The sequence below is a fragment of the Phyllobates terribilis genome, unplaced genomic scaffold, assembly GCF_046119375.1.
Source record: "Phyllobates terribilis strain yellow unplaced genomic scaffold, ASM4611937v1 Scaffold_9__5_contigs__length_417890890, whole genome shotgun sequence".
NCBI lineage: Eukaryota > Metazoa > Chordata > Amphibia > Anura > Dendrobatidae > Phyllobates > Phyllobates terribilis.
This window is the reverse complement of record NW_027362769.1, coordinates 169,267,345-169,389,109: the sequence shown is the minus strand read 5'-3', so window position 1 is coordinate 169,389,109 and position 121,765 is coordinate 169,267,345. Positions and strand designations below refer to the sequence as shown.

Sequence of the window (121,765 nt, the reverse complement as noted above, 5' to 3'; positions counted from 1 at the left end):
GGCTGAGGCAGGGTTAGTGAGTAGAGAAGAAGTAGAGACAGAGAAGCAGATATAGGAAAAGAACATCAGGAGCTCTGTGGGAGCAGTACTACAAGGAGTCAGGGGCTGGCAGCTGCAGAGCTCGCCCTGACTGGAAAGTTATCACCGGACCCGGAGTCCGAGGCTGTGGGGACTAACTCCTATCCAGCAGCAGAAACCGACCGGCAGGGGATTGCAGGTCCTCTGGCCCAGAAACCCGAAGGCACGGTCACACGCGTGGGACCAGCACCGCCGTCGTGGAGCGGAAGCTACTAGAAGGCCCCGAGTCACCGGCCATACGGGTGAGCACCACACGGTACACTCAGGGACGTGGGCTACTTATACCCGCCTCTAGCAAGGTAGCCGGAAGAGTATCGTTAGTTTGGGAGGCCTACAACTCCGCCTGGCCAGGGGAGATCCCATCTGCTCAAGGACTGACCAGGCCCCAATCGCTAGCCAGTACTCCGGGAGGGTCTATCTTTGTCACCAGTAAAGACCCTGAACTACACCGTACCGTCTCCGAGTGGTTCCTGCTACCCCCATCATCCACGTCGGCTGCCCTGAGGCCATACCCCTCCCGTTGGGGGTTATACTATCACGCTGCACAATCCTACCACCGGCCTCAGCGGTCTGCCCTGCAGCGGCAGCTCCTTAGCTGTACTCAACGGGTGGCGTAGTTGTCCAACATCTACCGCTAATACAGCGCCACTTAGTCTGACTCCCTGGGCACGGACCGGATCACCGCCACGAGACTACAACCCTCAAGAGATCCGGCTCCGGGTAAGCTCCCGCGTGCGCAACGCAGCGCGACACAGGCCCAGGGGCGCGTCAACTTTTGGCGTAGCCGGCAGGATTCCGTGCCCGCAACCACCGGGTACTGCGTGCCTGGAAAAAAAAAAAGAAGAGACTTTTAAACTTACCATCGGTGAAGATTCCCGCCATCCGGCGCCATCTTCAGCCTTCTTCCCGCCATCGGTGAAGATTCCCGCCATCCGGCGCCATTTTCAGCCTTCTTCCCGCCTTCCGTGGAGTTTTCCCGCCGTTGGACGCCATCTTGAAGACGCCGCGCGGGAAGAAGAGGGGCGTGGACTCCGAAAGCGCGCGAGAACTGAAGCCCCGCCTCACGTCCGGACGTTGCGTAAGGTCCTGGAAGGAGCCCAGCAGACGCCGACGTCACAGGAGCGCGACGGAAGGTCCTCAACCCTGACGATCCACTGCGGAGCCGCGGCCTACGGAAGAGGATCATCGCAAGGTAGGCCACGGTCCACTAGGGGGGAGAAGGATGTCGGATACGGAGGAGAGCTTCACCGCTTCAACCCCCGCCAGCGCCACCGCTGTTGCGGTCATGCCTTTCACCATGCCCTATATCCCGGGGGCAGCCTGGCTACCCCAGTACTCAGGGGAGTCACATACCCTGCATGACTTTAGAGAAAAGCTGGATAGCCTCTTCCAGGTGTACCCCCTCACAGAGGAGCAAAAAGTGAGCATCCTGGTGGCCCAATTAACCGGGGCAGCCCAAAGGGAGGTAAAGTCCTGGCCACCTGGGGGGAGGACTGTCGCAGGGATACTAACCCGGCTGAGGGACACCTTTGATACCCGCACCTCAGCCAAGATCAAGCTTAGATTCTACGGGTGCAAACAGCGGGCACATGAGAGTATAAGGGACTATGCCCTGAACCTACAAGAGGCCCTGAGAGCCATTAAGCAGACCGACCCTGACGGCGTGGGAGACGAGGACAGGCTGTTGACTGAACAATTTATAGAGGGTTTATATTGCAATGCCCACCGAACCCAGTTGCGGGCAATGGCCTTACAGGACCCTCATCTGGGATTTGCACAGTTCAAGGACAGAGCCATCCGGGTGCTTCGAGAACCGGCACCAGGTGGCGTTGTGACGCCCCACTGCCACTTACCACCAGGAGGCGGCGCCCTTGTCGGCAGGGCCTGTGGGGGCTGATGCGCAGGCTTTGAACAATGACCCGGCTCCAGACCTGCACCATCAGGTCCAAGAGCTAGCTAAAAGCGTTGCTGCGCTAACCCGAACTGTGCAGTCTTTACAGGTTTCCACTCCAGGGAAGATCCAGCTGGCATCCGGACCGGAGGACATCCCGTGGCGTCGACCAAGGAGGACCCCACCGGCCAGAGGAAGACCCAGCGACCGATACAACGAGGACGGACGACCCATCTGCCGCCGCTGCAATCAACCCGGACATATGGCAAGGTACTGTCCTTTAAACTGGCACAACCTGGGGTAGAGGGCCAACCCCCAGGAAAAAGATCACCAGGCCCATCGAACTGGCGCGACAAATATGTGGGAGGACGTCCAGTCTTACCCGTGGTACTGGATGGCATTCCTATGAGTGCCCTACTGGACACCGGGTCACAGGTCACCACCATCCCGTACGTGCTCTTCAAGCAGTACTGGAATGACTCGGATATCACCCGCTACCCTGACGACGACTTGAGTATCATCGCCAGCAATGGTCAGCCCGTGCCACAGATTGGATTTAAAGAGGTGACCATTAAAATCGGTAGAGTCGAACTGGCAGCACAGGGACTGATCATTGTAGACATTGACAAACACGAGAGTCACCCAAAGATAACTCTAGGAACTAATGTAATTGAAAATTGTCTTGCAGAGGTGATTTTCCTTTTACAGCAGGTTGCCAAGAACGCCAGCTCCGGCCAGCAGCGAGTGCTCCAGAAAGAGATCCGGGCACTGATGCGACGGCAACAGCTAGAACTCTCCGGTGGTGAGATTGGTAGCGTGCGAATGTGTGACCCTTTCCCTATTGCCATGCCCCCGAAAAGTGAAATGATGATTTGGTGCCGGGCAGCTATTGGTCTGAGAGGTAGAGATTACCAGGCAATGGTAGAACCAGTTTACTCAGACAGTAGGCCCACCATTTTGACAGCACGGGGGGTGGTCAATGTACGCCATGGGAGGGTGCCCGTTCGCATAATAAATATCGGGAAGAGGGAAGTGTACCTGCCCCGGTATGCCACGCTAGCCAAATTGTATACCATCAATCAAGATTCCATACAGTCCGTAGAACCCTTGCCTCCATCTTCCCCGGAGGAAGGTAATGGCTCTCAGAAAACAATGGAGGACTGGTGTCAGCAACTACATTTGGGTACTGACTCCACTCCCTCACACCAGAAACAGGGAGTCTATCGGGTGGTTCAAGAGTACGAGAGAGTGTTTAGTAAACACCCGTTAGACTTCGGGCGAGTCAAGGGGGTAGAACACCACATCCCCACGGGAGACCATCCTCCCATAAAAGAGAGGTATCGACTCGTACCCCCTGCACACTACCAACACGCCAAGGGGATGCTTAGAGACATGAAGGAGGCTGGGGTGATCAGGGATAGCTGTAGCCCCTGGGCAGCTCCACTAGTCTTAGTCAAAAAGAAAGACAACACCATGAGGATGTGTGTAGATTACCGGAGAATCAACCGTATCACACACAAGGATGCGTACCCCTTACCAAGGATAGAGGAGTCTTTGGCTGCTTTAAGATCTGCTAACTTCTTCTCTACCTTGGATCTCACTAGTGGGTACTGGCAGGTTCCTGTAGCAGAGGCGGACCGGGAGAAGACCGCATTCACCACCCCGATGGGACTTAGCGAGTTTACCTGCATGCCGTTCGGACTCTGCAACGCACCAGGAACCTTCCAACGATTAATGGAGTGCTGTCTGGGCCACAGAAACTTCGAGACGGTCCTGCTGTACCTGGACGATGTCATCGTATATTCCAAGACGTATGAGGACCACCTGAAACACCTGGCGGAAGTGTTCGAAGCTCTGGCAAGCTACGGCCTAAAGGTGAAACCCTCCAAGTGTCACCTCCTGAAACCAAAGGTGCAGTACCTGGGACACGTGGTGAGCGCTGATGGAGTAGCTCCCGACCCTGATAAGATCACCGCAATTAAGGAATGGCCAAGTCCCTCCAGTGTAAAGGAAGTGCGGCAGTTCCTCGGGTTGGTAGGCTATTACCGCAGATTCATCCCCGGTTTCACCAAAAAGGCAGCTCCTATGCAGGACCTCCTGATAGGCCAGTCCCGGAAGGCCAAGAACCAGAAGCCGCCCTTCAAATGGGAGAAGTTAGAAGAAGAGTCCTTCCGCCAGCTGAAGATGGCCCTCACGGGGGATGAAATCCTGGCGTACCCTGATTACAGCCAGCCCTTTATCCTCTACACCGACGCAAGTAACATCGGGCTAGGAGCCGTACTGTCCCAGATCCAGCAGGGGAAAGAACGAGTAATCGCTTACGCTAGCCGAAAACTGCGACCCACCGAAAGAAACCCTGAGAATTACAGCTCATTTAAGCTAGAGTTCCTGGCAGTGGTGTGGGCAGTCACCGAACGCTTTAAGCACTACCTCGCTTCTTCCCGGTTCACCGTGTACACGGATAACAACCCGTTGACACACCTGGACACGGCAAGACTCAGTGCCCTAGAGCAGAGATGGATGGCCCGTCTGTCCAACTACGAGTTCACAATCAAATACCGGGCAGGACGCTCCAATACCAACGCGGACGCCCTGTCCAGGATGCCAAACCTACCGGACGAAGGAGAAGATCCAGAGGGACTGGAAGAAGTCGAACTCCCCGCGTTCCACCGTCATGGGACTATCCAGTATTCCCATCGGGTAAGGAGTAAGCAAGCCGCTACGTTTAACCCCTTGCCTCACTACAACTGGGAGGAAACGCAAGACAGTGACCCTGCCGTCCGGCTGGTGAAGGAGATGCTGACTCGGCCAGAGGCTCGCCTTGACCCAGACGCTCCGGAGGAAGCCAAGCAACTGTGGGCTGAGAAGAGTCGACTGTTCCTTTACAAGGGGAAGTTGTGCCGCAGAATGGTTAACTCCCGGACGCATGAACTAATCTGGAAAGTAGTGGTGCCACGGAGAGACGCAGCCATGGTGATGGAAGCATACCACGACGGGGCTGGACACTTCGGATGGAAGAAGCTGGAGTTCCTGCTGCGTGGGCGGTTCCACTGGGTAGGCATGAGGGGAACCATCGAGAGGTGGTGCAGAGACTGTGGCCCGTGCAACCTAAGAAGGAAGGACCGTGCCAGCCAGAAGACTCCCCTGCAGTCCATCGTCACCCGGCAGCCGTTGGAACTGGTAGCCTTGGATCATGTAAAACTGACCCCAAGCAGAAGTGGCTACGTCTACGCGTTAACCATTGTGGATCATTACTCCCGGTTCTTGGTTGTCGTCCCCGTTAAGGACTTAACGGCTCAAACAGCAGCTAGAGCCTTCCAGCAGCACTTCTGCCGTCCACACGGATACCCGGACCAAGTGCTGACGGACCAGGGACCTGCCTTTGAAGCGGAGATCTTCCAAGAATTCTGCAATCTGTATGGCTGCCGGAAGATAAGGACGACACCCTATCATCCGCAAACTAATGGACTTTGTGAGAAAATGAACCAGGTGGTAATGGATCTCCTGAAAACGTTGCCCCTGGAAGAACGCAGTCTGTGGCCTGAGAAGCTGCCCGATCTGGTGGACCTATACAACCACATCCCGGTAGGTTCCACCAACTGTACCCCGGCTTACCTAATGAGGGCGAGACCTGGTAAGTTACCTGTTGACCTGGAAATGGGAGTCCTGACACCCGAGGACACTTCACCGGAAACAGACTGGGACACAGAGAGGCAGCAGCAGTACCGGAAAGTACAAGAGAGCGTGGAGCGAAGTCTCTGTCTCGCTAGGGAAAGACAAGAGAAAAATTACAACCAGTATGCTCCCGCTGTTCCCCTGGTACCCGGAGAGCAGGTCTTGAAGAGGAAGAGACGGCTCCACAAGTTGGACGACCAGTGGGAGAAGGACCCGTACACCGTACTGCCCTCAAGCCACGACAACCCAAAGGTTTGTACCATCAGTAAAGACGGAGGGGAAACCACAGCCATTGTATCCCGGGATCACCTGAAGAAGTGTCCCGAACAGCTACGGAACCCAGAAGGAGAGCAAGAAGACCCTCAACCCGTAGAGGAAAGGGAAGATATGGTTAGTACTGTGCTCGGAGACTTCCCTCGATCCTGGACTCAAGTCAATGGTGCAGTTGTGGTACCCGTCCTCACGTTCCTCCAACCAGCATCCCAAGTGCCTACGGAGCAACAGGTAGAGCTGGAAGAGCAGCCGGTCCAGGAGGCAGAAGGCCCCACACAAGCAGAACAGGAGGATCAACCCTCTGCTTATAGTGAGCCTGCCATACCCCTAGTGAGCCAAAGAGCCCGTAGACAGCTGCCCAGTTTATCCTTGATAGCTCCTACACCCTGTAGTTCAGGGCCAGACAATCAGCTCCGTAGGTCCACTAGGGCCACTAGAGGCCAGTTACCCGCACGTTGGAGGATTTGAAGTGTTTAAATTGTTTTATTTGTGGTCACCTGTCTGTTACTTGTAAATAATTATGTGTTTCTAGTTATTTTTAGGAGTCCTTGGTGGATTTACCGGGAATCCTTGTACAATTGGTTGGAGGTTAACCCAGGAATGGACTAAAAGACTGTTAAGGACTCGGGGCAGGACAGACCCCTACCTGGTTACGTCTCCCTGTTTTGGTGAAATGGACACCTTTGTTTTCTTCAAAGACTGCACCCGGTTGCGGACACGCCATAACCATCTTTATGTGTTTTTCTTATTGTATTATTATTGTTTATACCTTGTTATGTTTTTCTAAAAATATGTTTAGTCCCGGAGTACTAAATTTCACTAGGGGGGAATGTGGCACCCCAGGGGTCTGGTTTCCACAGTAACAAGCAATGTTATGTCTGAGAGCAGGTGGGAGGTCTCTTGGTCAGGGATCCTGTGCATGCCACACCTCCTGCCCAGTCCTGGGAGGGGAAGAACTTCCCCTATATAAACCTAGGGCTGAGGCAGGGTTAGTGAGTAGAGAAGAAGTAGAGACAGAGAAGCAGATATAGGAAAAGAACATCAGGAGCTCTGTGGGAGCAGTACTACAAGGAGTCAGGGGCTGGCAGCTGCAGAGCTCGCCCTGACTGGAAAGTTATCACCGGACCCGGAGTCCGAGGCTGTGGGGACTAACTCCTATCCAGCAGCAGAAACCGACCGGCAGGGGATTGCAGGTCCTCTGGCCCAGAAACCCGAAGGCACGGTCACACGCGTGGGACCAGCACCGCCGTCGTGGAGCGGAAGCTACTAGAAGGCCCCGAGTCACCGGCCATACGGGTGAGCACCACACGGTACACTCAGGAACGTGGGCTACTTATACCCGCCTCTAGCAAGGTAGCCGGAAGAGTATCGTTAGTTTGGGAGGCCTACAACTCCGCCTGGCCAGGGGAGATCCCATCTGCTCAAGGACTGACCAGGCCCCAATCGCTAGCCAGTACTCCGGGAGGGTCTATCTTTGTCACCAGTAAAGACCCTGAACTACACCGTACCGTCTCCGAGTGGTTCCTGCTACCCCCATCATCCACGTCAGCTGCCCTGAGGCCATACCCCTCCCGTTGGGGGTTATACTATCACGCTGCACAATCCTACCACCGGCCTCAGCGGTCTGCCCTGCAGCGGCAGCTCCTTAGCTGTACTCAACGGGTGGCGTAGTCGTCCAACATCTACCGCTAATACAGCGCCACTTAGTCTGACTCCCTGGGCACGGACCGGATCACCGCCACGAGACTACAACCCTCAAGAGATCCGGCTCCGGGTAAGCTCCCGCGTGCGCAACGCAGCGCGACACAGGCCCAGGGGCGCGTCACATGAGTGCAGTATCCTTACCCCAAATTATTCACACTCCAGAATTCAGCCCTTTGTATGAATTCAGACGCAGATGTGACCTCGACACCAGTCCCCGGACCCCACAACTCAGACCCAGAGCCCTCAATCATTCACACTAGACCATTACCTTAATTCAGACTGAAATCCTGACGTTATCTCTAGACCCCAATTCTGACCCCAGATCTGACTTTTACCGGACCCCTCAAATTAACCCCTTAACAACCTATTATGTGCAGTTTCATCATGGGTCGATAAGGAAAGTATGAAGCCGGCTCAGGAGAAGAACCTGCTTCATACCAGGCAGACGTAACTGCAGTGGCCAAAGCTTGCTGTGATTGTCACAGTTTAACCATTTAAATGCTGCAGCCAATCTTTGTCAGCGCCGTTTAAAAGACGTGCATGTCTGAATTCTGTCGGATTCACTGTTCCAAGTTACCTGTCCACAAACTCGGCTCTGCTGCTCCAAGTTACCTGTCCGCATACTTGGCTCTGCTGTTCCAAGTTGCCTGTCCGCATACTTGGCTCTGCTGTTCCAAGTTGCCTGTCCGCATACTCGGCTCTGCTGCTCCAAGTTACCTGTCTGCATACTCGGCTCTGCTGCTCCAAGTTACCTGTCCGCATACTCGGCTCTGCTGTTCCAAGTTGCTTATCCGCATACTCGAATCTGCTGTTCTAAGTTGCCTTTCCGCATACTCAACTCTGCTGTTCCAAGTTGCCTTTCCGCATACTCATCTTTTCTGTTCCAAGTTACATGTCAACATACTCAGCTCTGCTGCTCCAAGTTGCCTGTCCACATACTCGGCTCTGCTGCTCCAAGTTGCGTGCCCGCATACCTGGCTCTGCTGATCCAAGGTGCCGTTCCATATACCCTGCTCTGCTGCTCCAAGTTACCTGGCCGCATAATCAAGTCTGCTGTTCTAAGTTTCATGTCTGCATACTTGACTTCGCGTTGCCTGTCCTCAAAGTCAACTCTGCTGTTCCAAGTTGTCTGCAGGCTCGGCTCTGCTGTTCCAGGTTTCTTGTCTCAATACTCGATTCTGCTGTTCCAAGTTGCTTATCTGCATAACCAGTTCTACTATTCCAGGCCCCAGGTGCCGTCCAGCCTGTACAGTTCTGCTATCCCACTTTGCTTCACGTGCTGGCTTCAACTCAGCTGTTCCACGCTGTAGCTACGCCTCCGTCCGTCCTGCGCATTCTGCCCTGTGGCTATTAGAATCCACCTCACCAGGTGAGCAATAAGCCAAAGTAGCCATCCCGTTACAATTGTGGCGCCCCTGAGGGTTCGGTCGCCACAAGGTGGGATACTGCAGCCTGTCAGCAGGTGTAGTGTCTGCTCGCCCAGGTAAGGACGGTGCACTGGTCAGGACCCTGAATCTACATTCAACACTACACACTCCTGACCTATAGGAGGCAAGTATGCACCATAGTGCTGCCTCTGCAGGATCACGAGTGGGGGGAACCAAAAGTGAGGGGAACCATGTAGTGGGTGGAGGGTGTAGAACACACTTTTAGTTTGCACACATAGTTTCATATATATTAGTCAGCCATCTTAAGCACAATGTTCTTTGATTGTGGTCTTTGCAGCTGACAGTGGCCTTGTGTAGGAGCCTGCAGTGTGCTGAAGATGCACGGTCCTCGTGCTCTGTCCTTGACACGAGGAGCGGGGACGAGTTAACAGGGTCTCTACCCCGGTCAAGTTCCCTTGCTTAAGAAGGTCAGGAGCTATAGTAACAGCTCCACCAGCAAAAGGATCCCAGGGAGCACGGACGGAGCGGCGTATGCCACCTGTACTCTTCATTCTGGCCTAGCCAGAGGGACTCCTGCTGCAAGAGGGGTACCGGCCCCTGATATCTGACTTTGCTACTTCACGTCTCTGTCAGAGAAGCATGGTAGGCTAAGTGGATCCCGTCGGGTGATGGGCGGAAGGGAATTGCCGCCTTACCCTATATCCGTGCATAGTCCAGAGGGAGACCCAGCCTTTGCATGCACACACACAGGAGAGGTTCAAATGGACTGTTAGGAACGCTCAGGGGTCCTCATCGAAGTACCTGAATACCCTGGGTGCGCTGAGCCCTCATCCCTGGTGGCCGCAGTGATCCGTGAGGAGCAGGGAGAAGCTTTGCCGCTGCTTAAAAGAACTGTGAGTAAAAGACCTGGAAGACTATCTCTATGGCCTCCGGACTCCTTATTTCCACACTGCACCACACAGCACCTGAGTGACCCAGGACTACTCTCCCCATCCTCCTGTCGCATCTGCCCTGAGGCCCTGCTCCGCCTGTGGGGAGTTATAACACCTCAAGCTGCCGTAACATCCAGCCTCAGAGGACTGCTAGCAGCGCTGGTGGCGCATCACCAGAAACCACAGGTGGCATAGTCGAAAAATACCATTCAACCCTGAGAGCCCTTACATCCTTTTTAATGTGACGGCCCTGGGCACGGGACGGGTCCAGGTCACGGCTGCATCCCCTCAACATCTGACCCGGCTCCGAGTAATCCCCCATCTTCCCAGGTCAGGGCTGCGAGCGTCACACAATCATATGGTGGCAGCACCTGACACCTAATAATAATAATAATAATAATAATAATAATCTTTTTATTTATATAGCGCCAACATATTCCGCAGTGCTTTACAATTCAGACAATTTACAGACATTATGGGCACTGTCCCCATTGGGGTTCACAATCTACATTCCCTATCAGTATGTCTTTGGAGTCTTTGGAATATCACCTGGTGATATTCTTAGGCTGCTGTTCCTACACGGCCACAACAGGATGAGTAATTTGGGACCATCTATAACCGTTTCGTCCACACAAATGCTTCTGTTTCTATGAATATTGCCCCATGGACTCCTCTTTTTTATAAACGTGATTGAAGCTGAATTCTCTTTCCTTGGACGTCTTGTGTTTTGTGCACATACTATAGTGTTATTATCAGCATGTGATGGTGTGTGTGTATGCTATTTCTTTTCAGACCGTGGGGGACGGTCTGTGGCCTCATCAGGGGTCTTTGCTTTCTTGTGTCTGGCTGATAAAGTACCGATATTATGTTATAGATTAATGGACGTGCAGCCATGTTTACATCTATGTGATTTCCTCTTTCGTTACTTTCTTCATACATTTGCTGGCAAAACGGTGTCCGCTCAATAATTAATTTCTCCCCTAGTTATAGTAACTATTTAAATGTCCAATATCATGTCACCTGCTTCTCCCTATAAGCTGCCACATATCGTGCTGGCGTCTCCGCATGGTTACACCCCTGCCCCTGTTTTGCTATCGGTTTATCGGGAAAATGTTGATGTGGACAATTGTTCTAAGGCTGATACATTCAGCCTTTAGGATCCCATGGACACTGGCTGCACTGATACTCATTTTTTAGGACCCTGTGGACTCTGGTATGACTGATACATTCAGCCTTTAGGACCCCATGGACTCTGGCAGCACTGATACATTCAGCCTTTAGGACCCCATGGACTTTGGCAGCACTGATACACTTATTTTTTAGGACCCTGTGGACTCTGGTATGACTGATACATTCAGTCTTTAGGACCACGTGGACTTTTCCAGCACTGATACTTTCAGTCTTTAGGACCCTGTAGACTCTGGCAGGAATGATACATTCAGTCTTTAGGACCCTGTGGACTCTTGTAGGAATGATACGTTCAGTCTTTAGGACCCTGCGGATTCTGGCAGCACTGATACATCCAGCCTTTAGGACCCTGCAGATTCTGGCAGCACTGATACATCCAGTCTTTAGGACCCTGCAGATTCTGGCAGCACTGATACATCTAGTCTTTAGGACCCTGCAGATTCTGGCAGCACTGATACATCCAGTCTTTAGGACCCTGCAGATTCTGGCAGCACTGATACATCCAGTCTTTAGGACCCTTCAGATTCTGGCAGCACTGATACATCCAGTCTTTAGGACCCTGCAGATTCTGGCAGCACTGATACATCCAGTCTTTAGGACCCTGCAGATTCTGGCAGCACTGATACATCCAGTCTTTAGGACCCTGCGGATTCAGGCAGCACTGATACATCCAGTCTTTAGGACCCTGCAGATTCTGGCAGCACTGATACATCCAGTCTTTAGGACCCAGCGGACTCTGGCAGTAGGAAGTTGATGATCACATGACGATGATGTTGTATTCAAGGCAAGAGTCAAATTTCAGAGGAGGAAGGAGGATGAGGATGAATTAACTGTGAGACCCTCAGCAGTGCAGGACGCAGGAGCTGACATCATGGCAGTGGGGGCGCTGTGGACGATGCTGGCGGTGGGCTCCCTGTGCCCACTGGTGAGTACTTGCCATGATATATCCTATAATAGAAAGTTCTGCAACTTTGGAATAAACTTTGGAATAAACTTTGTGTCACTTTCTCACTATCTTCAGGTTTTTTTGTTGCTGTCGGTGAATGTGAACTTTCTTGTTTTCATCCAGAGACAGAAAGCAAACAAAACTGTCCTGAGCATCAGCGGCCGGGGTCGTTACAGTGTGTCAGTGATCGCCATGTGATCAGGGCAGGAAATCGTCAGCCGCTGGGGAAAATCACTTCACTTCTGTATTTCTTCATCACACCTAAGACATGTGGGGGTTAACTTAAAGAACCCCCGGCGGAAACAGCTTATTGCTCGTAAACCAATATTGTATGTTTTAATATATATCTCAAGCCAGAAATGGCTGATAACAGAGAACAATAGTGTATCCCACTGCACTTAAAATGAAGATAAAATAGAGATTAAAGGGGTCCTCCAGACCTTATTTGTTTTTTTTTAATAAAAAAAAAAAAAAAAATTCACAATCTAGTCCTGCGCTCCCTCCTGCACAGCGCTGCCGGGTTCCATACTTCCTCTTCTGGCAAGGACAGGCATGTGACCACTGCAGTCAATCACTGGCCACAGCAATGAAGCGTCAGTCAGATGTCTGTCTGTCCAGAACAGGATATACTGAGCTCGCCATGTCCAGTCCGTATGGACATGACCAGTGATTGACTGCAGCAGTCACATGCGATCTGAGCTGCATTACCCGGGAGCGGCCACTACACGGGGTACGGTGCTGTACGATGGTCCAGATTTAGACCTGGTGTCGGCTGATTGGTGGATGTGCCAGGGGGTGTCGGACCCCCACCGACCTGACCCTGATTACCGATCCTATCAATATCATAATTGTCCTGTCGCTCCCTCCTCTTTCCTGCAGGTCTGGGGAGAACAATCCTTCACCATTGACTACAGCAGGGACTGTTTCCTGAAGGACGGGCAATGTTTCCGCTACATCTCGGGCAGCATCCACTATTCCCGGATCCCCGCCAGCTATTGGAAGGACCGGCTGCTGAAGATGTACATGACCGGTCTGAACGCGGTGCAAGTGTAAGCGCTTCTCCTCCTCGTCCGCTGTGCATGCCCTCGCCGGTTCTTAATGCCCAGAACCATAAAAATGGAGCTGAGCACATCTCCATCACCCGGCCCTTGTGTCAGTGACGTGCCACTCGGTGCATGTCCTCTCCGGTGTGTCCAGATCAGATGCAACCATTGCACGTATGCGGCACAAACGAGACGTCCATTTTTAATAGATCTATGTTTTGTTGTTTTTTTGTCTTTTTTTTACTGTTTTTGCAACGTAAAAAACAAAAAACAAAAAAACCCCGCTCTGCATGTGCACTGAATGGTGATGGAATATTGGTAGGGCCGGACCTCTGAGACCCCCAACCTGAGGCTAAAGGGGCCGCTCTGCTCCCCGCCATCCTGTCCAGCCAGAACCATTTCTGAAGGGAAGGAGCCATAGACAAGGCTGCAAAAAATGTGGTTTTGTGTCTGATCAGTGCAATAGATTCTGGGATTTTCTATGGGCTTTTGGGTTCACACCGCCCCATTTCTTATATTTATCATCCCCCGTATTAATGTGCAATCGTCGCCCCCTAGGTACGTGCCCTGGAACTTCCATGAGCCTCAGCCCGGGGTATTTAACTTCAGAGGAGACCACGATCTGGAACATTTCCTGAACCTGACCATGGACCTGGGACTTCTGGTCATCATGAGACCGGGGCCTTATATCTGTGCCGAGTGGGACATGGTAAGGACCTGTGCAGACGCTGCTGTTTGGGCTGATTGTACATCTGTTTTTTTTTTTTTTTTTTTTTTTAAAGGGTTCGTCCAATAAAAGCTCAGGGAGAGGCATAAAAAAGTTCTATTCTCCTCCCAGACTGGCACTTCTTACCTGTACTTGTCGTAACCTCCATATACGAGGGGTGATGAAGGTCTAGGTACAGAGGAGCAGCGCCCGTCCAGGGAGTATCTTTTATTCTCTTCCACCTCCCCTGGCCCATTATTTAATGATTGTTTGATTATGGACAACCCCTTTAACTGTGTCCCATCAGGTTCGCCTATAACCAGTGGCTTCAGCTCGGATTCTCATGTTGTATCACATTTCCCCATGCTTTACACTGCTGCCCTGCAGAGAGGTTTTTTTTTTTCTATTTTTAGACTTTTGAAATCTTCCCACAGCAGCACAGAGCATATAAGGAAATTCATCTGCTGACTTTTATTAAGCTTTTGACCCTTTAACGATCCAGAAAACAGGGCTATGAAACATCCCCTTAAAATGGAGTAGTGCATTTCAGAGCCCAGCAACCCCCATTCTGGATTATTTGACTAGTAAAACCAGCAGATTAATTTCCTTACATTCTCTGTGCTGCTGTGGGGCTCTGCTTCTCTACGGATAGGCGCTAACTATCCCTTTAAATAGACTATCCCTTTAAATATTCAATATAACTATGAAGCCATCTATATCTTGAGCGACATACATCCACCTGTTTTTCTCAGCGATGGCCGCCTCGTCTCGGCGTCAGCTGATTATTTTTATTATGACGCTGTTTGTTTTTTGCTTCCTCTAAATTCAATGTCGGGACTTTCCAAGACATTAAATAAAAAAGGGAATTTGATCCTGTTCAGAGGCGTCAACGTGTCTTTTTAATGGAAACGAGCTCTTTATGCGCTGACTTTCTGCTGAGCTCGTTCTTGTATGTAACAGTTAATATGAACAAGCAAAGCTGCAGTGTAAAGCATGGTGGGAGGGACAGAGCAGCAGATGAATTTCAGACTACTTATTCAGTTTTGAGTTCCCTGTGGAAACTCTGGTTTCCTTTAAAGGGGCCAACAGCCCCCTCCAATCAGCCATTTATAGGGGCCGAGCCTCTTCATTGGTGAGCAATATAGCTCGAGGGTTCAGATTTTGCTGATCTTGGTTTCCGTTTTAGGGCGGACTCCCCGCCTGGCTGCTGAGTAAGAAGGACATCAGGCTGCGCGCCTCCGACCCGGGTAAGGCACAATGGCTAGCGGATCCATTCAATATGACTAATATATATATATATATATATATATATATATATATATATATATATATATATATATATATATATATATATATATATATATATATATATATATATATATATATATATATATATATATATATATATATATATATATATATATATATATATATATATATATATATATATATATATATATATATATATATATATATATATATATATATATATATATATATATAGTCCAGTGGGCGGTCCTTTCTAGTGATTGACATTTTCTGCTCCGCCCACTGGACTCTTAAGCCTAGAATGAGCAAGAGGATTAAAATAAAAAAAGTTTATGGTTATATTAAATCCTTTTGCACAAAACTATATATCGATCTCTTCAGCTCCTCTATAACCTGATGGCCACAGATGGGACGGCGCATATAACGTGACACCATGGGGAGACTTATTAGGACAGGGGTACGGTGTCAGGAGCGCCACAGAATCTCTCCGCCTTCTAGGGGTAGGAGTATAATTTCCTACACTTTCCTACCCATTTTTAAAAAAAAAAAAAAAAAAAAAGAGGCAGTTTAAAACATGCAAAAATTTGGGACATTTACACCAAAAAATAAAAAAGGGGTGTAAAACCAATGGTAAATCGCCCCATCTTGTTGCTAGAAGTGGCATTTTTTTTAAAAAGTCATATCATAACTTTTTTTTCTTTTTTTCCTAATGCCAGCAGTCTGTGGTCTGAGGACGGACTGCTCGGATTGTGCAAGTTTTCTTACATTTTCCATCTTTATAGCTCACACGATTCAGAATTTATAAGGAGGATAATTGATGACTTCTCTTCCATTTCCAGATTACCTGACTGCTGTGGACTCCTGGCTCTCCGTCCTTCTCCCCATGTTACGGCCACGTCTGTACAACAATGGTGGAAATATAATCAGCGTCCAGGTAAAGGGACTTCTCTCTCTAATTCAAACTTTATTTTTTTAAAAAACTTTTTTGTCCCCTTAGGGGGCTTAAACCAGCCATTGCCCGATCTCTTGTTCCATATCCTGCACAGTATTTCAATATTTAGCTAAAAATCATTCTCATTTGAAGCCCGGCCTGTGGGTGGAGTACCACCAGCATGGCGGCCTTGGGGGGCTTTTTGCAAGCTTTTGACTGTTATTGCGACTCATTCACCCCCCAGCATCTGCCTGATTATAAAAATGTATGTTTGAATTAGGACCAAGTTTCTCCAAAATGCATATAGAGAATTTTGTTTTTTTAATATGTATTATTGGTAAATGTCCATTTTTGTTATTTTTAAATTTTACAAAGCTTTAGAAATAATATTTAATTTTCTTATGTTCTAAATTTTTCTTTTAGAAGAAATAAATGGAAAAAAATTTCATAATTTTTGCTGTATTTTTGTAGAGCGATTTCTGGGGCACAAACAAAATCCCATCAGTCCCTCCTAAAGGTCACCATTACTGCCATCTTGGTGCTCTAGTGTAGCCCGGCCATAGGCTGGATTTTGTAGGCGGCCATCATTTACTCTACAGTATATTTCCTGCAGTATTTTTAAATAATAAAATAAGAAAAACATGAAAAATAAATAAAAGACCAAAACCAAATCGAACTTTTATTGCTCCAGCGAGCGGGCCCTGAGCTGCGCTGAGCTCAGCGAGTGACAGGACACCGCTCGCTGAGCGCAGCTCCAGGGCCGGTCGCTGTAGCGAGTCATTCTCCCCGTCTGCTCTGCTGAGCGGTCAGATGGATTACAGTGTGGGACACTTAGGACATGTGAGTATAAGGATTGCATTATTTTATTCTTATTTTTACACAAGGACACAGCAGGAGTAGACACTACTCTCATCATTGTCCCTTGATTGCGCTGATCGCAGTGTCAGCAGGGGACAATGATGAGGGTAGCGTTCAGCATCTGGCGCTTGGGAACAGCACTAACTGTACACTGATTCCCAGGTTCTGGTACGTGTGCTCCTGATGCGGCGCACAGGTGCACACGGACATCTCCGGTACTTGTTTGTCTGGTACCGGAAATATCAGGACGTCTAAAACCGGGTCCTTTTTGTTGCGTGACGAACGCCATGTAAAAACATAATGAGAAAAAAAAAAAAAAAAACGATTTGTGGGAATTGTATTTTTTTTCCATCATATAATTTTTCACAATTTTTTTTTTTTTTTTCTCCTCCGTCTTTCAATAAATTTACATGGTAAAGCGAAAGGTGTCAATCAAAACTATAACTTGTCTCGCTAAAAACAAAGGTTCATTATGTATAATATATATATATTTCCCTTCAGGCCGTCAGATTTAGGACATTTTGATCCGATAAATCCCATTAGCCACTCGCTCACCTCGTGGTCCTAAGTCCTCGTTTTGCTGCTCATCTCGTCCGTCGATTCATAACATTGAGGCACAAATTTCAGGAACCAACTTAGATTATACAACGTTGGGTTGTGTTCACACAGAGGGGTTGTTTTTTGTTTTTTTCTTTTGCAGCAGATCATCTCCATAAAAAAAAAAAACTCATGAAATGCTTGGGAAAACTCTTCCAATTAATTTCTATCGGGACTCTGCTTTGCTGTTTAAATATTTAGTCTTTTGAGCTCAGATTTGTACAACTTTTAGATTTTAAAAACTCATGTTGGGGGAAAAAACGAAGTGCATATTAGTTTTTTCAGAGCGGCTGCTGATGGAATCGGCCCCAAATTAGGTGCTGTCCAAGCAAAAAAAGAGATAAATAAAACAGATTGAGGAAAACTACCCCCCCCCCCCCCCCAAAAAAAGCAGCATTTTCTGAATCAGTTTCCACATGGAAAAACTGCAAATCTGCTTGATTTCTGACTGCCTGGTCTTGGTTTGCAGTTGTAGTAATTCTGCGCCCATCACTGCTGTGATTTTGCAGGTAGAGAACGAGTACGGCAGCTTCGTGGCCTGTGATTTCGGGTACCTGCGCCACCTCCATGCCATGTTCCGCCTGTACCTGGGGGACGACGTCGTGCTCTTCACCACGGATGGTAACGCCGACTACTTTCTGAAGTGCGGCACCTTACAGGATCTCTATACCACCGTGGACTTCGGTCCAGGTCAGTGATCGATCTCTACGGTTTTTTTTCCTCTTCTTTCTGCCCCTTTCTTTTGACGGGGGCTCCATAGGTCATTCTCCCATCGCTCCAGATCCCACAGGCTGCACTGATTTTGGTTTCTCACCTGCAGTTTATTATGGTGAGCTTGTGATATTGAGAGTCACAATTTATTAAAGCTTTCTGGCTCATTTTATAAAGAGGTCGTCCAGTACTATAAACTTTAGGTTAGGTCCTCCATATCAGATTGATGGGGGTCCGATAGACGGCACCCCCACCCATCAGCGGTTTGTAGCTCCCACAGCAGCTGAATGTGAACAGTATCCAGAGCCGGAACAGCACAGCGCCATGCAATATGTAGTGGTCGTTGTCAATACTGCAGCTGAGGAACAGCACAGCGCCATACAATATGTAGTGGTCCTTCTCAGTACTGCAGCTCAGCTCCTATTACAGTCAATGTGACCCGAGCTGCAGTACACAGTGTACAGAGCTTGTTAGTACATGGACGCTCCGCCAGAGCTGCATGTGTATGGGGGACAGGGGGAAAAGATCTCGGCAAACCAAGTGCGGCCTCCTTAATGCTTGACAGATGTCTTGGCTTTCCTATACAGAGACAGAAGAAGGTATGCCAGTGCAGGCATCCACAGGGTATGCCAGGAGGGCACCCTGCCATATGCTGGGTGCAGAGGAGCCTGTGGAGACATTTGGCATGTTGGCCATCTGATACATGGGGGTCTCGCTTCTGGGACCTCGCACCACTGTGATCGCAGAGGTGGCCGTGCTTACGCCGTTCTTCACACTGATGGACACAGACAGAAGAGGCCCCTGTGTAAGAACAGTATATGATCCTCTCCAGCCCAATAGCTCCTCATAATGCACAGATCCTCCTACTTTGGAGGTGGCAGTGGCCCCCGGACCTCCCGGGCCCCCGTGCGGCTGCAGAGGTTGCACCAATGATCTGTCTTCACCTGGTTTTTCCGATTTCACTTTTATCTGAGTTCCTAATGGACGACCCCTCTCCGTCCCCCGGAGGCAGCAGATATTGAGAAAGATCCTAGTCCTACTTCTGGACACATACGTGACTCTGCCATAACCGTCCAAGATGGGAGCAGCCTGCAGCCTCCGATCAATGGATTTATAGCGCAAGTACTGGAGGGAGACTTATGTGTGTTCTCTTTTTTTTTTTTTTTTTTTTCTTTCAGTGGATAACGTCACTAAAGCCTTTGAAGCCATGCGTAGATATCAGCCCCGCGGACCCCTGGTAACGGCTTTACTTCTCTGTACCCAACAATGATTATTATTGTGATTAGTGACGCTCCCGCCATCCTCATAGCCTGACAGTAGGAAGATGGAGATCGCCAGTCGTATCGTGGAACAGATCATTGTATGGACAGATGGGTACAGCTGTATACGGGCCTCTCGCTTCCCTTACAGCTGTATACGGGCCCCTCACTTCTCCCTGGCGGTGTTCATACACACTGGATGAACCCTGCTGAGCTCTTAGGACCACCTAATGTGTATGGGGGGGGGGGCCCGACTCTTCCTCTGACAGCAGAAAAAAAATTAGAGATTTTGAGTTAAATCCACGACCCATGGAGATAATCTGCCTCCTGGGGTATCTGGCTGCAGATTATTTCCTTCCTCCCACCATGGACTCATTAGAGATCAGTATATATATTATTATTAGTGGGTTCAGGAGGAAAAGCTGTTGAATGTGAATGGGATTCTCATTCTCGTCTCTGCCGCAGGTGAACTCAGAGTATTACACCGGCTGGCTGGATTACTGGGGGGAGAAGCATGCAGAGACCCCATCGGACAGAGTGTGCCGGGGTCTGCAGGCGATCCTGGAGAGCGGAGCCAGTGTGAACATGTAAGGACTTGTGCGGAGCGCAATCCGCGGATCAGATATCGTCCATTTCTGTCGCTCCCGGTAACATCTGACTTTTTCTTTCAGGTACATGTTTGAGGGCGGCACCAACTTTGGCTACTGGAACGGTGAGAAACAGATAAATGTTTTGTCTTTACATCACTTGCTGCCAGTAACACCACCTGCCTGACATTACGCAGATTCCCCTCGTGCTGCTAAATCTGCTCTGCCCCATGGGAACATGGAATCCACGAGATTCCTGACGTGTCCTGTGGTATGTGGCATCAAGACCTTTAAAGGGGGTAATCTGGCGTCATCCAGAGCCGCTCAGTTCTCATGCCGATAATGTTATGATGCCACACACCTACCGAGACGTGAATATGGTCAGCCGGTGCCGTGCACATCGGGGGATCGTTGCTGAATAAATCGTTTAAGGCCTCGCTCAGACGAGCGCACAACACGGCCGAGTGCTATGTGATGTTTTATCGGATAGCACTCAGCTCAATGTTACACTATGGGGCAGAGCTGATCGGCGATTATTTTCAGCATGCTGCGATTGGCAATGAGACTCGGATCGCACGCACCCATACAAGTCTATGAGTGGGTGTGACACATCAGACTGCACTTGGATGTCATCCGAGTGCAGTCTGATTACCGCGGACGCCGGCAATGGAGAAATTACTTTCTCCGTCTCCTCCGCACCTGTGCCTCGATTCTCCCATGTGAGAGGAGCCGAGCTCTGACACCCAGATCTGACAGAGTTTGAGCCTAGTGTCATTTGTATTATCTGCCCTGATCTCTCGCACGACCTCGGCCCATGTACGGCTTTCATGGACCAGACTTGTCTCTAAATTCCCCAGATCTCAGTCTGATTGATCATCTGTGGGATCTGATGGAGAAACAAGTCTTCACCTTCTCATGTTCCTTGCACTATTCCTGACCGGCCATTATTGGAGACGCTGCCGTTAGGGAATCCTGCAGTCATGTAGGGGGCACTTGGTCTGTACAGTGATTAGGTCGGGGGCACGTATAACATCCACATGATGCTGGAACATCGCCCCATCACTCTGCCCCCAGCGGATCATTATCCTCCCATAGAGCATCCCGGTGCCAACTCTTCCCAGGTGACGCAGCTGCCGGCCACATGATGGGAAACGCGACCATCAGAGCAGGCGTCTTCTTCCATGTATGCAGGAACCTGGGCATGCTCCTGATGAGGCTGAGTATTGTGTGTGGCCTCCACGTGCCTGTATGACCTCCCTACAACACCTGGGCATGCTCCTGATAAGGTTGTGGATGGTCTCCTGTGGGATCTCCTCCGAGACCTGGACTAAAGCATCCGCCAACTCCTGGACAGTCTGTGGTGCAACGTGACGTTGGTGGATGGAGCGAGACATGATGTCCCAGATGTGCTCATTCGGATTCAGGTCTGGGGAACGGGCGGGCCAGTCCATAGCTTCAATGCCTTCATCTTGAAGGAACTGCTGACACACTCCAGCCACATGAGGTCTGGCATTGTCCTGCATTAGGAGGAACCCAGGGCCAACCGCACCAGCATATGGTCTCACAAGGGGTCGGAGGATCTCATCTCGGTACCTAATGGCAGTCAGGCTACCTCTGGCGAGCACATGGAGGGCTGTGCGGCCCTCCAGAGAAATGCCACCCCACACCATTACTGACCCACGGCCAAACCGGTCATGCTGAAGGACGTTGCAGGAAGCAGATCGCTCTCCATGGCGTCTCCAGACTCTGTCACGTCTGTCACATGTGCTCAGTGTGAACCTGCTTTCATCTGTGAAGAGCACAGGGCGCCAGTGGCGACTTTGCCAATCCTGGTGTTCTGTAGCAAATGCAAAGCGTCCTGCACGGTGTTGGGCTGTGAGCACAACCCCCATCTGTGGACGTCGGGCCCTCATACCACCCTCATGAAGTCGGTTTCTAACCGTTTGTGCAGACACATGCACATTTGTGGCCTGCTGGAGGTCATTTTGCAGGGCTCTGGCAGTGTTCCTCCTTGCACAAAGGAGGAGGTAGCAGTCCTGTTGCGGGGTTGTTGCCCTCCTACGGCCCCCTCCACGTCTCCTGGTGTGCTGGCCTGTCTCCTGGTAGCGCCTCCAGCCTCTGGACACTACACTGACAGACACAGCAAACCTTCTTGCCACAGCTCGCATTGATGTGTCATCCTGGATGAGCTGCACTACCTGAGCAACTTCTGTGGGTTGTAGAGTCCGTCCCATGCTACCACGAGTGTGAAAGCACAACCAACATTCAAAAGTGACCGAAACATCAGCCAGAAAGCATTGGTACTGAGATGTGGTATGTGGTCCCCACCTGCAGAACCACTCCTTTATTGAGGGTGTCTTGATAATTGCCAATAATTTCCATCTATTGTCTATTCCATTTGCACAACAGCTTGTGAAATTGATTGTCAATCAGTGTTGCTTCCTAAGTGGACAGTTTGATTTACTTGGAGTTATATTCTGTTACGTGTTCCCTTTATCTTTTTGAGCAGTGTATATCTCCATCTATATATCCTCTTTGTGTTCACATTACAGAAAATTAATAATTGTAACTGTTTGATCTCCTTAGGAGCTGATTTTTCCAAGGTCTACAAGCCCATCACAACCAGCTACGACTACGATGCCCCTCTGACCGAGGCCGGGGACCCTACAGATAAATTATTGGCGATCCGTTCAGTGATTAGTAAGGTAAATGCTCTTGTTGTGTGCGCTCTTAGAGATATGTGGCGCCACTGTTCAGCTAGAAACCAGCAGCATTGAGCAGTGTAGCTGTGAATTCAGCAATGCTGTGAGATTTTTTTTTATCTTAGGTTTTGTCTGTTCAGTGGCCAGTGTGGACATGAGCCTACACACTACATGCATACAAACTTATATTGCAATTCATTTTTTTTTCAGGTTTTTGCACTATGCGCAAATAAGGGCTTGGTATCCCTTTCTTTGAGATGGACATTATGTTTATATCACTCCCCACTGCTGAGTGTCCAGTAGTCGGTGCCTTGGCCCTAATTCACATTTACACACGTGGTCAAAATTGTTGGTACCCCTCGTTTAATGAAAGAAAAACCCACAATGGTCACAGAAATAACTTGAATCTGACAAAAGTAATAATAAATTAAAAATCTATGAAAATGAACAAATGGAAGTCAGACATTACTTTTCTGCTTCCACTGAATTAAAAAAAAAATTAAACTCATGAAATCGGCCTGGACAGAAATGATGGTACCCCTGAAAATAATGTGACAACAGATACATGTTAAATCAAGTTGTGTCCACTAATTAGCATCACAAGTGTCTACAATCTTGTAATCAGACAGTGGGCCTGTATATAGGGCTACAGATACTCACTGTGCTGTTTGGTGACATGGTGTGTACCACACTCAACATGGACCAGAGGAAGCAAAGGGAAGAGTTGTCTCAGGAGATTAGAAAGAAAATTATAGACAAGCATGTTAAAGGTAAAGGTTATAAGACCATCTCCAAGCAGCTTGATGTTCCTGTGACTACAGTTGCACATATTATTCAGAAATGTAAGATCCATGGGACTGTAGCCAACCTCCCTGGACGTGGCCGCAGGAGGAAAATTAATGACAAATCAAAGAGACAGATAATATGAATGGTAACAAAAGAGCCCAGGATAACTTCTAAAGAAATTAAAGGTGAACTTCAAGCTCAAGGAACATCAGTGTCAGATCGCACCATCCGTCGTTGTTTGATCCAAAGTGGACTTCATGGGAGACGACCAAGGAGAACACCATTGTTGAAAAATAATCATAAAAAAGCCAGATTGGAATTTGTCAAACTACATGTTGACAAGACACAAAGCTTCTGGGAGAATGTCCTATAGACAGATGAGACAAAAATGGAAGTTTTTGGCAAGGCACATCAGCTCTATGTTCACAGATGGAAAAATGAAGCATATCAAGAAAAGAACACTGTCCCTACTGTGAAACATGGAGGAGGCTTTGTTATGTTCTGGGGCTGCTTTGCTGCATCTGGCACAGGGTGTCTTGAATCTCTACAGGGTACAATGAAATCTCAAGACTATCAAGGGATTCTAGAGAGAAATGTGCTGCCCCGTGTCAGAAAGCTTGGTCTCAGACGCAGGTCATTGGTGTTGTAACAGGATAATGACCCAAAACACACAACTAACAACACCCAGGAATGGCTAAGAGGAAAACATTGGACTATTCTGAAGTGGCTTCTATGAGCCCTGACCTAAATCCTATTGAGCATCTTTGGAAAGAGCTGAAACATCCCGTCTGGAAAAGGCAACCTTCAAACACGAGACAACTGGAGCAGTTTGCTTATGAGGAGTCGGCCAAAATACCTGTCGAGAGCTGCAGAAGTCTCATTGAGAGTTACAGGAATCGTCTGATTGCAGTGATTGCCTCAAAAGGTTCAACAAAATATTAAGTTAAGAAGAACCATCATTTATTCGGTCGTCCATGACAGCACCACGTGAGAGAGAGGATCCGCCCATCAAGGACAGGAAACCTACAGGTTAAAAAGGGCGGCCCTCTCTTTCCGCCTCAGTTTAGGTTTCCTGTCCATGATGGGGGACCTTGCAGGCTTACCTGCAGAAGATGGACTCCTGTCCCAGAGAGGGCCACAGCAGGTGGTTGGAGCCGGTCCGTCCCGGTCCTCTGGAGACGCCACGGCAGGGCTCATGGGGGCGCCTCCGTGAGCGTTGCGGCGGGCGCGACATCGCCTCACGGGAGGTAGATGTCTGCCAGGTGTGGGGCCGCTAGCGCACCCCCCCCCCCCCTCGCTACCGCTTGCAGGAGATCCAGGTCGCGCCGGCGGCGCACGTGACGGGCGCGACCTTCTGACGCGACTTCCGGTGCGCCGGGCAGGGAACCCTGTGACGTCACCGGAAGGGGCGGGGCTCGTTTGAATTTTTTGGCGCGAGCAGCTGAACGCCGGGGGATTGAGGACCTGGCGGCGAGTAGCCCACCTGGATCCCACCTGGACCTGGGGAGGAAGACCAAGGAGCAGGTAACGCCTTCCTGGGTTAAAAAAAAAAAAAAAAAAAAAAAAAAAAAAAAAGGAAACACACACCCACACATGGTACCGGTATGGCCAGTATATAAAGGGTCTGGTAACATAGAGGTGCTTCCCAGCCCATTCTTACATTGTAAGCTATGGAAGATTCACAGGAGCTGTCACCTAGGCAACAACATCTGCTGCAGGAGCAACCCTCTGGGGAGCCCTCACAACTAGTGGCGCAGCGTCATTCCCGGCTAGGGTCTGGTCGTGCAACTAGAAGAGCTACCACTAAGAGCAGGAAGGACGGTCCGGTGCGGCGTGATTCCTCGCCATGCATATTGGATTCTTCTGCTTCTATGGTACCGAAGGTTCTGTGGGGTGAGTGGAATCTTCGTGAAAGTTCTACTAATGTTTCCTCCTTTTTTCTATCTATGACTTTCTTTTAGAGCAAGAAATGTTCCTCGAAGTCCAAGCACAGAGAGTGTGCCTTATGCAGCTGTCCACTCCGATTCTTATAGCAAAAGGTTGTGTCAGCTTTGTATCAGCAAAATGATGTCGGAGGAGACCCCAGATTTTTCCCTAGGACTAAGAACTTTAATAAGGGAAGAAATAAGCAAAGCATTGCAAGGTTCAGAGTCTGGGCATATTCCTCAAGAAACCCAGCCGGGTTCAGACTCTGAACTGTCGGTCGCCTCCTCCTCCGCCTTCTCTTCCTCTGATAGTGAGCCAGACAGACAGTGCTTCCCCCTGAAGGAGGTCGATGCCCTAGTAAAAGCCGTCCGATCTACAATGGGGATAGTGGACTCGAGGGTAGAGAAGTCAGCTGAGGATGTTATGTTTGGTGGTCTGGGGCTAAAGAAGAGAAGGGTTTTTCCAGTAAATTCAAGGGTGAAAGACCTCATTGATAAGGAGTGGAGAAAGCCTGACAAGAAGGGTAGTGTTCCTCCATCCTTTAAAAGGAAATATCCATTTGAGGATGCTATGTGTTCCTCCTGGTTAAAAGCACCCAAGCTGGATGTTGCTGTTACTAAAGCAGCGAAAAGAACTTCCCTCCCGTTCGATGATATGGGTGCATTGAGAGACCCCCTAGACAGACGGGCTGATACTTTCCTGAAAGGGGCATGGGAGACAGCTGCGGGAGCACTGAGACCAACAGTAGCAGCTACCTGTACGTCCAGAGCCCTGGTGTGGCTTGAACAGCTAGACAGTCAGTTGAAGGATGGGACTTCTAAGAAAGACATTATTTCTTCCCTTCCACTGGTTCAGGGGGCGGCAGCTTTTCTTGCTGATGCATCTGTGGACTCGGTGAGGTTGGCAGCAAAGTCAGCAGCACTATCAAATGCGGCTCGGCGAGCCTTGTGGATTAAAAGCTGGCCAGGGGATTTACAGACTAAGTCCAGACTGTGTACAATCCCGTGTGAAGGGGAATACCTCTTTGGTCAGACCATGGACGACTTATTGGAGAAAGCGGGGGACCCTAAGAAGGGGTTTCCATCAGTTCCTCTACCCTCCTTTAAGAGATCATTCCGGAAGAGGAAATTTTTCCGGAAGAGATATTTCAGGGAGCAAGACAAGTCTGATGAAAGAGGTCGAAAAGGTAGAGGTCTACTCTTTGGTCCGTCTCCAAAAATTGAGCAGAAGCCAGGGGATACACAATCAGCTCAGGTGGGAGGGAGATTGTCATTTTTTTTTTTTGTCCCAGCTTGGGAACAGATTTCTCATAGTAATTGGATTTTGAGCCTGATTAAGTATGGTCTTAAGTTTCAATTTAAAGCATTGCCTCACAAAAGGTTCATGGTTGTTCCCTCCAGTTCTTCCCCAGAACGCCAGGCTGCCCTCGTTTCGGAAGTACAAACCCTAATAAGGAAGCACGTCCTGATTGAGGTTCCGGAAGCTGAAAAGGGTCTTGGTTTCTACTCCCCGCTCTTCTTGATTCCGAAACCGGATGGAAGTTTCAGGACAATTATAAATCTGAAATCCCTGAATAATTTCCTTAAAATACACACCTTTAAAATGGAGTCTTTAAAATCCGTAATAAAGTTACTTTTTCCCCACTGCTATATGGTAGTGCTCGATCTCAAAGATGCGTATTCCCATATCCCAATTCATAGTGATTACCAGAAATACTTGAGGCTGGCCATTGAAATAGACGGGGTGGTTAAACACTTCCAATACACTGCACTCCCCTTCGGTTTAGCTATAGCCCCACGGGTTTTTACTAAAGTAATGGCGGAAGTTATGGCCCATATAAGAGAAAAGGACATTCTAATTATCCCTTACCTGGATGATCTCCTGATAGTGGGGAATTCGTTGGTTCAATGCGAGACCCACCTGCAGGAGACCATGTCGGTCTTAAAGAGCTTGGGGTGGTTTCTAAATTTAGAAAAATCTAGACTCTCCACTCAAGGTACAACAATATCTGGGGGTCATATTAGATTCCAGGAAACAGCTATGTTGTCTTCCAGAAGAGAAAATTGATAGAATCCGGGAGTTGGTAGAACAATGTATACGTAAACCTTCTATGTCACTCCGTAAGGCCATGTCACTATTGGGAACCTTCACCTCCACTTTTCCTGCGGTTCGTTGGTCACAATTGCATTCAAGAGCCTTTCAGTGGGATGTGTTGTACAATAATTCAGCTTTAGAGGGGCATCTAGACCGTAAGTTTACGCTAGGTCCTCGTGCCATATGGTCCCTTCGTTGGTGGTTACGACAAGACAATCTTGCTAGAGGGGTTCCCTGGGAATGTAGTCCAACTGCAGTCTTGTCCACTGATGCAAGTGCTACAGGTTGGGGAGCTCACTTTGAAGGGAAATTAGTGCAGGGAACCTGGTCAAGGAGTGAGCAACAGTTGTCATCAAATGTTAAGGAGCTTCTGGCGGTGCAGCATGCGTTCAACGAGTTCCTTATATATTTTCAGGACCAGCATGTCCGTGTACTCTCAGACAATCAAGTCACGGTAGCTTACATAAACCACCAAGGGGGAACCCGCTCAAGAAACTTGATGAGGGTAGCGAACGCACTTCTGCTGAAAGCCGAAGATCACTGTCTCTCTCTTTCGGCTACTCATCTAAAAGGCAAGGAAAACATCACAGCGGATTTCCTCAGCCGTACTTCTGTAAAAGAAGGAGAGTGGTCCCTAAATACACAAATATTCTCCAGAATCGTAGAGATGTGGGGCCTTCTGTCTGTGGACTTATTCGCAACAAGAGCCAATCGGAAAGTGGAAAATTTTTGTTCCTTAGACCCCAGAGAAGGACCCCTGGCAGTGGACGCCTTTATGGTTCCCTGGAGGTTTCCTCTGGCATATGCCTTCCCTCCCATGATCCAGCGGTGATAAAAAAGATCAGGGCAGACCGGGCCAGAGTGATACTCGTATGTCCCTTTTGGCCCAAAAGACCGTGGTTCCCTTGTCTCCGGAAGATGTCCATATCAGATCCCTGGGTTCTTCCGGAGATTCCAGACCTCCTCACTCAAGGGCCACTTTCCCATCCTCCAACCCCGAGTCTACATTTGACGGCGTGGAATTTGAGAGGGTGTTATTGACCAACAAAGGATTTCCCGCAAATGTAGTGAATACTCTCCTGGCTAGCAGAAAACCTGTTACCACCCGTATTTATGCCAGGACCTGGAGAAAGTTTCTGTCTTTTGCAGAAGTTAAGGTGGAGGAGGGGCCCCCTATTGGGAAAATTCTGGAATTTCTGCAGCGAGGCTTAGAATTAGGTCTCCCTACCAGTACCTTGAAAGTACAGGTGTCGGCGTTGGGAGCTTTATTTTCTTCCAATATTGCAGATAACTATTGGATAGGCCGTTTTATAAAAGCTTCCTTTAGGTGTAGACCCATTACCAAAGCAAAGATGTCTCCCTGGGATTTGAATTATGTCTTAGATGCCTTGACCAGTCCTCCTTTTGAGCCACTAGATTTAGTCTCCCCCAAAATTATTTTCCTAAAGACGGTCCTGTTAGTAACCCTAACTTCAGCCAGGAGAGTCAGTGACCTACAGGCCCTTTCAATATGCCCTCCATTCACGCAAATTCTGGACGATAGGATTATATTAAAACCTGATCCAGCCTTTCTTCCTAAAGTGGCCACTCGATTCCATAGAACCCAGGAAATAGTTCTCCCAACTTTTTGCTTTCCGCCCAAAAATCAAAAAGAGGAGAGACTTCACACTTTAGACGTTAGGAGGTGCGTACTAAAGTACTTAGAAGTATCACGTGGATTTATAAAGGATAAGTCCCTATTTATTTGCTATCAGGGGGCTAGGAAGGGTTGTAAGGCCTCAAAGGCTACAATCGCTAGATGGATCAAGGAGGCCATTTCCCTCGCATACTCCTCAGGGGATAAAGAGATACCGGAGGGATTGAGGGCGCATTCTACCAGAGCGGTGTCAACCTCCTGGGCGGAGAAGACAGGGCTTTCCATTGAGGAGATTTGTAAGGCTGCCACTTGGTCTTCTCCCTCTACTTTCTATAGGCACTATAGATTGGATCTGGGTGGCTCTGCAGATCTCCCTTTCGGGAGAAGGGTGCTTCAAGCTGTGGTCCCTCCCTAATTTCCTTCGTCTCTGTAATTCTCTCACGTGGTGCTGTCATGGACGACCGAATAAAGCCTTAGTTACTTACCGGTAATGGGATTTTTCGGAGCCCATGACAGCACCTGTATATTCCCTCCCTTCACTGGTATTGTGCACTCCTGTAGATTTGATTTCTTTTTGTGCACCCTTGCGGGAAATTGATGAAAAGTAATGTACTTAATGTGATTGTTTTGTTATAACTAACCTTGGCGGTACTCTCATGCTCTGTTAACTAAACTGAGGCGGAAAGAGAGGGCCGCCCTTTTTAACCTGTAGGTTTCCTGTCCTTGATGGGCGGATCCTCTCTCTCACGTGGTGCTGTCATGGGCTCTGAAAAATCCCGTTACCGGTAAGTAACTAAGGCTTTTCTGTCCAGGCCTATATTATTTTTTTATTTTTTTTTAAATTCCATGGAAGCAGAGAAGCAATGTCTGACTTTCATTTGTTCATTTTCATAGATTTTTATTATTACTTTTGTCAGATTCAAGTTATTTCTGTGCCCATTGTGGGTTTTTCTTTCATTAAACGAGGGGTACCAACAATTTTGACCACGTGTGTATGTCATTTAGACATATGGTAAAGTTTTAATACTAAAGGTTAGGACCGTCCTGAATAGGGTCACCATGACGCGGTGACTCTGCTTCCTTCAGGGGTATGCAGCTGCCCTTTGAAGGCGCATACATCCTGCAGACAGGCGTCGTGCTGCCATGATTTTCCGTATCCCTTTTGATTTCAGTATAAAGCCTAAAACTTTTTTTTCTTTTTCTGTTAGTTCCAGCCTGTGCCAGAAGGACCCGTCCCGCCACCAACTCAAAAATTTTCATACGGTTTAGTCAGTCTCAGTAAGGTGAGTACCTCCATTATGTCTGGTACAATATGGTCGCCCACAGCAGCATGAGATCACTGATGTCGTCTTCCGTTCCAGTTTGGAGATCTTGTGGATCTATTGGATATTCTGTCACCCTCGGACCCCTTCGTCACTCAGTACCCAATCACCTTTGAGGACGTGAAGCAGGTGACTTCTATACAAGTCGTGTATCCGTCATTATCATTATTTTTCAGGATTGTGACATGCATTTTTTTTTTTTTTCGTTCAGTATTTTGGATTTCTGCTGTACCGCACCGGTCTGATCGGAGATGTCCCTGACCCAACTCCTCTCTCATCAGTAGTAAATGGAGTCCATGACCGGGGTTATGTGTCAGTCGGCGGAGTAAGAGATGTTTTCTATTATCCTCCCCGCCGCTTATTCATGAGCATGCTCCGATTTACTGAGCATCCATGTGGGTTCAATAGGAAAATGGGGGAAAAGGCTGCTGCAAACTCTCCATTAGGAACAAAGGATTGGCCATGTTGAAATCCAAGATGCCCAATCCTTCTTCCCTCCCATGACCTCAGCTGTTGAGGAAGACCCCTGACCCACCCATGTATGTTAGGTGTTTGGCCGTCTGTCATGTGTATGGGTTTGTACCAACTTCTGTTGAAGATGGATTTCACCTCTATAGCCAGTGTTCTTTGCCCGGCATCTCTTGGGGCTCCTCTATATCTCCTAAACCCATGATGTTGTGTGAGGCCTAGTCACTAGACTTCCCGTGTAATCATGGGGTTGGCCTGGGAAGTGACCGAGCTGAGGAGATGCTGGTCCAAAATGCTCTGATGTCACCCATACACAGCACACAGAGGCAAGAGGGATTCCCGCTCTCCTGTTTCTATGTAGCACATGCACCAACAGCATGGGGGATGTTATACAGGAGCACTGAGCAGTGTAGTCGTGAATCCTGCTCTGGTAGTGAGAAACACTTACTAGAAAGCGGCAGCATGAAGCACAATACACAGCAGTATTGAGCAGTGTAGCTGTGAATCCAACCCTAAACTTGAGAAACACTCACTAGAAAGCAGCATGGAACACATTATACAGCAGTGTAGCTGTGAAACACTCACTAGAAAGCAGCATGGAGCACAGTATTGAGCAGTGTAGCTGAGAATCAATCACTCAGGTGAGATAAAACAGTTAAACTAACAGCATGGAGGAAATTCTACAACAGTATTGAGCAGTGTAGCTGTGAATTCAGCAATGTTGTGAGATAAAACATTTGCTGGAAAGCAGCAAGATCTGCCTGTGTGTCTGATCTCTTTGCTCCTCTCTCTTCTCCATAGACTTTCATAGGCAGCTGTAATCTGATCCCTCAGTGAGCTGACGGTCTGTCTTGTTTTGACCGAGATGGATTTCAGTTGTTTTGCAGTAAATCATGAGATCAGGAGGCATGGAGAGGAGAGGTGGCTCAGAGTTGTGCCTTGAGATTCAGCTCGGCAGATCCTTCTCTACTCGGACATCATCTGTCAGGGAAGAGCCGGCTGGTTACATCGGATACTCAGGCCTAGTTCACACTTTGCAGCTTGGCTTTAGTATTGCAGCCTAATCCTGTATGAAGAAGAGGTATAATGTCACTGCTGTTCATGTTAACACTTTACTGTGTTTATTTTGCAGCAATTTTACGGCGTGCTGGAAAGGGACAGCCTACAGAATGTGAACGTGACGGGGAAGGAGGGACAATGGTTGGATGTTTTAGTTGAAAATATGGGAAGAATAAATTATGGCAGCGATCTGAAAGACTTCAAGGTAAAGTCAGCGACAGAGCGGAGCGAGGTGATCGCCACGCGGAGTAATTACAGGGGTGATCATATTTGATCTCACTCCCTCAGGGGTTAATAGGGAACCTGACGCTGGGGGACGACCTGCTGGAAAACTGGGTGGTCTATCCCCTAAATCTGGACGGACCAATATCCCAGGGGTGGCCTCACATCATGGCCGATCACATGCTGAAGACGGCGCAGACCGAGAGCAGGACGGGTCCGGCCATCTACAGCGGCACCATGACAATCACCGACATCGGAGACACCTACCTGAAACTGCCCAAATGGACAAAGGTGAGAAATGGCCGTTATATCTATGCACAATCCTCCCCTGAAATACTCTGTGCTGCTGGGACCATGTGTCCTCCATTTTATACCTATTATCACATGTGGACAGGTTACTGCCTCCAACATAATCTGCACAATCCTCTGCTGCTGCAGCTCATTGAAGATCTGTGAATTATTGTAGAACACAGTGACTGCACCAGCAGAATAGTGAGTGCAGCTCTGGAGTATAATACAGGATGTACTCAGGATCAGTAACGTAATGTATGTACACAGTGACTGCACCAGCAGAATAGTGAGTGCAGCTCTGGAGGATAATACAGGATGTAACTCAGGATCAGTAATGTAATGTATGTACACAGTGACTGCACCAGCAGAATAGTGAGTGCAGCTCTGGAGTATAATACAGGATGTAACTCAGGATCAGTAATGTAATGTATGTATACAGTGACTGCACCAGGAGAATAGTGAGTGCAGCTCTGGATGATAATACAGGATGTAACTCAGGATCAGTAATGTAATGTATGTACACAGTGACTGCACCAGCAGAATAGTGAGTGCAGCGCTGGAGTATAATACAGGATGTAACTCAGGATCAGTAATGTAATGTATGTACACAGTGACTGCACCAGCAGAATAGTGAGTGCAGCTCTGGGGTATAATACAGGATGTACTCAGGATCAGTAATGTAATGTATGTACACAGTGACTGCACCAGCAGAATAGTGAGTGCAGCTCTGGAGTATAATACAGGATGTAACTCAGGATCAGTAATGTAATGTATGTACACAGTGACTGCACCAGCAGAATAGTGAGTGCAGCTCTGGAGTATAATACAGGATGTAACTCAGGATCAGTACAGGATCAGTAATGTAATGTATGTACACAGTGACTGCACCAGCAGAATAGTGAGTGCAGCTCTGGAGTATAATACAGGATGTACTCAGGATCAGTAATGTAATGTATGTACACAGTGACTGCACCAACAGAATAGTGAGTGCAGCTCTGGAGTATAATACAGGATGTACTCAGGATCAGTAACGTAATGTATGTACACAGTGACTGCACCAGCAGAATAGTGAGTGCAGCTCTGGAGTATAATACAGGATGTAACTCAGGATCAGTAATGTAATGTATGTACACAGTGACTGCACCAGCAGAATAGTGAGTGCAGCTCTGGAGTATAATACTGGACATGTAATGTAAGATAGCGTTTGTTTTATTTTCTTCTGCAGGGACAGGTCTGGATAAACGGCTTCAATCTCGGACGATACTGGCCCATACGAGGGCCACAAGTAACCCTTTACGTACCAGGCAGCCTTCTGAGCACTTCCCAGGTGAATAACATCACGGTGCTGGAGCTGGAGGAGGCCCCGGAGCAGCTTCTTCTCATGTTTCTGGACCGGCCCATATTGAATGGGACTCATGTGGGAAAATGATTGGGGACATTGTGAACCATTCTGCAAGTTTCCTCATCTCTCTGGGTCATGATCGGACAGACCTGCACTCGGTGAAATGATGGCAACAGCGAAAGGAAAGTCTTGTAATTAAGCTGCTGTCGGCTCCGCAGGGATGAGACCCCGAACTGTATGAGCCGGATAATCCCGGGCGGCAGCGGCATTTATATCGCCATGAATGAGAATCACGTCACAGTCCCCTCTGCTTCTCCAGGATTTTATTCTGGTTTGTTTGCACTTTTCATCTGATTTGTATTTGGTCTATATTGGATCACATCACACCCCCCCCAATGTATACAAGCCGAGGTCATTAAAGTGGGACACCCACCGGTCAGCTCTGTTCTTTATTACATCTGTTGCTTTTTCACTTTTTGTTTTTGCTCCGTAGAAAAGACCTCCCTGTAGCTAATTGGAAACAATCAGCAAGCAGGTTGGCTGCTGTTGACGGATCTTCTTGTGCTTTTATTTACATTCTTCTTCTTCTTGATATTGTGGATGTTGGAGTCTTAGCGTGACTTAGTCTTAGTTAGTGTGACTTGGGTTTTTAAAGAGTTCATAAAATGAAGATGAATGGTTCTTGTTGAAGTGTTAAACCCCAAAAGACATCCTTCTGTACCAGAAGCGCAAAAAAAAAAAAAAAAAAAAAAGGGGAAAGGTGATGAAAAACAGATCGGTTGAAAAAATAATGATCATACAAGGGGAGAAAATAAATTTGTGTGCACACAATCCCTTAAAATATTAATTTTTAATAGATTTAAAAACGCCAAATTATAAATATATATAGTTATGTCTCTAAGATACTTTGTATCATTTGTAACTTAGAGACACGACTATATATATTTATAACTGGCACACGGGTTATTTGGTGTTTTTTTTTTTTTGGTTTTTTTTTGTTTTTTTTTAATTTTAATGGAATAACGTTTTAAGGGATTGTATGTATACAAACAGATCAGCCAACACCAGCATGATGATGGTTTCCAGTTGGAGATATGTAGTTTCCTATATTTAATAGGTAGCAAATCTAAAAAGGTCATTAAAAGGGATTTTTCCCACAAACAAAAGTTTATTTTAATCAACAGATGTTGGAATAATAATTTCCATAATTGGATGTGTTTTAAATAAAATGTTCCTGTGCTGAGATAATCTTATAAATGTGCCCCTGCTGTGTACTGTGTAATGGATGTGTCTGACTGTGCAGGAACATGGTCTGATCATACCACAGCTCCTGGGCAGGGGAGGAAGCAAAAGAGGATACAGATATTACAGAACGGGAATCCCAAATGTTTTACTTCAAAGAAAGAATCATTGTTTAACAACAGGCAGGGAAATGTTTTACGTCACAGAAAGAATCAGCTGTGATCCCGGGCTGTAATGTCTGTATACTCTTTTGCTTCCTCCCCTGCCCAGGAGATGTGGTATGATCAGACCATGTTCCTGCACAGTCAGACACAGCCATTACACAGTACACAGCAGCGCTGAGATAATCTTATAAATGTGCCCCTGCTGTGTACTGTGTAATGGATGTGTCTGACTGTGCAGGAACATGGTCTGATCATACCACAGCTCCTGGGCAGGGGAGGAAGCAAAAGAGGATACAGATATTACAGAACGGGAATCCCAAATGTTTTACTTCAAAGAAAGAATCATTGTTTAACAACAGGCAGGGAAATGTTTTACGTCACAGAAAGAATCAGCTGTGATCCCGGGCTGTAATGTCTGTATACTCTTTTGCTTCCTCCCCTGCCCAGGAGATGTGGTATGATCAGACCATGTTCCTGCACAGTCAGACACAGCCATTACACAGTACACAGCAGGGGCACATCTATAAGATTATCTCAGCACAGGAACATTTTATTTAAACACATCCAATTGTGGAACTTATTATTATTGCAAGATCTATGAATTAAAATGAACTTTTTTTTCATAGGAAAACCCCTTTTAAGCACTGACACATCTTGGTTCCAGCTCCACGACGGGATTACCGAAGCCATACCATGACTGCAATCATTCCCCTATGGGGGGGCAGGGATTAAAAGTGAAATGCAAATAAAACAAAAAAATCCCCTGGAATGGGCCGTTTGGCGTTCATCATGCTCAAATGGGGGGGGGTCACGCACATGACCAATTCTAATGTATGGCGCGCGTGCAAGATCACACCCCGTTCCCGGCAGGTGGCTGCAACATCATCGGCACTGCGCACCTCCTGACGCGGAAGTGAGGAGCGCCCAACAGTCCCTTTAAATCAGCCTTATAAGCTTCCATGCTGGTCTCCCTCCTGCTCACAGACCTCCGTCCAACCAATGTCTAGTCATAGCAGGAAGAGTCTCTTAGGCCACGGCCCCACTATCAGTATTTAATCAGTATTTTTTCTCAGGAGTGGGAACCAAAACCAGGCGAGGAACAATCAGAGAAAAGGTATAATAGAAACAAGTCACCAATTCTGCATTTATCACCCACTCCTGGTTTTGTCTCCCACTCCTGAGAAAAAATACTGACCCCGAATACTGATAGTGGGGCCGTGGCCTTACAGAACACCTTAAAGTATAAGTGTCCTTTATGTCAGAGTCACCGGGACTTCACAGAAATGCGTCGTCTCTGCTCGCTCCTCCTGATTCACGGCAGCCGGGGAGGGAGAAACTAGAAGAATAAGGCAAGAAATCGCTGTGTGGACGGCTCCATATAGATCAAGGATTTATTGCATCAGTGTCCAGTTATACTGAAGATATTACAGCACTTCTGTGTACGCTGAAGTTTATTTATTCATTATGGAAAATCAATAAGGCAATAATAATAATAAGACATCCTGATTATTACAATCTGTTTGGTCAAATATTAAAAAAAATGACATTATCACGTCTGTACTAATGATGGAAGGGATGATGTTCTGCACCCGCTGCGTCTGAGCCCTACTTCCAGTTTCTGATGTATATATACATCAAGGCTATGTGCACACGATGCAGAAATGCTCCGGATTATTCCTGAGTGTTTCTGCATCTCCCTGGCAGAAAAAACATGTGGATTGTACATGCATTTTTTTTCTGCCAGGGACTAGCATTTGTCAAGAGTTTTTAGCATGCATTTCCGCATGCGGGTTATCAAGCGCTTTTCCAAGCGATTTTAGCATCGCTTGAAAGTTGGTCACACAATATAAATCCTTGCAATCGGCATGGATTTATATTGTGTGACCAACATAATGTTAAAAAAAAAAAATTAGAACGTAAAAAATAAACTTATACTCACCTTTCCGGCAGCCGCCGTCTGCTCCTGGCGTCGCTGCTGTCTCCGTGGCAGGTACCGCTAATGTAAAAGGACCTTCCATGACGTTAGCGGTCATGTGACAGATCACGCGACCGCTGACGTCATGGAGTTTCCTTTTACATTACCGGTACCCGCCACGGAGACAGCAGCGCCGCTGGGAGCAGAGCGGGGGCCATCGGAAGGTCATTTTTTTTTTTTAAATTCTTTTTTTAATTACAGGTTCTATGGTACCCGGGTCCGGAGGAGAGTCTCCTCTTCTCCAGCCCCGGGTACCATCCGCACATTGAATCGCATAAGATACGCATGTGTACATGTAGTCATGCAGATATTATGCGGTCCAATGCAAGTCAATGGCGGCGATTTGGCCGTGATTCCGCACAATTAATGGACATGCTGCAGATTTTTCCGCAATGATAATCCGCAGCGGAAATTTCCGCAGCATGTGCACAGCACATGCAGATTATCATTGGGAGACTTATTAAAGAGCGATTTGAATGTGTTTCTGCGGCAGAAATTCGGCCACGGAAACTCATTAAATTCGCATTGTGAGCGCACAGCCTAAAGGGGCGTTCTCAGAATCCAAAGACAACCCTTTACTAAATGTTTGGGAACAGACAGGTCGCATCCCCAGAAAGCCTAAAAAAACAGGGCTCCGGTCTAGAATGGAGAATAGCTATACATGGGACTTTACCATACGCCGGCCAGAAGGGTTGTGTTTTTTTGGTGGAGCTGAACCACTTTAGATGCTGGTGATGTTCTGCCCACAAAATCCTAACCGCAGCAAAGCAGATGAGATTTTTTTTTTTCCAATCTATGCAGAAATTAACCTATGCTGCGTATTTTAAGTCTGTGATGTCAATTTATGCAGCGGATTTTTACCCTTTTGCATCATGTGAATCTACAACATGTGGATTTGGCTGCAGATTTTTTTTTTACATTCATGTGGATATAATGTTTGGGTTCTGTTGGGTTGTCTGTTGACCTCTTTTTTTGGAAAGTGCAGTTCATCAGAAAGTTTTTAGTTTTTTTTTTTCTTCTCCCCAATAGGACCCTATGAGCAACATCTGCCATGGTGGACCTATATCGTGGTTTGCAGTCTTCCCATTGTGTCCGGTCCATGACTGGCTCAACTTAAGAGATGGCAGATTGTTACATGATGTTATGGCTAACTTTCAAAACTGGTTGACTAGAGTATGATTAGAAGGGTGATACAGGATTAAAAAATATATATATATATATATATATATATATATATATATATATATATATATATATATATATATATATATATATATATATGAGCTCTAGTTGCTTTTTTCCAAAACCAGCCACCCCCTGTCCATGCTCAATTACTGAGAATATGGTTCTGGCTACAATACCGCACACAACCTTAGGCAGTTGTGGCGCTGTTTTTTTTTTTTTTTTTTTTTTTGTGGACAGAAATGTTTTTCTTATTAAATCTATATAGCAGTTTTAAAAAAAGGCTTTGTGTTTTTACATGAGCACCCTTGACTTCGCAGTCCGTTTGCAGAAGCAGCTGCTGCCGTCCAGGTATCTGCGGTGCATACACCAGGCTGGTTATAGTCCATGGAGCCGAGGATGGGATCGCTGATGTTTGGTACAATCGGCACTAATCAGGGACGATCAGAGGTAAGTGGCGGCAGCAGAATTGGCTTTGTAGTGCTGCACAGACTCGGCCACGGCAGCTACTTCTGAGATTTGGCGACTTGGCTACGTCGATGTTCTTGTAAACAGTGTGTGGTACAGAAGGAGAATTCAAGGTATTCAAATGGTATTTTTCCTAAAAGCGATTCTCCGCACTGCCAGCAGCGCCTGCAACGCAAAGAAAATGCCAAAAGGAGCTTCATCATATAAAGAAAAATCTAAGGTACTTTAAAGCAGATTTTACATTATTTCATTGTCCTTTTCCCCTTTGCTGTAGCTCTATGCTGGTTGCCTTTGGCTACAGACAGCGGTTTACCTCCCCGCTGCTGTCAGTCACCTCCGCCCTGCTGTCAGTCACGTGTCCTAAGAGTTTAGTCACCATCCTGGCAGCCACAACGCTCTGCAGGCTAGAGCTGAATTTTAGCTTTAGTCATTAATGCAGAAGAAAACATGTAACTCAAAGAGAGCAAAATGTATCCGGGGGAGCAGAACCTCCTTACCTGACGTCAGTCCCAGCCGTCTCCTTGGTGAGGTTGAGCTGTGCGGCCAATCTGCGCTCTGCTGCGATCGCTCTCTGCATGAGACATACAGGGATATTACAGGGAAAATATAGTCACAATTTAGGAGCAAGAGACAAATATTGTTTAAATTAAAAGTTTAGTTCGTGTATAAAGTGGGTTTGTTTTTGCAATAAACCTTCACCCTTGTGTTTACAAGATCAGAATCTGTGTCAAACTCGTGGTCTTCTTATCCTACAAGACTATGCGCTTCATGGTCGTCTTCTCCGCCTCCAAGACTATGCGCTTCATGGTCGTCTTCTCCGCCTCCAAGACTATGCGCTTCATGGTAGTCTTCTCAGGCCACAGTACTATGCGGTTCATGGTCGTCTTCTCCGCCTCCAAGACTATGCGCTTCATGGTCTTCTTCTCACCATACAGGGTTATGTGACCCACCTACAAGTTTCCTGAACTTTCCTCCCCTTTATGTCATTGGCTTTTAGTAGAGTTGAGCAATAACATTCGCAGGATGCTGGTCTGGTGTTCACGTTGGTACTCCGTAGTAGCTAAATCAGGGTAGTGCGAAATTCCATGACCAACTATCAAATGGCAGCATCCTGGATGACTCTTGAGCATCAATACATCACTGGGGCCTTGTAATCACCAGAGGGATGCCAGCATTCAAGTTCTGGCTAAGTTTGCATTGATCTGGTTTGAATCTTTTTGCTCAGCGCTACCTTTTATTATTCTCTCCTATTGTCGCTCCCCTTCTGCTTCCTATCAGGTATGGTCGGTATATGTACTCAGCAAGGAATAGTATTTGTAAGTGATGGCACTACCTAGAATCACTGGAGCTCAAAACCTAGAAAAAAAAGCCCTGAAAAGAAGCTTTCGGTCTTGCAAAATTTACGTGCCGTAACTCAGAATAACAGCAGTCGCGATTTTAATTACTAAAGTGGTTTGTAGAAAGCAGCTAAAGACTGCCTTGAGCGATCAGGCTCCCAACATAAGTGACATTCAGGGGTTAATAGTGTGAGTGGTGTGTACTGACACAGGAAGACCTCACCTTCTCACGCTCACTCAGAGCGGCAAACCTCTTCTTCTCAGCCTCCTCGGCCTCCCTTCTCGACCTCTCTTCTTTGTCGTCTTTTTCCTTTTGCTTCCTCTGTGCCCTCTGGACGCGCTTCTTCTCCGCCTTGCGCGCCTCCACCTCCTCAGATATTGGACCAGGGATCTAAATTCAGTACAAGGGGATTTACCAGAGTCTGGTAATGATGTAACAGAAATATAGAGCTGTTCTCTCCAGGTGAGACAGATTGTGGAGATACTAAACATAAGTTTTGTTTGTTTTTTCCCCATATTGTAAAAGTTAAATAAACTTCTGAACTTTATAAAAAAAAAAACAATAATTTGTTTGTCGCCATTTTCTGAGACCTGGAACTTTTTCACTTTTCCGCCCATGGGCTTATTTTTTGCGTCCTGAGCGGACATTTTTATTGATACAATTTTGGGGTAGATAGGACATTTTGATCGCTTATTATTACATTTTTTTTGGGGGGGGGGGGGAATGCACAGACCAAACCATTGCAAAAAATTATATATATATATATATATATATATAGTAGGCCTGATGTTCCTTGAAGCCCAGCCTGGGTTCACAGGAGGACAAAGAAGGCAGTGGAGTGAGGGGTGAATTAAATGCTGCTGTCAGAGATTGGCTGCAGCATTTAAATGGTTAAATAGCAGTGATCAGGGCTAGCTCTGGTCGCTGCTATTAAGAGACAGATGCCGGCTGTGCAGCACAGCTCCTGAGCCAGCTCCGTACACCCTGCAAGCGACCCGTGACAAAAATGCACGTCTTAGGTCGTTAAGGGCTTAAAGGGATTGTCCAGGACTTGAATATTGAGGTCCGAGACCTCGCACCTGAGACTTGCTGAAGTTGTATTTCTCAGGGTTTTCCTCTCTGTACTTGCGGAAGAGAAGCCGGGTACGTTTGTCCGCAGACACAGAATATGGCGTCTGGGCGTTGGAGTCCCTGAAAGAGATGAAGAATTGTAAAATCTACCAATTATATAAAAAGTAAATGAAAGTTGGACACTACAGATCTAGACCCTGATCGCATCCACCGACCTGAGCGCAGGGTCCCAGCCGGCGTCCATCAGCAGACAGGCCACCTCCCCATGTCCAGCAGACGCCGCCACATGGAGCAGCGTGCGCCGCTCTACCGGCAGCTGCTCATTCACCAGCCTCCGCACAACCTCTGGGGAGCAAAGTCTGGGACCGGAAGAGTTGTCAGGGGAGCCGGAAAGTAGATCTTGTAGCATCTGCTTGGCGTTCTCAGCATCTCCGGTCTTGCAGCACGTGAATAAGACGTTACGTGTCCTAGAGAGCTCATCACCTGATCAGGAAGCAAAAGATTAATCACGTAACAGCAAAAAATGGGCCGAGGCATATTCTGCTGCTGGGGAGATGTAGTAATACAGCATTGCTCCTCGCTGTGGACGCAGAACACGCAGAGCATTGCTCCTCGCTGTGGACGCAGAGCACCGCTCCTCGCTGTGGACGCAGAGCACCGCTCCTCGCTGTGGACGCAGAGCACCGCTCCTCGCTGTGGACGCAGAGCACCGCTCCTCGCTGTGGACGCAGAGCACCGCTCCTCGCTGTAGACGCAGAACACGCAGAGCACCGCTCCTCGCTGTGGAGGCAGAACACGCAGAGCACCGCTCCTCGCTGTGGAGGCAGAACACCGCTCCTCGCTGTGGACGCAGAGCACCGCTCCTCGCTGTGGACGCAGAGCACCGCTCCTCGCTGTGGAGGCAGAGCACGCAGAGCACCGCTCCTCGCTGTGGAGGCAGAGCACTGCTCCTCGCTGTGGAGGCAGAACACGCAGAGCACCGCTCCTCGCTGTGGAGGCAGAACACGCAGAGCACCGCTCCTCGCTGTGGAGGCAGAACACGCAGAGCACCGCTCCTCGCTGTGGAGGCAGAACACGCAGAGCACCGCTCCTCGCTGTGGAGGCAGAACACGCAGAGCACCGCTCCTCGCTGTGGAGGCAGAACACCGCTCCTCGCTGTGGAGGCAGAACACCGCTCCTCGCTGTGGAGGCAGAACACCGCTCCTCGCTGTGGAGGCAGAACACCGCTCCTCGCTGTGGAGGCAGAACACCGCTCCTCGCTGTGGAGGCAGAACACCGCTCCTCGCTGTGGAGGCAGAACACGCAGAGCACCGCTCCTCGCTGTGGAGGCAGAACACGCAGAGCACCGCTCCTCGCTGTGGAGGCAGAACGCGCAGAGCACCGCTCCTCGCTGTGGAGGCAGAACGCGCAGAGCACCGCTCCTCGCTGTGGAGGCAGAACGCGCAGAGCACCGCTCCTCGCTGTGGAGGCAGAACGCGCAGAGCACCGCTCCTCGCTGTGGAGGCAGAACGCGCAGAGCACCGCTCCTCGCTGTGGAGGCAGAACGCGCAGAGCACCGCTCCTCGCTGTGGAGGCAGAACACGCAGAGCACCGCTCCTCGCTGTGGAGGCAGAACACGCAGAGCACCGCTCCTCGCTGTGGAGGCAGAACACGCAGAGCACCGCTCCTCGCTGTGGAGGCAGAGCACCGCTCCTCGCTGTGGAGGCAGAACACCGCTCCTCGCTGTGGAGGCAGAACACCGCTCCTCGCTGTGGAGGCAGAACACCGCTCCTCGCTGTGGAGGCAGAACGCGCAGAGCACCGCTCCTCGCTGTGGAGGCAGAACGCGCAGAGCACCGCTCCTCGCTGTGGAGGCAGAACGCGCAGAGCACCGCTCCTCGCTGTGGAGGCAGAACGCGCAGAGCACCGCTCCTCGCTGTGGAGGCAGAACGCGCAGAGCACCGCTCCTCGCTGTGGAGGCAGAACGCGCAGAGCACCGCTCCTCGCTGTGGAGGCAGAACGCGCAGAGCACCGCTCCTCGCTGTGGAGGCAGAACGCGCAGAGCACCGCTCCTCGCTGTGGAGGCAGAAAGCGCAGAGCACCGCTCCTCGCTGTGGAGGCAGAAAGCGCAGAGCACCGCTCCTCGCTGTGGAGGCAGAAAGCGCAGAGCACCGCTCCTCGCTGTGGAGGCAGAAAGCGCAGAGCACCGCTCCTCGCTGTGGAGGCAGAAAGCGCAGAGCACCGCTCCTCGCTGTGGAGGCAGAACGCGCAGAGCACCGCTCCTCGCTGTGGAGGCAGAACGCGCAGAGCACCGCTCCTCGCTGTGGAGGCAGAACGCGCAGAGCACCGCTCCTCGCTGTGGAGGCAGAACGCGCAGAGCACCGCTCTTCGCTGTGGAGGCAGAACGCGCAGAGCACCGCTCCTCGCGGTGGACGCACAACGCGCAGAGCACCGCTCCTCGCGGTGGACGCCCAACGCGCAGAGCACCGCTCCTCGCGGTGGACGCCCAACGCGCAGAGCACCGCTCCTCGCGGTGGACGCCCAACGCGCAGAGCACCGCTCCTCGCTGTGGACGCCCAACGCGCAGAGCACCGCTCCTCGCTGTGGACGCCCAACGCGCAGAGCACCGCTCCTCGCTGTGGACGCCCAACGCGCAGAGCACCGCTCCTCGCTGTGGACGCCCAACGCGCAGAGCACCGCTCCTCGCTGTGGACGCCCAACGCGCAGAGCACCGCTCCTCGCTGTGGACGCCCAACGCGCAGAGCACCGCTCCTCGCTGTGGACGCCCAACGCGCAGAGCACCGCTCCTCGCTGTGGACGCCCAACGCGCAGAGCACCGCTCCTCGCTGTGGACGCCCAACGCGCAGAGCACCGCTCCTCGCTGTGGACGCCCAACGCGCAGAGCACCGCTCCTCGCTGTGGACGCCCAACGCGCAGAGCACCGCTCCTCGCTGTGGACGCCCAACGCGCAGAGCACCGCTCCTCGCTGTGGACGCCCAACGCGCACAGCATTGCTCCTCGCTGTGGACGCCGAACGCGCACAGCATTGCTCCTCGCTGTGGACGCAGAACGCGCACAGCATTGCTCCTCGCTGTGGACGCAGAACGCGCACAGCATTGCTCCTCGCTGTGGACGCAGAACGCGCACAGCATTGCTCCTCGCTGTGGACGCAGAACGCGCACAGCATTGCTCCTCGCTGTGGACGCAGAACGCGCACAGCATTGCTCCTCGCTGTGGACGCAGAACGCGCACAGCTTTGCTCCTCGCTGTGGACGCAGAACGCGCACAGCATTGCTCCTCGCTGTGGACGCAGAACGCGCACAGCATTGCTCCTCGCTGTGGACGCAGAACGCGCACAGCATTGCTCCTCGCTGTGGACGCAGAACGCGCACAGCATTGCTCCTCGCTGTGGACGCAGAACACGCACAGCATTGCTCCTCTCTGTGGACGCAGAACACGCACAGCATTGCTCCTCGCTGTGGACGCAGAACACGCACAGCATTGCTCCTCGCTGTGGACGCAGAACACGCACAGCATTGCTCCTCGCTGTGGACGCAGAACACGCACAGCATTGCTCCTCGCTGTGGACGCAGAACACGCACAGCATTGCTCCTCGCTGTGGACGCAGAACACGCACAGCATTGCTCCTCGCTGTGGACGCAGAACACGCACAGCATTGCTCCTCGCTGTGGACGCAGAACACGCACAGCATTGCTCCTCGCTGTGGACGCAGAACACGCACAGCATTGCTCCTCTCTGTGGACGCAGAACACGCACAGCATTGCTCCTCTCTGTGGACGCAGAACACGCACAGCATTGCTCCTCGCTGTGGACGCAGAACACGCACAGCATTGCTCCTCGCTGTGGACGCCGAACACGCACAGCATTGCTCCTCGCTGTGGGCGCAGAACACGCACAGCATTGCTCCTCGCTGTGGGCGCAGAACACGCACAGCATTGCTCCTCGCTGTGGACGCCGAACACGCACAGCATTGCTCCTCGCTGTGGACGCAGAACACGCAGAGCATTGCTCCTCGCTGTATACCTGCTGACTGGTCAGTGTCCCTGCTTACCCCTGTATAAAACTGAAAGCACCTATAAAAAGGCACCTAAGCAGCAGAACCGGATCACAGAGCAATGGAAGAAGACGCCCGGTCTGATGAATGACGTTTTCCATCATGTGGACGGCCGATGCGTCACTTACCAGGGAAGAGATAACGCCAAGATAGTAAACAGAAGAGCCGGCGGAGGTAGTGATGGGGGAGATGCCCGGCAGGAAGCCTCGGATCCTGTGACACATACCCCTGACCTAAGGCTATGTGCCCACGATGCAGAAATGAAGCAGAAAATTTCTGCAGCATTTCTGCATCTCCCTGGCAGAAAAAACGCATGCAGATTGTACATGCGTTTTTCCTGCAGAATACATGCGGATCCACATGCGGATCCACAATGCGTTTCCGCATGCAGATTGACAAGAGCTTTCCAGGCGAATAGCATCACTTGGAAAGTGCTTGACAACTAGGTCACACTGTATAAATCCATGCAACCGGCATGGATTTATACAGTGTGAACCGTAAAAATTAAAACAAATAAAGCTATACTCACCCCCGAGGCCCCGGCGTGGCTGCAGCGCTCGTTCCTGTCTGGTTCCCGGCTGCCGGCATATCGCGAGACACAGCGGTGAAGGGCCTGCGGTCACATGACTGTGACGTCACCGCAGGTCCTCAAGCGATGCCGGCATTCAGAGAAAAGCCGCCGGACAGGTGAATATAACTTTATTTATTATTTTATTCTTTTTTTTACAGGTACAATGGTACCCAGGTCTGGATGAGAGTCTCCTCTCCTCCAGAACTGGGCACCATCCGCACATAGAGACGCATAGAAGCCGCTTGTACAAATGTACAGTCGCGGTTTCTATGCGTTTCAATGCAAGTCAATGGCGGGAGTTCCGCTGTGCTTCCGCAAAATTAAATGACATGCTGCGGTTTTTTGTACGCAGCATAAACGCTGCGGAAAAATCCGCAGCATGTGCATAGAAAATGCGGAATCCCATTGGGGACCATGGGGTGCAGATTACCTAACGTTTCACAAGCGTTTACGCTGCGGAAATTCCGCAGCATAAAAGCTTGAAAAACGCTATGTGGGCACCCAGCCTAACATGGTACAGACCCTTTACCTCCTTAATGGTCGTCGGATTCCCTAATGGCTGTTCGCTTGATAATGGCTGGTCAGGAACGGTCTGAGGAACATGATAAATTTCAAGCAGACGACTTGTCTCCAGTTCCCCAGATCCAGGTCCGATCAGCTATGGGATGTGCTGAAAAACCCGAGTCCGATCCATGGAGGCCACATAGGACTTGCTAATAATGTCTTGGTGCCAGATGCCTCAGGACACTTCAGAGATCTTGCGAAGTCCACGTCTGGGTTGCAGCTGTTTATGGCACGGGGGGACCTACACAATATCAGACCGGTGCCTCTAAAGTCCTGACGGATCTGTGTATTATCTGATACATAAGGGGGCCCTGTCCTCCAGCGTCAGTGCTTTACCTTCCAATGCGGACGACGGCTGATCTGTATAACCCTCAGTTTCCTCGGTGGCTGAATCTTCATCTTCATGGTCCTGTTCGGTCCTCCGAGATGTGACACTGGGCCCAGTCGCACCTAGAAAACCCAGACACTCACATCAGACGTCAGCCCACCAGGGGGACCTCCCCACAAAAAAATTTTAAATGGGATCAAAACGTTCTCGTCACCCCAATATGGCAGAGAGAGTGACCGGAGCTCTCAATGCCAGAGGGATGCCGCAAAGACCCGCAGTCAGAGACAGATCAATAAGACACAATGTGATATAATGTAACACGCACTCGCTCCTTCCCGCTTCTTTCTCTTCTTTCTCCTCCTCCTCGGCTCCACTTCGTGCTCCCTCAGATCCAGTGTGCTGATCGTCAGCTCTTCTTCCACAAACTCTTCCAGTGCGGGAGACTCCTCTTCTGATACATCAGCGGCATCTGACACAAGGCACAGAAACATCATCCCAATCTGCGGTGTATTATATAGATACGTTCTGTATAAAGAGGCCGTGACTGATCCTCTATAGTAGAGTGGGGGAGGGGTAACGATCTGCATCTGGTGAAGCTGCGGACCACCACGGCCCCCATTACACCTGGATTACCTGTCCACTCTTCTTTTACTTCTGTCCGTCGTGGTTTTCTAGGTCTTATGGTTTTCTGCTGTGTTCTGCCGAACAGTGACGAGATCGCCGACTTCTCTGCAAAAAGAAAAAACCCGAAATACAGTTGAGCTCAAAAGTTTACATACCCCGTCAGAATTTTTCCTTTCTTGGCCTTGTTTCAGAGAATATGAATGATAACAAAAAAACGTTTTTCTCCACTCATGGTTATTGGTTGGGTGAAGCCATTTATTGTCAAACTACTGTGTTTTCTCTTTTTAAATCTTAATGACAACCAAAAACATCCAAATGACCCTGATCATAAGTTCACATACCCCAGTTCTTGATACCGTGTATTGCCCCCTCTAACATCAATGACAGCTTGAAGTCTTTTGTGGTAGCTGTGGATGAGGTTCTTTATTTTCTCAGATGGTAAAGCTGCCCATTCTTCTTGGCAAAAAGCCTCCAGTTCCTGTAAATTCCTGGGCTGTCTAGCATGAACTGCGCTTGAGATCTCCCCAGAGTGGCTCAATGATATTGAGGTCAGGAGACTGAGATGGCCACTCCAGAACCTTCACTTTGTTGTGCTGTAGCCAATGACAGGTCGACTTGGCCTTGTGTTTTGGATCGTTGTCATGTTGGAACGCCCAAGTACGTCCCATGCGCAGCTTCCGGGCTGATGAATGCAAATTTCCCTCCAGTATTTGCTGATAACGTGCTGCATTCATCTCTCCTTCAACTTTTACCAAGTTTCCTGTGCCTTTGTAGCTCACACATCCCCAAAACATCAGCGATCCACCTCCGTGCTTTACTGTAGGAATGGTGTTCCTTTAATCATAGGCCTTGTTGACCTCTCTCCAAATGTAACGTTTATGGTTGTGGCCAAAAAGTTCAATTTTGGTCTCATCACTCCAAATTACCTTGAACCAGAAGTTTTCAAGCTTGCCTCTGTGCAGTAGGGTGTATTGTAGGCGAGATACTTTGTGGCATTTGCACAGTAATGGCTTTCTTCTGGCGACTCAACCATACAGACCATTTTTCTTCCTTATTGTGCATCTTGGAACAGCCACACCGCTAGTTTTCAGAGAGTTCTGAATTTCAGCTGATGTTATTTGTGGGTTTTTCTTTGCATCCCGAACAATTTTCCTGGCAGTTGTGGCCGAAATTTTTGTTGATCTACCTGACCGTGGTTTGGTGTTTACAGAGCCCCTGATTTTCCATTTGTTAATCACAAGTTGAACGCTGCTGACTGGCATTATCAAGTCCTTGGATATCTTTTTGTATCGCTTTCCTGTGTTATACAGTTCAACTACCTTTTCCCGTAGATCCGTTGACAATTATTTTGCTTTCCCCATGACTCACAATCCAGAAACGTCAGTGGCTGCATGAAAGATGCAAGAGTCTGTCTGGATCCCAGAAACTCACTCAGCTTTTATGCGCACACACTGATTACAAGCAAACAGGTCACAGGTGAGGATGTTACCTTTAGTAGCCATTCAAACCCATTTGTGTAAAATTCTGTGCATGTTATCAGGCCAAAATCACCAGGGTATGTGAACTTTTGATCAGGGTCATTTGGATGTTTTTGGTTGTCATTAAGATTTTAAAAAAGAGAAAACACAGTAGTTTGACAATAAATGGCTTCACCCAACCAATAACTATGAGGGGGGGGGGGAAGTTTTTTTGTTATCATTCATATTCTCTGAAATAAGAAAGGAAAAATTCTGCCGGGGTATGTAAACTTTTGAGCACAACTGTATCTACATTTTTCTGTAAAATCTAATATATATAATCATCTTATCCTGTCTGTCTGTCTGGTCTGTCTGGTCTGTCCAGGAAATCCTGCATCGCTGATTGGTCCGGCTGCGGCCAATCAGCGATGCGGGATTTCAGAAAAAGATGGAGGCCGTTAGCGGCTCATCTGCTGGACGGAGGTCAGCGGCGATGCAGCAGGGAGATGAGCGGCGCTAGCCCTCATCTCCCGCCTGCTGGCAGCACAAGTACCATGACAGGCGGCGCCGCTAACCTCCATGCGGCTACTGTCAGGAGATCAGCGGCTTGGCCCGCTGATCTCCCGACGGCAAGTGTGAAGGGAGGACCGGTGAGCGGCGCCGCCGGTCGGGATACTTCAGCTGCGAGCAGCCGACCATCTCCCGGCTCTTCGCAGCTGAAGTGGCCGCACAGGCAGCGCCGCTCCCCGGTCCTCAAGCAAGAAATAGATTGGCTGACCTAGCACCACAATATGGCAAAGAGCACGTTTGTGCCAACGTCCCCATATAAGTAAACAAGAAAGAGAGAGCAAGGGACATAAAAAGGCACCAAACACACAAAATAATTCAATTAGGTACACAGTATCTTGAAAAATTCATACAAAAATTATTATTGTTCTCAAAAACATTAAACACTACCATAAAAAACATGATAAAAAGAGCATGTAAGACAGACAAGACAAATAGATAGGAAAAAATCCCCTTACAGAAGATAATATAATATAATCCAGAATAGAAAATGATTAACCTGTGCAAAATAATCAATAATTATGGTACATAATCTAAATCCACCTAGTAAAAGAATTTTAGCATGATTTAAATAGAGCAATCAATAAGACAGCATGCTGCCAGGATAGGGGATAAATATAAAAGTACCAATAATATATGTGCACAGTTAGGAAGAAAAAGGAGATGTAAATAATACAAAACCTACGCGTTACGCCATATGATTATGGCTTCCTCAGGGGTATGAAGTCCATGTCCAAAGGATTTGACACATATATATACAACAAAACATCACATGTCCCAATTGATTAAACAGAGGAGTCAACAAAAGTGTGTACTGGACCAAATGGGGCTAGTAACATCAGAAAATAACCCCATTATAGGATGTATATGAACTCCATCAGTATGTGCAGGTCCATAGTTTACTGATCCCCACCATTGTTTAATAAGAATAGGCTGTAACCCATTAAGGAGGATATACCTCCTAATAAAGGGTAGCTTAGAGGGAGAGTGGCGTGCGTGCCACAGTGGAACGCATGGTTGATACACTGCAACCGGAAACAGATCCGGAGAGGGGAGATTCCTACACAATAAGCTTGTATGTCAGCAAAGTGTAGGGAAATACTGGGAAATGACGCGTAGCGAGGGCGGAGTCAAAAAAGGACCAGAATGCATAGCGGTGCGTTCCACGCTGGAACGCAAGAACAGGAAGTAGGAAGTGCAGGAATAGAGGGGAGGAACCTCCCATCTGAAAGTCTATGCGTAGCAACGTGGAACGCAGGGAGAAAGCGAACCAAGACAGAGGGAACAAAACCTCCCACCTAGATATCTGTGCGTGCCAGCGTGGAACGCAAGGTCAGGAGCGGGCCACTAAATAAAGGAAGAAGGAGCAATTAAAATAGGGATGAAAACAAACATGAACATCACAAGAGAATTGTTCTATCAGTCAGGCCATAAAGATATCTTATATGCAGGGACCCATAAAAAGGTCTATATGCCCGGTCCTCAGTAATAAAGTTCGCTGATTGGTCGCGGCCGCGACCAATCAGCGATTTTGGCGCCAAATTTAAACACCGCTCTGCTGATCGGTCGCGGCGAGTTTGCCGCCAAGTTTAAACATCGCTCTGCACAGAGGTCAGCGGCCGCGACCAATCAGCAAACCGTATTACTGAGGACTGGGCAGAGGCGCCGGCCACGACCAATCAGCGATATTAGCACCAAATTTAAAAACCGCTGTGCTGATTGCGCCCGGTGTACCGCATACATATTCTAGAATACCCGATGAATTTGAATTGGGCCACCATCTAGTAAAACATAAGCACCAAATACCTGAAAGATATAACACCCCCAACCAACAAGACATAAAGAAAAAGATAGAATAACATCCTGGATTATACTGAGATTGAGACGCCAACATTCTGCTACTGTTACAGGAAACAGTCAGCAAGCAGCCGGTCATCATATACTCCATCACAGCTGAATTTCTATAATGGAGAAGGCATTACATTTCTCCTACATTGGGTGACTGCGCTGTGCTTGGCGTTAAGATGAAGTTTCCCAGATTTAAAATATTCAGAATAAACTTTGCAAGCAAGATGACAATTTATAGAATAGTGAGTACAGCTCTGGAGTATAATACAGGATGTAGTTCAAGATTAGTACAGGATCAGTAATGTATGTACACAGCAACTGCACCAGCAGAATAGTGAGTGCAGCTCTGGAGTATAATACAGGATGTAACTCAGGATCAGTAATGTAATGTATGTACACAGTGACTGCACCAGCAGAATACTGAGTGCAGCTCTGGAGTATAATACAGGATGTAACTCAGGATCAGTAATGTAATGTATGTACACAGTGACGGCACCAGCAGAATAGTGAGTGCAGCTCTGGAGTATAATACAGGATGTAACTCAGGATCAGTAATGTAATGTAATGTATGTACACAGTGACTCCACAAGCAGAATAGTGAGTGCAGCTCTGGAGTATAATACAGGAGGTACCTCAGGATCAGTAACATAATGTATGTACACAGCGACTCCACCAGCTCTGGAGTATAATACAGGATATGTACACAGAGCCATCTTACCATAGAGCTGCAGAGTGAAGAGATGAGTGTGCACCCGATGGACCTCCCTGTAAGTGGCTCTCCTTGTGCAGAATGGAATTCCGAGAACTCGAGGGTCTTTCTTTGTAATGGGGGAATTACGTCCTAAGAACAGAGTCTTATCAGAACGAGGGGCCCGGAGAAAGATCCCCTGAGCTTCTTTAATGTGCTCTGTCCAGCTCTGTAATAACTGATTGATGTCCTGGAAGTAAAGAAACATTAATAATACTTGGAGGTTGTGTAAAGTCCTCTCCTAGGTGCCGCAGTAATAAGATGCAGACGTCTCACCGCCATCAGAGCCGCTTGGTTGTATCTCCTCAGAGCCGCCCCGGCAGACTTAGCCGTGTGTCCGCAATTCCAGGCGTCATGGACGGATTGTGCTGTTCCCCTTTTGGCTCTCACTGTGTAACGATGGAAGGTCTTGTGCTTCATCACCTCCTTTCTGTAGAGAAGACACAAACGAGGATGGAGGACAAGATCCTAGACATAACGTCTCATATAACCCTGCTAGTGTAATGCAGGAGAGGAGGTGACAGAAAAAAAATATATAAAATAAAAAACTACCCCCGATAAACAGCTCCAGCAAAATGTCCTCCACCGGCCATGAGAATCACCATCACCGGCGGCTGCTCCTGCAGACGCTTCACACAACTCAGCAGCTGCTGCGGCGTCACCTCCGCGTCCTGGAGCAGGAGACAGTAATGCTGGATTACAGGGGCCTCGCATTCGGTTATCTGGTGCATGTATAGTCCACTTACCTTCGCTGCCCCCAAAACACAGCGGTAAAGAGACAGAAGCTGCTGCTCTCCGTTACGAAATAGGACTCTCTGTGCCCGGATGGACGGAGAGATGACGGGAGATGAACCATCCCTGGGCTCCGAGGTCGTCCCGGGCTCCAATTCATCCGAGCTCTCCGAGTCTGAGCCAGAGATGCTGGACACATCCCCTGGAGGAGATCAAAAAGGAGCCTTATAGCAGAGGTGAAGGTCCTGAAATGTGGAAACCCTCACCAGCCTGCGCCTCGTCCCTGGACCCCTCTCAGCAGCCCGCGTCTCATTCTCAGCCGCCCACACCTCATCCCTCCAACTTTCAGCCACTCATACCTCATTCCTGGACCTCTCAGCCGCCCGCGCCCCGTCCCGCCACCTCCCAGGGGCCCGCGCCCCGTCCCGCCACCTCCCAGGGGCCCGCGCCCCGTCCCGCCACCTCCCAGGGGCCCGCGCCCCGTCCCGCCACCTCTCAGCTGCCCGCGCCCCGTCCCTCCACCTCTCAGCTGCCCGCGCCCCGTCCCTCCACCTCTCAGCCGCCCGCGCCTCGTCCCTCCACCTCTCAGCCGCCCGCGCCTCGTCCCTCCACCTCTCAGCCGCCCGCGCCTCGTCCCTCCACCTCTCAGCCGCCCGCGCCTCGTCCCTCCACCTCTCAGCCGCCCGCGCCTCGTCCCTCCACCTCTCAGCCGCCCGCGCCTCGTCCCTCCACCTCTCAGCCGCCCGCGCCTCGTCCCTCCACCTCTCAGCCGCCCGCGCCTCGTCCCTCCACCTCTCAGCCGCCCGCGCCTCGTCCCTCCACCTCTCAGCCGCCCGCGCCTCGTCCCTCCACCTCTCAGCCGCCCGCGCCTCGTCCCTCCACCTCTCGTCCCTCCACCTCTCAGTCGCTCACGCCTCGTCCCTCCACCTCTCAGCCGTCCATGTCTAGTTCCCCAAACCACTAAACCTCCAGGTCTTATCCTTTTCCGGACCCCTTCACCTGCCCGTGTCTTCTCCTGGAAGTCCTCTTCACTTAAAGCTTCTGCTCCTCGGATTCTCCTTTTCAGGTTAAATCGATGCCAGTCCAAGGTGTAATGTTCTCTCTTTAACACAGAAATCAAAGTTCAATCTTCTGCAGCCATAAATCTATGTTTATTTGTCAAAATCTACAGACTTTGTAGAACTTATTTCATCATAAGACGTTCTGACCAACACCATACTTTACACTGCAGCTTTTCTTGATCAGAGTGACTGCCATGAGAGGATGCTGTAGACATAAATTACCTGTTCCTCTCTGCTGTCAAATTTGCACGGACAAGTCGAGCAGCTCATACGATCAGAGATCTCCAGAACATTTGGGGCTTTTGCTTCTCTGACATTTACTTCTAGGAAGAAACAGTCATATATAAAAGATTGTAATGTGCCCCTGCTCTGCGGCATCTATGTCCCTCACCCCTCTCAATTGTTAGGATGAGAGGTCCCTTAATGCCATTCCGAAATGACATATCCTCGGCTTTTTGCTATAAGATCCAGCAACAACAGCTAACCTGCTTGTTGACGGTTTCCATTTTTTTCCCCAAATCAGCAGCAGAGTTCTAGCAGGAGCCTTTTAATTGATTTTGTGGCTCATCGCCTCTTATTTCTGTTCAAAACCAAACCCAAGCGAGGTCCTCATCGCTGATTGTGACTTTATACCTGGAGGCTCCACATTCCCTAAAGAATCGTCTCTTCCATGGATGTTATTATAGACGGACAGGCCGGACAACACCGGACTGGACGGACTCAGGTCAAACAGACTGACGACTTCAACTCCAGGAGACCTGAGAGGGAGAAGGACAGAAGGATTAGTGGACACCAGCAGAAGAGCCATCTGCTGTGTTACAAGATGTGTGTGACTGCGATGCTCTGCATTTTCTGACTGCTTTCTATCACAGCTGCGATACTCTGCATGTCCTGACACCTTTCTATCATAGGTGCAATGCTCTGTGTATCCTGCTTCCTATCATAGCTGCGATGCTCTGCGTATCCTGCTCCCTTTTTATCATAGCTGCAATGCTCTGCGTATCCTGCTCCCTTTCTATCATAGCTGCGAAGCTCTGCATTTCCTGACTCCTTTCTATCATAGCTGCGATGCTCAGCGTATCCTGACACCTTTCTATCATAGCTGCGATGCTCAGCGTATCCTGACCCCTTTCTATCATAGCTGTGATGTTCTGCGTGTGAGGACACCTTTCTATCATAGCTGTGATGATCTGCATCTCCTGACTCCTTTCTATCATAGCTGCGATGCTCTGCGTGTCCTGATACCTTTCTATCATAGCTGCGATGCTCTGCGTATCGACACCTTTCTATCATAGCTGTGATACTCTGCATCTCCTGACTCCTTTCTATCATAGCTGAGATGCTCTGCATCTCCTGACTCCTTTCTATCATAGCTGTGATGCTCTGCATCTCCTGACACCTATCATAGCTGCGATGCTCTGCGTGTCCTGACACCGTTCTATCATAGCTGTGATGCTCTGCTTGTCCTGACTCCTTTCTATCATAGCTACGATGCTCTGCGTATCCTGACCCCTTTCTATCATAACTGCGATGCTCTGCGTATCCTGACCCCTTTCTATCATAGCTGTGATGTTCAGCGTGTCCTGACACCTTTCTATCACAGCTGCGATGCTCTGCGTGTCCTGACCCCTTTCTATCATAGCTGTGATGTTCTGCGTGTCCTGACACCTTTCTATCATAGCTGCGATGTGCTGCATCTCCTGACTCCTTTCTATCATAGCTGTGATGCTCTGCATCTCCTGACTCCTTTCTATCATAGCTGTGATGCTCTGCATCTCCTGACTCCTTTCTATCATAGCTGTGATGCTCTGCATCTCCTGACTCCTTTCTATCATAGCTGTGATGCTCTGCATCTCCTGACTCCTTTCTATCATAGCTGTGATGCTCTGCATCTCCTGACTCCTTTCTATCATAGCTGTGATGCTCTGCATCTCCTGACTCCTTTCTATCATAGCTGTGATGCTCTGCATCTCCTGACTCCTTTCTATCATAGCTGTGATGCTCTGCATCTCCTGACTCCTTTCTATCATAGCTGTGATGCTCTGCATCTCCTGACTCCTTTCTATCATAGCTGTGATGCTCTGCATCTCCTGACTCCTTTCTATCATAGCTGTGATGCTCTGCATCTCCTGACTCCTTTCTATCATAGCTGTGATGCTCTGCATCTCCTGACTCCTTTCTATCATAGCTGTGATGCTCTGCATCTCCTGACTCCTTTCTATCATAGCTGTGATGCTCTGCATCTCCTGACTCCTTTCTATCATAGCTGTGATGCTCTGCATCTCCTGACTCCTTTCTATCATAGCTGTGATGCTCTGCATCTCCTGACTCCTTTCTATCATAGCTGTGATGCTCTGCATCTCCTGACTCCTTTCTATCATAGCTGTGATGCTCTGCATCTCCTGACTCCTTTCTATCATAGCTGTGATGCTCTGCATCTCCTGACTCCTTTCTATCATAGCTGTGATGCTCTGCATCTCCTGACTCCTTTCTATCATAGCTGTGATGCTCTGCATCTCCTGACTCCTTTCTATCATAGCTGTGATGCTCTGCATCTCCTGACTCCTTTCTATCATAGCTGTGATGCTCTGCATCTCCTGACTCCTTTCTATCATAGCTGTGATGCTCTGCATCTCCTGACTCCTTTCTATCATAGCTGTGATGCTCTGCATCTCCTGACTCCTTTCTATCATAGCTGTGATGCTCTGCATCTCCTGACTCCTTTCTATCATAGCTGTGATGCTCTGCATCTCCTGACTCCTTTCTATCATAGCTGTGATGCTCTGCATCTCCTGACTCCTTTCTATCATAGCTGTGATGCTCTGCATCTCCTGACTCCTTTCTATCATAGCTGTGACGCTCTGCATCTCCTGACTCCTTTCTATCATAGCTGTGACGCTCTGCATCTCCTGACTCCTTTCTATCATAGCTGTGACGCTCTGCATCTCCTGACTCCTTTCTATCATAGCTGTGACGCTCTGCATCTCCTGACTCCTTTCTATCATAGCTGTGATGCTTTGCATCTCCTGACTCCTTTCTATCATAGCTGTGATGCTCTGCATCTCCTGACTCCTTTCTATCATAGCTGTGCTGCTCTGCATCTCCTGACTCCTTTCTATCATAGCTGTGATGTTCTGCATATCCTGACACCTTTCTATCATAGCTGTGATGTTCTGCGTGTCCTGACACCTTTCTATCATAGCTGTGATGTTCTGTATGTCCTGACATCTTTCTACCATAGCTGCGATGCTCTGCTTGTCCTGACTCCTTTCTATCATAGCTGCGATGCTCTGTATGGCCTGACTCCTTTCTATCATAGCTGTGATGCTCTGCATCTCCTGACACCTTTCTATCACAGCTGCGATGCTCTGCATCTCCGGACTCCTTTCTATCATAGCTGCAATGCTCTGCGTGTTCTGACACCATTTTATCATAGCTGCGATGCTCTGTATGTCCTGACACCTTTTTTATCATAGCTGCGATGCTCTGCTTGTCCTGACACCTTTCTTATCATAGCTGCGATGCTCTGCATGTCCTGACACCTTTCTATCATAGCTGCGATGCTCTGCATGTCCTGACACCTTTCTATCATACCTGTGATGCTCTGCATGTCCTGACACCTTTCTATCATAGCTGCGATGCTCTGCATGTCCTGACCCCTTTCTATCATAGCTGCGATGCTCTGCTTGTCCTTACTCCTATCATAGCTGCGATGCTCTGAGTGTCCTGACACCTTTCTATCATAGCTGTGATGCTCTGCATCTCCTGACTCCTTTCTATCATAGCTGTGATGCTCTGCATCTCCTGACTCCTTTCTATCATAGCTGTGATGCTCTGCATCTCCTGACTCCTTTCTATCATAGCTGTGATGCTCTGCATCTCCTGACTCCTTTCTATCATAGCTGTGATGCTCTGCATCTCCTGACTCCTTTCTATCATAGCTGTGATGCTCTGCATCTCCTGACTCCTTTCTATCATAGCTGTGATGCTCTGCATCTCCTGACTCCTTTCTATCATAGCTGTGATGCTCTGCATCTCCTGACTCCTTTCTATCATAGCTGTGATGCTCTGCATCTCCTGACTCCTTTCTATCATAGCTGTGATGCTCTGCATCTCCTGACTCCTTTCTATCATAGCTGTGATGCTCTGCATCTCCTGACTCCTTTCTATCATAGCTGTGATGCTCTGCATCTCCTGACTCCTTTCTATCATAGCTGTGATGCTCTGCATCTCCTGACTCCTTTCTATCATAGCTGTGATGCTCTGCATCTCCTGACTCCTTTCTATCATAGCTGTGATGCTCTGCATCTCCTGACTCCTTTCTATCATAGCTGTGATGCTCTGCATCTCCTGACTCCTTTCTATCATAGCTGTGATGCTCTGCATCTCCTGACTCCTTTCTATCATAGCTGTGATGCTCTGCATCTCCTGACTCCTTTCTATCATAGCTGTGATGCTCTGCATCTCCTGACTCCTTTCTATCATAGCTGTGATGCTCTGCATCTCCTGACTCCTTTCTATCATAGCTGTGATGCTCTGCATCTCCTGACTCCTTTCTATCATAGCTGTGATGCTCTGCATCTCCTGACTCCTTTCTATCATAGCTGTGACGCTCTGCATCTCCTGACTCCTTTTTATCATAGCTGTGATGCTCTGCATCTCCTGACTCCTTTCTATCATAGCTGTGATGCTTTGCATCTCCTGACTCCTTTCTATCATAGCTGTGATGCTCTGCATCTCCTGACTCCTTTCTATCATAGCTGTGATGCTCTGCATCTCCTGACTCCTTTCTATCATAGCTGTGATGCTCTGCATCTCCTGACTCCTTTCTATCATAGCTGTGCTGCTCTGCATCTCCTGACTCCTTTCTATCATAGCTGTGATGCTCTGCATGTCCTGACTCCTTTCTATCATAGCTGTGATGCTCTGCGCATCCTGCCCCCATCCCATCATAGCAGTGATGATCTGCATATCCTGACCCCTTTCTATCATAGCAGCGATGCTCTGTGCGTCCTGACTCCTTTCTATCATAGCTGCGATGCTCTGGCATCCTGCCCCCTTCCTATCATAGCTGTGATGCTCTGTGTGTCCTGACACCTTTCTATCATAGCAGTGATGCTCTGCGTGTCCTGACACCTTTCTATCATAGCTGTGATGCTCTGCGTGTACTGACCCCTTTCTATCATAGCTGTGATGCTCTGCGTGTCCTGACCCCTTTCTATCATAGCTGTGATGTTCTGCATATCCTGACACCTTTCTATCATAGCTGTGATGTTCTGCGTGTCCTGACACCTTTCTATCATAGCTGTGATGTTCTGTATGTCCTGACATCTTTCTACCATAGCTGCGATGCTCTGCTTGTCCTGACTCCTTTCTATCATAGCTGCGATGCTCTGTATGGCCTGACTCCTTTTTATCATAGCTGTGATGCTCTGCATCTCATGACTCCTTTCTATCATAGCTGTGATGCTCTGCATCTCATGACTCCTTTCTTTCATAGCTGTGATGCTCTGCATCTCATGACTCCTTTCTATCATAGCTGTGATGCTCTGCTTGTCCTGACTCCTTTCTATCATAGCTGCGATGCAGTGTGTCCTGACACCTTTCTATCATAGCTGTGATGCTCTGCATCTGACTCCTTTCTATCATAGCTGTGATGCTCTGTATCTCCTGACTCCTTTCTATCATAGCAGTGATGTTCTGCATGTCCGACACCTTTCTATCATAGCTGTGATGTTCTGCATGTCCTGACACCTTTCTATCATAGCTGTGATGTTCTGCGTGTCCTGACACCTTTCTATCATAGCTGTGATGTTCTGCGTGTCCTGACACCTTTCTATCATAGCTGTGATGTTCTGTATGTCCTGACATCTTTCTACCATAGCTGCGATGCTCTGCTTGTCCTGACTCCTTTCTATCATAGCTGCGATGCTCTGTATGGCCTGACTCCTTTTTATCATAGCTGTGATGCTCTGCATCTCATGACTCCTTTCTATCATAGCTGTGATGCTCTGCATCTCATGACTCCTTTCTATCATAGCTGTGATGCTCTGCTTGTCCTGACTCCTTTCTATCATAGCTGCGATGCAGTGTGTCCTGACACCTTTCTATCATAGCTGTGATGTTCTGAGTGTCCTGACACCTTTCTATCATAGCTGTGATGCTCTGCATCTGACTCCTTTCTATCATAGCTGTGATGCTCTGCATCTCCTGACTCCTTTCTATCATAGCTGTGATGCTCTGCATCTCCTGACTCCTTTCTATCATAGCTGTGATGCTCTGCATCTCCTGACTCCTTTCTATCATAGCTGTGATGCTCTGCATCTCCTGACTCCTTTCTATCATAGCTGTGATGCTCTGCATCTCCTGACTCCTTTCTATCATAGCTGTGATGCTCTGCATCTCCTGACTCCTTTCTATCATAGCTGTGATGTTCTGCTTGTCCTGACACCTTTCTATCATAGCTGCGATGCTCTGCGTATCCTGATCCCTTTCTATCATAGCTGTGATGCAGTGTGTCCTGACACCTTTCTATCATAGCTGTGATGCTCTGCATCTCCTGACTCCTTTCTATCATAGCTGCAATGCTCTGCGTGTTCTGACACCTTTTTATCATAGCTGCGATGCTCTGTATGTCCTGACACCTTTTTTATCATAGCTGCGATGCTCTGCTTGTCCTGACACCTTTCTTATCATAGCTGCGATGCTCTGCATGTCCTGACACCTTTCTTATCATAGCTGCGATGCTCTGCATGTCCTGACACCTTTCTATCATACCTGTGATGCTCTGCATGTCCTGACACCTTTCTATCATAGCTGCGATGCTCTGCATGTCCTGACCCCTTTCTATCATAGCTGCGATGCTCTGCGCGTCCTGGCTCCTTTCTATCATAGCTGCGATGCTCTGCTTGTCCTTACTCCTATCATAGCTGCGATGCTCTGAGTGTCCTGACACCTTTCTATCATAGCTGTGATGCTCTGCATCTCCTGACTCCTTTCTATCATAGCTGTGATGCTCTGCATCTCCTGACTCCTTTCTATCATAGCTGTGATGCTCTGCATCTCCTGACTCCTTTCTATCATAGCTGTGATGCTCTGCATCTCCTGACTCCTTTCTATCATAGCTGTGATGCTCTGCATCTCCTGACTCCTTTCTATCATAGCTGTGATGCTCTGCATCTCCTGACTCCTTTCTATCATAGCTGTGATGCTCTGCATCTCCTGACTCCTTTCTATCATAGCTGTGATGCTCTGCATCTCCTGACTCCTTTCTATCATAGCTGTGATGCTCTGCATCTCCTGACTCCTTTCTATCATAGCTGTGATGCTCTGCATCTCCTGACTCCTTTCTATCATAGCTGTGATGCTCTGCATCTCCTGACTCCTTTCTATAATAGCTGTGATGCTCTGCATCTCCTGACTCCTTTCTATCATAGCTGTGATGCTCTGCATCTCCTGACTCCTTTCTATCATAGCTGTGATGCTCTGCATCTCCTGACTCCTTTCTATCATAGCTGTGATGCTCTGCATCTCCTGACTCCTTTCTATCATAGCTGTGATGCTCTGCATCTCCTGACTCCTTTCTATCATAGCTGTGATGCTCTGCATCTCCTGACTCCTTTCTATCATAGCTGTGATGCTCTGCATCTCCTGACTCCTTTCTATCATAGCTGTGATGCTCTGCATCTCCTGACTCCTTTCTATCATAGCTGTGATGCTCTGCATCTCCTGACTCCTTTCTATCATAGCTGTGATGCTCTGCATCTCCTGACTCCTTTCTATCATAGCTGTGATGCTCTGCATCTCCTGACTCCTTTCTATCATAGCTGTGATGCTCTGCATCTCCTGACTCCTTTCTATCATAGCTGTGATGCTCTGCATCTCCTGACTCCTTTCTATCATAGCTGTGATGCTCTGCATCTCCTGACTCCTTTCTATCATAGCTGTGATGCTCTGCATCTCCTGACTCCTTTCTATCATAGCTGTGACGCTCTGCATCTCCTGACTCCTTTCTATCATAGCTGTGACGCTCTGCATCTCCTGACTCCTTTCTATCATAGCTGTGACGCTCTGCATCTCCTGACTCCTTTCTATCATAGCTGTGACGCTCTGCATCTCCTGACTCCTTTCTATCATAGCTGTGACGCTCTGCATCTCCTGACTCCTTTCTATCATAGCTGTGACGCTCTGCATCTCCTGACTCCTTTCTATCATAGCTGTGACGCTCTGCATCTCCTGACTCCTTTCTATCATAGCTGTGACGCTCTGCATCTCCTGACTCCTTTCTATCATAGCTGTGACGCTCTGCATCTCCTGACTCCTTTCTATCATAGCTGTGACGCTCTGCATCTCCTGACTCCTTTCTATCATAGCTGTGATGCTCTGCATCTCCTGACTCCTTTCTATCATAGCTGTGATGCTCTGCATCTCCTGACTCCTTTCTATCATAGCTGTGATGCTCTGCATCTCCTGACTCCTTTCTATCATAGCTGTGATGCTCTGCATCTCCTGACTCCTTTCTATCATAGCTGTGATGCTCTGCATCTCCTGACTCCTTTCTATCATAGCTGTGATGCTCTGCATCTCCTGACTCCTTTCTATCATAGCTGTGACGCTCTGCATCTCCTGACTCCTTTCTATTATAGCTGTGCTGCTCTGCATCTCCTGACTCCTTTCTATCATAGCTGTGCTGCTCTGCATCTCCTGACTCCTTTCTATCATAGCTGTGATGCTCTGCATGTCCTGACACCTTTCTATCATAGCTGTGATGCTCTGCGCATCCTGCCCCCATCCCATCATAGCAGTGATGATCTGCATATCCTGACCCCTTTCTATCATAGCAGCGATGCTCTGTGCGTCCTGACTCCTTTCTATCATAGCTGCGATGCTCTGGCATCCTGCCCCCTTCCTATCATAGCTGTGATGCTCTGCGTGTCCTGACACCTTTCTATCATAGCAGTGATGCTCTGCGTGTCCTGACACCTTTCTATCATAGCTGTGATGCTCTGCGTGTCCTGACCCCTTTCTATCATAGCTGTGATGCTCTGCGTGTCCTGACCCCTTTCTATCATAGCTGTGATGTTCTGCATATCCTGACACCTTTCTATCATAGCTGTGATGTTCTGCGTGTCCTGACACCTTTCTATCATAGCTGTGATGTTCTGTATGTCCTGACATCTTTCTACCATAGCTGCGATGCTCTGCTTGTCCTGACTCCTTTCTATCATAGCTGCGATGCTCTGTATGGCCTGACTCCTTTTTATCATAGCTGTGATGCTCTGCATCTCATGACTCCTTTCTATCATAGCTGTGATGCTCTGCATCTCATGACTCCTTTCTTTCATAGCTGTGATGCTCTGCATCTCATGACTCCTTTCTATCATAGCTGTGATGCTCTGCTTGTCCTGACTCCTTTCTATCATAGCTGCGATGCAGTGTGTCCTGACACCTTTCTATCATAGCTGTGATGTTCTGAGTGTCCTGACACCTTTCTATCATAGCTGTGATGCTCTGCATCTGACTCCTTTCTATCATAGCTGTGATGCTCTGTATCTCCTGACTCCTTTCTATCATAGCAGTGATGTTCTGCATGTCCGACACCTTTCTATCATAGCTGTGATGTTCTGCATGTCCTGACACCTTTCTATCATAGCTGTGATGTTCTGCGTGTCCTGACACCTTTCTATCATAGCTGTGATGTTCTGCGTGTCCTGACACCTTTCTATCATAGCTGTGATGTTCTGTATGTCCTGACATCTTTCTATCATAGCTGCGATGCTCTGCTTGTCCTGACTCCTTTCTATCATAGCTGTGATGCTCTGTATGGCCTGACTCCTTTTTATCATAGCTGTGATGCTCTGCATCTCATGACTCCTTTCTATCATAGCTGTGATGCTCTGCATCTCATGACTCCTTTCTATCATAGCTGTGATGCTCTGCTTGTCCTGACTCCTTTCTATCATAGCTGCGATGCAGTGTGTCCTGACACCTTTCTATCATAGCTGTGATGTTCTGAGTGTCCTGACACCTTTCTATCATAGCTGTGATGCTCTGCATCTGACTCCTTTCTATCATAGCTGTGATGCTCTGCATCTCCTGACTCCTTTCTATCATAGCTGTGATGCTCTGCATCTCCTGACTCCTTTCTATCATAGCTGTGATGCTCTGCATCTCCTGACTCCTTTCTATCATAGCTGTGATGCTCTGCATCTCCTGACTCCTTTCTATCATAGCTGTGATGCTCTGCATCTCCTGACTCCTTTCTATCATAGCTGTGATGCTCTGCATCTCCTGACTCCTTTCTATCATAGCTGTGATGCTCTGCATCTCCTGACTCCTTTCTATCATAGCTGTGATGTTCTGCTTGTCCTGACACCTTTCTATCATAGCTGCGATGCTCTGCGTATCCTGATCCCTTTCTATCATAGCTGTGATGCAGTGTGTCCTGACACCTTTCTATCATAGCTGTGATGCTCTGCATCTCCTGACTCCTTTCTATCATAGCTGCAATGCTCTGCGTGTTCTGACACCTTTTTATCATAGCTGCGATGCTCTGTATGTCCTGACACCTTTTTTATCATAGCTGCGATGCTCTGCTTGTCCTGACACCTTTCTTATCATAGCTGCGATGCTCTGCATGTCCTGACACCTTTCTTATCATAGCTGCGATGCTCTGCATGTCCTGACACCTTTCTATCATACCTGTGATGCTCTGCATGTCCTGACACCTTTCTATCATAGCTGCGATGCTCTGCATGTCCTGACCCCTTTCTATCATAGCTGCGATGCTCTGCGCGTCCTGGCTCCTTTCTATCATAGCTGCGATGCTCTGCTTGTCCTTACTCCTATCATAGCTGCGATGCTCTGAGTGTCCTGACACCTTTCTATCATAGCTGTGATGCTCTGCATCTCCTGACTCCTTTCTATCATAGCTGTGATGCTCTGCATCTCCTGACTCCTTTCTATCATAGCTGTGATGCTCTGCATCTCCTGACTCCTTTCTATCATAGCTGTGATGCTCTGCATCTCCTGACTCCTTTCTATCATAGCTGTGATGCTCTGCATCTCCTGACTCCTTTCTATCATAGCTGTGATGCTCTGCATCTCCTGACTCCTTTCTATCATAGCTGTGATGCTCTGCATCTCCTGACTCCTTTCTATCATAGCTGTGATGCTCTGCATCTCCTGACTCCTTTCTATCATAGCTGTGATGCTCTGCATCTCCTGACTCCTTTCTATCATAGCTGTGATGCTCTGCATCTCCTGACTCCTTTCTATCATAGCTGTGATGCTCTGCATCTCCTGACTCCTTTCTATCATAGCTGTGATGCTCTGCATCTCCTGACTCCTTTCTATCATAGCTGTGATGCTCTGCATCTCCTGACTCCTTTCTATCATAGCTGTGATGCTCTGCATCTCCTGACTCCTTTCTATCATAGCTGTGATGCTCTGCATCTCCTGACTCCTTTCTATCATAGCTGTGATGCTCTGCATCTCCTGACTCCTTTCTATCATAGCTGTGATGCTCTGCATCTCCTGACTCCTTTCTATCATAGCTGTGATGCTCTGCATCTCCTGACTCCTTTCTATCATAGCTGTGATGCTCTGCATCTCCTGACTCCTTTCTATCATAGCTGTGATGCTCTGCATCTCCTGACTCCTTTCTATCATAGCTGTGATGCTCTGCATCTCCTGACTCCTTTCTATCATAGCTGTGATGCTCTGCATCTCCTGACTCCTTTCTATCATAGCTGTGATGCTCTGCATCTCCTGACTCCTTTCTATCATAGCTGTGATGCTCTGCATCTCCTGACTCCTTTCTATCATAGCTGTGATGCTCTGCATCTCCTGACTCCTTTCTATCATAGCTGTGATGCTCTGCATCTCCTGACTCCTTTCTATCATAGCTGTGATGCTCTGCATCTCCTGACTCCTTTCTATCATAGCTGTGATGCTCTGCATCTCCTGACTCCTTTCTATCATAGCTGTGATGCTCTGCATCTCCTGACTCCTTTCTATCATAGCTGTGATGCTCTGCATCTCCTGACTCCTTTCTATCATAGCTGTGATGCTCTGCATCACCTGACTCCTTTCTATCATAGCTGTGACGCTCTGCATCTCCTGACTCCTTTCTATCATAGCTGTGACGCTCTGCATCTCCTGACTCCTTTCTATCATAGCTGTGACGCTCTGCATCTCCTGACTCCTTTCTATCATAGCTGTGACGCTCTGCATCTCCTGACTCCTTTCTATCATAGCTGTGACGCTCTGCATCTCCTGACTCCTTTCTATCATAGCTGTGACGCTCTGCATCTCCTGACTCCTTTCTATCATAGCTGTGACGCTCTGCATCTCCTGACTCCTTTCTATCATAGCTGTGACGCTCTGCATCTCCTGACTCCTTTCTATCATAGCTGTGATGCTCTGCATCTCCTGACTCCTTTCTATCATAGCTGTGATGCTCTGCATCTCCTGACTCCTTTCTATCATAGCTGTGATGCTCTGCATCTCCTGACTCCTTTCTATCATAGCTGTGATGCTCTGCATCTCCTGACTCCTTTCTATCATAGCTGTGACGCTCTGCATCTCCTGACTCCTTTCTATCATAGCTGTGCTGCTCTGCATCTCCTGACTCCTTTCTATCATAGCTGTGCTGCTCTGCATCTCCTGACTCCTTTCTATCATAGCTGTGATGCTCTGCATGTCCTGACACCTTTCTATCATAGCTGTGATGCTCTGCGCATCCTGCCCCCATCCCATCATAGCAGTGATGATCTGCATATCCTGACCCCTTTCTATCATAGCAGCGATGCTCTGTGCGTCCTGACTCCTTTCTATCATAGCTGCGATGCTCTGGCATCCTGCCCCCTTCCTATCATAGCTGTGATGCTCTGCGTGTCCTGACACCTTTCTATCATAGCAGTGATGCTCTGCGTGTCCTGACACCTTTCTATCATAGCTGTGATGCTCTGCGTGTCCTGACCCCTTTCTATCATAGCTGTGATGCTCTGCGTGTCCTGACCCCTTTCTATCATAGCTGTGATGTTCTGCATATCCTGACACCTTTCTATCATAGCTGTGATGTTCTGCGTGTCCTGACACCTTTCTATCATAGCTGTGATGTTCTGTATGTCCTGACATCTTTCTACCATAGCTGCGATGCTCTGCTTGTCCTGACTCCTTTCTATCATAGCTGCGATGCTCTGTATGGCCTGACTCCTTTTTATCATAGCTGTGATGCTCTGCATCTCATGACTCCTTTCTATCATAGCTGTGATGCTCTGCATCTCATGACTCCTTTCTTTCATAGCTGTGATGCTCTGCATCTCATGACTCCTTTCTATCATAGCTGTGATGCTCTGCTTGTCCTGACTCCTTTCTATCATAGCTGCGATGCAGTGTGTCCTGACACCTTTCTATCATAGCTGTGATGTTCTGAGTGTCCTGACACCTTTCTATCATAGCTGTGATGCTCTGCATCTGACTCCTTTCTATCATAGCTGTGATGCTCTGTATCTCCTGACTCCTTTCTATCATAGCAGTGATGTTCTGCATGTCCGACACCTTTCTATCATAGCTGTGATGTTCTGCATGTCCTGACACCTTTCTATCATAGCTGTGATGTTCTGCGTGTCCTGACACCTTTCTATCATAGCTGTGATGTTCTGCGTGTCCTGACACCTTTCTATCATAGCTGTGATGTTCTGTATGTCCTGACATCTTTCTACCATAGCTGCGATGCTCTGCTTGTCCTGACTCATTTCTATCATAGCTGCGATGCTCTGTATGGCCTGACTCCTTTTTATCATAGCTGTGATGCTCTGCATCTCATGACTCCTTTCTATCATAGCTGTGATGCTCTGCATCTCCTGACACCTTTCTATCATAGCTGCTATGCTCTGCATCTCCTGACTCCTTTCTATCATAGCTGCAATGCTCTGCGTGTTCTGACACCTTTTTATCATAGCTGCGATGCTCTGTATGTCCTGACACCTTTTTTATCATAGCTGCGATGCTCTGCTTGTCCTGACACCTTTCTTATCATAGCTGCGATGCTCTGCATGTCCTGACACCTTTCTATCATAGCTGCGATGCTCTGCATGTCCTGACACCTTTCTATCATACCTGTGATGCTCTGCATGTCCTGACCCCTTTCTATCATAGCTGCGATGCTCTGCATGTCCTGACCCCTTTCTATCATAGCTGCGATGCTCTGCGCGTCCTGGCTCCTTTCTATCATAGCTGCGATGCTCTGCATCTCCTGACTCCTTTCTATCATAGCTGTGATGCTCTGCATCTCCTGACTCCTTTCTATCATAGCTGTGATGCTCTGCATCTCCTGACTCCTTTCTATCATAGCTGTGATGCTCTGCATCTCCTGACTCCTTTCTATCATAGCTGTGATGCTCTGCATCTCCTGACTCCTTTCTATCATAGCTGTGATGCTCTGCATCTCCTGACTCCTTTCTATCATAGCTGTGATGCTCTGCATCTCCTGACTCCTTTCTATCATAGCTGTGATGCTCTGCATCTCCTGACTCCTTTCTATCATAGCTGTGATGCTCTGCATCTCCTGACTCCTTTCTATCATAGCTGTGATGCTCTGCATCTCCTGACTCCTTTCTATCATAGCTGTGATGCTCTGCATCTCCTGTCTCCTTTCTATCATAGCTGTGATGCTCTGCATCTCCTGACTCCTTTCTATCATAGCTGTGATGCTCTGCATCTCCTGACTCCTTTCTATCATAGCTGTGATGCTCTGCATCTCCTGACTCCTTTCTATCATAGCTGTGATGCTCTGCATCTCCTGACTCCTTTCTATCATAGCTGTGATGCTCTGCATCTCCTGACTCCTTTCTATCATAGCTGTGACGCTCTGCATCTCCTGACTCCTTTCTATCATAGCTGTGATGCTCTGCATCTCCTGACTCCTTTCTCTCATAGCTGTGATGCTCTGCATCTCCTGACTCCTTTCTCTCATAGCTGTGATGCTCTGCATCTCCTGACTCCTTTCTCTCATAGCTGTGATGCTCTGCATCTCCTGACTCCTTTCTCTCATAGCTGTGATGCTCTGCATCTCCTGACTCCTTTCTATCATAGCTGTGATGCTCTGCATCTCCTGACTCCTTTCTATCATAGCTGTGATGCTCTGCATCTCCTGACTCCTTTCTATCATAGCTGTGACGCTCTGCATCTCCTGACTCCTTTCTATCATAGCTGTGACGCTCTGCATCTCCTGACTCCTTTCTATCATAGCTGTGCTGCTCTGCATCTCCTGACTCCTTTCTATCATAGCTGTGATGCTCTGCATGTCCTGACACCTTTCTATCATAGCTGTGATGCTCTGCGCATCCTGCCCCCATCCCATCATAGCAGTGATGATCTGCATATCCTGACCCCTTTCTATCATAGCAGCGATGCTCTGTGCGTCCTGACTCCTTTCTATCATAGCTGCGATGCTCTGGCATCCTGCCCCCTTCCTATCATAGCTGTGATGCTCTGTGTGTCCTGACACCTTTCTATCATAGCAGTGATGCTCTGCGTGTCCTGACACCTTTCTATCATAGCTGTGATGCTCTGCGTGTCCTGACCCCTTTCTATCATAGCTGTGATGCTCTGCGTGTCCTGACCCCTTTCTATCATAGCTGTGATGTTCTGCATATCCTGACACCTTTCTATCATAGCTGTGATGTTCTGCGTGTCCTGACACCTTTCTATCATAGCTGTGATGTTCTGTATGTCCTGACATCTTTCTACCATAGCTGCGATGCTCTGCTTGTCCTGACTCCTTTCTATCATAGCTGTGATGCTCTGCATCTCATGACTCCTTTCTATCATAGCTGTGATGCTCTGCATCTCATGACTCCTTTCTTTCATAGCTGTGATGCTCTGCATCTCATGACTCCTTTCTTTCATAGCTGTGATGCTCTGCATCTCCTGACTCCTTTCTATCATAGCTGTGATGCTCTGCATCTCCTGACTCCTTTCTATCATAGCTGTGATGCTCTGCATCTCCTGACTCCTTTCTATCATAGCTGTGATGCTCTGCTTGTCCTGACTCCTTTCTCTCATAGCTGCGATGCAGTGTGTCCTGACACCTTTCTATCATAGCTGTGATGTTCTGAGTGTCCTGACACCTTTCTATCATAGCTGTGATGTTCTGAGTGTCCTGACACCTTTCTATCATAGCTGTGATGCTCTGCATCTGACTCCTTTCTATCATAGCTGTGATGCTCTGTATCTCCTGACTCCTTTCTATCATAGCAGTGATGTTCTGCATGTCCGACATCTTTCTATCATAGCTGTGATGTTCTGCATGTCCTGACACCTTTCTATCATAGCTGTGATGTTCTGCGTGTCCTGACACCTTTCTATCATAGCTGTGATGTTCTGTATGTCCTGACATCTTTCTACCATAGCTGCGATGCTCTGCTTGTCCTGACTCCTTTCTATCATAGCTGTGATGCTCTGTATGGCCTGACTCCTTTTTATCATAGCTGTGATGCTCTGCATCTCATGACTCCTTTCTATCATAGCTGTGATGCTCTGCATCTCATGACTCCTTTCTATCATAGCTGTGATGCTCTGCTTGTCCTGACTCCTTTCTATCATAGCTGCGATGCAGTGTGTCCTGACACCTTTCTATCATAGCTGTGATGTTCTGAGTGTCCTGACACCTTTCTATCATAGCTGTGATGCTCTGCATCTGACTCCTTTCTATCATAGCTGTGATGCTCTGCATCTCCTGACACCTTTCTATCATAGCTGCGATGCTCTGCATCTCATGACTCCTTTCTATCATAGCTGTGATGCTCTGCATCTCCTGACACCTTTCTATCATAGCTGCGATGCTCTGCATCTCCTGACTCCTTTCTATCATAGCTGCAATGCTCTGCGTGTTCTGACACCTTTTTATCATAGCTGCGATGCTCTGTATGTCCTGACACCTTTTTTATCATAGCTGCGATGCTCTGCTTGTCCTGACACCTTTCTTATCATAGCTGCGATGCTCTGCATGTCCTGACCCCTTTCTATCATAGCTGCGATGCTCTGCATGTCCTGACCCCTTTCTATCATAGCTGCGATGCTCTGCGCGTCCTGGCTCCTTTCTATCATAGCTGCGATGCTCTGCTTGTCCTTACTCCTATCATAGCTGCGATGCTCTGAGTGTCCTGACACCTTTCTATCATAGCTGTGATGCTCTGCATCTCCTGACTCCTTTCTATCATAGCTGTGATGCTCTGCATCTCCTGACTCCTTTCTATCATAGCTGTGATGCTCTGCATCTCCTGACTCCTTTCTATCATAGCTGTGATGCTCTGCATCTCCTGACTCCTTTCTATCATAGCTGTGATGCTCTGCATCTCCTGACTCCTTTCTATCATAGCTGTGATGCTCTGCATCTCCTGACTCCTTTCTATCATAGCTGTGATGCTCTGCATCTCCTGACTCCTTTCTATCATAGCTGTGATGCTCTGCATCTCCTGACTCCTTTCTATCATAGCTGTGATGCTCTGCATCTCCTGACTCCTTTCTATCATAGCTGTGATGCTCTGCATCTCCTGACTCCTTTCTATCATAGCTGTGATGCTCTGCATCTCCTGACTCCTTTCTATCATAGCTGTGATGCTCTGCATCTCCTGACTCCTTTCTATCATAGCTGTGATGCTCTGCATCTCCTGACTCCTTTCTATCATAGCTGTGATGCTCTGCATCTCCTGACTCCTTTCTATCATAGCTGTGATGCTCTGCATCTCCTGACTCCTTTCTATCATAGCTGTGATGCTCTGCATCTCCTGACTCCTTTCTATCATAGCTGTGATGCTCTGCATCTCCTGACTCCTTTCTATCATAGCTGTGATGCTCTGCATCTCCTGACTCCTTTCTATCATAGCTGTGATGCTCTGCATCTCCTGACTCCTTTCTATCATAGCTGTGATGCTCTGCATCTCCTGACTCCTTTCTATCATAGCTGTGATGCTCTGCATCTCCTGACTCCTTTCTATCATAGCTGTGATGCTCTGCATCTCCTGACTCCTTTCTATCATAGCTGTGATGCTCTGCATCTCCTGACTCCTTTCTATCATAGCTGTGATGCTCTGCATCTCCTGACTCCTTTCTATCATAGCTGTGATGCTCTGCATCTCCTGACTCCTTTCTATCATAGCTGTGATGCTCTGCATCTCCTGACTCCTTTCTATCATAGCTGTGATGCTCTGCATCTCCTGACTCCTTTCTATCATAGCTGTGATGCTCTGCATCTCCTGACTCCTTTCTATCATAGCTGTGATGCTCTGCATCTCCTGACTCCTTTCTATCATAGCTGTGATGCTCTGCATCTCCTGACTCCTTTCTATCATAGCTGTGATGCTCTGCATCTCCTGACTCCTTTCTATCATAGCTGTGATGCTCTGCATCTCCTGACTCCTTTCTATCATAGCTGTGATGCTCTGCATCTCCTGACTCCTTTCTATCATAGCTGTGATGCTCTGCATCTCCTGACTCCTTTCTATCATAGCTGTGATGCTCTGCATCTCCTGACTCCTTTCTATCATAGCTGTGATGCTCTGCATCTCCTGACTCCTTTCTATCATAGCTGTGATGCTCTGCATCTCCTGACTCCTTTCTATCATAGCTGTGATGCTCTGCATCTCCTGACTCCTTTCTATCATAGCTGTGATGCTCTGCATCTCCTGACTCCTTTCTATCATAGCTGTGATGCTCTGCATCTCCTGACTCCTTTCTATCATAGCTGTGATGCTCTGCATCTCCTGACTCCTTTCTATCATAGCTGTGATGCTCTGCATCTCCTGACTCCTTTCTATCATAGCTGTGATGCTCTGCATCTCCTGACTCCTTTCTATCATAGCTGTGATGCTCTGCATCTCCTGACTCCTTTCTATCATAGCTGTGACGCTCTGCATCTCCTGACTCCTTTCTATCATAGCTGTGACGCTCTGCATCTCCTGACTCCTTTCTATCATAGCTGTGACGCTTTGCATCTCCTGACTCCTTTCTATCATAGCTGTGACGCTCTGCATCTCCTGACTCCTTTCTATCATAGCTGTGATGCTCTGCATCTCCTGACTCCTTTCTATCATAGCTGTGATGCTCTGCATCTCCTGACTCCTTTCTATCATAGCTGTGATGCTCTGCATCTCCTGACTCCTTTCTATCATAGCTGTGATGCTCTGCATCTCCTGACTCCTTTCTATCATAGCTGTGACGCTCTGCATCTCCTGACTCCTTTCTATCATAGCTGTGATGCTCTGCATCTCCTGACTCCTTTCTATCATAGCTGTGCTGCTCTGCATCTCCTGACTCCTTTCTATCATAGCTGTGATGCTCTGCATGTCCTGACACCTTTCTATCATAGCTGTGATGCTCTGCGCATCCTGCCCCCATCCCATCATAGCAGTGATGATCTGCATATCCTGACCCCTTTCTATCATAGCAGCGATGCTCTGTGCGTCCTGACTCCTTTCTATCATAGCTGCGATGCTCTGGCATCCTGCCCCCTTCCTATCATAGCTGTGATGCTCTGTGTGTCCTGACACCTTTCTATCATAGCAGTGATGCTCTGCGTGTCCTGACACCTTTCTATCATAGCTGTGATGCTCTGCGTGTCCTGACCCCTTTCTATCATAGCTGTGATGCTCTGCGTGTCCTGACCCCTTTCTATCATAGCTGTGATGTTCTGCATATCCTGACACCTTTCTATCATAGCTGTGATGTTCTGCGTGTCCTGACACCTTTCTATCATAGCTGTGATGTTCTGTATGTCCTGACATCTTTCTACCATAGCTGTGATGCTCTGCTTGTCCTGACTCCTTTCTATCATAGCTGCGATGCTCTGTATGGCCTGACTCCTTTTTATCATAGCTGTGATGCTCTGCATCTCATGACTCCTTTCTATCATAGCTGTGATGCTTTGAATCTCATGACTCCTTTCTTTCATAGCTGTGATGCTCTGCATCTCATGACTCCTTTCTATCATAGCTGTGATGCTCTGCTTGTCCTGACTCCTTTCTATCATAGCTGTGATGCAGTGTGTCCTGACACCTTTCTATCATAGCTGTGATGTTCTGAGTGTCCTGACACCTTTCTATCATAGCTGTGATGCTCTGCATCTGACTCCTTTCTATCATAGCTGTGATGCTCTGTATCTCCTGACTCCTTTCTATCATAGCAGTGATGTTCTGCATGTCCGACACCTTTCTATCATAGCTGTGATGTTCTGCATGTCCTGACACCTTTCTATCATAGCTGTGATGTTCTGCGTGTCCTGACACCTTTCTATCATAGCTGTGATGTTCTGTATGTCCTGACATCTTTCTACCATAGCTGCGATGCTCTGCTTGTCCTGACTCCTTTCTATCATAGCTGTGATGCTCTGTATGGCCTGACTCCTTTTTATCATAGCTGTGATGCTCTGCATCTCATGACTCCTTTCTATCATAGCTGTGATGCTCTGCATCTCATGACTCCTTTCTATCATAGCTGTGATGCTCTGCTTGTCCTGACTCCTTTCTATCATAGCTGCAATGCAGTGTGTCCTGACACCTTTCTATCATAGCTGTGATGTTCTGAGTGTCCTGACACCTTTCTATCATAGCTGTGATGCTCTGCATCTGACTCCTTTCTATCATAGCTGTGATGCTCTGCATCTCCTGACTCCTTTCTATCATAGCTGTGATGCTCTGCATCTCCTGACTCCTTTCTATCATAGCTGTGATGCTCTGCATCTCCTGACTCCTTTCTATCATAGCTGTGATGCTCTGCATCTCGACTCCTTTCTATCATAGCTGTGATGCTCTGCATCTCCTGACTCCTTTCTATCATAGCTGTGATGCTCTGCATCTCCTGACTCCTTTCTATCATAGCTGTGATGCTCTGCATCTCCTGACTCCTTTCTATCATAGCTGTGATGCTCTGCATCTCCTGACTCCTTTCTATCATAGCTGTGATGCTCTGCATCTCCTGACTCCTTTCTATCATAGCTGTGATGCTCTGCATCTCCTGACTCCTTTCTATCATAGCTGTGATGCTCTGCATCTCCTGACTCCTTTCTACCATAGCTGTGATGCTCTGCATCTCCTGACTCCTTTCTACCATAGCTGTGATGCTCTGCATCTCCTGACTCCTTTCTATCATAGCTGCGATGCTCTGCATCTCCTGACTCCTTTCTATCATAGCTGCGATGCTCTACATCTCCTGACTCCTTTCTAACATAGCTGCGATGCTCTGCATCTCCTGACTCCTTTCTATCATAGCTGCGATGCTCTGCATCTCCTGACTCCTTTCTATCATAGCTGCAATGCTCTGCGTGTCCTGACACCTTTTTATCATAGCTGCGATGCTCTGTATGTCCTGACACCTTTTTATCATAGCTGCGATGCTCTGCTTGTCCTGACACCTTTCTATCATAGCTGCGATGCTCCGCATGTCCTGACACCTTTCTATCATAGCTGTGATGCTCCGCATGTCCTGACACCTTTCTATCATACCTGTGATGCTCTGCATGTCCTGACACCTTTCTATCATAGCTGCGATGCTCTGCGCGTCCTGCCCCATCCTTTCATAGCAGTGATGATCTGCATATCCTGACCCCTTTCTATCATAGCTGCGATGCTCTGCGTGTCCTGACTCCTTTCTATCATACCTGTGATGCTCTACATGTCCTGACCCCTTTCTATCATAGCTGCGATGCTCTGCTTGTCCTGGCTCCTTTCTATCATAGCTGCGATGCTCTGTATGGCCTGACTCCTTTCTATCATAGCTGTGACGCTCTGCATCTCCTGACTCCTTTCTATCATAGCTGTGACGCTCTGCATCTCCTGACTCCTTTCTATCATAGCTGTGATGCTCAGCATCTCCTGACTCCTTTCTATCATAGCTGTGATGCTCAGCATCTCCTGACTCCTTTCTATCATAGCTGTGATGCTCTGCATCTCCTGACTCCTTTCTATCATAGCTGTGATGCTCTGCATGTCCTGACTCCTTTCTATCATAGCTGTGATGCTCTGCATGTCCTGACTCCTTTCTATCATAGCTGTGATGCTCTGCGCATCCTGCCCCCATCCCATCATAGCAGTGATGATCGGCATATCCTGACCCCTTTCTATCATAGCAGCGATGCTCTGTGAGTCCTGACTCCTTTCTATCATAGCTGTGATGCTCTGGCATCCTGCCCGCTTCCTATCATAGCTGTGATGCTCTGTGTGTCCTGACACCTTTCTATCATAGCTGTGATGCTCTGTATGTCCTGACTCCTTTCTATCATAGCTGTGATGCTCTGCATGTCCTGACTCCTTTCTATCATAGCTGTGATGCTCTGCATGTCCTGACTCCTTTCTATCATAGCTGCAATGCTCTGTATGACCTGACTCCTTTCTATCATAATTGCGATGCTCTGTATGTCCTGACTCCTTTCTATCATAGCTGTGATGCTCTGCATCTCCTGACACCTTTCTATCATAGCTGTGATGCTCTGTATCTCCTGACTCCTTTCTATCATAGCTGTGATGCTCTGCGTGTCCTAACGCCTTTCTATCATAGCTCTATAACTACAATTCCCAGCATTCCTCATCATTCCCCACATATGCAAGGAATTGTGGAACTCGATAATCAGGCGCCTCCCAGACTCCTAACGGTCACGCACAGACAGGACGGACAGTAAATAACAGCTGAACTCTTCCTCACCCCTCCATGCCGCTCACATGGCTCCCACCAGCTGTCACTTCACTTCCTCATCCGACGTCACTTCCGCCTTCACCACAAGCCCTTCTCTCACGCTGACCCAAAACAAACCCCAGACACGCCCACCTGCGTAGCTATTGGTTAGTGAGCTGAGTGTCCTCCTTTCCCATTGGTGCGTAAAACACTTACTGTTTGCATCCTCCGCTGTGATTGGCTCCTGCTCCTGCCAGCTGATTAGAGTGACAGTGACAGGCCAGGCTGCTTGTGCTGTAGGAGCGGTCGGACGAGACAGTCTGTGGGCGGCTGAGGTGAGAGCGGAGCCAGGCTGAGGGGTAAAGGGAGCAGCTGGGGCGTTGTGTGACACTGACCGGCCTGGTGTATATATAATCTCCCTGAGACGTCACAGTCCTATTGCTTCCCAGGTATATATAGATTTTAATATGTGTAGGGCGCGTTCACCTATATCGCCATTACTTTACCACCATTATCACCGTCGCCACCGTTCTCTGTTCCATCTCTGGGTTTTCGCCGCTGTCACCTGCAGACTTTCATCACTTCTGCGCTATTTATCATCCGCCAGGCCGCACCCCTTAACCCCTTCCTGCCGCGTCCTATAGTAACTTTTGCGCTTCCGTTTCCGACGTTACGCTGTTATTTTTCCTTCCACAAAGGCAACAACTTTGGAATTTTGATTGGCGCCATTTATTTTATTGAACAATGTAGCGAAAAGCAAAAAAAAAAAAAAAAAAAGCAATAATCCCAGTGCGGTGAAATAAGGATTAAAAAATGTGAATTCTCTGTGTTTTTTGTTTTGTTTTTTTACAGGTTTTTTTTTTTTTTTTTTACAGCGGTAAATTTTATTCTCCAGGACGGTGACGGCGACTCCGAAGCTGAGGATTTCTATTTTATTTTTTTTTACTTTTTAATTTACCTTTTCACTGCTTCATTGGGCGATGTCGGGGCTTGTTTTTTTGCCAGCTGTGCTGATGTTTTTACTGACACCATTTTGAGGTACATTTGATGTTTTTAGGGACAATGATCAAAAAAAAAAGCAAATCTGGAGTTTTTTCTCTTCCTTTATGATGTTTATCTTATCCGGCTAAATTATTATTTTAGCGCCATTTATTCCCTGGCGCTTTACATGGGATTGGGATATGCATAGCAAAAACATTTTACATAATCTTAACAAAACGAGTCAGCGAGGAGGAGCGAGGACCCTGCCCGCGAGGGCTCACAGTCTGCAAGGGATGGGCGAGGATACAGTAGGTGAGGGTAGAGGAGGTCATGCAGTAATGTGGTGGAGCGGTGGTTACTGCAGGTTGTAGGCTTGTCGGAAGAGGTAGGTCTTCAGGTTTCTTTTGAAGGCTTCCATGGTAGGCGAGAGTCTGATGTGTTGGGGTAGAGAGTTCCAGAGTAGGGGGGATGCACGGGAGAAATCTTGTATGCGATTGTGGGAAGAGGAGATTAGAGGGGAGTAGAGAAGGAGATCTTGTGAGGATCGGAGGTTGCGTGCAGGTAAGTACCGGGAGACTAGGTCACAGATGTATGGAGGAGACAGGTTGTGGATGGCTTTGTATGCCATGGTTAGGGTTTTGAACTGGATTCTCTGGGCAATGGGGAGCCAGTGAAGGGATTGACAGAAGGGGGAGGCCGGGGAATAGCGGGGGGACAGGTGGATTAGTCAAAGAAGCAGAGTTTAGGATAGATTGGAGGGGCGCAAGAGTGCTGGCTACAGAGCAGTAGGTTGCAGTAGTCGAGGCAGGAGATGATGAGGGTGTGCACTAGTGTTTTTGCAGAGTCTTTGCTGAGGAATGAATGGATCCGGGAGATATTTTTGAGTTGGAGTATGCAGGAAGTGGAAAGGGCTTGGATATGTGGTTTGAAGGAGAGATCAAAGTCCAGGGTTACCCCAAGGCAGCGAGCTTGCGGGACTGGGGAGAGTGAACAGCCATTGACGTTGATGGATAGGTCAGATGGGGGATATGAATGAGAGGGTGGAAAGATGATGAACTCTGTTTTATCCATGTTGAGTTTTAGAAATCTGGCAGAGAAGAAGGATGAGATGGCGGACAGACATTGTGGGATTTTGGTTAGTAGGGAGGAGATATCGGGTCCGGAGAGGTAGATCTGTGTGTCATCAGCATAGAGGTGATACTGAAAGCCGTGAGACTCTATGAGCTGTCCCAGGCCTAGGGTGTAGATGGAGAAGAGCAGAGGTCCCAGAACTGAACCTTGGGGGACACCGACAGATAGGGGGCGAGATGAGGAGGTGGTGTGTGAGTGGGAGACGCTGAATGTCCTGTCTGTTAAGTATGAGGAGATCCAAGATAGGGCCAAGTCCGTGATGCCAAGAGATGAGAGAATCTGTAGTAAGCGGGAATAGTCCACTGTGTCGAAGGCAGATGACAGGTCTAGGAGGAGGAGGACAGAGTAGTGTCGCTTAGATTTGGCAGTTAGTAGGTCGTTGGTGACTTTGGTCAGGGCAGTTTCAGTCGAGTGATGCGGTCGAAGAGGGAACAGGAGGAGAGGTGGGAGGACAGTTCAAGGTGGACATGTTCTAGTAGTTTTGAGGCAAAGGGGAGAAATGATATGGGGCGGTAGCTAGTTAGAGAGGATGGGTCAAGGGAGGGCTTTTTGAGGATGGGTGTGATTGCAGCATGTTTGAAACATGAGGGGAAGACACCGGTTGTTAGTGACAGGTTGAAGAGGTGGGTTAGGGTTGGGATGAAGACTGTGGTAAGGTTAGGGATGAGGTGGGATGGGATTGGGTCAAGTTCGCAGGTGGTGAGGTGTGATTGGAGAGTAAAGAGGAGACTTGACCTTCTGTAATGGTGGAGAAGTGGAGTTTGGAGGAGGAAGGTTGAGTAGGTATGAGGAGGGGTTGTGCGGGCTTTAGGCAAAAGCTTTATCTGATGGTGTCAATCTTCTGCTTGAAGAATGAGGCAAAGTCTTCGGCTGAGATGAGAGAAGAGGGAGGAGGTGCTGGGGGACGAAGGAGAGAATTGAAAGTGTTAAATAGCTGTTTAGGGTTGTGAGACAGGGAGGATATGAGAGATGAGAAGTAGGTTTGCTTTGCTGTAGTGAGTGTGGACTTGAAAATAGTGAGGGATTGTTTGAATGCGATGGAGTGAGACCTTTTCCATCTCCTCTCCGCAACCCTGGAGGCCTGTTGCAGTTGTTTAGTAAGTTTGGTGTGCCAGGGTTGCCTGTTGATTGTGCGAGATTTGGTATGTGTGAGAGGGGCGATCGAGTCGAGAGCTGCAGCTATTATGGTGCTACATGAAGCGGCAGCAACATCTGCATTGTGTAAGGAATTTATGTCTGTAAGAGGGAGGAGGGATTCAGAGAGTGAGTGTAGGTCAAGGTGTTTGAGATTTCTGCGAGGGTGTGTGAGTTTGTGGAGTGGGGATTGTGCACTTGGAGAGGAGAGGGTAGAGAATGTGAGGAAGTTATGGTCAGAGAGAGGGAGGGGTGAGTTAGAGAGGTTAGATAGGGGACAGAGGCGGGTGAAGATGAGGTCCAGTGTGTGGCCATCTTTATGAGTAGCTGCAGAAGACCATTGAGCGAGGCCGAAGGAGGAAGTGAGGGATAGGAGCTTAGAGACAGACGAGTGGGAAGTGTCAATGGGGATGTTGAAGTCACCCATTATGATAGTGGGGATGTCAGTGGAAAGGAAGTGAAGCAGCCAGGTGGTGAAGTGGTCTAAGAAAATGGTGGCTAGCCCTGGGGGTCGGTAAATGACGGCCAGTTGGAGGTCAGAGGGGGAATAGATGCGCACACAGTGCACCTCAAAAGAGGGGAATGTAACGGAGGGTGGCAGTGATATTTGGGTGAAAGCGCAGGTATCTGACAGGAGAAAACCTACGCCTCCACCATGTTTGCCGTTGGGGCGGGGGGTGTGGGAAAGGTGGAATCCGCCATATGAAAGTGCAGCTGGGGAGGCTGTGTCAGAGGGGGTGAGCCAGGTTTCGGTAATGGCGAGGAAGGAAAGTTTGTTAGTAATGAAAAGGTCGTGGATGTAGGAAAGTTTGTTGCAGACGGAGCGAGCGTTCCATAGAGCTCCTGTTAGAGCAACTGAGGAAGTGGGGATTGGATGGGTATGAGGTTAGAAGGGTTGCAACAGTTTGTGGAAGGTTGTGGATAGGAGGTAGAAGTAACTGTGGGGATATGGCGAGGAGGACCAGGATTTGGAGAGATATCTCCAGCAGTGAGGAGGAGCAGAGAAAGTGTTAGCAGGTGGGAGCAAGAGAGAGCATGAGGTGTCTGTCTGTGTTTGGAGATCCAGGATTGAATGTTGAGGAATAATTCGGAGGAGGAGGTGAGATGAATGGGGAGGATGGAGGGAGAGATGAAGAGTTTCTTACTAGGTGTAGGGATTTGAGGGGTTACTAGAAAGTGGAGGACTATAGAGAAAAAAGTTAGAGCTAACAGAAACATAGCTAAAAGAGAGTAAGTGGTCAAAGTGTTGGTTACCTGACTCCTGCCCTGACTAACTGCCTCTGAAATAACTGCCACTTATCTCTGAAGCCACTTTGCACAAGAAGACGCGTGCACAACCCACAAATCTTATGCTTTCATAGATAGAACATTTATGGATGCAGACATAACGATTTATTTAATTTTTTTTTTTTTTTAAGTACGTAGACTTAAACCTGCGATCGTTAGTGCAAGTGATCAACTTAAGGCTTCATTCACACGTTCAGTATTTGGTCAGTATTTTACATCAGTATTTATAAGCCAAAACCTGGAGTGAAACAATCAGAGGAAAAATATAATAGAAACACATCACCACTTCTGCATTTATCACCCACTCCTGGATTTGTCTTATAAATACTGATGTAAAATACTGACCAAATACTGAACGTGTGAATAAAGCCGAATGCAGTTTATAGTACTAATTCCGGTCTTCTATGAAGTCCAATCTGTGTCTGGTCTGCACAGGAGAACCATGTTGATGGTGACCTCAATCCATTGACTCCCTGCGTTCGTATTGCAGAGGAAGCGATGGGCGACCATGCACTGAACAGACCCCCCCCCCCCCCCCCCGATTACATCAGGGACGCGCAGATGCTCACTGAGTGGAGTACAGTTTTTGAAAATTGATTCGCAGAACCTGTTCCATCCACCACATTAGTAATCTGTGGCCACTGACTAGGAGTCCTGAAAACGGCCTCCTACTTCCTTTGATTAGCCGGCACACGGCATCATAATTCCATTGTGATTCACATGTTATATCGCATCAGGCCGGCTAATCAAAAGAAGAGCCAAAGGAATTGGTTCTCGGGGCTCCCGTTCAGTGACCACATATTAATGACTGGATCCTTCTAATCGATTTGCACCTACTGTAATAGCAAGTGTAGGCGACGTGCAATCTCAGGTAGGAGCTGTGCGCAGTCTCAGGACCTAGAACTCCACCTATCTGCAACATTAAAGGGACTCTGTCAGCACAGAATGACTGTTCAAACCAAGCACAGGTGCTCAGTGGACCTTCCCACCTGCTCGTTTTCCATCTATCTATGACCTTCTCTTGCTCTATAAAGCCAAATCTATCAATCAAAGAAGAGTGGGGGTGTAGAATAATGGAAAACAAGCAGATGGGAAGTTGCACTTAAATGTCTGCCCCCGCCATGATGCACCAAGCGCCTGTGCTTGGTTTGAACATTATGTTTGGTTGGTTTGTCATTATGTGTACCTAAACCCGCTCCATACAGTATACAATCATGGTCGAAAGTGTTGGCACGCTTGAAATTGTTCCAGAAAATTATTGCAATTACACATTTTGTTGTATACAGGTTTATTTCCTTTGCTTTTATTGGAACAATACTAAAAAAGGCAAATTGAACGTAATTTCACACAAAACTTCCAAAAATGGGTCGAACAAAAGTGTTGCACCGCCCCCTTAGTATTTGGTTGCACACCCTGTGGAATAAATAACTGCAATCAATCGCTTCCTATAACCATCAGCTTCTTCCTCCTCTCAGCTGGAATCTTGGACTCTTCTTACAAACTGCTCCAGGTCTCTCATATGTGAAGACGTCTTCTCCCAACAGAAATTTTAAGATCTCTCCACAGGTGATCAATGGGATTTAGATCAGGACTCATTGCTGCCACTTCAGAACTCTCCAGCGCTTTGTTTCCATCCATTTCTGGAAGTATGTTTGGGGTCATTGTCCTGCTGGAAGACCCACCACCTAGGACACAAACCCAGCTCTCTGATTCTGGCACTACATTGCCACCCAAAATCCTTTGGTAATCTTCAGATTTCATGATGCCTTGCACACTGTCAAGGCATCCAGTGCCAGAGGCAGCAAAACAACCCCAAAACATCTTAGAACCTCCACCATAGTTGACTGTAGGTACTGTGTTCTTTTCTTAGTAGGCCTCATTCCGTTTTCGGAGTAGAATAATGTGCTTTACCAAAAAGCTCCTGCTTTGTCTCATCTGTCCACCAGACGCTTTCCCAGAAGGATTTTGGCTTACTCACGTACATTTTGGCAAACTGCAGTCTAGCATTTTTATATCTCTGTGTCAGCAGTGGGGTCCCCCTGGGTCTCCTGCCATAACGTTTTATTTCATTTACATGTGGACGGATAGTTCGCGCTGACACTGATGCATCCTGAGCCTGCAGGACAACTTGAATTTCTTTGGAAACTTGATTGGGGCTGCTTATCCTTATCCACCATCCGGACTATCCTGCGTTGCAACCTTTCATCAATTTTTCTCTCCACGCCCAGGGAGATTAGCTACAGCGCCATGGGTTGCAAACTTTTTGATAATGTGGTGCACCGTGGACAAAGGAACATCAATATCTCTGGAGATGGACTTGTGACCTTCAGATTGTTGATATTGTTCAACAATTTTGGTTCTCAAGTCCTCAGACAATTCTCTTCTCCTCTTTCTGTTCTCCATGCTTATAGACACACAATGCAAAGATTGAGCCAACTTCTGCCCTTTTTATCTGGTTTCAGGTGAGATTTTTATATTGCCCACACCTGTTACTTGCCACGGGTGAGTTTGAACGAGCATCACATGCTTGAAACAAAGTTGTTTACCCACAATTTTGGTAAGGTGCCAACCAATTTGTCCAGCCCATTTTTGGGGTTTTTGTGTGAAATAATGTCCAATTTTACTTTTTTTTTTGCTCTCTCTTTTTTTTTTTTTTTTTTTGTGTTGCTCCAATATACACAAAGGAAATAAACGTATATAACAAAACATGTGTAATTGCAATAATTTTCTGGGAGAAATACTTCATTTTCTGGAACAATTTCAAGGGTGCCAACAGTTTTGGCCCTGACTGTAAAGTAAATTTGTATCGATTGTACCGTTTCTTTTTATCAGCATAATACCGCCATGCGTATACATGGTGTTGTTACCATCCGTGTTGGATTCCTGTGTGTCAGCGCCATGATATTAACCCTCCTCTGATTTATACTATGTGGGGTGGATATTTTTGTTTGCTTTGAGGAAAGAGACGTCCGGTATCTGCAATTTCTGATTAATTCATCACCATGGACAGCGGAGAAGTGTGCAATATATATCGGTCTGTCTGGACTGCGTCCGTGTCATGTTGGTCCCGCTCTAATTTTTACATAGGTGCGGTTATTCCGCTCCATTGTGCTATGTAATAATGAAGATGTTTTTACAGTGACACAACTTCAAAAAAGTTATAGAACTTTCCCATATACTTTGTTGTTTTTTTTTTCAGTTCCTCATCATTTTCTAGCACGCTGCTTGCTGTCAGTGAATAGGAGCATTCCCTATAACATTCAGATAATACTACAATGTCCTGATCCGGTCCTGCTTTGTTACCAAGAAACCCACAAACACATTTCTATTCCTAAAAGTCATTGATATCAGCTGCTCCTTATAACGCTCCTGTGCTATTATAAGAATAAAGGTTCCTGGCCCTTTAAAACTGCTCTAGAAATATTCATAAGATGGGTGCAGCTGCGTGACTCAGACTCCTTACATATTAGTTTCATTTTCTCTGCAGCTCTGGTATGTCACTAAGCGGAGAAATCACCCATATAAAACCCCCGGGGGCCACACCGTGAGTATGTCTGCTAATATCCTTATAAAGCTCTAATAATTCCTGTACATAGGGGGCAGTATTATAATAGTTATATTCTTGTACATAGGAGCAGTATTATAGTAGTTATATTCTTGTACATAGGAGCAGTATTATAGTAGTTATATTCTTGTACATAGGGGCAGTATTATAGTAGTTATATTCTTGTACATAGGAGCAGTATTATAGTAGTTATATTCTTGTACATAGGGGTAGTATTATAGTAGTTATATTCCTGTACATAGGGGGCAGTATTATAGTAGTTATATTCTTGTACATAGGGGGCAGTATTATAGTAGTTATATTGTTGTACAAAGGAGCAGTATTATAGTAGTTATATTCCTGTACATATGGGCAGTATTATAGTAGTTATATTCTTGTACATAGGGAGCAGTATTATAGTAGTTATATTATTGTACATAGGAGCAGTATTATAGTAGTTATATTCTTGTACATAGGGACAGTATTATAGTAGTTATATTCTTGTACATAGGGAGCAGTATTATAGTAGTTATATTCTTGTACATAGGGGGCAGTATTATAGTAGTTATATTCTTGTACATAGGGAGCAGTATTATAGTAGTTATATTCTTGTACATAGGGGGCAGTATTATAGTAGTTATATTCTTGTACATAGTAGCAGTATTATAGTAGTTATATTCTTGTACATAGGAGCAGTATTATAGTAGTTATATTCTTGTACATAGGAGCAGTATTATAGTAGTTATATTCTTGTACATAGGGGCAGTATTATAGTAGTTATATTCTTGTACATAGGGGCAGTATTATAGTAGTTATATTCTTGTACATAGGAGCAGTATTATAGTAGTTATATTCTTGTACATAGGAGCAGTATTATAGTAGTTATATTCTTGCACATAGGAGCAGTATTATAGTAGTTATATTCTTGTACATAGAGACAGTATTATAGTAGTTATATTCTTGTACATAGGAGCAGTATTATAGCAGTTATATTCTTGTACATAGGGAGCAGTATTATAGTAGTTATATTCTTGTACATAGGGGGCAGTATTATAGTAGTTATATTCTTGTATATAGGAGCAGTATTATAGTAGTTATATTCTTGTACATAGGGGGCAGTATTATAGTAGTTATATTCTTGTACATAGGAGCAGTATTATAGTAGTTATATTCTTGTACATAGGGGCAGTATTATAGTAGTTATATTCTTGTACATAGGGGCAGTATTATAGTAGTTATATTCTTGTACATAGGGGCAGTATTATAGTAGTTATATTCTTGTACATAGGGGGCAGTATTATAGTAGTTATATTCTTGTACATAGGGAACAGTATTATAGTAGTTATATTCTTGTACATTGGGAACAGTATTATAGTAGTTATATTCTTGTACATTGGGAACAGTATTATAGTAGTTATATTCTTGTACATAGGAGCAGTATTATAGTAGTTATATTCTTGTACATATGGGCAGTATTATAGTAGTTATATTCTTGTACATAGGAGCAGTATTATAGTAGTTATATTCTTGTACATATGGGCAGTATTATAGTAGTTATATTCTTGTACATAGGAGCAGTATTATAGTAGTTATATTCTTGTACGTAGGGGGCAGTATTATAGTAGTTATATTCTTGTATATAGGAGCTATATTATAGTAGTTATATTCTTGTACATAGGAGCAGTATTATAGTAGTTATATTCTTGTACATAGGGGCAATAATATAGTAGTTATATTCTTGTACATAGGGGGCAGTATTATAGTAGTTATATTCTTGTACATAGGGGGCAGTATTATAGTAGTTATATTCTTGTACATAGGAGCAGTATTATGGTAGTTATACTGCCCCCTATGTACAAGAATATAACTACCATAATACTGCTCCTATGTACAAGAATATAACTACTATAATACTGCCCCCTATGTACAAGAATATTATAGTAGTTATATTCTTGTACATAGGAGCAGTATTATAGTAGTTATATTCTTGTACATAGGGGCAGTATTATAGTAGTTATATTCTTGTACATTGGGAACAGTATTATAATAGTTATATTCTTGTACATAGGAGCAGTATTATAGTAGTTATATTCTTGTACATATGGGCAGTATTATAGTAGTTATATTCTTGTACATAGGGGCAGTATTATAGTAGTTATATTCTTGTACATAGGGAACAGTATTATAGTAGTTATATTCTTGTACATTGGGAGCAGTATTATAGTAGTTATATTCTTGTACATTGGGAACAATATTATAATAGTTATATTCTTGTACATAGGGGCAGTATTATAGTAGTTATATTCTTGTACATAGGAGCAGTATTATAGTAGTTATATTCTTGTACATAGGGGCAGTATTATAGTAGTTATATTCTTGTACATAGGGAACAGTATTATAGTAGTTATATTCTTGTACATTGGGAACAGTATTATAGTAGTTATATTCTTGTACATTGGGAGCAGTATTATAGTAGTTATATTCTTGTACATAGGAGCAGTATTATAGTAGTTATATTCTTGTACATATGGGCAGTATTATAGTAGTTATATTCTTGTACATAGGAGCAGTATTATAGTAGTTATATTTTTGTACATATGGGCAGTATTATAGTAGTTATATTCTTGTACATAGGGGCAGTATTATAGTAGTTATATTCTTGTACATAGGAGCAGTATTATAGTAGTTATATTCTTGTACGTAGGGGGCAGTATTATAGTAGTTATATTCTTGTATATAGGGGCAGTATTATAGTAGTTATATTCTTGTATATAGGAGCTGTATTATAGTAGTTATATTCTTGTACATAGGAGCAGTATTATAGTAGTTATATTCTTGTATACAGGGGCAGTATTATAGTTGTTATATTCTTGTACATAGGGGGCAGTATTATAGTAGTTATATTCTTGTACATAGGAGCAGTATTATAGTAGTTATATTCTTTTACATAGGGGCAGTATTATAATAGTTATATTCTTGTACATAGCGGGCAGTATTATAGTAGTTATATTCTTGTACATAGGGAACAGTATTATAGTAGTTATATTCTTGTACATAGGGGCAGTATTATAGTAGTTATATTCTTGTACATAGGGAACAGTATTATAGTAGTTATATTCTTGTACATTGGGAACAGTATTATAGTAGTTATATTCTTGTACATTGGGAGCAGTATTATAGTAGTTATATTCTTGTACATAGGAGCAGTATTATAGTAGTTATATTCTTGTACATATGGGCAGTATTATAGTAGTTATATTCTTGTACATAGGGAACAGTATTATAGTAGTTATATTCTTGTACATAGGGGGCAGTATTATAGTAGTTATATTCTTGTACGTAGGGGGCAGTATTATAGTAGTTATATTCTTGTATATAGGAGCTGTATTATAGTAGTTATATTCTTGTACATAGGAGCAGTATTATAGTAGTTATATTCTTGTATACAGGGGCAGTATTATAGTTTTTATATTCTTGTACATAGGAGCAGTATTATAGTAGTTATATTCTTTTACATAGGGGCAGTATTATAATAGTTATATTCTTGTACATAGCGGGCAGTATTATAGTAGTTATATTCTTGTACATAGGGAACAGTATTATAGTAGTTATATTCTTGTACATAGGGAACAGTATTATAGTAGTTATATTCTTGTACAGAGGAGCAGTATTATAGTAGTTATATTCTTGTACAGAGGAGCAGTATTATAGTAGTTATATTCTTGTACATAGGGGCAGTATTATAGTAGTTATATTCTTGTACATAGCGTGCAGTATTATAGTAGTTATATTCTTGTACATAGGGAACAGTATTATAGTAGTTATATTCTTGTACATAGGGAACAGTATTATAGTAGTTATATTCTTGTACAGAGGAGCAGTATTATAGTAGTTATATTCTTGTACAGAGGATCAGTATTATAGTAGTTATATTCTTGTACATAGGGGGCTGTATTATAGTAGTTATATTCTTGTACATAGGGGCAGTATTATAGTAGTTATATTCTTGTATACAGGGGCAGTATTATAGTTGTTATATTCTTGTACATAGGAGCAGTATTATAGTAGTTATATTCTTGTACATAGGGGGCAGTATTATAGTAGTTATATTCTTGCACATAGGAGCAGTATTATAGTAGTTATATTCTTGTACATAGAGACAGTATTATAGTAGTTATATTCTTGTACATAGAGACAGTATTATAGTAGTTATATTCTTGTACATAGGAGCAGTATTATAGTAGTTATATTCTTGTACATAGGAGCAGTATAAGGGTATGTGCACACGATGCAGAAATGCTCAGGATTTTTTCCTGAGCGTTTCTGCATCTCTCTGGCAGGAAAAAACGCATGCGGATTGTACATGCGGTTTCCTGCCAGGGACATGCGGAAATGAAGCGGTCTTCACTTTCATTTCCGCATGCGGGTTGACAAGCGCTTCCCAAGCGATTTTAGCATCACTTGGAAAGTGCTTGTCAACTTCACACTATATAAATCCATGCAAATGGCATGGATTTATATAGTGTGTGATGTCAAAAAATAAAAAATAAATCTATACGTTACCCTCTGATGGCCCCCGGTGTCCTGCTTCATCGGTCCCGGCTGCCGGCAGTGAAGACTGTAGGACCTTCCGACGTCAGCGTCACGTGACCCGTCACATGACTCTGACGTCAGCGAAGGTCCTTCATTCAACCGCGAAGTGCGCGGGAAGCCGGCAGGACGCAGCGCGGGCCGTCAGAAGGTGAGAATATATATATTTTTTATTTTATTCTTTTTTTTTTAATGGTACCTGGGTCTGGATGAGAGTCCTCTCCTCCACACCCGGGTACCATCCGCACATTAGACCGCATGAAAAGTGCATCAACATATACAGTGATGCGGATTTCATGCGGTCTAATGCAAGTCAATGGCGGCAAAAGAGCAGCGTTTCCGCAAAATTAATTGACATGCTGCGGATTTTTGACCGCAGCGTTTACGCTGCGGAAAAATCCGCATCATGGGCACAGCACATGCGGATTTCCATTGGGGAACATTGCTGCCCTTCTACCATGCGTTTTTCATGCGTTTCCGCAACTGCAAAAACGCCGCGGAAACGCATGAAAAACGCATCGTGTGAACTCAGCCTTATAGTAGTTATATTCTTGCACATAGGAGCAGTATTATAGTAGTTATATTCTTGCACATAGGAGCAGTATTATAGTAGTTATATTCTTGTACATAGAGGCAGTATTATAGTAGTTATATTCTTGTACATAGGGGCAGTATTATAGTAGTTATATTCTTGCACATAGGAGCAGTATTATAGTAGTTATATTCTTGCACATAGGAGCAGTATTATAGTAGTTATATTCTTGTACATAGAGGCAGTATTATAGTAGTTATATTCTTGTACATAGGGGCAGTATTATATTAGTTATATTCGTGTACATAGGGGGCAGTATTATAGTAGTTATATTCTTGTACATAGGAGCAGTATTATAGTAGTTATATTCTTGTACATAGGGGCAGTATTATAGTAGTTATATTCTTGTACATAGGGGGCAGTATTATAGTAGTTATATTCGTGTACATAGGGGGCAGTATTATAGTAGTTATATTCGTGTACATAGGGGGCAGTATTATAGTAGATATATTCTTGTACATAGAGGCAGTATTATAGTAGTTATATTCTTGTACATAGGAGCAGTATTATAGTAGATATATTCTTGTACATAGAGGCACTATTATAGTAGTTATATTTTTGTACATAGGGGGCAGTATTATAGTAGTTATAATTACTTTCTTCCTTACTTTTTGTCCCAGATTCTTCCGTGTTGAGAAGTAAACTTCAAGTATTGTGAAGATTTGTCCTGTTTATGAATCCAAGGAAATGATAGTGGAGACGGTGACCATTCTGTGGCTCCTGGAAGCAGTGTGTGTGTGTAAGTCGCCATGTTTGGTTCTTGGTCTGTATTTCTCTGTATTACACCCACAGTGGAGCTGCTCTATACCGGTGTTACTGGCGCACAGCTGGGATTTGCCATCGCTGTGATCCTCGCCGATCACTAGAATAAGGCAGTTCTTGTTAAACCACTGGATACAGAACTTTCCTATCCGCTGTCTGTTCCCGGATCATCAGATGTCTCATTGTATATTGACTTTGTAGCGGTTCTCTCCATCTTGGTGCAGCATTCCCCTCTGATATTATGGCTGAGTATCCATGTCGCCCAGTAATCACTAATACTTGTGATATAACGGTTTCTCCTCTTGTTCTTCTATGTGCAGCACGTCCTCCATTCTGAAGGCTGACCTCTTGATGTGAGGCTGTGGGGACATGGCGGTCCTGGACACCCCGTACCAGAGGCTGGAGGCCTCGTACACGGACTCGCCTCTGGGGGAGGATGACCTCCTGGTGCATGTACCGGAGGGAAGTAAATGTGAGTACTCCACTGTCATAGACTGCACCACCCAATCGTGCGTCTGTTTATAATGGTTTATAGTAAGTTCTGACATCTGGCGACATTTATCCACGAGGACTGTGTTTCCTCATTGTCATTGTGCAACATAACCCTTGCACCCCTTACATTGTGTATCTTGGTTACTTACACAATCTTATGAACTGAATTCGCAAAAGCAAATGAACTGACGGCATCTCCCCATAATGCCTGTATTATATCACAGGAGACACACGAGACATGGCTGAACTGATATAAAGGGAAGTCTTCACCCAACCATAGATAGGATGTGGTATCAGGGCTATTAGATGTACCAGGTTCTTCACAGCTGCTTCCCTGCATTGACCCACAGACCAAAGTCACGTGGAAGAATGTGGTTCTGTAAGAAATACATTACATTATGTAATGTACAATGCTCCAGAGCTGCGCTCACTATTCTGCTGGTGCAATCACTGTGTACATGCATTACATTACTGATCCTGAGTTACATCCTGTATTATACCCCAGAGCTGCACTCACTATTCTGCTGGTGCAATCACTGTGTACATGCATTACATTACTGATCCTTAGTTACATCCTGTATTATACCCCAGAGCTGCACTCACTATTCTGCTGGTGCAGTCACTGTGTACATACATTACATTACTGATCCTGAGTTACATCCTGTATTATACTCCAGAGCTGCACTCACTATTCTGCTGGTGCAGTCACTGTGTACATATTTTACTGATCCTCGGTTAGCACTCTAGAGCTGTAGGTTTCGGGGCTGAAATCTCTGCACTTTCCCTGCTTGTTCAGGGTCTGTACAGATCTTGCTCTGGCGAGCTGTTTTCTGAGTAGTGCTGTATTCACACTATACACTGTATAGTCATCTGATGTGGGAAGACCTTCGTGCCCCCGTCCAGTATGTGACGTGTCTGAGGGGGTCTTTAATTGATTGGTTTTGGCCCCAGGACTTGGTGATACCCATGTTATACCGTATGACACGTGTCTTCTTCTCTCTTCAGCTCCGTGGAATCACATTGAGAACCTGGATCTCTTCTTCTCCAGAGTATCCTTTTCCTTTCTGTGCAGCGATTCACAATGTGACTTTTTTTTTTTTTTTTTTTTTTTTTTACACTTTGTTTCATTTCCTTTTCCAAATCCTCCAATAAGCAGAGATCTTGTTACATTTGGAGGTGAAATCCTCTCCTCCTCTGGTTTGTTACAGTGTATCAGCCCGGAGCCAGGAATGGACATGTGCCGCTTCTCTGTTTTGGTGACAGAGAATGAGCTTTAGATAAAGGAATAGTCCTACTGTCACACAGCTGCAATGTGTTACAATGTGTCAGCACCCTTCCTTCTTTTCCTCCTGCTCCTAATCCTCTGTGTGTTCCTTATCGCTGACACTTCAGGTCTACAACCTGCACCAGAAGAACGGATTCACCTGCATGCTGATTGGGGAGATCTTCGAGTTATTGTGAGTATATTTAACCCATCATTGGCTGGAAAAAAGGGGCGATCTCCTGGATTATAGGATGAGTTGGAAAATGTCCTGAAACCTTCCAAAAAGTAGAATCGTAGCAGAGGCCTGAACAGTGCAGATTATTAGGGAACATTTTCATCGTCTCGTTCCCTCTTTGACCCCCAAATGCACACCGATGTCTTGTCTCTCTCGGCAGTTTTATGCATTTCCTATTTTTGGGGATTTTGCTCTTTGGCCTTCTGTTACCCCCATACCCAATTGCTTTGCAGGCAGTTCATCTTCGTCGTCAGTTTCACCACCTTTCTGGTGAGTTGTGTGGATTATGACATCCTTTTTGCAAATAAGATGGTGAATCACAGTCAGAGTGAAAACAACAAGGTGACGCTGCCAGATGCCTTCCTGCCCCCCGGAGTCTGCAGGGACCGGTCAGTAGATTATTCCCTCCACGGAGTTTGTTAGAAAGTTTTAGAACTTTTAATATCACAGTCGTCTTATGTCTATAGGGCCTTAAAATACTGAGGTGCAGGATGCCCCCCGCAAACCACTAATCTGCTCATTTATGTTTTATTTCCCAGCATTGAGGAGAACTGGTTCCTTGTGGTTCTTCTGGTCATCGCCGGCGTCTTCTGGATCCACAGACTCATCAAGTTTATTTACAACGTCTGCTGCTACTGGGAGATCTACAACTTCTACATTCAAGCTCTGCGCATCCCTATGGTTTGTACCAGGCACCAGTAATGAAGGAGAATGTGCTTTTTACCACAGTCATTAAAGAGACTTATTGTACATTTCGCTGCGTCCCCTGGAGCCGGCGCGTCCCCTGGCCCCCTGGAGCCGGCGCGTCCCCTGGCCCCCTGGAGCCGGCGCGTCCCCTGGCCCCCTGGAGCCGGCGCGTCCCCTGCCGCCCTGGAGCCGGCGCGTCCCCTGCCGCCCTGGAGCCGGCGCGTCCCCTGCCGCCCTGGAGCCGGCGCGTCCCCTGCCGCCCTGGAGCCGGCGCGTCCCCTGCCGCCCTGGAGCCGGCGCGTCCCCTGCCGCCCTGGAGCCGGCGCGTCCCCTGCCGCCCTGGAGCCGGCGCGTCCCCTGCCGCCCTGGAGCCGGCGCGTCCCCTGCCGCCCTGGAGCCGGCGCGTCCCCTGCCGCCCTGGAGCCGGCGCGTCCCCTGCCGCCCTGGAGCCGGCGCGTCCCCTGCCGCCCTGGAGCCGGCGCGTCCCCTGCCGCCCTGGAGCCGGCGCGTCCCCTGCCGCCCTGGAGCCGGCGCGTCCCCTGCCGCCCTGGAGCCGGCGCCGCCCTGGAGCCGGCGCCGCCCTGGAGCCGGCGCCGCCCTGGAGCCGGCGCCGCCCTGGAGCCGGCGCCGCCCTGGAGCCGGCGCCGCCCTGGAGCCGGCGCCGCCCTGGAGCCGGCGCGTCCCCTGCCGCCCTGGAGCCGGCGCGTCCCCTGCCGCCCTGGAGCCGGCGCGTCCCCTGCCGCCCTGGAGCCGGCGCGTCCCCTGCCGCCCTGGAGCCGGCGCGTCCCCTGCCGCCCTGGAGCCGGCGCGTCCCCTGCCGCCCTGGAGCCGGCGCGTCCCCTGCCGCCCTGGAGCCGGCGCGTCCCCTGCCGCCCTGGAGCCGGCGCGTGGCTACCAAGCCATAGCCAGGATGAGAAGAGCATCCAGTCCTTGCCACTTTGCTTTTTTAACCTCTTTCTTTTGGTTACGTTCACATGAACGTTTTTTGGCCCGCATTGGCACTTTTTGGCTTTGCGCATAGACCATGTGGAAAAAAATCGCAGTTTGTGCCAGTCTGGTCCGCTTTATGTTCTAGTCTAGTGCTTGTAACTTATTGTTTTTTTTTTTCCTGCACATAAGACGCACCTAGATTTTAGAGGAGGAAAATGGGGGAAAAAAAATTAAATGCTGATTTAATGGGTAGCTGTAGAAGTTTTGGAGCATTAGCCTCTTCATGCATCTGGGTGGGACTGTCAGTAGGGTCTTCGGCTCTGTTGTGGCCCCTCAGCATTTGTTCGAGCCTCCTTTTTAAAATTTCGTGCTAGCGCCGCCCGTGCTGCCTGTGGCGCTTGCACACATTTATATCCCAGCGTTCTCCAGCAAAATGGCGCATGTTCAAATTAACCTCCTACGGTCTCCAGCAAAATGGTGCCGGTGGCTGCTTATGCGCAGATTGGGATCTCTGCTCAATGACAAGCCGAGATCTCAAACTGCGCATGCGGCGGCGCCATTTTGCTGGAAACTTTAAGATTACCCCCTCTGCCGGGACACCCCCCCCCTCCTCCTAGCCCAGGGGCCCGCAGAATATCCCCAGTCATGCCACCGACTTCCTGCAGCAGCGACACTTCTCCTGCCTCCTCTAACCCCGCTCCACCGCCGCCCCACCACCATCACAGCGAGATAGGTAAGCTACATTCGGACTATAAAACGCACCTCCATTTTCCTCCCAAATTGAGGGGGTGCATCTTGTAGTCCAAAAAATATGTTAATTGGTGTCCACATGAGTGTAATAACGAGACGGACTCATTTACCAAGTTATTTGCATGAACTTGCAAAAATAAATATTATTTATTTACATTATTGCAAACCCTTTTTAACTTTTTTTCTCCTTTTTTTTTTTTTTTTTGCAGGCAGATCTCCCTTATTACACCTGGGAAGAAATCCAGAGCAGAATCGTCCAGATCCAGAAGGAGCATCAAATTTGCATCCACAAGAAGGAGTTGTCAGAACTGGACGTGTCCCATCGAATCCTGCGCTTTAAGAATTACATGGTCGCCATGGTCAATAAGAACCTCCTGCCCCTCCAGCACCGGCTCCCCCTGCTGGGCGATACAGTCTTCTACACTCGGGGGCTCAAGTACAACTTTCAGCTCATTTTCTTCTGGGGTCCCGGCTGCCTCTTCCAGAACGAGTGGAGTTTAAAGCCCGAGTACAAGCGAGCAGGAGCGCGTCTGGAGCTGGCGGAGAAGCTGTCTCAGCGCATTCTCTGGATAGGACTCGCCAACTTGGTGCTTTGCCCGCTTGTCCTCGTCTGGCAGATCCTCTATGCCTTCTTCAGCTACACCGAGGTCCTGCGCAGAGAGCCGGGGAGCCTCGGAGCCCGATGCTGGTCCCTGTACGGACGCTGCTATCTCCGCCACTTCAATGAGCTGGATCATCAGCTGCAGGCGAGGCTGAGCCGAGCGTACAAGCCGGCCTGCAAGTACATGAACTGCTTCCTGTCCCCGCTCCTGGCTGTGGCCGCCAAACACTTAGGATTCCTGGCGGGATCCATCCTGGCTGTGCTGATAGCGCTCACTGTCTACGATGAGGACGTGCTGGCGGTGGAGCACGTGCTGAGCACTGTGACGCTCCTGGGAGTGGTGGTGACAGTCAGCAGGTCAGTGCTAACATCATTGAAGACCATTTGATTAAAGCGGTTGTCTAAGATTATAAAAACATGGCAGCTTTCTTCTAAATGGCACCGCTCCTGCCCAGCATTTCTCTCTGGTATTGCAGCTCTGCTAATGGGACTGAAACGGAATATTTTTGAAAGCAGCCAGGTTTTTTTTATTCCTCTTTCATTTTTTTTTAAGGTTGTGCATGCTACTGCAACCATTTTTTAATTGCAGCAATACATCTAAAATCTAAAAGATGGAAGCAAATTTGCAGCTCCCCTGCAGAAGCTATGCTTTGTCATGGTTAAATACTACGTGAAAACTCAGATTGCGGTCTGATCCTACAGTCCTGAGGTTGCTCCATTCCCTCTGTCTCTTTTCTTTTTCTTAAACTGCAGACAGTAGAAGAGGAAGAGAGCGACGCTTTGCAGCCGGAGCCGACTACAATCAGGGTTTGTTTGTAGTCTGTAACCGTGGCGTCACATAGGTCTTCATAAGAGCAGTATTCACAAAAATGGTAGATTTGTGCAAAGAATTTATATAAATTGGAGGAATGAAAATGGTTGCAAAAGTATGCACACCCTTTCCACACTTCTATACATAATTATATCGATTTGCTAAAATCATTTATTCGTGGTCCCTTTTTTTATTTTATAAAGGAATACATTGTCCTCTACAGGTTCAGGGCAGAACTGCAAGCTGTAAATGATGTAATCACTGCTGTCATCTCTGTTCCTCAGGTCGTTTATTCCCGATCAGCACTTGGTTTTCTGTCCGGAGCAGCTTCTAAAAGTCATTCTGGCTCATATTCATTACATGCCCGACCACTGGCAGCGCAGCGCTCACCGGGCGGAAACTCGGGGAGAGTTTGCACAACTTTTCCAGTACAAAGCGGTGAGTGTTACACCAAAATAGCTCTGCATGAGCAGGATGATAACTGTGTCCTATATACTTGTATATTCTGATAGCGCATGTGGTCCGGGGTCATATATTAGACTCCGAGGGTTAATGAATATTGTACATAATTACTCATACCTATAAGTGGTTACATTCACTCCATTCAGATCTAGGGATCCTTGATTCTTCCTTTACGTCCTATGTGCAGGTCTTTATTCTGGAGGAGCTCCTGAGTCCGCTGCTGACTCCTCTCGTACTGATATTTAGACTGCGTCCAAAGTCCTTGGAGATCATCGACTTTTTCCGAAACTTCACAGTCGAAGTGGTGGGAGTCGGGGACACCTGTTCTTTTGCACAAATGGACGTCCGTCAGCATGGCAATCCTGCAGTAAGTGCACAGCTGGAGATCCTCATGCAAGTCAGCAGCTAATGTACAGAAACAACTGCTGAGTTGAGCGAAAAGACTTTCTCTATCCATTGGGGGACACAGGACCATGGGTGTATGCTGCTGTCGCTAGGAGGTTGACACTAGGCAAAAAAAGGAAAATAGCTCCTCCTCCGCAGTATACACCCGCCTACAGGCAGCAAGCTCACCAGTTTAAGCTTAGTGTCTGTAGGAGGTGGACCTGGATCTTCACAGATCCAACCCTGTTGTGTTTATTAACCTTTGTTTTTTCTCTTTCAGATACAGCTTTTCAGGCTAACTGGGAACACTGCGTCCCCTGTTAACCCACAAGCGACCGAGAGAGCAGTGTGGCTACCCCCACATCGCCCACTCTTGGACCCGCTGGGCAGGACTTATCCCCTGTCACCTTAGGGTGCCTCAGGGTGATTTCGGTGGCCAGTCCTAGCCTGTTCCCCACCCCCAGCCCCCTCCTCGGAGCGGCCTGGGAGGGAGACGGCGGTCCCTGCGGGTGACCTTCCCCCAGTTTTCTGGGGTTGACACCGTCTTCTGCACTGTCCAGGACCGGACAGTGTGGGAAGGAGGAAAAGCCAGGATCCCCCCCTATCCAGGACGGCATCCTGAGACCATCCTCAGAAGGAGAGAGGAAGAGACGACAGTCGGACCCGCTAAGACAGGTACTTCCCCTGTCTCTCAGCTGTAGGTCCCAGTCCCCTGGCGTTACCTGCCCCCCCTCCTCCTCTCACCAAACATGGCGCTTAACAGCGCTTCCCTGGGTCACTTCCTCCTTCTTCTCCCATTATGCGCGGCAGATCTGCCGCACTTTTTTTCTCCGTCTGGGGGGCGTGTCCGGTGGGTGGTTCCCCTCCGACGGCTATACGCCCCCTGCTATTTCACCAACCAGGGCCCAGGAGCATGGTGACGCTTCCGTCACGCCCTCGAGCCTTCCGCGGACCTATCAACGGCGGGTCTTTCAAGCCCGCCCCCCTTTCCATCCACCTATCGGAGCCTCGACGTGCCCCGTCATCAGGGCAGCGTCCTCTGCTCCTTCCCCTACACCGACGCCATCTCTCTGCGCACGCAGCTCCCTACTCCTTCGGCACCTGACTGTGACCCGCTCCAGCCTCACCTTCGGAGCCTTTCAGGGGGACACGGGACCGCTTCTCTGCAGCATCGGGTAGGCTCTGTCCTGACACGACCCACACCCTTTCCTGACCACAGGCGTCCTCCCTCTGTATTATCCCTGGCCTGGCACATATGCCCAAACCCAGGGAGCTCTCAGTCCGTCCCTCTCACATGGTCACATACTACGCCTGTACTCTTTGCGGTACTAAGTGGCCCGCGGGTTTCATTACAGCCTTCTGCTCAACCTGCAAACCTCCCACCATGCTGGCACCCCAGGATCCCCCCGCCGCCCAGGACAAAGGAACTCCCTCCCCTCCGGAGTGTGCTGTTGCTATGTCACAGTATGTCTCTGACCTCACCAAGGTTTCTCAATCTCTGGTGCAGGTCTTAGAACGCTTGCCTATGTTGTCCACGGCCACCAGTGCTCCGAACGTCCCCACAGACGATTCACAAGCACCCCTGTCCCCTCCTCACAGGGGCAGACTGACGGCACGTTCTCAGAAACGGACTCACACAAGCTCCTCCTCCAGCTCTCCAGACTCCAAGATGCTCCCTGCATCTCACACCTCTTCCCCGGAGGTCGCCCTGGAATCTAACTCTGCATCGGATTCAGACTCTGGTTCCGACTCAGACCAGTATTCAAGGATCCAGGACATGATTGACAGCCTTATTACGGCCGTCAATCAGACTCTGCATGTTAGAGAAGACGAGACCCCTTCTCAGGACTACTCAGTTCCGTTCAAAAAAATTAAGCGTCCCGCACGCACTTTTTCTAACCATGCAGAATTTGACAGTGTCTTTCAGAAGCAGTGGGAGCATCCAGAAAAGCGCTTTACAGGAAAGAAACAGTTAAACATCCTATACCCCTTTAACCGTGACCTTGTCAGCAAATGGATGGAGTCCCCATCTGTGGACCCTCCCGTCTCTCGCCTTTCCACCAAGGCGGTACTGTCTCTTCCGGATGGTTCCTCCCTTAAGGATACCACGGATAGGCAGGTTGAGGCTCTCACTAAGTCAGCCTTTGAGGCTGCGGGCACCTCCCTTTGCCCTTCCTTTGCCTCAACTTGGGTATCAAAGGCGGTGTCCGCATGGGCCAAACAGCTCAGACCGGGCATCCTAGCAGGGGGCCTCCCCGGACGATCTGGCCGACTTAGCAGATCAAATCGGCCACGCAGGGAAATATCTACTTACGGCGTCCCTCGACTGCTGCATGCTCAGCCCGGGTTTCCAGCAATCTCTTTGCCTTACGTAGAATTCTTTGGCTTAAGGCTTGGAGTGCCGACCCGGCTTCCAAAAGATCTCTAACTAATCTTCCTTTTCAAGGCTCCAGGCTGTTTGGATCCATGCTAGACCAGATCATCTTTGATGCTACTGGGGGTAAGAGCACCTCTCTCCCCCAGCCCAGATCCAAACGCCCTTTTCCTAGGAGACGTCCCCTTCAGTTCCGGTTCTTTCGTAAGTTCGCTCAACCGAACCCCTCCTCTCAACAGGACCGTACTCCAGCACGGCGGGACAGTCGTAAGCCCTCCTTTAGGCCCACACCTAACTGGCGCCCAAAGGGTCGCTCCTCCAAGTCCCTCTGGATCACAATCACGATCCAACAGATTTTCCTCAGCATGATGGTCACTCCCACCTGGGACCTCTCCCAGGGTGGGCGGCCGTCTCCTTCTGTTCCGAGATTCTTAGCTCTTGGCAATAGAGGATGCCTGGGTCAGGGAGATTGTTACTTCCGGCTACAAGATCGAGTTCAACTCCAGCCCACGATCACGTTTTCTCAGGTCCCGCCCCCCTCAACCATCTCTGCTTCCCGGTTTCCTTCAAGCCATCGCCTCCCTTTTGCACTCAGGAGTCATAGTCCCGGTTCCCTTTCAGGAAAGGTTTTCCGGTTTTTACTCAAACCTCTTCGTCGTCCCAAAAAAGGACGGCTCACTGCGTCCGATTCTGGACCTCAAACAGCTAAACCGACATGTACGCATCCAACAGTTCAGGATGGAGTCCTTCAGGTCGGTAAAAACCTCGATGGAAACCGAGGAATATCTTATGTTCGTGGACATTCAGGATGCGTACCTTCACATCCCAATCTGCGCATCACAAGGCAGGCTGATCAACACGGACAAATCCTTCCTGGTCCCATCCCAACGCTTAACCTTCCTAGGGATGCCGTTCGACACGACTCGTGCCCGTGTCCTCCTTGCCGAGTGAAAAGATAAACTCTCCACTGCAGGGGATCCACATCCTCTCCGATCCAAGTCCACACTCCCTTCGTCTATGCATGAGTGTCCTGGGAAAAATGGTAGCAGCCATGGAGGCAGTTCCGTTTGCCCAGTTCCATACCCGGCCCCTTCAACTAGCCCTTCTCTCAGCTTGGGACAAGAATCCGTCATCTCTAGATCGACGCATCAGGTTACCTCGTCAAGTAAGACGGTCGCTAACCTGGTGGTCCCGCCCTTCTCCCTTCAGATCCGGGAGGTCATTCCTTCCGCTTAGCTTGGCAGGTGGTCACGACCGTTGGGGGGCAGTTTTTTTCCGCAACACACGGTCCAGGGCCAGTGGAGTCCCCACGAAGTCTTCCTATCCATCAACATTATGGAGATATGGGCGATTTACCTGGCGTTGCGTCACTGGCAGAAGATCCTGGCAGGGTTCCCAGTCTGTGTACAATCGGACAATGCCACGGCCGTGGCATACATAAACCATCAGGGAGGAACGCGCAGCAAGCCCGTTTTTTAAAAGAGGTGGCAAGAGTGCTACTTTGGGCCGAGAAGACGGTTCCAGCAATCTCAGCAGTCCACATTCCAGGGGTCGACAATTGGGCGGCCGACTTCTTCAGTCGGCAGGGCCTCGCCTCAGGAGAATGGTCTCTCCATCCCGAGGTGTTTCACCAAATCTACTTACGGTGGGGCACGCCGGACGTTGACCTCATGGCGTCCCGGTTAAACCACAAGGTTCCGTCCTTTTGTAGCTCGGTTCCGCGATCCGCTAGCAATCGCCCTGGACGCGCTAGTCATATCATGGTCACAGTTCCAACTGCCCTATCTCTTTCCACCTCTACCTTTGATCCCTCGAGTCATCAAAAAGATCAAGACAGAGGGAGTACCAGTTCTCCTAGTAGCCCCAGATTGGCCCAGACGTGTCTGGTACGCAGATCTGGTAAATCTGCTCGTCGACTCCCCCTGGAGACTACCAGACCGTCCGGACCTCCTCTCTCAGGGTCCTATTCTTCATCAGAGTTCTCGTTCTCTGAATTTAATGGTATGGCCGTTGATGTCGCGGTGTTGAAGAGGGCGGCCTTTACTGACAATGTCATTCAGACCCTAATTGACGCCAGAAAACCCGCTACCTCGCGCATATACCACAGAACTTGGAGAGCCTTTTTTCGTCTCTGCAAACAGGATCAGCTGGCTCCTATGTCTTTTCCTTTGCCAGTCATTTTGGCTTTTCTTCAGTCTGGCCTAGAGGCGGGACTCTCTCTCAGCACTCTCAAAGGCCAAGTTTCGGCCTTGTCCATTCTATTCCAACGTAACTTAGCTAGCCGGCCTCAGGTCAAGATGTTTCTTCAAGGGGTGGCCCACCTGGCGCCCCCCCTATCGCCCTCCAGTGGAACCATGGGACCTTAATATGGTCCTAAGCGTCCTACAACAGTCTCCGTTTGAACCCATTCAGGACATTCTAGCCTCTCTTCTTTCCTGGAAGGTGTTTTTTCTGGTGACTGTTACCTCTATTAGAAGGGTTGCAGAACTCGCAGCCCTCTCTTGTCAGTCGCCTTTTCTTGTCTTCCATCATGACAAAGTAGTGCTCAGGCCGGTGCCTTCCTTTTTGCCAAAGGTGGTTTCCGCTTTTCACATTAATAAGGACATTGTTTTGCCTGACTCCAGTGCATCCACGGGAGAAGTCCCTGCACAAACTGGACCTGGTCAGAGCTCTACGTGTGTACCTTTCTAGAACGGCCTTCCTTCGGCGCTCGGATGCCCTTTTTGTCATCCCTGAGGGCCATCGCAAGGGTCTCCCTGCTTCCAAGTCAACCATCGCCCGCTGGATACGTTCTACCATTTTGGAGGCATATCGCATCTCGGACAAGCCTCCCCCTCCCGGAGTAAGGGCTCACTCCACCAGGGCGGTGGGGGCCTCTTGGGCGGTCTGCCATCAGGCTTCGGCCGCAACGTGGTCTTCACTCCACACCTTTTCAAGGTTTTACAAGGTCCACACTTATTCTTCGGCTGATGCCAGTCTTGGATGGAAGGTCCTGCAGGCGGCAGTTGCCGCAGTCTGACCTAGTCTGTGACTATCTTCTGTTCCCCTACCCAAGGGACTGCTTTGGGACGTCCCATGGTCCTGTGTCCCCCAATGAAGCGATAGAGAAAGAGGGATTTTTGGTACTCACCGTAAAATCTCTTTCTTGGAGCCTTCATTGGGGGACACAGCACCCTCCCTGATTTTGGGCATATGTCCAATTGGCCCTGTTGGGCATATCATTCAGTTTTCACGGTTGTGCCCCGTTTGGGCATTGCATAGTTGTTTGTTTTGTGCTTCTCCTACTGCTTTAGCCACTGACTGGTGAGCTTGGTGCCTGTAGGCGGGTGTATACTGCGGAGGAGGAGCTATTTTCCTTTTTTTGCCTAGTGTCAACCTCCTAGCGACAGCAGCGTCCTGTGTCCCCCAATAAAGGCTCCAAGAAAGAGATTTTACGGTGAGTAACAAAAATCCCTCTTTTCTGGTGTGCTTGTTGGTATTCTGAGGCCGTTGGACCAGAGCCCTGAAACCCTCCTCCTACCTGGTGGGTTCTCCAATGTCTCTTCTGATTAGTAAGTCCGTGACCTGTGCAGCACAATGATGGCATTCACTGGGCCTGCAGATCAGAAGAGGCGCAGGGGATGCTGGCAGGTAGGAGGAGGTGTGCAGGGCACTTTACATTTGGAAAGATGACGATAATCGTGATGCAGAGGTCTGTGCAAGTTCTGCATACATAAAACGGTAGAATAGTTTGAATCAAGACTATTTGCAAAGTTGCTTCATATTTTATGACAAATACAGCAGAGCCATAAATTTAAATTTGGCAGTAAAAGTAGATCGGAAAATTGTGGTAAAAGTGCACAACAGAAGCAACGCATGAAGCCGGCCTCAGTCTGTGTCACCTATCCACATATAACTCACCCCAGGGTATGTGCCTGTCTTACAGTGGATTAACAAATAAAGTAGCACTCTGCAGCAATAAGTATGAAATATGAATAGCATTACTGCTGTAGAAAATATCAATAAATGAGAAATCTTAGTGCATAAATTGGCCAATTCATGAGTACCTGACAGCCGCGGTAAGGCGTTTCTCAATGTCAGGACCCTATCAATGTGAATGCATCTCTAAGGGACATCCGTCTGCTTATATGTGGGAAAGTAAGATTCTGCTACAATTAAAACCACCTTAGCGTTGCAGAGTGCTACTTTATTTGGAGGTAGCTTCTCCTAGTAAGCACCTGTTCACACCTATTTCTTGTATTGGAAGTGCCGTCAGTTTTTTCTATCTTACAGTGGATGTCTGCCGGCAAGACGGAGGCTTCAGTTTACCAGCAGGCGGAGGATGGTAAGACCGAGCTGTCCCTCATGCACTTCGCCATCACTAATCCCCGCTGGCAGCCTCCTCGGGAATGTTCTGCATTTCTGACGCACCTGCGAGAGCGAGTCCAGAAAGACAGCGGAGGAGCGACACCAAAAAACCCCCCTGGACTGGGATACCCCCTGCACGGCTCCGGGTTGTCTCTGCAGTCTGAGTCTGAGGTGCTTATGGGTGCAGTGAGCCCATTTTATTATTAAAGGGCCAATACCGATATTTAGAGCTGAGTGCAGTCCTATGTAACTGTGTCCACTCCTCTCCTGTTCTGTGTTGCAGCCTCACAGTCTGAAGGCGAACATGTTCCACGGGATGTCCCCAGCAGGGATGCCTCCACACACTGACATCCTCTGCTCGCCACACGTCTCTGCTGTGTCAGAGGTGGCTTCGGCTCTGCTTTCCCTGTCGCCCCAGCAGTCCTGTCACATGGCTCAAAACCAGAGCGGGTGAGAAAACTACGTACAGAAGTCTCAAGCTGGTGACTTTGGGTTATCGTGGCCCCATGTACAGTACAGACCAAAAGTTTGGACACACCTTCTCATTTAAAGATTTTTCTGTGTTTTCATGACTATGAAAATTGCATATTCACACTGAAGGCATCAAAACTATGAATTACCACATGTGGAATTATATACTTAACAAAAAAGTGTGAAACAACTGAAAATATGTCTTATATTCTAGGTTCTTCAAAGTAGCCACCTTTTGCTTTGATGACTGCTTTGCACACTCTTGGCATTCTCTTGATGAGCTTCAAGAGGTAGTCACCGGAAATGGTCTTCCAACAATCTTGAAGGAGTTCCCAGAGATGCTTAGCACTTGTTGGCCCTTTTGCCTTCACTCTGCGGTCCAGCTCACCCCAAACCATCTCGATTGGGTTCAGGTCTGGTGACTGTGGAGGCCAGGTCTTCTGGCGTAGCACCCCATCACTCTCCTTGGTCAAATAGCCCTTACACAGCCTGGAGGTGTGTTTGGCGTCATTGTCCTGTTGAAAAATAAATGATGGTCCAACTAAACGCAAACCGGATGGAATAGCATGCCGCTGCAAGATGCTATGGTAGCCATGCTGGTTCAGTATGCCTTCAATTTTGAATAAATCCCCAACAGTGTCACCAGCAAAGCCCCCCCACACCATCACACCTCCTCCTCCATGCTTCACGGTGGGAACCAGGCATGTAGAGTCCATCCGTTCACCTTTTCTGCGTCGCACAAAGACACGGTAGTTGGAAACAAAGATCTCAAATTTGGACTCATCAGACCAAAGCACAGATTTCCACTGGTCTAATGTCCATTCCTTGTGTTCTTTAGCCCAAACATGTCTCTTCTGCTTGTTGCCTGTCCTTAGCAGTGGTTTCCTAGCAGCTATTTTATCATGAAGGCCTGCTGCACAAAGTCTCCTCTTAACAGTTGTTGTAGAGATGTGTCTGCTGCTAGAACTCTGTGTGGCATTGACCTGGTCTCTAATCTGAGCTGCTGTTAACCTGCGATTTCTGAGGCTGGTGACTTGGATAAACTTATCCTCAGAAGCAGAGGTGACTCTTGGTCTTCCTTTCCTGGGGCGGTCCTCATGTGAGCCAGTTTCTTTGTAGTGCTTGATGGTTTTTGCAACTGCACTTGGGGACACTTTCAAAGTTTTCCCAATTTTTTTGAGTATATAATTCCACATGTGTTAATTCATAGTTTTGATGCCTTCAGTGTGAATGTACAATTTTCATAGTCATGAAAACACAGAAAAATCTTTAAATGAGAAGGTGTGTCCAAACTTTTGGTCTGTACTGTATGTGCTCGTGTGATACGGACACGTTGGGGTCATTTAAATATAGCTTCTTAAATTAGCCCTAATCCTAAATACAGCAAATAATGGCCCCGTTTATGGCTGAATCATCTGAGCGGAATGTTCTGTTTGTTCCAATATTATGTTCTTATAGTCTTGATTTTAGGAATAGCAGCTTCGGAAGCAGCTTATGGGAAGGCCCCATGACCAGCGGGCCCCTGTCTGAATACGCCTCTATGGAGATGAGTCTGCACGCGCTGTACATGCACGAAGTAAGTGGTGTTATAACCCGTATTACTACACTACTACTACATTATTACTATATTATTATTACTACTACTGTACACATCTATGTTTACACCACTGCAGTCCTACTAGTAGACTATTGTTACTAATGCACAACTTTACAGTCTTGCAGACTGTGAGCCCTCGCGGGCAGGGTCCTCGCTCCTCCTGTACCAGTCGCTGACTTGTTTTGTTAAGATTATGTAAATGTTTTTGCTATGTATATCCCTATCACATGTAAAGCGCCAGGGAATAAATGGCGCTATAATAATAAATAATAATAATAACTTTCTACTATTGCACTTCTACTATTTTCTTACTTAGTTATATTACTGTTGCACTGCTGCAATTAATCTATCCCATTTGCACTACTAATTGTACTACTACTTTTGCACTTCTATTTAATTTTTTTTCAACTATTACACTTTTCCTTTACTAATTAAGAGGGAATATCAAAGGATACACATATACACACATATGTACCTACATATAAAAGTCATCATATGTGATAAATATAGATAATTGTATATAATCTATTGCAGTATAAATATACAAATGTGTGTTAGACCAAACGTGTAAGGAAAAAAAGACCCTCGGTAAATATATACAAAAGAAGCAGAAGAACAAAACAAACAGAGATGTGGTCCAATTAATGTTAAAAAGTTACATTTTATTGAACAATAAATATTACCAGCAAAGGAAAATTATTTTTCTCAATATCAGATTTATTCGAACAAACTTTGTTCTTAGAAAAATGTTAGAATAAATCTGAGATTGAGAAAAATAATTCATCTTTAACCATCCTTGTCCTCTGGAAGCGCCGAAAAAGGGAAACCTTCTTTCCACTACACTACTATTACTACTTGATCTACAATACCACTGTTACATCACTACTACTAATTCTACAGAATTATACTACTACTTCTGCTGCATCACTACCGTTACACTATTATTACTACACAACTGACTATTACTACTGTTATCCTACTACGATTACATTAGTACACTTACTACAATAATCCGGCTGTAATACTGCTCTCACATTACTAGTGCACGCTGATACATGCATGTTCACACCTGGCCACTGAACAGAAAAAAAATAAAGACCGAAACATAATATGCAAATACCCTGCAATAAACAAACAGCAATAGTCCATGAAAATAAAATAAGGTACTTAGTTAACATCATTTTAATCAAAATAATGCAAAAGCCATCTCACCACGTCACGGTGATCCTATTCGGGACAGTCCTAACTGTAATATTTAAAACCTTACCGTTTCTCCAGTGTCAAGTGATACCTTCAGTGCAACTAAACTCTTTCCTTCTGTCCGCTAGTTGCATCAGCAGCACACTCGTATGGCCCCGGGCCGGCACATCTGGCACAGGCAGGAGAGCGATGAGAGCGGAGACAGTGTGTCGGGGGATGGACTGATTAACACTACATCAAACTTGCCCACCTCTGCCAGCTGCCCCTCACCGTCTGCAATGCTGCGGGAGGATCGGATGCCACCTATCAGTGCCCACAGGTTCAGTGCCAGCACAGGTATGGATTGTGTAGAAAGAAGATCTTGCGGCTGGATCTTCATTTATGAAAAACTGATAAAGATACAAGATCTAACGCGTTTCAGGACACAGATTTATTACATTTTTGATTGGCTGATCTCTTCTTTTTTTTTTAAAACATTATACAGACTTTGGATCAATGCAGAGAGCCCCATCTAACTTGGCTCGCCAGCCCATGGGTGGATGGAGCGAAGATACTCAAAGCAGCCGTCATCCAGAGACCGTGCCAGAGGAAGGCTCTGAAGACGAACTCCCACCGCAGATGCAGAAGGTTTGTGCGTCCTACACTCACTTGGCGTCTGAGCGTCATCTCCTCGCCTCCTTGCACTACTACCACATCTATACTAAACACATGACAGCTTTCTTTCACAAAGCGCCACACCTGACATGAGGTGGTGTCTGGTATTACAGCTCTGCCATATGAAAGTATATGGGACTGGACTGTGATGGCACACAACCTCTTTTTTTTTTTTTAAATGCGCAGCATAAAAAAAACTCTCCAAAAACTCCTTGTGGGAACATAGCCTTATACTGCCGTCCGACTTTTCCCTAGTCCTCTACAAATCTTTAATGATACACCCGGACCCACACAAAATCCCATGCACACCAGCACGCAAATAAATCACTTATAGGCTTGTTCAGCCGGAGCCTCCTTGTGTATTTAAATAATGTAAACACTGCTAACCAACCACCACAGAGGGAGCTAGAGAGGAACTCTGAGGCCATCACATCATGATGTTTGTTTGTTTTTTAATTAGTTTTTTGTATTTTTAAAGTTTTGTGGGTTTTTTTTATTTAAAGGGGAAGTACTCTTATTTTTTTATATTAGGAGGAAGTTTTTATTTTTTTTTTTTCATTAAATTTTTTTTTCTCAATATAAAACGGAAGTTACCTTAGTATTCTGGTAATGAGTTATTCCCTAAACGCAGGCACCATGAACGGGACGGCCGAAGATGGCGTTGCTCTGTACTTTGCTATCTTCGGAAGTCCCACTGAGAATGAGAGCTGCGTTGAACAGGTGCAGCGCTGCTCCAATCAAACAGAGGACCAAAGTCCCACTTTCTGGTGACTGGTGGGGTCTCTGCAGTCTGACCCCCACAGATCTATAATATATCACCTTTCTCCAAGATTGGTGAATACTTCAGATTACCGGAATCCCTTTTATTTCTATTTAAAGGGGAATAATCTTTTTATTACTCTGTCGCCTCATTGGGGGACACAGGACCATGAGTGTTATGCTGCTGTCCACTTAATCTGAAAAAGATTAACAGTGACTCCTCCTCTGCAGTATACACCCCTGGACGGCATCAGCCATCTTCAGTGTTTGCTTAGTGTCACAAGGAGGCACACCTAAAGATTTTTACTCCATTTTTTTCCGATTTTTATTTTTCCGACGGAATTACAGATGAAGATAAGTGGGTCTCCTGCGAGACTCCCGGCATGGCTCCTTCCTCTGCCCCCTTTTATGGGGTGCACAGTTGAAGTCGAGACGTCTCCTTACCATGTCTCTCCTTGCCCAGCCCCTAGTGTGCTGGTCCGAAGTCGAGACCCCCCTCCTTCCCCAATTCCTTTTGGTCTTTGGGTTGAGGTCGAGGCGAGGATAACAGCCCCCTGATGGTGACAGCAGCACCCTCCCTAATCCCCCCTCTGGGGGGTATTAGGTTGAGACACCTCAGGTAGGGCCTGTGCAGGCAGCAATCTGCAGCTCCCAGTAGCTGACACTCTGCACAGATTTCCAGGAATCCCAGCCCTGCTGCAGACTCCTGTTGGGGCCGGGGGACAGTGCAGGCAGACAAGGCATACAGAGATACAGGCCTTCCCAGCCCTGTATCTCTGCTGGCACCAGTGCTATGGTGCCTCAGGGGGACCCTTTAAGGGCCCCCCCTTACGCTGATACCCCCGCCGCCATCTCTGCCGTTAAAACCGGGGGAGTCCGGTTCAGATCCGGCACCCCCCCCCCCTTCCCGGACTACCGCGCCAGCCTGGAGCCCTTTTGGGCATAGGATATAAATTTACACCGCGGCTCTGGCCTAGCCGAAGCTGCCGCCCACTCTCCGCACCCCAGATGACGAATATGACACTATACAGTGTCATAGAAAGGGCAGAGACGAACTGAAAGGGCGCGTTTTTTTCAGCATACTGCCGCCCTTTTCAGCTCTTCTCCACACTCTGGCAGCCATTATCTGCTGAAGGATCATTAACCCTGCAGTTACCGGTCGGCAGCCAGTCTCCGGGGGGCACAGGATTGTGGATCTACGGCGCTGGACTTAAGAGGCACACTTGTGGGGTAAAATCACAGCTGGAGTCTGTCACTCGGCTGTGAATCCTATAAGCTTCTCTGCATTGCTGGCCCCCTCTGCATAGCCACCCCTCTATACTATGTCGGGCTCAAGGTCCAAGAGAACCAGGCAGGACTGCTATTATGCTCTCTGTACAGCCTGCAGTAATACTCTCCCTAGTGGCAGTACGTATCCACATTGCCAGGACTGCATGCAGACTGCTGTGCCAGAGCCCCATGAAGCCCTTGCCAATACTTCGGTGCCTAATACCACACCGGAATGGGTCACTCAGATGTCGCAATCTATGACGCAGTCTATAGATAACCTCACATCCACATTGCTTCAGGCTCTGCAGAGTCATGCCTCGGCTGTGAACACTACTCAGCAAAGGGAGAGTTCCACTCGGGGTCATGATGGCACGGGCACATCCACGTCTAGGTCAGGACGCAAGCGGACCCACAGGTCACGTTCATCTGCGTCATCCCATACCACACGGTCGTCCCCTTCCAGTGAGAGACACCGTAGTCCCAGCTCATCTAGACCGTCCCCTGACAGGGACAGACAATGTAGATCCCCACAGCCATCCCTGACCAGAGAAGGTCTCCGCTCCGGTTCTCCCAGCAGGAGACGCCTTAGTGATACACAGGATTCGGAAGACATCTGTGATTCTGACTCAGACAAGGAAACCGAAGGGTCCCTAATCCCTATCCCCCCTGGCAATACAGTGCTAGTTGATGATCTAATCTCATCCATCCATCCATCGGGTGCTGGACATCTTCGACCCACCCCTGGAGACACCAGGACATAAGATTTCCTTTGAAGGAGTCCTGAAACCTCCTAAGGTCTTCTTTGACCACCCAGAGTTTAAAGTGATCCTTAAAAAGCAGTTCTCACAACCTGAGAAAAAGTTTACTAATCGCAAATATCTGGAGGCGCGGTACCCCTTCCCACAGGAGGTCACCAAACATGGACAGATCCACCTGAAGTGGATCCCCCAGTCTCCAGACTAGCAGCACAGACACTCCTTTCACTGCCAGATAGCTCAACCCTCAGGGACACAGCAGACCGGCAGGTGGAACGCATGGCTCGTTCAATTTTCGAGGCCGCAGGGGCCTCCCTGGCTCCCGCGTTTGCCTCAGTTTGAGCTGCCAAAGCCATCTTGGCCTGGGCCCAAAATTTACAAACTGGCCTACAAGTATCTGCTTCTGAGCTGTCGGACCAAGCGGCCCAAATAACAGTTGTAGCAGATTACATGCTCCATGCAGCTCTGGATTCTGCAAGGGGTGCAGCGGGGATAGCATCAAACGCCATCACGATTTGGCGTATCCTCTGGCTGTGGGAATGGAAAGCAGATGCAGCTTCAAAGAAGTCCCTCACACACCTCCCATACCTCAGTGGTCGGCTTTTTGGTGAACAGTTGGACACCATGATATCCCACACCACCGGGGGTAAGAGTACCTCTCTCCCCCAACTGAAGCCCAAACATACTTACAAAAAGCGCAATCAAGCACGATCCCGATCCTTTCAGAACTCTTCCGGCTGGTCCGTCTCGCGACCAGCACAAAATAACAACCGTGCTCCACGCAGGGACAACTCGCGGTCGACGCAAAAGTCGGACAAGACCTGGCAATCAAGGGCAAGTCAGTCAAAATTTAAAGGAGGAAAATCTCGCAATTCCTCCTCATCATGACTCACGGACTCCGGAAGATACTCCACCCGTAGGCGGCCGTCTTTCGCTCTTTCACCAAGTCTGGCTGCCTATTACAGAATACAGGTGGGTCAGGGAACTAGTGTCTTCAGGATACAAGATAGAGTTCACTTCCAACCCGCCAAACAGATTCTTTCTGTCTGTTCCCCCAAAACCGCCAGCCAAGGCTCTTGCCTTCCACCACGCGGTCTCCTCTCTTCTTCAAGCAGGAATCATAGTACCGGTCCCCACTTCAGAGCGCTTCCAAAGGTTCTACTCACATTTATTCATAGTCCCCAAAAAAGGAGGCAGCGTACGGCCCATACTGGACCTAAAACAGCTCAACAAATATGTACGGGTACATCATTTTTGTATGGAGTCCCTTCGATCAATGGAGAAAGGAGAATTCCTCGCCTCCATAGACATTCAAGACGCATACCTGCATATACCAATTGCGCCCGCCCATCAGAGATTTCTCGGGTTCGCAATCGACCAGGAACACTACCAGTTCGTAGCTCTCCCGTTCGGACTCGCCACGGCTCCCTGAGTGTTTACCAAAGTCATGGCAGTCATCATGGACGTCCGACACTCCAGAGGCATAGTAGTCATTCCATATCTGGACGATCTCCTCGTCAAGGCTCCCACCTTCAAGAACTGCGAACTCAGCGTCTCAATCACAATCGACATCCTGAGTCGCCTGGGCTGGTTAGTCAACCTACAAAACGCATCACCAACCCCGAGTCAGTCTCTGACCTTCCTGGGAATGTTATTCAACACCCTCAAGGGTCTAGTTCTCCATCCCAAGGACAAGGCACTGCCTCTCCATTTAGGAGTCCGCACCCTACTTCGCAAACCCCCTCGTTCTCTCCGGTTTGCCATGAGAGTCCTTGGCAGGATGGTGGCGGCAATAGAAGCGGTCCCATTTGCCCAGCTTCACCTCAGGCCCCTCCAACTAGCCATCCTCAAGTCATGGGATAGGAACCCTTTTTCTCTCGACAGGAAGTTTCAGTTGACGTCGTCAACCAGGAGGTCCCTGCACTGGTGGCTCAAGCCAACCTCACTAACAAAGGGGAAATCCTTTCTCACGGGTCAATGGAAAGTTCTGACCACCAACGCGAGCCTGACGGTTTGGGGTGCGGTACACCTACACCACAGAGCACAGGGCAAGTGGTCCCCAGCGGAAGCGACCATGCCCATCAACATCTTGGAACTTCGTGCCATTCTCCTGGCGTTGAGAGCCTTCCATCACTTACTGGCAGCCTCTCACATCAGAGTACAGTCTGACAATGCCACGGCTGTGGCATATGTAAATCACCAAGGGGGGACCCGCAGTGCCCAGGCGATGCGAGAAGTGACACACATTCTCCACTGGGCGGAAGACACAGGTTCGGTTCTCTCTGCGGTCCATATTCCGTGTGTTGACAACTGGGTAGCAGACTTCCTCAGTCGGTGGCAGGGAATGGACTCGGGAGAGTGGTCTCTCCATACCGAAGTTTTTCATCAGATCTATCGCTGGGGGACTCCGGACGTGCACCTAATGGCATCCCACTTCAATGCCAAAGTCTCCAACTTCATGGCCAGAACACACGACCCGCGGGCGCTAGGAGCGGATGCCCTGGTTCAGGACTGGACCCAGTTCCAGCTCCTGTACATTTTTCCACCTCTCCCCCTGATATCCAGAGTGGTGAGGACGATCAAGCAAGAGGGAGTTCCAACCATCCTAATCGCACCGGACTGGCCCAGATGTACATGGTACGCCGACATCATACAGCTCACAGCAGACGTCCCCTGGCGTCTCCCCGACCGCCCGGATCTTCTGTCACAAGGCCCGTTCTACCATCATAACTCAGGGGCCCTCAATTTGACGGCGTGGCCATTGAGACCTGGGTTTTAACCCAGTCAGGGTTCTCGCCTGACGTCATTGCAACCATGATTAGAGCTCGAAAGCCAACCTCTGCAAAGATTTATTACCGTACCTGGAAAGCCTTCTTTACCTGGTGCCAATCTCGTGGCCAGACCCCATTCCCTTATTCCCTCCCCAGGGTACTTGGTTTTCTCCAATCGGGTCTGAAAGCCAGACTGTCCCTGGCCTCCCTTAAGAGCCAGGTGTCAGCTGTCTGTGCTCTTTCAGAGGCGCATTGCTAACAAGCTGCAAGTAAGGACATTTCTTCAGGGGGTTTCCCGATTGGTTCCCCCCTACAGACGACCACTAGAAACGTGGGATCTCAACCTGGTGCTGACAGCATTGCAGGAAACACCTTTCGAAGCCCTTAGGGAAGTCCCACTCCGCCTTCTATCCCAGAAGGTGGTTTTCCTAGTGGCAATCACCTCGCTACGCAGGGTGTCTGAACTCACAGCACTCTCCTGCAGACAATCCTTCCTGGCTTTTTACCAGGACAAGGTAGTTCTCCGTACGGTCCCATCCTTCCTTCCGAAGGTTGTGTCCAACTTCCACCTAAATGAGGAAATTTCACTGCCATCCCTCTGTCCGGCCCCGGTTCATAGAGTGGAGAAGGCTCTGCATACTCTTGACCTTGTCAGGGCATTACGTATCTATGTGTCTAGGACTGCTCCCTTCCGGAAGTCTGATTCTCTTTTCCTTCTTCTGGAAGGCGGCCGCAAGGGTCTACCAGCTTCCAAAGTTACCCTTGCCAGGTGGATCAAATCCACCATACAAGAGGCCTACCGCCTCAAAAATTCTCCTCTTCCAGCAGGTATTACGGCACATTCTACACGTGCGGTAGGGGCCTCCTGGGTCATTCGGCACCAGGCCTTGGCGCAACAAGTGTGTAAGGCAGCCACCTAGACCAGCCTACACACATTTACCAAACACTACAGGGTTCATACCCAGTCCTCAGCAGATGCGAGCCTGGGCAGACGTGTTCTGCAGGCGGCAGTGCCCCAATTATAGGGGCCTGTCTACACAATATTCGTCCATTGCTTCCCACCCAGGGACTGCTTTGGGACGTCCCATGGTCCTGTGTCCCCCAATGAGGCGACAGAGTAAAGGAGATTTTTGTATACTCACCGTAAAATCTCTTTCTCTTAGCCTCGAATTGGGGGACACAGCTCCCACCCTGTTGCCCGTTCCGGGCCGTTATGTTGAGTTCTCATTGTTTTTACTTGAGCTCGTACGTAGTTGCCTTCTTATAGGCATGGTTATGTTATCCATGTTAATTTCCTCCTACTGCTTTTGCACAAAACTGGAGAAGGCTGATGCTGTCCAGGGGTGTATACTGCAGAGGAGGAGCCACCATTAATCTTTTTCAGATTATGCATAGTGTCGCCTCCTAGTGGATAGCAGCATAACACCCATGGTCCTGTGTCCCCCAATTAGAGGCTAAGAGATAGAGATTTTACGGTGAGTACACACAAATCTCCTTTTTTTTCTTGTATATTTAAAGGAGAAGCGCTCCTACGTTTCTGTGTGTGTTTAATAAATTCTTTAAACTTTTTACTCTCCTTTTAGGTGTAAGCTTTCTTCTTCTTGATGACCTTTTTATCGACCTCTCCTGTCCTCTCGGGCGATCGTGTATCATCCGTCCATAGTCCATGTGTATGTGAGTCTGGCTCCGTATTCCCCTCAGTGTCTGTAAATACTGATGTATATATTATATTATGGTTTTGCCCGCTCCTGGATACTGCACTGGATTTGCACTGGACGATCAGATATTTAGTGGGTTGCCGTGAACTTGGAGAGCAGCAATGTGTCCACACCATGAAGATTCGGCTGTATCATTCATCTTCCGTATCTGACATCATCGGGGAATATAATGGATCTCGACACTGGAGAAACTTTCTTTTACCATCTTCTATATGATAAGACTTTAATGGGTATGTAGACTTTTGCAACTTTTTTTTTTTATTGCTACTATACATTAACAATAAAAAATAAAGCAACTTTGCAAATAGTCTTCATCAAAAAATATTGTACTTTTTTTTTTTGTATACAGCTCCTGTGCAGAGCTATGTGTCTCACAAATCCGCCGTGTAGTCTCATCCTGCCGTCTCCATTCCTTACCAGTCTAGAGGCAAGACTGCAGGATCAAACTACACAGGTTTGGCTTGTAGCTCTTTAACCATGGAGACACACAGGTCTGCACAGGAGCTGTATACACAAAACGGTACAAGATTTAAAATCAAGAACATTTACAAAGTTACTACATTTTCTATGTTTGATGCTATGGAGCGATAAAATAGCGGTTGCAGAGGTATATACTTTTGGCTCATTGAGTATATTACATAAGATGGGATCGGTGGGTTTACATAGGTTCATTGTGCACCACTAACATGTCTGCAATGTTTTGTATAGAAATGTATATTGCATCTTTTGTACCATTGTATAATTCTAATTAAAATGGATTATCTGTAATGTCAAAATATCTTTTGTGCCATCTCGTTTATTCCAGATCAGGAGGCCAACCCAATAAACCTCACAATGAGTGATAAAAAAAGAAAAAAATCGAAAGCAAGAACAGAAGGATGCTCAATTAATTAATTTTAGGATTTCACTCTTTAAATTTCCTCAGGTCACTGTAGCTACATATTGCGTTGTACTGATCATGCCGCATAGCGCACGCGGCATTGATGGTCGTTTTCATGGCTATTATCAATGTCTTGCACTAGGAACTATGCTATTTCTAGCTATAGTGTCCCTGAAAAAATTAGCATGCGTTTAACAGGTGGGGGCAGAAGCAAAAGGGGTATTTCCATCTTTGTATATATTCTCTAGGGTACTACCTCACTTTATGATCCATGAGGTTCGAACATCTGGGACCCGAACTGGTACTGAAAAAGAAGGGACTGCAGCATTATTCAAAAACTGTAGTGAATGGCTTGCTGTAGTTCCTCATACAATAGGTGGATGGAGCATTCTCGGGTGAGACCACCACTAAAGGTCAGAACACCACTGAATCGGAGAGGTAAGGCATATCTAACTTTTATGCCCTCAACTAAATTAAAATGGCAATCCTCCTTTAAATACTAAAAATAATTTTGACTCAATTTGTGTCATTATTGTGTTAAGGGTGTGTGGAGCATATCCAGCGCCTGCCCCTAACAGTAGCAGTCGGAGCTCTGATCGCTGCTGTTTATATAAAAAGCTGCGGTCAATCTCTGACAGCGGCATTTAAGTCAGACATAGGTTTGGGCCCCCATCAGCCCCACCTCAAGTGACGCGACTGACATTTACAGGTTCCAGGAAACACAAAAAACTGACCGGTACTTCCAAAACAAGAAATAGGTGTGAACAGGTGCTTACCAGGAGCAGCTCCCTCCATATACACCTAACAAACAAAGCAGCACTCTGTAACGCTAAGTATGCGAACATGAAATATATGAAATATGAATAGCATTACTGCTGTAGAAAATAGAAATAAATGAGAAATCTTAGCGCATAAATTGGCCAATTCATGTGTACCTGGAAGCCGCGGTAAGGCGTTTCTCAAAAATATCAGGACCCTATCAATGTGAATACTTCTCTAAGGGACATTCGTCTACTTATGTGTGGGAAAGTAAGATCCTATCGTAGTAAAAATATATATATATAAATTTCTATTTTGAATGGGGAAAAAAAATTAATATTTTTAAAAACTTTTCTTTATTATTTTTTACATGCTTCAATAGTCTCCTTAGGAGACTAGAGGCTGCGATCAACAGCCCTGCTACGTGTAGCGAAAATATTCATCTGCTATGAACGCCGACCGCTGGGCAATGACAGTTTGGCAATGACAGCAACAGAGGTCTCCTGTCATGCCAACGCATCGGCGCCCCACGATCATATGACATGGGCGCCAATGGGTGGAGTTAGTGAGGCGCTTCCAGTGCGATCATGTTAAATGCTGCTGTCAGAGATTGATAGCAGCATTTAACATGTTAACAGCTACGGCTGGATTGCGATTCCACCCGCAGCTGTTGGGGAGCACATGTTAGCTGACATGTGCCAGAAAAGATGCTGGCTCGGCACCGGAGCCCGTATCAAAGGGAGACACTCAACATATGACGTATTTATATGTCGTGAAAGGGTTAAAGAGTTTGTCCACTACTTTTATACTGATGACCTATCCTCAGGATAGGTCATCAATGTCTGATCGACTGGGGTCCGACACTCGGCATCCCCGCCGATCAGCTGTTATCGGTGGCGGCCACCGGCCGAAGTACTCACTTGCGGAGCTGGCCGTCTACTTGTAGTGGCCGCCTCAGGGTACTGCACATCCGTCTCCTATTGATTTGAATAGGAGGCGGATGTGCCGGGTGTTGGACTCGAGCCGATCAGACATTGATATCGTAAGGATAGGCCATCAGTGTAAAAGTAGCGGACAACCTCTTTAAATGTGATAATGATTTTAACATGAGCTGATAATCGCACAATTATTGTAACATATAAAATGTTACTCAAATATTAATGACTTGCTGCCACTTTTAACTGGATGCTCTGAATAAAATGACCCTTATGCTGCCAATGTTTATTTTCTTTAATCCTGTTTTTGCTTTTATTTAGGCTATAGGCTATTAGTTACTAGCATCTATTCAGTTATAGAAAATTCTTGCTACTTGTCCCGGCTCAAGCACCAGGCCTTGCTTCCTTCTCTAATCGCTGGCCCTTTATGTGGTGATCGTGCTAGGCTACTGTCATTACTCGGCAAACCCCTCTGACCTCCTCATCCAAGGCCCTTTTTAAGGCAAACCTTTGCTGTCTGAGTATTGAGAAAGCAGTGTTGTCAGTTACCATGTGTCTGCCAGGAGTTGCTTTACTTTCCACTTTTCTCAGATTCAGCCAGATGTCTCATTATCTCCTGCTACTCCTGACTTCCATTCAACTACCAGCTTTTATTTCCAAGCTCTGTCCCGCTTACATAGGTGTAGTCTACATCTATCATTCTGCAATCAAGTTTCCAAATTACCTACTTCTCGTTACTGTTCTCTGTGCTGTTCCGACCTTTGTTTCTGCTATCAAGGTTATTTATTTCCTAAATCAAGTTTCCAGTTTACAAATATGTATGTCCTATTTATGTTTGAACCATTTTTCTGCAAGAAAACTTTTCCAAAACTTTACTGCTATGCATGTAACCATTTTTTGCTATAGTTCCAGTTTTCATCCATCTCTACTATTAATCTTTACTCTGCTAGCAAGGTACCAGTTTCCCCACTCATTCATTACTCTGACATGCACTCACAACATCTCTGCAAGTTATAACCAACTTGGCATTTTAGCTCTGTGATTAACCATTTGCTTGTTGCAAGTTCCAGATTGTATATTCATCTACTGTTACCATCTGTATCCTAACACTGGGCTCTGTTTCCTGCACACCCCCTTTGTTAGTCCTCATTGCTCTGCTGCTCCATTGCCTCTTATTTGTGCTGCTCACCCTCACATACGACAATCCACCTCACCGGTTGAGCCTTTTAATACTTTTATGATTTATTCAACACGTTCTAAAATGTGACAACAAAAGAAATGTTTTATTTATAATTCTGAAAGAAGTGAAACATTTAGTTTATTTGTCTAAAGAGACCATGCATTCCTTAACCTTTAAATTGCAAGTAGTGCAGTCGATGAGCTCAGATTTAAAAAGTTATAATTGTTTGCAATTTATGGTAGAAGTTGAGGACACTCATGGACTTTATTCAGGAGTAATTGTGATGCCGGCTGCTTTGATTTCTCTGAAACTAAAACTCTGCAGCATGTGGAGGGCAAGATAGATACAATCAAGTATTAGGACATCCTAGAAGAAAACATTGTGACTTCGGTGAAGACATTGAAACTTTGGAGTCATTTGGATCTTCAAACCGGACAAGGACCCCAAGTGTTATGGAGACCCTCTTTGTTTTAAGGAGAACTTTGGAATAGCCAGCAAAGGGTCTTCACATTGACAGTGAGATTCAAATTAAGATACTTCATCGATGAAGGGAGAGAGACAGAATACATGCGACATGCATTGTCAGCAGGTAGAGTCTTCTGGTGTGGCAACAAAGACTCACCACATTTATTAGCTAGACAAAAAGGAAATACAATTGTCACATACAACTGAACAGGAAACCGAACTTAGACTATCAATAATAAACACACTTCCCTTGGCCCAACGTAAAACCTTCTTATCAGGGAATTCACAGGAAACCAGTATCTTAGTCAGACATTCCACAATGTAAGTCTTAAACACTTAAGCAGACTTCAGCCATAGCAAAAATATAAATTGTTTTCCTAAATTAATAATGATATCTAGATATAAAAAATTAACCATAACAACTCCTCCCTTTTTATTATTTTACAAAACAATTTATTCATCAGCTACTTCCCCGTGCTATAAAAGCCTGGAGGGGACGAATCCCGTTCACCGACAAATATATGTTTATAGGAGAAGTGGTATTATATTTCGCAGGCCTGTGATGCTTAATCTTTCGTGTTTTCTTGCATAGTCTCTTAATAGCAAATAAGGCATAGTATTAGAGGATATTGGACTATGGGTGCATATCCAACAGTTCTTAGGACGGTCATTAGAGTTCATGTCTTGGAGTAAGACTTGGTGATGCTTTATCAGTTTGTTATCCCAGTTCTCTTTAAGTACTTCATGGAGAGTTAGGGCAAGGGGTACGGTTGCTATCACCATAGTCCAAACAAACAGGGTCATCATCTTTGCTGCTGCTGGGGTTCAAAATCTTTTTACAATGGCTGGCGTGGATCCAAGTGTCCTTGCCTTGAAGCTTGACAGAAGTGGCAGTGGTTAACAGCACTTGGAATGGTTCACTGTATCGGGGCTCCAGTGGTCTCCTCATATGTCTCTTTACCACGACCCAGTCTCCTGGTACCAAAGTGTGAGTGAAGCTGAGGCAATTGGGGTCTGGGATAGAGGAAAGAACACGATTATGAGTAACAGTCAAATGTTTATGGAACTCCAGAACATATTCAGTGAGAGAACCATAGGAGGCCTGCAGCTGCTGTGGGAAATACAACCCTGTCTTAGGGACACTACCAAACAGTATTTCATATGGGGACAGCTTCTCCCTCCCCCTTGGGGTGGTCCTCACTGAATACAATGCTATGGGCAAACAATCTACCCAGGATAAGTGTGTTTCTCCCATGCACTTTTGGATTTTTAGTTTCAAGATACCATTGAGGCGTTCCAACTTCCCACTACTTTGTGGATGATAGGGAACATGGAAAGCCTGTTCTATCCCAAGAGTGACCATGATTAGTTTCATTAGTTCTCCAGTAAAGTGGGTTCCTCTGTCACTTTCTATAGTTTTGGGCACCCCATATCTACAAACCACCTCTCTGATCAATTTTTTAGCAGTAGTTTTTGTGTTTGCTTTAGTCACTGCCCAAGCTTCTGGCCTCCCAGAGAAAAGGTTAATGCATACCAGGGCGTATTCATAATTACCCACCCTAGGTAGCTGTATGTAGTCCACCTGCAGTCTCTGAAATGGGTAATCTGGTTTTGGTGTGCATTTCCGTGGGACTCGAATAGGCCTACCAGGGTTATGTTTTGCACAAACTAGACATTCTTGAACATACTTTGTAGCCATATTCGGGAACCCTGGGACACACACCAGTTTTGTAACACGACTGCACACATAACACCCTTTGAGTTATGCACCGGAGAATGTGCAAGGGCAGCCATCATGGGGTACAGTTAGCGTGGAAGGCAAATACGTTTGTTTACCTGACATACCCCTGACACTGACTGTACGGCGCCCGCTTTGACCCATGCATTCTGCTCGTGGGGGGGAGCCTGGGTCTGGAAGACCTGCAGTAGTTCGAGGTCCACAGCCACTGGGACCGGTGCAGGGGATGTCTCCTTATTTGAAAGGGGGCTTCCTGCACTCCCTGACTCTGAGTCTCCTGGGGTTCCCACACTTGCAATTGCCAGTATCACTGTCAGAGGTAATCGTGCTGCTTCCTTAGCTGCCTGGTCGGCCAAGGCATTCCCTACTGCAAGGGGAGTTTGTTCCCGAGTGTGTGCTGACACTTTGACTATGGCTTCCCTTCGAGGAAGGGTGAGTGCTGTGAGTAGCTGCTCTACCGCTTGTGCATTCCTTATAGGTTTGCCAGCAGAGGTCAAGAAATTACGGCTTCGCCAAATGGCGCCAAAGTCATGTGCAACACCATAATTATATTGCGAGTCAGAAAATACATTCATTTCTTTACCTTTTCCCAGATCACACGCTGCAGCGAGTGCTTTAAGCTCTGCCTCTTGCGCGGAGCAGCTGGAGGGGAGTGGTTCTTGTATCACTGCCTTACCATTGTGGACTACTGCATACCTGGTGATGAAC

At 47.5% G+C, this 121,765-nt stretch overlaps 3 protein-coding genes across 12 annotated transcripts; 2 read left to right on the top strand and 1 right to left on the bottom strand.

Moving 5' to 3' along the window:
* Positions 1–11,864: 11,864 nt before the first annotated feature.
* GLB1L (galactosidase beta 1 like) lies at positions 11,865–34,341 on the top strand. The gene is made up of 16 exons (XM_073647332.1): positions 11,865–12,054; positions 12,955–13,124; positions 13,677–13,827; positions 15,011–15,071; positions 15,933–16,027; positions 17,989–18,169; positions 19,369–19,427; positions 19,915–20,036; positions 20,121–20,161; positions 22,623–22,741; positions 30,389–30,463; positions 30,542–30,631; positions 30,714–30,827; positions 32,103–32,234; positions 32,318–32,542; positions 33,768–34,341. Exons 1-16 carry the CDS (start codon positions 12,001–12,003, stop codon positions 33,969–33,971), a joined length of 1,893 nt encoding a protein of 630 aa, XP_073503433.1. The 5' UTR covers positions 11,865–12,000; the 3' UTR covers positions 33,972–34,341.
* A 2,382-nt stretch (positions 34,342–36,723) lies between these two features.
* Positions 36,724–76,695, bottom strand: ANKZF1 (ankyrin repeat and zinc finger peptidyl tRNA hydrolase 1). Of its 2 annotated transcripts, XM_073647330.1 has the most exons (16): positions 76,579–76,695; positions 54,511–54,635; positions 54,100–54,200; positions 53,816–53,918; positions 52,831–53,018; positions 52,637–52,755; positions 52,361–52,514; positions 52,055–52,274; positions 47,474–47,569; positions 47,166–47,309; positions 46,849–46,962; positions 41,540–41,807; positions 41,333–41,444; positions 40,476–40,643; positions 39,413–39,486; positions 36,724–39,080 (listed from the first exon to the last, which is right to left on the bottom strand). In XM_073647330.1, exons 1-16 carry the CDS (start codon positions 76,584–76,586, stop codon positions 38,954–38,956), a joined length of 2,121 nt encoding a protein of 706 aa, XP_073503431.1. In that variant the 5' UTR covers positions 76,587–76,695; the 3' UTR covers positions 36,724–38,953. The 2 variants fall into 2 exon arrangements, with proteins under 2 accessions (XP_073503431.1, XP_073503432.1); XM_073647331.1 differs by lacking the exons at positions 54,511–54,635; positions 76,579–76,695 and adding an exon at positions 54,363–54,500.
* A 92-nt stretch (positions 76,696–76,787) lies between these two features.
* ATG9A (autophagy related 9A) lies at positions 76,788–115,878 on the top strand. 9 transcript variants are annotated; one of them, XM_073647309.1, is made up of 18 exons: positions 76,788–76,883; positions 77,424–77,586; positions 84,569–84,629; positions 90,428–90,546; positions 90,890–91,041; positions 92,067–92,110; positions 92,454–92,518; positions 92,794–92,949; positions 93,100–93,241; positions 95,137–95,885; positions 96,624–96,777; positions 96,989–97,168; positions 103,832–104,077; positions 104,190–104,356; positions 105,836–105,953; positions 107,303–107,510; positions 107,659–107,801; positions 114,966–115,878. In XM_073647309.1, the coding sequence occupies exons 5-18, from the start codon at positions 90,939–90,941 to the stop codon at positions 114,969–114,971; spliced, it is 2,481 nt and encodes an 826-aa protein (XP_073503410.1). In that variant the 5' UTR covers positions 76,788–76,883; positions 77,424–77,586; positions 84,569–84,629; positions 90,428–90,546; positions 90,890–90,938; the 3' UTR covers positions 114,972–115,878. The 9 variants fall into 9 exon arrangements, with proteins under 9 accessions (XP_073503410.1, XP_073503414.1, XP_073503411.1 ...); XM_073647308.1 differs by having other exon boundaries at positions 76,799–76,997; positions 84,569–84,625; XM_073647307.1 differs by having other exon boundaries at positions 76,799–76,997.
* The last annotated feature ends 5,887 nt before the right edge of the window (positions 115,879–121,765 follow it).

What these genes read in the sequence shown, in the direction of transcription:
- GLB1L (XM_073647332.1), top strand. Translation starts at nt 12,001, where the DNA reads ATGGCAGTGGGGGCGCTGTGGACGATGCTGGCGGTGGGCTCCCTGTGC. An exon ending in CCTTTGAGGACGTGAAGCAG is followed by an intron (nt 30,632 to 30,713) that starts GTGACTTCTATA and finishes TTTTTCGTTCAG; the next exon opens with TATTTTGGATTTCTGCTGTA. An exon ending in GTTATGTGTCAGTCGGCGGA is followed by an intron (nt 30,828 to 32,102) that starts GTAAGAGATGTT and finishes TTTATTTTGCAG; the next exon opens with CAATTTTACGGCGTGCTGGA.
- ANKZF1 (XM_073647330.1), bottom strand. An exon ending in AGGGAATGTGGAGCCTCCAG is followed by an intron (nt 54,201 to 54,510) that starts GTATAAAGTCAC and finishes GTTTCTTCCTAG; the next exon opens with AAGTAAATGTCAGAGAAGCA. An exon ending in CCAGGAGAAGACACGGGCAG is followed by an intron (nt 53,019 to 53,815) that starts GTGAAGGGGTCC and finishes GATCTCCTCCAG; the next exon opens with GGGATGTGTCCAGCATCTCT.
- ATG9A (XM_073647313.1), top strand. Translation starts at nt 90,939, where the DNA reads ATGGCGGTCCTGGACACCCCGTACCAGAGGCTGGAGGCCTCGTACACG. An exon ending in GTCAGCATGGCAATCCTGCA is followed by an intron (nt 97,169 to 103,831) that starts GTAAGTGCACAG and finishes TCTATCTTACAG; the next exon opens with TGGATGTCTGCCGGCAAGAC. An exon ending in ACGCGCTGTACATGCACGAA is followed by an intron (nt 105,954 to 107,302) that starts GTAAGTGGTGTT and finishes TCTGTCCGCTAG; the next exon opens with TTGCATCAGCAGCACACTCG.